The sequence below is a fragment of the Sander vitreus genome, chromosome 2 (genome assembly GCF_031162955.1).
Source record: "Sander vitreus isolate 19-12246 chromosome 2, sanVit1, whole genome shotgun sequence".
Taxonomy (NCBI): domain Eukaryota; kingdom Metazoa; phylum Chordata; class Actinopteri; order Perciformes; family Percidae; genus Sander; species Sander vitreus.
The window spans coordinates 24,905,588-25,049,766 of NC_135856.1; the positions used below are offsets into that span (position 1 = coordinate 24,905,588).

The following is a 144,179-nucleotide window of genomic DNA, read 5'->3' on the forward strand; positions in this document are numbered from 1 at the left end:
AGCGAGAAAAGCTGTTGAAATGTTTGCTGGAGTTGTGAGTTTAGGGAGTTTTTTAGTTCTTTTCCACAAGCTGCATCCTGCACAGGGGAGCTGGTTGCTATTGTAAAACGGCTCTGGGAAGGGGACAGACAAAACACACCTGCTAGCCAGTGCCACGCTACAGAGGAAGTTTGGGAGAAGTATGTGCTTAGATAAACATGATTTATTCGTCTCTCTCAGAGTGGGTGAGGCCAGCTGGCACTGGCTCAGAGAGAATGGCCAGGCACCTTCTATTGACTGTTTTTCTGCTCAATAAAGGCTGGCACACAGACCTCAGACAGTAGACATACTTTAGGATGCATCTCCATTGATTTTGATCAGCATAAATGTACACAAATGTAGCCAGTGGGTCCTATATATTTATTCAAATCACTGTTATGGGCTATGGGGAACAATTTGGAAGAAATAATTGTGCGGATGAGTAAGATTTACAGCTGAGCCTCTTTAGCATCAGTGGCTCCTTGCAGCTTGTCTGCACAGAAGTCTGCTCAGAGGAGTTATAAACGTGCATTAAATGTGTCTGCGTGTACAGTGTACTCAGCTCACTCCTGTGACTGTTAATGTGTTTCCTGCGCAGATGTGCAGCCCGTGGCCTATGAGGAACCCAAGCACTGGTGCTCTATTGTTTACTATGAGCTCAACAATCGGGTTGGAGAGGCGTTCCAGGCATCCTCCACCAGCGTGCTCGTCGATGGCTTTACAGATCCCTCCAACAACCGCAACCGATTTTGCCTCGGCCTGCTCTCCAACGTCAACCGCAACTCCACCATTGAAAACACCAGGCGGCACATCGGCAAAGGTGCAGTATGGAAAGCCTGTCAATTAATGCAATGCACCGACTGTCAGCAGACGAGACTAAATCAATTCATGTTGTCAATAAGAACAATAACAACAAATTGAATAAACATTTTAGTGTATTGATTTTAAGATGATCACACTGATGTTTTGGGGCCGTTATATTTGCTGATGACAGTGACACAACAGCTCTGCTTCTCCAGGTACCAACACTTGATTCTCTCCTGCTTCCTCTCAGGTGTCCATCTGTATTATGTTGGTGGGGAGGTGTATGCAGAATGTCTGAGCGATAGCAGTATCTTCGTCCAGAGTCGTAACTGTAACTTCCACCACGGCTTCCATCCAACAACTGTCTGTAAGATTCCCAGCGGCTGCAGCCTGAAAATCTTCAACAACCAGGAGTTTGCTGAGCTGCTGGCCCAGTCTGTCAACCACGGCTTTGAGGCCGTTTATGAGCTCACCAAGATGTGTACCATCCGCATGAGCTTCGTTAAAGTATGCTGATCAGATTCAGTAATGTTACATTTTGGGATTGTCTTCCTATATTTAGTATGAACTGACTTCATCAAATTTTACAGTTGAGTCATTGTTAATGTGACTATAATCTATCTTTTTAATAAACTGTCTGTACACTTACAAAGTTCTCAATGCTTCGCTAGAGCTAAGCTAAGCTAGAGACACATTCGATTAGCATTAAAACATGTCTCAGAGAACGTTCGACTCGATACGCATATGTTCTTAACCCCTAGGTTCATTTTGCGCCAGAATTGTCCTTTAATACTTAGTATCAATGTGCCCATTGTTTGTTTTTTATTTTTTAAGACATCTCAGTGTTCATACATTTTGTTCATAAATAAGTTTATTTAAAGGTGGGGTCTGCGATTCTGGAGAAAGAATTTTGATATTTGAACTCAACACCCAAACAAATACATCTCTCCTGTCAGAACTTTAGCATGGGACAGATTTACCGTCCCTCTCGCTCCCACTGCCTTTCTCTTTATGGATCCATGGCCTTTCCCCTGTCCTGTGCAAGAGCACATACGGAAAAGTGTTGTGTGGTTCGGCCCAAGCCACTTTGTTTGTTTTGCATTTACAGAGCCAGGACTGTGTATGAACACTGCACATTTTTTAAAGCTCACTCACAGAATGGACAGTAGCAGACCGTGAGGACATATTCGCTGAATTTAACCAAAAGTGTACTGGGTTAGAATCTCAGACTCCACCTTTAAGTGAACATTGGATTTAAAAAAACAATTTGAATTTTGAATAACATCTGCTACAAAATGAACGCTAGTTAACATTACACTTGTAAACACGGTTAAAATGCAAAACAGTCTAACGTGTGGCTTTATTACATTAGAAAGGAGTCCAACACTGGGACATATAACAGTCTGCAGCTAAAGACACAAAGTAGACTAGCTGCACTTTGAGCCACCATGGCCACTGCCAGAGTCGGAGTTGTAGGGTGCATTCAATTGCACCTTGTAAGCCCATGACGCATTCAAGTGTACCTCGAGAAAGTCAAGCTGTTAAAGCTGTAAAGTACCCTTCTGCCATCTAGTGGTTATTCTTATTGTTGTTTAACAGCAATTGATTGGTGAAAAAAGTTAGTTATTTTAAATACATTATTTAAAGTTGACGGTATGGCCTTAGCAATAAACAAGCCATTCCTTAATGTTGCAACATTTAAAGTATGGTTTTAGAACCGGTATCGGAAAAACCCAAATGATACCCAACCCTAGTACAATAATAAGTAGTTAATTTGTGGTTTCTCCTCACTTTCTCTATTTTATATTACTTGATGCGCCTTTTCAATGAAAATCTATATAAACATAAATGAACCCATCAGATATTCTAATAACCTTTTTCTGAATTGGGTATACATTTCAATGTTAACAGGGAACATTTTGATACAAAGTACGATCTTAATATGGACTCAAGCAGAACTCAACACCAACACTGGACAGTCAAAATAGAATTTTAATGAGTCTTAAAAGTTGAACATGTACAACAAGAACTAATACCACTTGTGGCAAACATTCTAAATTATGTTATTTCATGTGTTGCAGGGCTGGGGAGCAGAGTACCACCGCCAGGATGTGACCAGCACACCCTGCTGGATTGAGATTCACCTGCATGGTCCCCTGCAGTGGTTGGATAAGGTGCTAACCCAGATGGGCTCCCCCCACAACCCTATATCCTCCGTCTCATAGGTTTCACTGTCCTCAGCCCCATAACTGTCCATACCCCAGCATTTTGGTCTAAGTAGCAAGGAATAGGGTCACAGATTGGCTTGTGGCTCAGCCAGTCTGTCTTTTCAGATAACTGAGGTTTTGACTGAAACACAAGCTGAGGCCTGTACTACGAAGCAAGTTCAACATACCCTGGATTTATATCAGTTACCCGGCTTCACCAAACCTAACAACCGTGGTCCCACATAAGCTGTGTCACGACGGTGGTTAACAACTTGTTCAATCAACCCAGGGTTTCCCAATCCAGCGACGCGCGCGTATGTGTAAAAGACGTGGTGTTTGCACAGCATGACCAATTGCAAACATCTACCAGAGCCGCATATTTTACATAAGAAGAGCAAACTATAATACTACATAAATATCAAGAACACAGACACGGTTTTACAGGCAAAACGCAATACAGTAGCTGCTTCCTAAAACAGGAGGAAAGCTGGCAAAAAAATAGCCGACGCTGTAAATGCGTAAATCACAACGCTTATCAATATCACTTCTCCATCAGTCAGGCACAATGTCTGACCATAATTACACTTGTGCTTTCCATAAACTGTCGTTGCTTTAGCCTATTATTTCAGTTGCAACCCTGACAGTGGTAAGCGATCGTGAGAGCAAATAAAAAATATAAAAACATAATTCAAACCGATGCGCATTGGCAACATACGGCTCAAGAAGCCGACAAATTGCCTGTACGTAATTCCCTCCGCTGAAAATCTATATCTTTCATAAAAATACCCATCGGGGAATGTTAACGGGGTTGTCAGTCTCTAAATGTTTTAAATTTTGAGTTATGAGTGCACCGTTAACGCCAAATCTTTCTTCGTAGTACAGGCCTCTGAACTAGGACCAGTAGGGCTGGGCAGGTTGTTAAATGGGTCGGTTTGTTCTCTACTTGAAGGATGTCTGAATTGGGCACATTTACAGTCTGGGAGAGGAGTAAGTAAAGTGAGCGTGATGCAACTGGAAGATACTTGATCTTTGTGACCAACTGTAATAATTAGACCATCACACTCATCATGATGCAAGTATCCTCCCTGATCTTGCTCCAACAAGGACTCTTTTTCATTGTTCTATTATTCTGACTCATTACTAGTTTTCATCTAAATATTCCCTCTGAAATCCAGATATATACGTGTGTAGTAACAATAATTATGGGACATTCCAGGTCACCAAAATTGCAGTCGGCTGCTGTCTACTCCCTGACTGCAATGAGGTTGACATGAAATGTACTTACGGCATGTAAAAAGTTAGCAGGAACTTGGAGGTTGACCAGTATGACTAAAAAATGTCATCATTCAAATCATCTCCAGATACTTAAGCAAGTATGCCGTTTCCTCAAAATGTTCTTTTTTTAGGCTAATAAATAAAAGCAGTACAAAGTTCTTAGAAAAATAAAATCCCATCTAACAGATCATGAAAAATAATATGCTAATAAGAGGGCAAAATTAGGGGGAGTTTGAGAGTTTAGAGTGGGGTTTAGTGTGGGGCATTGCACTAAAAGGGCATTTCAGATTATTGAGAAAAAAGACTTGTTTAAATGTTGCTCATCTTGTGTTACACTCGTGTTTCAAATGGATTTAAAAAAAAAAATAGTATAGTGTTTAGACATATTCACTATTATAATATGTGCTGTGCAGTCTGGTTTTGCAAAGCATAGTTTGGTTAGTGTAGCGTTACACATTTAAGACTGGTAGCTGAACACCACATGAAGCAGAGTGTAGTTTGTCCCTTGCTGTATACTCTGCAGAAAAATCTGATGTATCAAATATGAGTCACATTAAGGACATCAATATTTCAGTGACTGCTTAATTCTCTTATTGCAAACTTGTTAAATGACTGATATGGGAAAATGTTGAGCATTCAAATTTTAATTGTCGACTGAGAAAAGGGTATCAGTTAGTTTTTTTTTTATAAAAAGCAGATTTTGCCATTCAATTCTTTTATGCTTTGAGCAATCCTCTTTGCTATTAAACTGTATTACTCTTTACATTCTTTTTGTATTTTTTGAACATGTTTTCTGTTTTGTTTGTCTGCACTTTCACACATTGCCTCATTGTTTTTGTTTTCTCCTTTGTGGTTTTGCTCAGTAAAACTCCCAGAAAAGCAGTTTTATTCCATGAATATCAAGCCTCTACTGGAAGATTCAATAAATTTGTTTCATTACTTTGCAATATCTCTGTCTCTTTTATGAACACTGTGTCAGGGCATGTGTGTGTCTGTGTGTGTATCTGTGTGTTTTTTGTGTGCCTGTCTGTTTAATTAGAGGCCACCCATGCTAAGAAAATATGCATCTCGTTATTGTCAGGGACTTTCAAAAACATAAACCACTGTGTGTGTGTGTGTGTGTGTGTGTGTGTGTGTGTGTGTGTGTGTGTGTGTGTGTTTGTTTAACTATATTTGTGGGGTCCAAAAACCGGGAGTCCAGTATACTTGTGGGGTCCCAACAGCTTTGTGGGGCCAAAATGCTGGACCCCACAAGTTTAAAGGGCTGTTTGGGGGTTAAGACTTGGTTTTAGGATTAGGGTTAGAATTAGGTTATGGTTAGGGTGAGGGTAAGGTTTAAGGTTAGGCATTTAGTTGTGATGGTTAAGGTTAGGGTAAGGGGCTAGGGAATGTATTATGTCAATGGGTCCCCACAAAGATAGTGCCACAAACCTGTGTGTGTGTGTGTGTGTGTGTGGACGTAGACCTTCAATTAGGGAGGCACAACAATTACAAGTGCATCAGAAAGCACACAAACTGCACTAATGTTAAGCGTAATTGCATTTTCCAGGAAATTGCAGGAAAATACATGAAATAATGTGTTCTCCTTTGTTTTATGGGGCACATTGTGACAGTACTACAACAGTTACAACAGTCTTCCGCTGGAAATCACTGACTTAAATTTGTGTGTGTGTGTTTGTGCATGCAGAAGTTCCGTTTGACTGTACATGATGTGGGTGGTATGGTTGCACAGTGGTTAGTACTGTTGCCTCCCAAGAGTTTGCATGTTTCTCACAAATTCCACAGACAGGCACGCCAGGTGGACTAGAGACTCTGAACGTCTAAAACTTAAAGTGTTGGGTTATCTACGCTGCGTATTACAGCCCTGTGACGTACTGATAATCCACCCAAGGTGTCTCCCTTATTTAATTTCAAATTGACTGAAAACCAAATGTCATGCAGATTTGTCTTGCAGTAGTCCTATAAAATGCATTTTAATGGCTGCAGATTTTGTGCATTTGTATTGTGCCAACAGCTGTATTTTATGGTTTGATTTATTTTCAGTATTGCAAGTCAAATTATAACTCACATTTCCATTCTTTTACTAAAATGAAGGCCCACTGTTTTCTTACTATTTCAATGCCTGCTATGTACTTTGTGAGTCCAAGAGCCTGTCAACTAAAAAGAGCTCAACAAAGTATCCCTTATGATCAAACCCTTTGGAGTAGCCTCTACCAGTCCTATTTAAAATATATATATATATATATATAATTTAATAAAAACAACTTTTAATGGTTTAAGGTTTCTACCAACGAGATGATCATGATAAATGGGTGTTTGTGATTCGGAATTCAAAAAGCAAGAAATGCAAGCTGTATATTCTATTATCATTACTGTCAAGAGATTGTCCAAAATACTCTGCAGCTCATGAAAAACGAGGTTCGTAGTATAAATAAAGAATGCATTGGCAGTAATATCGGCAAACAAGGTACAATTACCAATCTGGGAGTCATAATATTGCTACATGTTGTCAAGTTTTGATGGATTTAGGGAGAAAAACAGCTTGTCGATTCAGATGAGATGTGAAAATGAACCTTTGCTCCCACCTGCTGGCTAAAGTTGTCTACTGTCATCATTAGACTTTTACTTTTCGTAAACGACTCAACGTTCATGTAATGTATATCATTTTTACAAAGGCCGTCTAAATACATTTCGTAGATATCGCTATTTTATAGATTTTAAAGATATTTTTATTGTAAAAATCGATGGAACCGTTTGTCGGGGGACGAATTTACGAACGAATCCTACTCACGGATGTATTAAGAACGCCAAGACCCGCCCTTCAACCCCATTTGTACGTAAAAAACCCCCTGACCAATCGGCTATCCTAACCTTAACCACTCGAGGTCAAATGCCTAACCCCAACCAATCGCGCTGCTTCATAGGGCGGGTCTTGGCGTGGCCATAATAGGATTCGTACATTTGCTGTCGGGGGCGGTGCCGTACGTCACCGGAAACAGGAAAAAGATGAATTAAACAACAACCGTTGTGAACACCTCCATGCAGCTGGTACGAGGTCAGTATGAATTCTCATTTTAAACAATTTGTGTTGTGTTTTATTAGCTATATTTGTGACAACTGTATTTACACTCACAGGACGGGCAAACCGTACATGTTTCAGCATGAGATACCGCAAAAGTAATCGTAAAACACTTAACGTTACTTAACGTTAGTCTAAAAAAAAATCACCACTGACTCACCTTCTTTCCCCTAGATGCCCCACATTTACCATAAAATGCGACGGTTTGGCTTCTCCCTTCTCTGCCGCATCTCCTCGCTTCCCTCCTCGTTCACTGCCCCCTCAGTCACCAGGACTTTCTGCCTCCACCAAGGGGTCTTTACTGGTTCGCACACCTGTTATCAGGGCACCTTACCGGGTCACAGCTGCCAGCACAGGAGGGGTGTGAGCACAGATCTCAGGCAGCACATCCACGACCTGAGTGGGCCTGAGCAGAGGCTGTTGGAGAAACTGTACGAAGGGCTGATTGGAGGACAGCGGGCGTCTCTGGCTGAGTCCATCACTCTGGTGGAGAGCCAGCATCCCAGGAAAAAAGAGCTGGCCCAGGTGCTGCTGCAGAGGGTGCTGGCCTATAGGAGGGAGCAGGAGAATCGTAATGGAGGAAAGCCAGTAGCCTTCAGAGTAGGTGCGTGGCCAGTGTTTGAGCGGCTAATGTTTTTGTTTTGCCTTTGGCTAATCATGTGTGAAGACAACACCAAGGGGTCTTCTTCTATGCAAACTGGATGCATGCTTACAGTAAGTTGTAGGGAAAGTACCCCCTTTGCACTATACTATACTATACAGTTCTTGGCCACTTCATTAGCTACACATATACAATTTACTTTATGTAAGATGCATTAGAACATTAGAAACACCTTTCAGTATAATCCAGTCCAGTTCAACACTACTGCAAAGTACAACCTTAGTAATAAACGTATACTGTAGTTAACTTGATACCTCTCTAGCAGTGTCAATCAAAACATTATTGTCTTTGCAAAGGTAGAGTTTATGACTGAGCAGTTTTATTGGATTACATTAGATTTTTACAGGTGTACCTAATAAAGTGCCTCCTTTAAGTTCCTAGCAAGTAAAGTAAAAACACAATCTGCTGTGTGTTAGTTTGTGGTAGTTTGATTAAACAACTTTATTTATGATTGTGCACCTGTTAGCACAATATAAGCTAAAATGAACTTAACTTCTTTAGAAAAGGTTTTGACACAAGGCCCCTCTACAAGACAGGGCCACAGAAATGCACGGACCATGATCTAGAGTTGGGAGGTTGGAGGAGTTGCTGGTTGTGAATGAATTTTTCCTCACTGTGAAGTTCCATTTCAAAGTTTTCTTATCAAAATACAGTATTCCTCAACACAGAACCACGGTAATCTCCTGGATAATTTAACAAAAGTATTGACTAATTGTATGCCAACTTCTGAAGCAAATTCAAAACGCTTCGTCATTGCATTTGTGAACAAAACATTGCGCCATAGTTTCTAAATTAATTCAAAATTGACCTAAAATCCAAAAGTGAACTGATTTAAACTACTGAATATTTTTGAGGTTTTACATTTTTTAAACTTGGTGATTGGATTTGTCATGCACATTTGCAGTCATAGTTTTTATGTACACAGGCTTGAACCTTCGTGACGTTGTTAAAGGAACACGCCGACTTATTGGGACTTTATCAGTTAGTTAGTTAGTAGAGTTAGTTACATACCCTTCTCATCTCTGTGTGTGTCGTAACTCTGTCTGGCACTGCTAGCATAGCTTAGCACAGATCCTGGAGGTAACCAGCTCCATCTAGCTTACTGCTCCCAGTAAGTGACAAAATAACGCCAACATTTTCCTATTTACATGTTGTGATTTGTATATTCACAGTGTGTACAAATAACAAGGTCACATGAGACACAGCCATCTTCTAACCGTATACATACTGGGAACTATATTCTCAGAAGGCGAAGCAATGCTACTTCTGCTACTTGGGCGGAGTGATTTGCTCGCGGCACCTGAGAAGCCCCGTGGTGAGGAGCAGAGAGTAACAACGGTGCTTTTCAGGTGTTGCGCTTATCACTCCGCCCAAATAGCAGTGCTTCGCCTTCTGAGAATATAGTTCCGAGTATGTATACGGTTAGGCCGGCCACAGACTTGATGCGTCGCGTGAGCGTGTCAGCTGCGTGGCGTGTCCGTTTTTATTTCGGCTCCCATGTTAACAGGTTAGAGCTTGCAAACTGCCTGCGTGACACGCATGCTAGAAATAGAACGAACACCTATTTTTCACGCGACAGGCAAGATAGAATAGGAAAATATGTTTATGTCATTTTGACACAAATACATATTAATAAATGACATTTTAACATTTGAAAGTCTGTAGATTTTGACATAAATGCAGATATAAATGTAAAAAAAAAAAACATTGATTTTCAAATGTCGCACCTGTCAATACTGTAGCCTATTTTGCCGTCAATACTGCCGACGTTGTCTTTGCTGTAATCAAATCAGTATATATTTATGTTTAACATGAAGTATACTACTGCTTGAGTGCAGGGGAAATGGGAAACATACATGTGTACAGACAAGGCTAGCAGCAGCAGCTCTGCCTCAGACATGTTTCTGGTGTGCAAAGACAGAGAAATCCATGCAGCTGACACGCAACAGAAACGCCACGCATCCAGTCTGTCGCCGGAAGATGGCTGTGTCTCATGTCACCTTGTTATTTGTACACGCTGTGACTATACTAGGGCTGCAACTAACGATTATTTTCATAGTCGATTAATCCGTCGATTATTTTCTCGATTAATGGATTAGTTGTTTGATCTATAAAAATGTCAAAACATGGTGAAAAATGTGGATCAGTGTTTCCCAAAGCCTATGATGACGTCCTCAAATGTCTTGTTTTGTCCAAAACTCAAAAATATTCAGTTTACTGTCACAGAGGAGAGAAGAAACTAGAAAATATTCACATTTAAGAAGCTGGAATCAGATAAAAAAAAAAATTAATAAAAAAATGACAAACTGATTAATCGATAAAATGTTGGCGTTATTTTGTCACTTATTAGGAGCAGTAGGCTAGATGGAGCCGGTTACCTCCAGGATCTGGGCGTCAGACAGCGTTACGACACGCACGGAGATGAGAAGGGTATGCATGGACTTATCTAACTCTGGGGGATACGGTGAATAAGCTAAAGTCCCAATAAGTCGGCGTGTTCCTTTAAAGTCATTCTCCTTGAACACAGACACAGTGAGAGCAGTGCACCACACATGCATTTCACATGCAGATGCTCTCTTCATCTTGTCATGCCAATGACAATTAGATTTTTAGAGAGCTGCTACATCAGTTCAGTCACCAGTTTAAAACCTGTAGGGGTGAGATTTACTCTTCTACTTTTTCCCATTGAAGCCTGTTTTAAAGTTATATAAAGTCAGAGAAATCAGTTCTTGGTGCCATTTGTTGCCGATTCGATTGATTTGTTGATTTTTCAGGTCTGTCCGGTCCTCCAGGAGCAGGGAAGTCGTCCTTCATTGAGGTGGTGGGGAAGATGTTGACAGGACGTGGACATAAGGTTTCAGTGCTGGCTGTTGACCCGTCTTCCTGCACTACAGGAGGTAAACCCAGATTGTCATATGAAACTGATGAAGCGCTGTTATCGGGTGCTTTACAATGCACAATAGATTTTAGTTGTGTGACTATGTTTGTGTATGTTTTGATGTATTAATTAGGCTACAACTATAGTATTTGTAGAATCAACAGCAGCACTGTTAAACTATGTATGAATGTCAAATTCATGCTACAACCAGACTCATCCCTCTCGTTGCAGGCTCTTTGATGGGTGATAAGACTCGTATGACTGAACTCTCCAGGGACATGAAGGCTTTTATCAGGCCATCTCCGGCCTCAGGAACACTTGGTGGAGTCACCAGAACAACTAATGAGGCCATTGTTCTCTGTGAGGGAGCGGGATATGACATTGTCCTTGTAGAGACCGTAGGTAAGACGCTGTGTTTCCACGTATATCTCAAAGTGAATTTTCAGGCTATAATATTGTATTATTTATCCTCATTAAACAGATTTCTTTGAAGCAATCCTGGTTTCACCCTGTTAACTGATTTTTCCTGTTGTAATATACACCTTTTTAAAAATACAATATTCCCCCTTACCCATCCATCATATTAAACTCGTCATTTCAGTTTGTTTCTTTAATAAACAGAAAAATGGTGGCTCAGTACAGTACGCCAAGTATCGACCTTTTATTATATAAATTGAACACATGATAATATAACTTTTTTACTAGAATAATAAAAGAAATAATAAAATTGAAGTGAGATGAACAAACAGAGTAGAGTTTTTAGATAAAAAAGATGTTGAAAATCGTCTCCCTTTGGGGAAATAATTTGAAGTTGGAAAAAAGGTAAAACATTGCAATATATAGCAGAATATCGCAATATGTTTAAAATCGCAATAATATCGTATTGTGACATAAGTATCATTATAATGTCGTACTGTGGGGATTCTCACCCCTATTTCTCAGTAGGGCTGCATGCCAGTGTCAGAAATGACACAATCCCTTTTTGTGTGTAAGCCAAACCTTACTAATTCATCAGTGTTCAGTGCTGTTCTAACATTTCCTTACAACAACTTTGCCAAATTAAATACAGTATAAAATTAATAAAATTGCGTTTTAAAGTCAGGAACTATCTGATCAAAGAATTAAGAAATTAAACAAAAATCGTTGTATTTGTTGTAACTCTCAGTACTCAGTTTTAATACTTAGTGCTACAGACACAATTTGGTCAGTACAGTTCAAAGTGTTGAGGTTTGCAATTATTCAGTGTGAGTTTGTGGAAGCTCATGATTATTAAAAAGCATTTTTGAACTTCTGAACAAGTCCTGACCTAGACCCTTTTATGGCGAATTGCTTTTATTTTTTTTCCTGTTCATACATGATACCGTAAAATCAATTTAACTTACAATGTCACTGCAGGATACAACGTTCGTATTGGGGGCTCGTCATTGTGGATTTAGTTTTAGATTGAGGATTTTCACTTGGTCATTGACTTACTTACGTTAGTCTGATTTGCAGTAAGAGTAAGCAGCGTTATTTTGTCATATTACTGATCAGTGGTGACACTTAACCCTGTCTTTTTGTCTCCAGGTGTGGGTCAGTCAGAGTTTGCAGTAGCTGACATGGTTGACATGTTTGTGCTGCTGATTCCGCCAGCAGGGGGCGATGAACTCCAGGTCAGTGAAAAACGCCAGCAGCAGCAACAAGCCCATCGGTGTGAGATCTTGTTTCAACTTTTGGGAGCTGGGAGAAAGAGAATAAAAGATGTGTCAGGTTGAATAATGCTCAAGTCTAATCTGGCAGGCATAAAGTTGGTTCTGCATAGTGGCATTATAACAATTTACCGAATTTTATTCTTTACTGCTGTTGTCACCATATAAGCTTCAGATACGTTTGTTTACTTTGCACACAACTTTTCAGTTAAAAGTTTTAGCAAAAAGATTTTATGGAGTGAAAACACTTTGATTTCCACCTCATTATTCTAACACCACAGGCTCCGTGATGAAGGAAATAGATATTCTCATCTACAAATAGAATTACCTTCCTGCATGAATGCATTTACAAATGTAGTTTGTTACGCTAAACTGCCTTTTCTGTCCGCATTTGTATGTAAAGATGAGTATGTTGACAAAAGCTATATGCTAATCAATTTATCATTAGAGCTAGATTAATGACTTAATTAGCACAACTCATTAGGATTAATATTATGGTGATTAGTGTGGGACATGAAGCTGCTCAGGTGGAATTTGTTTTGATTATTGTAATTCTATCTTAAATGTAACACATTGCATTAAAAAATTCATCAAACTAACAAACGGTAAATGTATGTTATTCAGATTGCAAGTACAGTATTCCCAACAGCACGGTTTGACTGAAACTACATTTCAAAAGGTGAAAGGCACTTTTTAGAGTAACGTTACAAATAAGCTTAAATGCTTTCCCTGTTTTGGATCAGTTAGAAGCAGAGAGGAGTGAGGGACGGATAGAAAGCAACAATATCAAAAATAATAAATAAGTAAATTGGCAGCCAACCCCATCTCCATCCATCCATCACTCTGTACACGGATCCCTCAGCAGTCTAGACATGAGCTTTATTTACAGTGTTTTGAGAAGTAGCCTCACTGTTTAATGCCAAAATCTCTGTCCAGGGTATCAAGAGGGGCATCATTGAGAGGGCAGACTTGGTGGTGGTGACGAAGTCGGATGGAGACCTAGTGGTGCCAGCCAGGAGGATCCAGACTGAATACACCAGCGCACTCAAGCTGCTCAGGAGACAGTCCAAGTCCTGGAACCCTAAGGTGTGTGTGTGGGTGCGGGTGTGATTGTTTGTGTGTGTGCGCGTGTGTGTGTAGGCAGTGTAGTAAGTGACGGAGACAACAACAGAATGATTAGGCATTTAAAAAAAAAAAAAAGGATAATTGATAACTGTTCAACATTTGACCTACTGGGGAGCCATAGCCGTATCACTGCCCTGTGGACCCAACAAGCCACCCCAATAAGAGGTCAGCTGACCCAGGAGGGGGCGGGAGGATGATGATGAGGGTGATGATGATGATGGTGATGATGTCATGGCGTCATGGTTTCAGTACTGCAGTGTCTCACCCCTCCCTGCATGTCCCAGCTCACCCGCCTGCCTGCCTGGCCTTGTCCCTTTGTTTTCCCAGCCTAATGCAGCATCTGCCCACTGGGCAAGCTGCCAGGAAACGCCCCCACCTCCCACCCCTCTCCTCCTCAACCCCACCCGCCTACTCTGCTCTGAATACTCAGCTGCTGCGTCATGCATTTTGCTGATTAGAAGCCTGCGCACTCAACATAAAAGCTGCTCTTCGTAGTCTCCTCTCTGTATTTATCCTTACTTTTGCTCTCTTGCCCTCTTTTGTGTCTGTCTGTGTGGCCTACAGTAGCATATTCTATGATTGAGTCTCTCATCGCTTTATCAGTCTGCCTTCTTTTGTCCACCTCGCTCACCATGAAAACATAAAACATGAATGGCATGACATGAGTTCTACTTTGATTTCCAAGTTCTTGGTAATACGTGAAAGATCTTGAGACTTAATGATAAACTTTAACTAACAGTTAGGGCTGCAACTAACAGTTCTTTTCTCAATCAATTCTTATTTGATCTATAACATGTCAGAAAACTGTTAAAGAGAAATACATCAAAACATTCAATTGACATCCATATAAAACACAGAAAAGCAGAAAATTCTCACGTTAAGGAAGCTGGAATCAAGAGAACATTTGGAGTTAAAAAGACTTATTATATAATTGACATGGGCGTCAGTTTGGTTTGAAATGTGCTGGGGGCAGAGACGCATTCGGAAGTACATTTCCAGAAGTGCTGGGTACAATGACGCATTCATTTTATTTTTTTTATTTTTTCTCTTTCGCGCAGGTCATGTTTTGAAAGACGCTGTCCTGTAGCTGTAGTTAGTCCTCGCCCGGCCTGCTGTGAGGTAGATGGAGCTCCGTCACGGCTGGCAGCCCACGGTGCTCCATACCCGTGCAAAATCACCGTTTTTTGGGTTAATGGACTACCAAACGCCGCTTGAAGGGACAGTAGCAGCTAACGAAACCCCTAATGTTCACAAAAATGCATTAAATTGAAATCGGACACCATTGTTAGCTTTATAAGACCTTGGGGTAGATGTTATATAAGTGGCGTGACGAAATTCAAACTGTAAATATAGCTACTCTAGTTATGCCGGCAGCTGACAGCCAGCCAGCTCCATGGAGCTCCACGGAGCCCCGAGTATTCCAGTAGTCCAGTACCCAGGGAAACGGTGCCTTTCACCGGGTATGGAGGTTGCCAGACTGTGTGGAGCTCCTAGCTAAAGTCCGACACGTCTTACCAAATTTGCAATTAGCCATCAATTTTCGTAAAACGGCCATATTTTAACTTTATATAGTTGATTTCTTAATCTTAAAAAAGTCTCAGAAGTGAATTTAATAACGAAATAGCCCGACAAACAATGTATAACTTTGCAATGTCTGAAATATGAGACCTGCTGTCTCGTCTCCAATGTGTTTCTATGGGGTTCGCTCAAACCAATCAGCGCGCAGCTCATCTAAATATTCATGAGCATACCATATTTGGAAGAAAAGCTCTTGTTCCAAATAGGGCCATATTCACAGGGTAGTTAAGGGCCTAATAAAATAGCATTCGGGCAATTTTCAGCCCAACCAATGTTACATACCCTATTAGGAGACTTTAAGGAACAGTGTAAAATACCCTATATAATCATTCTATCACCCCTTTTAAAGTACCTAAACATCGATCAATCATCACCACATTTCTGGTTCGATTTTTTGACAGTTTTCAGTGGTTATGAGGAGCAATATGAGAGAGAAATTTGGTAATCATTGATCATTGTTTATAGGTACAAGCATTTTCCTCGCCATAGGCGCCAATGAAGAAGACAAAGCTAATGTGAGATAACTTCTATTATCGTTGGATTTCGGTTTAGTTTTTTGTTTTGTGTGTGTGTGTCTGTCCGTCCGTCCGCCCGCCTGTCCTGTGGGGATAGAGATTGTTGTGGATTTTTTGGCATCTGTCACTCAAGAATTATGTGTTATGGACTTTTTTTTTTAACTAAATTGAGCTGGAGGTTTTCAGAAAAAGTGGTGGGTACAAAATGACTCATGACGAAATCCGTCCCCACCGAAATCGACGCCTATGATAATTATCAAAATAGTTGGGCTTAGCCTCCTGATGGTGGAAGAACTTTGTTTAAAGTTTATTCTTATTCTTTAACAATTTTCAATTGTCTTTACATATTTATTAAAATCAAGCACGTTGTAACCCTGCTTTTGAAAAGTGCTGTATAAATAAGGGAAGGGAGGGAAAACCTTTACTTACTTTACTTAGTTCTAATCTTTGTTTGAGATAGGAGACTATGCATACTAAGAAGGGCCACTGCGTGGAGTTTGAAAGGTGTTGGATTATGGGAAGTGTAGGATGCGGTGTTTTGGAGCTCGATCTGTCTCTTGCAAGTCCTTCAATCTTAAGAAAGTGCAACACTAAATTGCTAGAGTAGCCCTTTATAGGGTCAGTTCACCAACGTATTTTCTCTCTTACCCCTCTAACAGTTTTCATAAAAGACAAATTCATCAGGAGAAAAGTTGTTCCACTGAAAACCATTCACAGTGAAGTCTGTGGATTATCCAGAGAAACAGCAGCATTTGTTTCTGGAAGAAAAAAACCCGCTTTAAATTAAAATCATTGCACATAGCACAATAAACACAATTCCATTCAACTCCGTTGTACTGGGGAGGAGGCGAAGCTCTTAGAGACTGATAAGGAATCTTAAACATGGACAAACAAAAATAAACCTGTCTGCTTGGCTAGACACCAGTAAGGTAATATGTTTGATGGTTTTTATGTTATTTTGATCTAGCCCTTTAAATAGGATAATTTGTGAATGTACAGTACATTTAGGCTCACAACGTTTGATTTCCTGTTTTTGCATCAGACTCAAATCAAGTCCTCGTAAAATGATTAACATAATGATGTAATTACAGGATTTATAATTGGCTGTGGATCAATGGCCGCCAATATGTATCAGGCTGTCACATTCAACTTTGTCGTTTACCAGTTGATGCCAAATTATCTCCAAATGATACATGTAATTTCATTACACTTTAGCAGCCTAGAGATTGTTGTGTATCTGTAGTTTTATTTGACACTGAGGTCTAGTCTCGTCTCTCTTTTTATTCACAAGTGTAATAAAGTGAGAAAAAACAGAAGGTTAGCTTTCATAAAGGCAGTTTAATGGGCCCTAAATGCACATCTGAATGAATGGCATGACCTTTTTTTTGTATTCTGAGGCTCTTTCACGTTTGTGTCTGCGTTTTGAACGTTACCCTAAATTTCATCATGTGCTTTTAAATCTGCAGCAAGCTCTGAAAAGAGACATGCAGTCAGTTGAACTAAACACATAAGTGACATTTACCCCCCAGATTGCTTGTGTCAACAAGGTGTTCTAGGATGACAAATACTTCTACTGTTTGTAAAGTGGCATGACAGCTTCTTACAGGATAGAAGTGCATCGCAAAAAAACATCTTAAACATACACCATTAAATTCTGTATTTGTCAAATAAAATCATACACATATTCAGGGCTACTTTTTATTGTTCATACACAATGCACATTAATCAACACTGACATTTTGAATCAATGTAAATGTGTCATGGTTGCACTCGTAGGCCCAACACGACAACAAACAAAAATGGGGAAAAAAAACAGACACTATATGAAGTGACCACCTGGTGGTTGAAAAAGAGACTCTTTAAATTCACACATGCATCCCCCTCCCCTCCTCTTCAGGTGATGCGTGCCTCCTCACACACCAGTGAGGGCATGCCAGAGGCCTGGGCCAAGATGGAGTCGTACCGGGACGCCATGCTAGCCAGCGGTGAACTGCAGGGGCGGCGGAGGGCCCAGCAGAAGGTTTGGATGTGGAGTTTGATCCAGGAGAACGCCCTCTGCCATTTCCAGAATCACCCTAGTGTCAGAGAGGCTCTACCCCACCTCGAGGAGAGAGTCACTAAAGGAGCTATCTCCCCAGGCCTGGCTGCTGACCTGCTGCTCAAAGTCTTCTCATCATCATCACCACAGTAATCAGTGGGACTGCTCCTTTGGGGATGGATGGATGGATGCCTCATGGCTGATCAGGGCCACTCAATGCAAAGGAAAGCCAGGACAGATTGAGAATAAGTGCCCTTGACGCTGTGGTTTGCACACAAAAAAAGCTGTCTTGCCCTTTTTACACTTAATTTGAAATTTAAAACACCTAAGAAAGAAGTCATCCCTCCACAGAAACTTTGGTTTCTGCATGCTTTAATGCAGAAAGAGAGTGCTGACAGTTTGCACTTCTTACCTACTGCTTTAAGACACATCCACATCCATTTGGACAGTTGATTGAAAATAATACATTTCAATCACTGTGAGATACGAAATGTTGCACCGTCAATAGCCTGGTTTTTCTAAAGTAGATACTTGGGATTGTCTACTTGGACAAAGACACTACAGGCCCTCAGGATCCGTTTGAATGAGATTAGTGCAAAACATACAGAGGGGTGTAAAGGCCATGTTGGTACATTTGGGGTTTGCACAGTACCCATCACTTTTATGAACAGGGTCATTATTTGGTGAAGCTGTGACTTGTTCTTCATGCCATAAATATTGACATGACATGTACTGTAGTGGTGTAATCTGTGATAATTTTTACTGACACTGTTGCCCTCCTTTCTCATCCAATGATCAATAACACTATGTATTACCCAAAAAGAACATTTTAAATGAAAGGATCAGACTCAGAGAAATATGATTTGTTATGGTCTGGTGTTTCATTGCTCTTGTAACAAAAGCTAATTTCCCTTTGCAAAGCGACTTGACTTAACAAAATGTTTTTATTCACTATGTGTGTTACGAGTTGAATATTATATTGAAAAAAAATTGGTGTGAATAACATTAAATCTGTCAGTAGAGTTGGCCGAGCTTTTCTCCGTCCTTGTTTGCTCATGATATGAAAAAAGGGGGAGTGATTAATGTTACCTCCTACGAATATTAGCCCTGAGATTTGTCAAAGACCTAATGAATTTTTTCTGCACTCTGAAGCCAGAAATGTCAGTGCTAGGTATCCCCTGAATGAGTCAGCTGCTTTTAAATCAGGCAAAACACACTTATTTTCAGAATTACTTTCATAATGCACTGCACTCCTGGACGCCACAAGAGAATTAAAGACAAAGAAAAGTCATACACTCATAACTCCAGTGCAGCTACTGTATTCATTTAAACAGAAATGCTGCTTTATTAAGGATAACAGTAGTAGCCGACAGTGACATGTGCCTGTATAATCTATATAAAGGGTAAGGGGATTGTGGTAATATCCTGCTTAAAATATCAGTGCAAACAAGGGCTGCAACTAACTGTTATTTTTACTATTGATCTGTCAATTACTTTTTAAAATTAATCTATTAATCATTTAGTCTATAAAATGGCAGAAAAATACCCCTCACAATTCCTAGAGCCCAAATTGACAACAGGACATTGCTCGATTTTTTTGTCTGACCAAACAAAATATTCATATTGTGATAATATAAAACAGAGAAAAGCAGCAAACCCTTGCATATGAGAAGCGGTAATCTGCAATATTTTTGTATGATAAATGACTTTTATGATAAATCGTTTTTCTGTAGATGGATTCATTGTTTCAGCTCTGGGGTGATCACAACTTTGAATTCAGAGTTTTTTCAGAAGTTATGAGTTCGCAACTTGTCTTTTCATGCTTTTCGGTGTTGGCCCAATAATAATCAGTGAAGCAATCAAGTTGCCATCTGACACCATTGCCATTGCCATCTGTACTTTCATAACAATGCTGCAAATGTGACTTGGAGCCAGTCCATTTAATAGAATCTTCAACTTTATTTAGTATGTAACTGGATGCCAATAAGGGGCATAATAAAATTGGGATAATTAGGGCCCGAGCACAAAAGTGCAAGGCCCCAACGGTGCCTTGCACTGAAACCTATTATTTTTCCGAGTCCTTTGTCGCATTTTTGAGGGGGTTAGAATGCACGAAAACTCACAAAAATTTGCACACGTCACAACTGGTGAAAATTGCAACGATTCAAAATAATTACTCATATGCACCACTAGGTGACGCTATTGTAGAAAAAAACGCGTTTGGCCCTATAACTCCCAAGCCGTACATCGCACATTCAAAAACCATATATCTTTGCGTTCCCTGGATCTAGCTGATTCTCCTGATATAGGCCACGCCCATTTCCGCCTAGACTTTTATGCGTGAAAAATCGCGATTTAACCTACTTTGCCAAACTCCTCCTAGACCGTGCGACCGATCTGCATGAAACTTGGCAGGTAGCATCTCCAGACGGACCTGACAAAAAGTTATCCAAAGAATTTTTATAGGATAAAAATTGCACATATTGCAAAATTGCAAATATTACTAACAAATTTGTAGTATGAGAGTATGAAAACACCAACTTTGCCATATCTCGACCAAAATTATTGCTATCAACGCAAAACTTAAGATTCTTGTTTGCCATGACCCTCTGGAGATGCCCCACACACACAAAAATTGGCCACTACGGGGCGCTACAAGTACATAAAGTTTATAGCTCATGAACGGCTCATCTGATTTTTACAAAATTTTAAGGGTACCATTTAGGGCCACTCATGAGGCCACCCCCACAGTAAGGTACTGATTGATTAAAGTGGGCATGGCCTATGGGACCCTAATTGGTTTTAGCCATTGGGCACATTTTTGACGGCCTCAATATATACGAAAACTCACAAAAATTGGCGCCCACATAAACACCTGGGAGCTTTGCGAGACTGTACTGCAATTTGGCCCAAACCTGTAAGTGGGCTCCATAGCGCCCCCTAATGCCTGGAAGGCCTTAACTTGGACATAGTTGCTCCAATCTTCACCATATTTAAAACCCATATTGCTCTAATCATTGCAGACATATTTCCCATTTAACTTCATTAGCTACGCCCAACCGGAAGGCGGCCATTTTTAATTATGCATTTTTCATGTGTTTTACATTCTTTCGAACTCGTCCTAGGCCGTGATTTCAATCTTCTTGAATCTTTGCAGGTAGTATCTGTTGACACTCATGACGAAAAGTTATCCAGAGAATTTAGATAGTTGAAAAAATACGCAAGTTACAGCCACTTCCTGTCTAAACAAGAAGTTGCGTTATCTTGGCAACAATTATTCCGATTGCCCCGAAACTTGACAAGGTTGTTTGTCATGACCGGTTTAGCATCTGTGCCAAACTTGGCGCCAATCGGCCATTAGATGGCGCTGTTTTAATTTTTTTTAATTAATCAGCAATATATTGATATATGGAAAACCTACTCTGTCTAACTACTCCTGGGGCGTGAGTCCGATCAGCACGAAAACTGGCATATAGACTCGGAGATCCCTCGTGACAAAAAGTTATCAAAAGAATTTAATAGCTAAAACAATGCGCAAGTTACAGAGGACCAACTTCCTGTAGGTGGGTGTCGAAACAGGAACGGTTGTATCTTGCACACGGCTATTCCAATGGACACAAAACTTAAGACAGTTGTTCCTCATGTGCCAATGAGACTGTGTGCCAAATATGGCGTCAATCGGCCTTTAGATGGCGCTGTTTTCATTTTTTTAATTAATTAGCAAATTCGCTTTGAGCGAAACCTACTTTTTTTTAACTCCTCCTAGAGCGTGAGTCCCATCTGCACAAAAATGTACACGTAGACTCAGTGGACCCTCATGACAAAAAGTTATCAAAACAATTTTGATAGCTAACACAATGCATAAGTTACAGAGGACCAACTTCCTGTAGGGGGCTGTCGAAACAGGAAGTAGCGTATCTTACTAAGATTTATTCCGATTGACACCAAACATGACACAGTTGTTCCGCATAGGGGCTTGAGCATCCATGCCAAATTTAGAGTGAATCGGCCATTAGATGGCGCTGTTAGATTTTTATTTATTAAGTAGCCACATCGCAATATATGGGAAACATACTTTGTCTAACTCCTCCTGGGCCGTGAGTCCAATCTGTACGAAAACGTGGATGTAGATTCGGTGGACCCTCGTGACTAAAAGTTATCAAAAGAATTTTGATAGCTAAAACAATGCGCAAGTTATGGAGGAACAACTTCCTGTAAGTGGCTGTTAAAACATGAACGGTTGTATCTTGGCAGAAGTTATTCCGATTTACATGAAACTTAGAATGTGTGATCTACATGTGATGTTGCGTCTGCCAGTACCCCCGACTGCAAGAAGGCGAAGGCCCGTTCATCGCTGCTTGCAGCTTTAATTTGTTTTTGTTTGTTTCTTAGTTCTAGTTAAAAGCCTGGAAGCTGTATTTTGAACCAACTACAGACAATTTGGCCCTTTTTTTATTTTATTGTTTTTATTAAATACCGATTACAAATACTTTATAAAGAGAGAGTAATGATTGGGTTTGATATTACACAGTATTTATATTGTTCATGATACTGTATCTCTACCCCATGTGGGTGTGAGTTTCTACTCTCTTCAACCACTAGAGGGCTCCCAAATTCCACTTAACTCTGGATTCATTATCCTAATGACTGGGCCCTGAGTGCCAACTACCCTCCTCCTCATAATGCCCCCGCCTCCTGCCCTCCATCCATTCTTCATTGAGGTTGCTAGGGTGCTAGGTCACTCAGAGGTGAGGACATCAGCAGCTGCCACTCTCCTGGGCCACAGGCTGTACTGTAGTCCTCGCCCTCAGTGCCAAACCCTCCTCGGCTATTCTCAATCCTCGCTGAAAAGCAGAAAGGAGCACTGCTTAGTAGAGTACAGAACAGAAGGGTTGAGTGTGTGAAGGCTTTCAACCTCATCCCTCTCCTTGACGGTAGATCTCCTAAATTTCAGAGTTGAATTCAATACTAATCCATGCTTGTCCTTGCTGGTCTGCTTTGGAAATACTGAGCTGGAGCCCCCCAACCGCTGGATGCGCTCCTAGGTCGTTGCTCGTTTGCTCCCGTCTGTATACGAGAGGAAGAATGCCCCTTGAATGCAGATGGATTCATTAGGTCTGAGTAACACCCTTCTCCTCCATCATGCTGACACAAACACATACACACTGTAACTGCTCTGGCTTTGCAAAAGGGAACAGTGAGTTCTGCAGCGCTGGACACACACACACACACACACACACACACACACACACACACACACACACACACACACACACACACAGTTGTCTCCAGTGTAAACAACACCATGCGGTTTCACTAAGGAAGATTAACTCAAATGCTGCCGGATCGTGTTCGGCCATTTTAGCCTAAACACAGGACCCATCCACATGTGTTTAGCATTTCGCTCGATCTCTTGAATGTAAGCACAGACAGGACAGAGACTGGCTCTTTGATGAGGTTTTTTCATGTTTAATGGAGGGGCTTACATTGACAGCCTTTCTTTGTGTCAGCAGTCTGAAGTCAGAATGCTTTCCTGGCTCAGGACAAAACAAAACAGTGCCCCCATACTGTTGTAATTGCAGTCCAAAAACTCAGCTTTTCCCCTTCGAAACCTCAAAGTCTGGAATGAGGGGTGAACAATGGGGCTGCTACAAATGCCAGTAAACAAAGTGAGCATATCCTAGCACAGAGAGATATCTAGGATTTTCTTTTTGTAGGTTGTGTCAGCATTATAGTTCTGGTTGTTTTCTGGTCAGAGCGTGAGGAAAGGCTGACACTGGGGGAAATGTCAGACTGGCCCTCCTACCAGGCTGATTTAGGAACTGTGTGTGTAGTGTGACAACCGGTCATGGGCTGCTGATCCACAAAGCCTCACCCTGTCCCTGCTATGTTTGCTCTGCTCCTCACACACAAGCACATTCCACCACACTCACCCATCCTCCCCTCTCTTTGAACACCCGTCCTGCTCACCTCCAGCACATCTTGTACATACATACAAGCCATCCATCCCCTGTCACGCATACACTCACACACATGCACCCACACACGCTGCCTGCCTTGTTGCCCACCCTGACGCTCCGACTCGGCTCGCTGCACTGCTGTCCCTCTGTAGTGACAGATGAGTGTGAGAAGCAGTTCCTCCAGGCTCAGGGCTCACTTTCAAGACAGCTGCAAAACAATACAAGAAGCCACACGCTAATGGGGTTGGAGAGCTACAGCAATGTGTGTGTGCTTGTAGATGTAACATCCCACTTATAATGCTGCTCTGATGGGTCACTGTGCAGCCTCTTTATAAGAAGACCCTTATGGCGACATGTCTTATTATATCAACTGCTGAGATGGATGTTAATAACAGGCTGCGCCGTGCATGCTGCGTGCTCTCTAGCCTGTAGAGTGATGAGAGGTGGTTGGTATTCAAAGTGCGTCTCATTGCATGGGCTAATTCTATTTAACCTGGTGAAGTCTGCTAGATGGTACGGTCAGAATGCCCCAGGGAGACCAGTATGTACCTCTGCTTTATTACCCACCTGAGGAGGCTCGCTCTCCCACACAGGCACACTCCACTGTTTGCTATGTGTAATTTACTGGGCAGCCTTTGGGCCAGGCCTTCATCTGCAGGAAGGCGCGAATAGAGCCTTGGCGCCAGTAATTGGACTTTAGAACTGATTGGGGAAATGATTGACCCCCGGTAATGGATTTGAGTGAATAATTATTTGTAGTTATGGTTGGAAGATGATATCAGGGAGAGAGAGAGAGAGAGACCAATCCCACCAGTGTGACTCACCCCTGCCGCCAGAGCAGAATGCTGCCAGCACTCAATTAATGAAATCCAGCTGCTCAGACTCCCCACGTGTAGTGGCTGATCAAAAAAACACACAGGGGTCTGGTCAGAAAAAGGGTTATCTTCATCCAACCTTTCCCTTTCGCCCAACTGGCAGCCCGTGGCCCATCACAATAGTGATTATAAAATCTTCTCCACTCCAGGTACAAGACATTAAGGTTGATAATGTCTCCATTATTTTTTAACTGCCTGTGGCAGTGTTCAGCAAAGCCCACGGCAGCCATGTTAATGAGACCTCTCAAGATGGCAGGCAGCGCCTCCTCAGGACACAAAATGCAATCACTCTTAATCCAGCACTTTAATTGCTGGCCAAGCCTGCCTAAGTGAATTCAGCTGTTCCATCTCTGCAGGCCAGTGGCTGCACCTCGAGAACGCTACAATATCATACTCGCAAAGATAAACTACACTTCCAAACAAATGGGAAGTGATGTGTGTTGGTATGTCTTGTTAAAAAGAGGGCTTATTTTTCTGGTTTGAGGGTGTCGGACGCTCAATGGTGTTTTTTGCCTCCAACGTCGCCTTCCAGGCAGCTAACCCTAACCTTAACCCTAAACATAACCATTGCCGTGCTGCCTGGGAGGAGACGTTGGGGGCAAAAAACAGCAAAATTGCTTAAAGCTAAACTGGATTACTGGCATAATTCCATAAGAAGATGGCAAAGTGAAAATAGTTGGACAAGTGGGAATGGTTTAATTAGTATGAATTTCATTGAAACGTTGAATAATACCTATAACGTATCAAATTAAAATACTTAAATTTTTTTTTGAAAAAGCTGTCGCTATACTTAATTGCTGATAAAAATGTGTTAGAAGGTGAACTTGTAGGAAAATGTGGAAAAGTGTTAATGGTTCTAATTAATACGAATGTCTTAAAAAAGCAGAATAATACCAATATGGTATGGAAGTTTTTGTAAAACCTGATGCTAAACTGAATTGCCAGCTTAAATTTGGATGAAGTAACTAATGAGTAATGAATGAGTTGGTGAAATGGGTGGGTCAGATTAGGAAATCTCAATCAGCTGAGTAATTTTCCAAAAGTACGAAAAGAAGTTTCAAGTTATGTAAAACTCCTAATGAATGAAATATGTGGAACATTTTTAGGCTTGAAATAAGTATGGATCCCTAAATAAGACTTGATTAAGCATGGAAAGCAGCTGAAGCAGTATAAATAGCTAAAGTGCGAAACTGTCTGTCTTCTTTACAGCAGACAGACAGACATATTGACAGAGAAAAACAGATATGTAGAGAGAGGCCCCCTTTTGACCTGGTATTAAAATGCTGAGTGATCGGATCATGAGTAGACAGCTATAAGTACAAGTGTAAATACACTCAGGACACACAAACACACACACATACATATATATATATATATATATATATATATATATATATATATATATATACACACACATATATATATATACACACACATATATATATACATACATATATATATATACACATATATATACATATATATACATACATATATATACACATACACACATATATATATACATAAAAGCCATAGTATATTATTTCGAAAAAGTCATAGTATAGTATGTTGAAAAAGCCGTATAGTATGTCAAAAAAAGTGATAAAAAAGCAATAGTATACTATGTTGAAAAAGCCATACAAAAGCCATAGTATAGTATGTCGAAAAAGCCATAGTATAGTAGTCGAAAAAAGTGATAACAAAATAGTATAGTATTTCGAAAAGGTCATAGTATAGTATGTCGAAAAAGCCATAGTATAGTAGTCGAAAAAAAGTGCTAACAAAATAGTATAGTATATCGAAAAAAGTCATAGTATAGAATGTCAAAAAAGCCATAGTATAGTATGTCGAAAAAGCCGTATAGTATGTCGAAAAAAGTGATAAAAAAAGCCATAGTATAGTATGTCGAAAAAAGTCATAGTATAGTATTTCGAAAAAAGCGATAAAAAAGCCATATTATAGTATGTCAAAAAAAGTGATTAAAAAGTCATGTTGGAAAAAGTGATAAAAAGCCATTGCATAGTATGTTGAAAAAAGTGATAAAAAAGTCATAGTATAGTATGTTGAAAAAGTGATAAAAAGCCATAGTATATAGTATGTCGAAAAAGGGATAAAAAGCCGTAGTATATAGTATGTCGAAAAAGTGATAAAAAAGTCATAGTATAGTATTTTGAAAAAAGCCATATTATATAGTATGTCAAATAATTGATAAAAAGCCATATTATAGTATGTCAAAAAAGTGATAAAAAAAACATAGTATAGTATGTCAAAAAAATTATAAAAAAGCCATTTTATAGTATCTCAAAAAAAGTGATAAAAAAAGCCATATTATAGTATGTTGAAAAAAGTGATGAAAAGTCATAGTATAGTATGTCGAAAAAAGTCAAAGTATAGCATGTTGAAAAAGTGTTAAATAAGCCTTAGTATAGTATATACAAAAGTGATTAAAAAAAAAGCCATAGTATAACATGTCGAAAAGTGATAAAAAGAAAAAGTATAGTATGTCGAAAAAAGTAATAAAAAAAGCCATAGTCTAGTATGTCGAAAAAAGTCATAGTATAGTATGTTGAAAAAAATTATAAAAAAGTCATAGTATAGTATGTCAAAAAAAGCGATAAAAAAGCCATATTATAGTATGTCAAAAAAGGTGTTTAAAAAGTCATGTTGTAAAAAGTGATAAAAAGCCATTGCATAGTATGTTGAAAAAAGTCATAGTATAGTATGTCAATAAAGTGATAAAAAACTTAAAAAACTATATCGTTGAAAAAGTCATCACATAGTATGTCATAATAAGTCATATAATAGTATGTTGAAAAAAGTTGTAGTATAGGGAAATGAAAAACGTGACAGTGTAGTATGTCGTTAAAACACATAATTGGTGAGATTTATTAGTTGCAGAACACTGACCCTGATTTAATGATGATGGGATTCAAACCCATGCACACAGAGCACAATGGTTTAACAGTGCTTTGCCTTAACCACCCAGCCACCTTGTCTGTTGCAATAACTCCTAGTAGCATGCCAGAATAAGGTCATAGTTTATTATGTCGTAAAAAGTCTTAGTATAGTATGTTGAAAAAGCCATAGTATAATATGTTGAAAAAAGTGTTTAAAAAGTAATGTTGGAAAAAGTGATAAAAAGGTCATAGTATATTATGTCGTAAAAAGTCATATTATATAATATGTAGAAAAAAGTCATAGTATAGTATGTCGAAAAAGTCATGGTATAGTATGTCGAAAAAAGAAATAAAGAAATCCATAGTATAGTATGTTGAAAAAAGTCATAAAAAGTCATAGTATAATATGTCAAAATAGTCATAGCAAGTCGAAAAAAGTGATACAAAAGTCATAGTATGTTGGAAAAAGTCATAAAAAATTCATAGTATAGTATGTCAAATAAAGTCTGGAAGAACATGCAAACTCCACACAAAAAGTCATACAGTAAGTAACACATTACACACCCATTAAAAACGCAGAAACCGCCTGAAAGAAGCAACTTGTGAAAAACAGTGATAAGACTAAAACTGTAAGGTATCAAAAAGCTGAATCATTTTCTAATAGCTGAAAGTTTTGTAAATAATTTAAAGTAAAGCTGTCAGCATTAATGCGTTAATCGCGATGCGATTAAGGGCCGAGCATAATGCGTAATTTTTTTTTTTATCGTATTAATCGCATGCCGCCATTTATCAATTTATTTTCACTTCACTCGGCTTTGTGTCGTGCCTAACAGGCTACTATTTTGCCGTACTTCCTCGTAACACATCAGGCTGCTGCAGGAATAGCAACGCGGATTTCGGTGCCTCATTCTGGTGCCACTGCCACTGCCTACTATGTCTGCACTTCTCTCTGATGCTCTGAAAACGGACGTTACATGAAACAGAAACTGTACATGATGCTAGTTAACACTATACTCGACAGCAGCTAACGTTAGCCTACCGCTAGCTAGTAGCTGGTGGTGGAAACACGGTTACAATGCTGACAGCTTACGCTAAACCGTGTACAGTGTGACTGTATTTCACTGTAGAGGATTCCGACACCGGGATGTAACAATCTGCAGCTGCTGTTGTCGGAAAAACACAGACTGTGCGTTCAATGAAACTGGTAATTTACCATTTTGTGGTGCATTCAAAGTTGTTGTTAAATTCGTATGTGTGACTAGATTAAATATATAATAAACAAATACAGTTCTGAAATGCAAAATAATAGAATTTTAATCATGTGATAAAATATGCGATTAATCGCGATTATAGAAATTCAACGATTAATTGCGATTAAGAAAATTTAATCATTTGACAGCCCTAATTTAAAGCTAGAACGATGTCTTTAGGTGAATATATGTGGGACTAGTAGCATTTTCACTTTCAATGTAAAAAGAAGAAATCTTAATTTTTTAAAGTATAAATGGTAGAAAAAAGTTTAATACAAGCCCAAATGTCCTTAAAGAGCTGAACATTTTGATATTTGAATGGTTTTAGTAGCTGAAAGTATGCAGATGTATTAGGCGCCCGAAAGTCGTACTGAAGAAACGGATAACAATAATGTAAATGCTGCTGAATCAGCATTCACACAACAAGTCAGATTTTCATTTATCTCTCCTCACTGCCTGAACGCATAGTTTTTAGCAGTCTTCAGAGGCTCAGGGAGAACAGAAGCCACGTTCCTTACCTTATCTCTCTTTTATCATCCTCTCTTTGCTCCTTGATTGACCCACTTGCTCCCACATCATTATCCTCACAGCTCTTCTCACTCCACTACATTTCTCTTTCCTCTCTTCTTCTCCCTCTCACTCTCCTGCCTTCATCTTTCCACCAGTCCTCTTGTCATATGTCCTTGTCCCCCTCCTCTCTCCCTCCGTGTGACCCCTCATTGCCCTCTTGCCAGTCTCTATTATTTCTAGCTGCCCAGTGGCCTGGTCAGCCTGGTGCTCCAGGGCTCCAGGCAGCTCGTGTTATGACAGGTAACACTGGGCCGCACACTCTCTCTGGTAGCATGCAGAGGTCAGCCTGTCATACCTGTCCACAGCTCCACTGTGCACACACACATGCACATGTGCACACACACACAAATGCCATGATTCACTGTGTATGGATAACTGCCAGACAGCCCTGGCCGTAACCTTAGATCCAGCAAAAGTGAGCGATGAGGCGCAGTAGAGTGGAAATACACCTTTCCCCATTCTGTTCCTTTGTGCTTGCAAAACAATGTCTTTTTTTCTAAAGGTCTTTACATGATGTGCTGCTTTTATAGTCTTGGCAAGCAGTAGAAATGCTGTAGTTGATCTTGTTTAGCACAGAGGAGGATTTAACTGGATAGTGGCTGTTAACTATAGACTCAGCTCTCTCCTGGCATGGCCTGCTCCCCGTGTTAATGACTACTCACAGTTGCTGCCCTGAGGGGGCTGCAGGACAGAGTCAGCCAACATCAGACCCTCACAGCACCTCCAAGACCATCTGCTCAAACAACAGAAAATATGTTCCACATGCTATTTGTCTTTTGCGTCCATTGTTTTTGGCTTGTAAGAAGCTGCGCCAAGTTACACTTTGTTTCTTTCATAACATTTTTTAATCCACTTCTGCGGAGGATCCGAGCATTGCATTTCCTGCTCATGATGTCTCATTTCTGTCCAGCTGCCCTCTATCAACTAGTGAATAGCCACATTTTGTAAGGTTCAGGGCCTGTAATGAGAACAGTCATCCTCGACCCGACCGTACAAGCTCTATCCACCCTGGACAAGATGGTAGCGCCCCGGTAGTCGATCAGCAGTTGTTGTTACCATGGCATGTTCCTGGCTCCATGTCGGATCCAGGGCAGCGCCCCACACTACCAGGCCTGTGAGGGCCAAGGGGCCGGCATGGGTTTGTCACACCAGGTTGACATTTCGGGGAGCTTTGCCAGGACACCACAGCACATTTTGTCCTCCTGGACAAGTGGTGTGGGAGCAAACGTGTCAACTCGGACAGATGGACAGGCATCAGTGCCAACAGCACTGGAGCGTACCGGACCGCTGGCCTGGCAACTGTCGGCCAGCCAGCCAGACGTAGCGCTTCCTGGCACATAGTGGAAGGGCAGGTGTCTCCCTCTAGCAGCGAGCTCTGGGAACATGGCTGTCTGCATACAGTTTATGAGCCTGTGTGTGTGAGACAGTGAAAAAAGATCAAGCCATATGAGCTACTGCACCTCAAAATAAGTAAGCAGAACAGAATTGAACTGAATTTGATAGTAGAAGCTCAGGGCTGCCAACACTAAAATGAATTTATACAAACCCAAACTGAAACCTGACCACACTACCTAAGTTATTTTCAAGTAACACTCAGAGTTTTATATAATGAAGTCTAGGGCTACCAATGTTAAAACAAAATCAGGTTAAAATCCTAGCTGTAACCAGACTGCTGTATCTTTATTTTTAAGCACTCTTTGGACAGAAAAAATATCTATGCAAACATGAATTGTGTCGGTTGAGTCGGAGGGCAGCACAACTCGTACATTTCATCATAAAGCACTACAGCAATATGCATATAACAACCCCAGGCTGTCCTTTTCCCCTCCACTTACTGCTGATATATTTATTCTCAACATTTTGGTCCTCATGGCGTTCATTAGCTAGTTTTATACATCTATACAACACCACATTGTCAAAATGTCAACAATAAAAAGAAGGTAAATGAGCAAAAATATTCATCATAAATCAGAATCTTACAATTTCATCATACATACATACATACATACATACATACATAGAGCATTACAACAACAGCCATACCACCCCCAGACAAATGTAAAAACAAAACAAACAAAAAACGGCAGTAGGCAAGAATGTGCTTTATTTTTAATTTTGCTAAAGGGGACATAACCCTGAACAAGTAATTTCCATTTCATTTTTTATTAAAAATGAACAAAAATCTGGACATAATTAAAGTCAAGTATATCATTTAATTTTCAAGTTTGGGCTGCACATTGTATGCAAATATGAAAAACTCTAATATCCAGTTTAATTTTAATTGTGACAGTGTTATGCTTTGAAGTAAACAGAAATTTGAGGAATTAATCCGTCAGTTCAGGGGTAACAAACAAATCTCAGATCAAGCATACTCAAGGATGATTTGTGAGTATATGTACAGTACATATATGTTTGGATGTGTGCCTATATCTGGTACCATTTCATTATCTGTGTTAGCATACACCTGTGCTTCTGAAGGAGTAAGCCTGTGCTTTGCTGCACATCTCAGCCAGGCCTGCTTGGAGGGAGGGCCATTAATCTTCGCTAAATCAAATAAATCAAGTGCACTTTAGAAAAGAGCTGTCAGTGTAATTGTTGTGATAGCCATTCTCTGGCTTCTCCAGGGGTTGCTCTATTGAAAATTGTGCCAGGGAATGCACACTCACTGCCGTCCAAAAAATGCAAGGGCTCTGAGAAAAGATATAGCCGAGGCTGAATGAAGACATCTGAAGCTACTCAGCAACATGATAAGTACTGCTGAGAGTGATGAGATTGAAGTTTGCAGCCCCGTTTGTGCTGCAGAGTCCATCATAGTAGGATGCTCGGACAAGGCCGATGCGGTGTAGTGGGCCTGTCTTTGTGTATGATCTTCCCCAATGTTAAATGTGGCCAAAACGCCCCTAAATGCTCTGCTCTGCAATTGGCGCTGCTGTTAAATGGTTTTACTCAAGAGAAAGCCACTGCGGCGATAAAACATCAAACCTAATCTTCAGCTCCATCCTGTGCGTCTGCACAGAGTGAGCACAATTTGGTATTTACATTTAAAAGAATGCTAAACCCTTTCAAGAAAACCATATTGGTGGTTGCAGGGATGAGACAGAGGAGATAATGGGGATGGAAAGAGCAGCATGTGAATAGGTTGTCCTGCCCTCGGCGTGCCTCTCAACCAATGAGGGTTAAATGACTATCTGGGCACCTTGGCAACCATTTCTGTGCTTCTTCTTCTTCCTCTAATTCGGCTGTGAACTGGCTGAACAGGCTGCATTCATCAGTCAACAGTCAAACATGCCCATGCTTGGGGGGTGGAAGAGGGTTTTGGTTCTTGTTTGATTGTAGTTGTTTGTTCTGTATGTTCTATGTTCAAAAAAATATATATATAAAAAAAAAATCATCAAAAAAAAAAAAAAAAACATGCCTATGCTTTTCCCTCAAAAAGAACCAAAGATTAAGAAATCTTTAAATATATTATATTTATATTTGACATGCAGGTAAATATTTCACCTACATGTTTTTCAAGGTTCCAGCAGATGGTGCCAAACTGTTTATGTGTGTGTGTGTGTGTGTGTGTGTGTGTGTGTGTGTGTGTGTGTGTGTACAAAAGTGGGGTTTGTGTGTGTGTGTTGATCTCCTAAGTGTGTCTTTGTGTGAAAGCGTTCTTGAGAGATGAAGAGAGCCACTGTCACTCATCTTCACATCAGGTATCACAATAACCAGCGAAGAGGAGCAGGACAAAAGTTTTTTTTAGATAAAAGACTGTAATGTATTTATTCAAGGTTTCAGTAGAATACATTATATCCACAAGCACTCGTTTGTGCAGTTGGAAGGGTTAGGGTAGTTGGACGTCCATGTTGTTCCTATTTATAATGAGGTTAAAAAAACCTCAACTGAAGCTTTAATCATTTTTATAGAAAATAATCTGCACAAATCCTATTTTGTTGTGGACACATAATACAGCTTTTCCTGCCATTACCCTGAACAAGTCCTCGCCACACTCAAGCGTAACAAAGTAAAAGTAACAGAAAAGGTTAGAAAATGTGTGTGTGGGGGGGGGGAGATGAAAAGACATGGATGGATGCGATCTCAGTTAATTTGTCTGACCCACTCTCTCCTCAAATGAGAATGGATGGAGGGATTCCCGATGTCCTGATTGGAAGATGGATGAGTGTGCAGCTATGGCTTTAATTGATTGAAGACAGGAATTCAGTTAGGGATAATTGAATCATGGAAATCATTAAAAGCTCAAGTGCATGAGATAATTAGGAGAGCTAGCCAGGTTGTAATCAACCCTCAGTAAGAATCATATTTAGGATACAGACTAAAAGGAGCTTTTTATCCTGCGAGATTTAAGGTTTTATGACATTTGGTGTAAGACATCTAACTGTTCTTTTCACATAAAGGCACATTTAAGCGCTTTGAAGCTGCTTTTTTGGATGACTCGGTTCATATTTCTTAATAAATGACTGCTCTGTTTTAATATTTCCGTTTACTCTTGGCTAATTGGTCTCCAGGCCAGTTTTCCCTGCTACAGATTCCCAGGGTCTGCCGGAGGTTAGGGTTCTACTTCATTACTCCATCCAGGGAAATGAGGAGCCTGATTAGTTTGAGCTTGACCTTGGGCTATTCTGTTAAGCTCTCTATAACGAAATCTCCTCACTTCAGATCTCGGCAGAATCGATTCATCTCACAGACTGAAACGATAAAAAAAAAAAAAAAAAAAAAAAAAATACCGTATGTAGATGTTTCAAAATGAACATCTCGTGTTTCAGTCAGAGAGATTTCACTTGTAGGCTGCTGAGAAACGGTGGGTGATATCTTTTAGGTTCAGTGTCACAGAAGATGTGAATGAAGTGCAGCGCCAACTGTTACCCATAGAAACCAAGTAATCTATGGCTGGTGACTGTCATAGAATGCCATGGTAACAGCAGAGCTTAACAACAGGGGAGTTGGCTGGCTTGTGTCCTATCTATTTCAAAGACACGATCATACTTAAGTAGAGCTGCTCTCCCCCTCTCCATTACCATGCTCCTCCTCCCCCCCTCCCCCTTCCTCTCTTCTATAATGTGTTTGTCATCCAGTTGGAGTGGCCAAGCAGTAGCTTTATAATTGAGGCAGCACCCAGCAGGGGGGTATGATCTGTCCTCCCCGCTGATTCAGGCTGCCCCAAGTCTGGATATGCTAAGCCCAGGGACTTGTGGGTAATCCCACCGCCTCCTAGCCCCCTCAAACACCCCCCACAGTGCTTCCTGAATCAGATTGCTGCTGACCCCCGTCGAGTGATGTCTCACCCGAGAGAACGGGGAACAGGCACAGTGGGGGTTCGGGCAGGCAGTGATGCTATGCCCGTGGGCTGGGCACCAAACATTCATGTAAATAAATGTCCCCCCATGCGTGTCCAACCCAACTCAGATCACAAGCCTGCAGATCATCTCTCTCTGCAGCTCTCCCTCAGGTGTACCTCAGGTGTGGATTGTCTTTCTTGCACAGCCTTGAACATGATGTCTTTGTTTTTGGCTTGCACTTTGCATAAAACTGCACATGTTTCCAGCAGCCAGAGCAGACTTGCACAACTTCTACACACTATTAGGGCTGAATAAACATGGAATTTAATATTCACCAATTCATGTCAGTGCCGAATTTTTTCAAAGATGAATAGATTTACGAATCAACAAGCAGCCTCAGCGGAGCCTTGTTCCGCGCAGTTTTTGCCCTGGCTTCAACCCATGCCAAATCGATTCCAGAGGTCATTTTTTTCTTCCTTCATTTTCTCTTCCCTGTGTGCCAGTGGTCCTGCTCTGCAGCCTATACTGAAGGCTGTCTGTGGCAGGACTTGTGTGTGTTTATTTTCTCTGTTGGAGCAAAAAAAGAAAAGAAAAAGGAGATCTGTCTCCACTTAGCAAAGCCTGGGCTCCTTCACAGGGTAAAAACCTCAATAGTGGATGAGGGCTGGTGAGTAGGAGGAGTCTTGGAGGTATTAATGCTGAGTGAAATATGCATGGAGTTAACTGTAAAAGAAGGAAAGGGCAGAAAAAGATGATGAGGTAAATAGGAGAAACAAAAAGGAGAGTAGGCTATTTAGTGAGAGGTAAAAGGAGGGATTCTGTGTGATAAAAAGATTTATATGGACCTATAAAGGGGGGCAGGGTGAGTGTGAGGTAGATGTAGTAAGCAAAATAAAGAGAGAAAAAGAGAGACAGAGAGAGAGGCCAGGCAGCTGGGAGCTCCCACAGACACGCACTTCTGTCTAAGCAGCTTTCCTCTCAGGGCAGGGTCACGGCGGGTCACAGCGGGATTACACTTTTGGCAAACAAGAGGGAGCTCCTCTCTCACAAAGCCGTGCACGACTCCCCCATGACTCTCAGCAGCTGTAATAAAGCCAAGGCAGCCTGAACCTTCAAACAAAAAGCTAACACGCTATCGATCGACAGCGGCCAACTTTCGTGAGGTGGTGTCGAAAGATCGACATTGTGCAGACAACTCGGGCCGGGGTGAAGGGCTATTATTGGGATGAGGGAAAACTCTGGCATTTAGTCTTATCACAGAAATTCCTCAGTTAGTTGACAATTTCACCAAACTCGGCACAGGAATGAAGTTATTGTTATGTGGCAAATGAAGAAAAACAGCCCAGTGTACAGTGTGATATTCCAATCACAAAATCCAAATGAGGTTTTCTATCCTTTCAATCAATAGCCATCCCCTGCAGTGCCTGCATGTCTCTTCACTTCCTAATCAACACTTCCACTCATAGGGAGGTCAGCTGAGCAGGCGCACAGTGCCCCGAGCGCTGCTTTGAACTTAATTAAGCAGCTTTAAACACAGCCAAAACGATTCATTATTAGGCTACACAGGCAAGATGAGCAGCTAGATGAGAACAAGGCCCTTCAACAGAAGAGATTCGGCTCCGGATGGCTGTTGAACCCACATGGGTCAACATTGGGGTGCAGCTAAAGATAGCTAGATTTGCTTAAGGTTCCTCTAAATCACTTAATTTTCTTAGTTTTTTTGTTTTGTTTTTTTTACAGTTAAAACCTCACTCGAGCTTAAATGAACCCAGTGATACGATCTGTTAAAGCAATACGTAATCTGCAACGAATAATAGAGAAAGAGAGGTAAATATGGAGGTGTTCATGTGCCTGGAAGGCTGCAGTGTGCCACCAGGGTGCTGTGAGGCAGGGCCTGTTAAAGGAGAGCTCCAGACCAAGGTGTTCTATAGCTCGGGGGCTAACGGTGATAAATGAGTCCCTTAATGTCGGCAAACACTTTATCTCTGCTTCATCTGTTTTCATTAGGCAGGGCCAACCTTTGGCTGGGCGAGAACGTGCTGCAACTTTTATTACTACAACACAGAAAGGAGAGGGAGAGAGACCTCCCATCGGTCTAATAAAAACACCAGCTAGACACCATGACAGATCCTATTCCTTATTATTATGATGGCACGCCACCGTTATAAATTAGAGAATGCTATGCCCCTCAAAGATGATCAGTGCTTTTCCTTAACTCATGTCCCTTTTCTGCTGTTGTTATTGCTCTGAAACATGTGTTTGATCTCTTTTATTTTGTATGTGTTTACTTGCTATTCTCTCTGAGAGGAATATTGAATGGGCACAAAGGCTTTTGCATTCCTAATTACTTGAGTTTATGTGTGTAAATTGATTTGAATGTGATCTAAATGAACAAATAAATATGAGGCTCCTTGTTTGGGCTGGGCAATATTTAAATTGACTTTTACTGGAATGGTCTCGTGACACGGTGATCTTTTGTAATATTTTCACAATGTTGTCCAACTTAATTTCAAGAAAAACAATTTGTTATTGATGTTTTACATACTTAAGTTAAAGATGAACAGAAAAAAACTTGAATTGCATTGAACAATTTTATTTTTTGTATGTGATTTTGCGAAGTCATTCGCTACAAGTAATATAGTCCAATTCAATCAATGTCAGAACAGAAAAATATGCTGCACATCTATTTCATGTGACAGGTGCATAGAAGAGGGACGAGTAGGTCAAAAGTTGCAAACAAAATCCTGCAGTCTAACTTGCAAAGATACATTAATTAGCGTTGTTTCGGTACTACAGCAGACCTTCATCAGCAATCGATGTCAACTATATCTTAACTTAAAGTTTCTCGAGTAAGCCGATGTCAACACCATGTAATTAAACATCTTATATGCTGTGAAAAATTTAGACATTTACTGAAAATATTTTAGAACAAGTTTAAACTTGACTGAAATGACATTAGTTCGAGTGATGTTGCATAACTTTATTTTAAAATTTGGACTGCGTTTATTGGACTTCAAAGATTTAAATAAGGCTTTCCAAATATTCAGCAGGGAAGAACAACTGTAGATATGGTTTATTTTTAATTTACTAACTATAACCAGTGGCACCAGTATTATATCTATGCTAGAAGCTGCAACACCTGCAATATAGCTACCTGCTCTGTCAGCTGAATTGTCTGTGTAGACCATCTTTTAAAGTGCTCATATTATGCTCATTGTCAGGTTCATAATTGTATTTAGAGGTTGTACCAGAATAGGTTTACATGGTTTAATTTTCAAAAAACACCATATTTTTGTCGTACTGCACATTGCTGCAGCTCCTCTTTTCACCCTGTGTGTTGAACTCTCTGTTTTAGCTACAGAGTGAGACATCTCACTTCTGTTCCATCTTTGTTGGGAGTCGCACATGCGCAGTACCTAGGTAAGGACTACTACCCCGTCAGAAGCAGAGTACGAGGGCGTGCCATGCTAGCAGCTAGGCGAGCATTAGCATTAGCTAGCATTTGCCAACTGTAGCAGGGACATTGCCTTCAAAAATTAATTCAGCCCATGCCGCTCTTCTGTCGTCTGCGGCTGGGAAACGATGGAGTGTTTTGTGCTCGTCTTTACAGCCAACAACAGAACACTTTCCGTGGTGCTTCGACATGGTGTCTCCTAAACCGGTGCTTGTACCTGGTGGGTGGAGACATAGACACTGTACGTATGCTCTGATGGGAGGGGGTGGTGGGTGGGAATATTCAAATGTTTCGGGCAATGACGTAGACGGCCCTGCCGATTTTGACCAGCTCACCCGGACACTGAAGGCAGGATACATTCAGAAACCCATATCTCAATCAAAACAGCATGGATGTTTTTTTTTCCAAGTTTGTGTGCGTTGGAAGCACCAGAGACACAAAATAACACCCCAAATCCCAGAAAAAGTATATGGGCACTTTAACACGTAAATATACTTTATAGTATAGATAAATAGAAATGAGTGTCCTTTTCGAGATCCCACAAATTAGATTGCGGTTTTGTGGGTGTTAAATAACTAAGGAATGTTATATGTAGTACAAATACTAGAAACTATACTTAACCGGTTGCTCTGTGTTTATGCACAAGAGACAATGAGCATTTGGGTCACTAAAGTATTTACTGAAGAAACAGCCGGCTAGGAAGACAAAGAAAAAGTTTTGTTATGAGTTTATCAAAGTGCAAGAGTGATGCTGTTAGTAGTGGACAAATGTGATCATCAAAAGAATTAGCAGAGAAAAGACAAACAACTGAAGTAATATCTGATGTAAGCTTTACTTTCAAATCCTGTTACATTTAGACCTGGCAAGTTGAACATAAAATAATGCCAAACAAAGGAAACAAATACAAAAACAAAAAAGTACAAATGATCTATTTACCAGTTATCGTCACAACCCTGTACAGCCTTAACAATGGAGTAATAAAAAAAAAGCATTGTACAGCACATACCAATCTTTACCGAGTGCCAAAAGATAAGATAGCTGAGCCTTTTCTAATCATAAAATGCAGCCAAACTTAAAGCTAACTGATTGTAGACAGTGCAGTGTGATGCTAACTAAATGCAACCAAGGGAGTTAGTTTTAAACATAATTAAGTGCTAATAAAACTAGAGAGGGCAATGTCATGCATACTCTGAAGTGCTGAAAAGGTAGTCAAGCTCTAAAAAAAAAAACTGGGCAAAAACAAAACAGAATAAGTGCTTAAGAATATTGGTTTCCAAAAGGATAGAGCCCTTTTGCCTATCTAAACATTACACTCAAACTAGGGGTGGCATGAAGAAGTGCAGCCATTCATGATTACGCTGTAATAAAAGGCAGACATTTTAAAAAGGTGTCAATAGTGGACACATTCTGTTTATCTTTTTGGACCCTGACAATTAGTTTGACTCATTCCCAGAAGTCTCAGGTGGTTTCCTTCCACCAAGTGGCACTAGAGTATAAAAGACAACGTAGATAGTACAAAGAGTGTGTATGTATGTGTGTATGTGTGTTGGAAGGATGCTCCTTTCACTCCAGGAACAGCACGCGAGACATTGATAGAGCAAAAAGGAACAAACAAACAGCAGTGTAAAGAGGGACAATCGAGGCATCGCTCCAGAGCAGGACGTGACGGATTCAATCCTAACATCACATCCTGCGGCGAGTTACATTTTGGTCTCGACAAGTCATGTTCTCTGTCCAATCAACATTTTTCTGACATGATTTAAGTAGAAAAAAAAAAAAGAAAAGCAACAATGATTCACTACAAGAAAAATGCATGAGTAAAATAGACACCAGGAGAACATAAGGAAAATAAAAAACAATCCCTTTACAATAAGGGATTTTGGCTCGAAGACCACTTACAAACACAAGCACTATCAATAATGGGTAAAGCTTTTTCAAAATAAAATGCGTGTACTATACTTCTTCCTTTTGAGCATTTTAGGGATAAATACATATTCTCTTAATCAAAAAGTGCAGCACTGTGCAAAACTGGCTATCACAATTTAGCCTGGGACCTTTAGTTCCCAGGAGAGCTTGACCTCTACTGTCTAATTCATGCAATTTGTATTAATTTACGTTCTCCGATTTCACAGAGGCAGACCCTTTTGCACTGCTAGAAATGCCTACATGTGAAACTAAGGGGTGTTGATTGAGTAATTTCCGGCAACTACTGTCCACTTCACATTATGGTAACTTGGTGGATCTAAGTTTGCACTCAACAAAAAAAGGAGAAAAAAAAGTTGAAGCGCTTTTGGCTTTAAGTGTGACTACAATAAGTGCAATTAAAACTCAAAAGGTTAACGGGGGGGGAGACGACGACAAAAAAGCAGTACCATGTCTGCCGGCCTAACAGAAGCCAATGCCATTGAACACAATGCTGTACAAATGAATGGCTTTGCTTCATCATTGCACCCACAGGAGCTTTTATCTCACGATGCGTTCTCTATGAATGTTAGTAGAAAATGTTTTATTATGATGTAAAAGGCTCAGTAAAAAAAGTAAAAATTAAAAAAATGAAAGACCAAAAAAAAACAAAAACAAAGAAAAAGACGCACAGAAGGCCACCAGACACACTAACTTTCCCGTCTTTTCCAGCACAGGAGACGTCCCTGTTCACACTTCTGTATCGCTTCTTTTTCATGTACATAAACAAAAATACATTCATTCAAGTCATTTTTTTTGTACACAAAAATTACAAAAAGCTCCAAAAAGCACCATGGAATCGGCCTGTGGTGACCCTGGCTGTGGGTAGCTCGCTAACCCAGAGCTGGTCACCTCCACAAAACAGTTATCTCATATATCTCTTCTAAGTACAGGTGCGTGATACATAGTTCTGCATATGAAGCTGCGCCGATATCCACCCAGTCTCAGTAATAATGAATGAATGTTTCCACTTTGTCATGAGTCTCATTATTTCACTGCTTATTCATCTGAGTGCAAATTCATCGTCAACATTTTACATTTATACTCAAATCAAATTATTAGTAATAAATGTATAATGTTTCTTGTCATGATAGGTCGGATGTTCCTTATTTACATTATCACAGCCTATCTTCTGTTTTGTGAGCTTCCAAAAAAAAAAATGTATTAAAATTAGCTAGTAACCCATTCAAATATCTATTCTGAGACAGAGGTGATATCAGGCAGCAGCTATGCATAATATGGTTTCACCATTATACAAAAAACCAACAGAAATCAAAAAGATGGTAAGGGGAAAGGCTACAAAACTATGTACAAGACTGATAAATAAGTAAGTGCGTGGTTTGAGGCGTTGCTTTGGAAACGTGCCTTTTACAATGAAAAGCATTCCGTTTCATTGGTTCTGTCCACGTTGCACCGCTAACACTTCAGGAGATCTCAAATGTAGCTTCCTAATGACGTCAAAGCTAGTTGAAACACAGGCATGCCATTTCAATGCATAATAGCAATAGACAGAAATGCACTAAAATATAGCACTTGCAAGTTTTTGTTTCATCTTTTTATCTCGTCAAACGACTAAAGAAAAATATCTATAAAACTGAGATACGTTAGTTTCCTCAGATAATGCAACTGGGTCCAAGTCATTCAGACATTTCAAAACAGAAAAAAATGTAATAGAGAGTAGTAGTTGAAGTAGTAATAATTCAATTGATAGAACTGATAAGAAAAGCAGCTTTGTGATATAAATGCATTTTTAGCATGTACAGCCTTTTTCTCTTATAAATGTTTTTTTTTTTTGTTTTTTTCCCCCCCCCCTCTTTCTTCAATATCTTTGTCTGGTCCAGCTTATTCTGCTGGTCTGATTGGAAAAAGACGTTGCTCCCACTGCAGTGGTCGAGTGTCATTCACACCACCGTCCGAGGAGTGAGGGAAAGAGCGAGGAGCGGAGGAGGGGGCGGGCCGAGGTCAAACAGTCTTAGCCCTCTCCATCAGTCCCAGGTAGGCCAGGAAGGAGTGTTTGTGGGAGGAGGGCGAGGGGGGAGAGCGGGAGGGGGACGCCGAGTTGGAGGAGAAGAGGAGAGGAGATGTGGCGTGCCGCCATCTGGAGTGGAGGTGCGAGTGGAATGTGAAGCGGCTGTTGTGGGTGAACAAGGTGGTGAGGGGGATCAGGTGCGCTCGGTCGCAGTTCCTGTACTGCTCGAACACGTGGCGGGAGGAGGGGAGGAAGAGGGAGGGGCCGCCTCCGCCGCTTGGGCTGCCGGGGTTTCTGGCGGCGCTGCTGCCGTTAGTGCTGACCAAGCAGTGCAGAGGGCCAGCGGCGTCCAGCTGGCGGGACTTGCCAAGTGTGAGTGACAGGGCAACGGATTGGAGTGCGTGGGATGCCGTTAGACTCAAGAGAGGGCTGTTACTCCCACTGCCTCCACTGCTCCCTCCTCCTCCTCTGCTAAACAGGAAGTTCTCCTGGCTCTTCCGTGAGGAAGAGCCCCCTGGGGACGTTCCCTGGAGTGGCAGCTCCTCCTCTCCTGCCTCCTCATCGTCCTCCACGTCTTCTCCTCCTAAGCCTCCGTCCAGTCCCCCCGCTCCTCCACTCTGGTGTTTCTTGAGGTGGCGGCTGAAGACAAAGGGGTGTGTGGTGGTGAAAGGGCACTCTTGGCAGCCGAAAGTCTGGCGCGGCGCGTGCTTCAGCTTCTTGTGCAGGTTCAGGTTGTCCTTGCGCTTGCAGCTATAAGAGCAGCGGTCGCAGTGGAAGGGCCGCTCGCCCGTGTGCACACGCACATGCTCGATCAGCTTATTGGCCGTCTTGGACAAGTAGCCACACTGCTCACACTTGTAGTGGTTGCCCAGGCGGTGCCCGCGCATGTGCGCCTCCAATGAGGCCTGGTCGGGCCACAGTCCCTGGCAGATGCGGCAGCGGTACTCCATCTTACAGTGCGTCTTAAGGTGGCACTCCATGGCCGCTGGACGATTGGTGGAATAGATGCAGAAAGGGCACCTGGGAAATGCAACGAAAAGGGAAGTAGGGAGGGGAGACACAACAGACAAAAGCAAAGGACAGTTGAAGGGGAAGTGTACAAAGTCACATAACACACCTTGAAATTGAATCACACAAAATGATGAAGGAGAAGGACAGGTAAAGGAAAAGTGTGTATCATGTAGAGTTCTGTGTGCTCATGGTGGTATGTGTGGCAGTTTAATGGTGGGAGAATTGAGATGATCAGGTATGTGTGTGTGAAGGGGGGGGGGGGAGACAGTCTGGAGAAAAGATTGGAGCAGTAGGACATGAAGGGAAATGAAGGAATGGAGTGGCACTTACATTTAAATAGCACCTTTCATCTGCTCTGGGCCCCAAAGCGCTTCACAAACCCTGCAGAACAGAATCACCTCAGAAAAACCTCGAAATGGTCAAGGCCCTCTCTTCCTTTCTATACACTCCTACATATATAGTAACACTTCACATTGCTCAAGTGTATACACATACACTAGTCTTGAAAAAAAAAAAAAAAAAAAAATCTGGATGTTGGAGGTCAGAAAATATAGGCAATAGGAGTTCGTCTAGGAGTTTGCCTGCGAGCTCCGTTAACTCATTCTACACCTGTTTAGCTAAATCCTGCCTGCTTTTGACAGTAAATATAAATGTGGTTTACATAAATTAAGAGACTGTGTAAACCTTGAAGAGCTGAAAATATAAGCCACATGTGCAGATATAAACAGAACAGCAAAGAAGTTGAGTAAAAGCAGACGCGCTGATAAATTTAAATAAATATCAAAAGAGCTCAGTTCTTCCGTCTATTTTTTTCCTCCATTGAATAACATTAATCTAAAATATCCACATCCTGCTTCTTTCTCTTTTGAATGCTAGCTTAAAGAAATCAATCTGGCTTCAAAAACATTAACACCAGACAGAAGAAACATTTAAAACTGTTATAAAAACTCCTTTACATGTATTCACTCACACACTACAGCTAGCAGCAAATCCTCAAGTTGGGGACTAAGGATGCTGTGTAGAGATCTTTGAGCTATGAATGGGGCTTCTTGTGTGTTTGTGTTCTGTTAGCCACAGTTTAACATATAAGTCAATTTAACTGTGTTGGCAGCCTCCTGGTTTACATTTCATGAAATGCTACCGTTTCCAGACATACAGCAATGTTTAGAACATCCTAACCCCACTGATGGCTGCACAGAGAAAACCATATAGAACACAGATCTTTGTTTATGACAAGATGAGGCGATAATCATAATGATACTCAATGATTCTGCACATGCACAGACTGGAGTTATGAGAACAACTCAAAAACAAAAAAATGGCGTGTGTTACTTGAAATGAATCTTTACAAAAGTTTGATTTACTGCATTTTGTCTTTTATCCCAACTGCTGTCAACTGCCACCCTAGAACTGAAATCTGTGTGAAAGTACATTTGTATGGTTGGCCTGAACTCAAACACTAACATCATCAGTGTGTGGTGTGGATGTTGAGATCAACAGATGGGCTTTATGTTAGCTTGACAGGCCTAAAAATGGGACATAAACGTGTCACAGTACAACAAAGGCTCCTGTGGGACTGGAGGATGGAAATGGAGAGGGAAGCATATGAGGAGACTAGAGCTACAGAAGAAAAGAAAAAAACAAGGCTGCCTTGTCAAGAATCGTTAAAATTAGACCACTAGATCCAACATGCATGTGCATGAGTACTTTAAGGGTTGGGATGCAAACTACAGTGTGAGATAGGTTTGGACATTGTATTTTAAAGCTTTTCATCAGGGTCATTATTTCCACAACATTCATGCTGTATAAAATACAGTAAAGCATGCATTCATATTGTCATATTTGGATTGACTTGTGTCAATGTCTAGTCTATGATGTTACAATGGGATCTGACATTTGTGCTTCTTCTAAATGATTATCTTCGAGGGATGTACCAACAACAATTATATTAGTGTCTGTGTTGGGGTGGAAGTAGCTTTCTGGAATGCAGGTTTCATCAGATATTTTTCTCTGGCATGGCTGTTTCGCTGTGGGCAATGGAAGAACAGACCCTGAGGGGAAGCCCATTTCCATCTCCTTTCCACTCTCCCTTCTGTTCATAGCAGCCACTGCAGACCCAGAGACCACTGTCTAATACGTTATCCTTGCCAAGAGAGGCTGTCGAACAAGACTACAGCTTGTATCATTTTATTTGCTGGCTGCAGATAATGAACATTCAAGTGAGGTTAACTGATAAAGGACACATGGCTAGAATAATATTCAAATAATCCACAAATCTGGGTTTCTGTCTTCAGCTGTATTGCTGTTCAGCTCTTATTATAAAAGAACCATGATAATGTCAGCCAGCTTTATGCATATATGACATTATGCATCTTTTTGTATTCTTTTATTTACATGCATCATTTTATAAATGTAAAATTAGTTAAATGGTGCATGTAAAATAATTAAAACCATCGTGAGATGAACTTTAAACGTTTTTTTTTTTTTATATATATATATTTATTTTAGCCAAATTTAAATATGCCAAAGCTTGCACACCCCTAACATTGGTCTATGACTGTGTATATACTGTGTTTTGTGTTTAGTGAATTGACAGGGTGAGGGTGAGGGTGAGGGAGGGGAAGGACGGGCGGAGTTAGGAACCTCTGTCTGTACTTGCTTTCCTTACTTGAGCCCTCCGGAGGGGACGGTGTGGCACTTCTTGTGCTCCAGCAGCTGCTCGGGCGTCTTGAGAAACTTGTGGCAGACGTCGCACTCAAACATTCGCGTGATGAGGTGGATCTGGAGGTGCCGTTCATACATGCTACGCGTCTTGCACACAAAATTGCAGAAGACACACTCGAAGCCTGTAGAGAAGGAAAGAGGAGAGGGTGAGTTAAGACTGAGTCTGTTTGAATGATTTTAAATGTAATGGTTTTGTTGTCTGGTTGTGCTCCTCAGACTAAGCATGACTGAAATCTCAGAGTGACCCTAGAAACAGAAACAAAGAGAGTTCAGATACGGGGAAAAGTCAGGTTCAACAATGCCCACTCACATAAATAGAGTATATAAGCAAGATTCACAGCTGCAAATGCACTGCACTTCTATAAAGATCATGGGACTCACAAGTGACTGAATTAAAAAAGTCAAAATTGATGCAGTGGGAGCTAAGATATCCTGACTTCGAGCTCCAAAAGCAATGAATCCTAAATGTCCCATAATGCAACCTGACAGCATATTTTGTCAGACCCTCCCTGCATGGTAAATGCCCACATCTTTCAAACTCCACACCCAAGTTTGTAACAAAAGCTTTCTGTTATATATATATATATATAATGAAAGTCTGAATATATTGAATGGAGATCAGAATATACTGAATGGATGTCTGAATATATTGAAGGAATGTCTGAATATATTGAATGAAAGTTGAAATGGAATCTTATGTCATTGTCTGCCACCATCTTGTGTTTTCATTGTGATTAATCCTAACTGAAGTGTGACACTATGACCGAATCAGCAAGATATCTACTGTCAGCAATTTTGAGCAATGAAGAGATTATTAAAACACTGGCGAATGCCTGTACAGGCCAAAACACTGGTTACGGTAACCATATCCAGTACCGTTCTCCCAATTTAGAAGTTTATTCACTTTTGAAATAAATGAAAGGAACCTCTCTGGTCAGGCAGGTCCCTTTCATCAGGCTAACGTCAACACGCCTTTCATTCAATATATTCAGACTTTCATTCACTATATTCAGACTTTCATTCAATATATTCAAGGTGTATTCAATATATTCAGACTTTCATTCAGTATATTCAGACTTTCATTCAATATATTCAGACTTTCATTCAATATATTCAAAGTTAATTCAATATATTCAAGGTCCATTCAACATATTCAGACTTTCATTCAATATATTCAAAGTTCATTCAATATATTCGAGGTTCATTCAATATATTCAGACTTTCATTCAATATATTCATGGTTCATTCAATATATTCGAGGTTCATTCAATATATTCAGACTTCCATTCAATATATTCAAGGTGCATTCAATATAGGGCTGAAACGATTCCTCGAATAACTTGAATAATTTGATTACAAAAAAAATCCTCGAAGCAAAATTCTTTGCCTCGAAGCTTCGTTAAATCAATGTAATTACGGTTGTACAGCTCACTGGGTTTCCGCATGGAGGATAATTACTAGCGCATACAACATGTTGACGCTTCTGTGGACACAAGACGTTTATATACTGTCTATGCACAAGACTGACGGCACAGATTACAAATGAACGAAGACGAAAATAGCAAGGGTCTAAGACAGGGGTCATCAACTACATTTTTCCAAGGGCCAGAATCTTTCTAAGCAGACACTCCGGGGGCCAGACTTTCAAATATATATATTTTTTTGCATGTATTAGTGTGAGCAAACTCCTAAAAAACATGGAAACTCCAAAATGATAACTGGCTCTTTATGAAAAAGATCTCAGACTAGGAGGCAGTTCACTGAGGAGTGATGGTTAAAGTCTGTGATTAGGAAACATGGTTGTAGTATGCAGCGTCCTGATTGGTGGAAAATGCTTGCAGAAAGAAACGGCTGTTGTCAGGTAAGAATGTCACTGTCAAAGAGGCTGAAGCGAAAAGTTGACGTGGAAAAGCCCAGCTTTAATGATGAATGGACAGATAAGCAGGCTATGCATTCGTCATGTATGCCTCATTTGCAATGAAACAATGTTGTTGCAATATAATACAACCATCATCATCAAGAATGAAGAACGCTAACATAATGGTCGCGTCATTCACGTGCATATTAAGTAGCCACGTGTATATGTTTTTGTCTTAATACATCCATAGGTTTACCGCTCCAGCGGAGAGGATGGTTTGCTCAGCCTGCAGTTAAATTTATAAGAATTTGTCCAAATTTCAAGACTAAAAACCGACAGCTTTTGTTTTAGCTTGTTTGTAAAAGTTCTCTATTTGCAGCGTAGAGCTGTCTTTGTGTAAAACAGCGCGGTGGACAAGAGTGGACTGAGCAGACAGAGCAGATTGAAATATGCTTTCTACATGTTTATGCCGGTCTACACAGGTGAGTGCATTGATAAGTATTGACTTTTTACTCACAAAGGTTTTATTGTAGCCTACTTACAGTAACGAGACTAGCGTGAGTTCATCTGCCCCAGCGGTCATTGGTTATCCTCTCTGTATCGTTACCAGTCAGATACTGCGTGTTTTAATGCACACACATCTCGGCTCAGCTGTGTGTGTTGAGCGCAGGCATCGCTGTACAGAATCCCGGCATGTGAATAGAGATGCAAATACAGGGGCTGGGTTTGTGCTCTACCTGTGTAATGGTACCTGCTGTAAATGCTTGAAATGCTAAATAACAACGCATGTTTTCCTCTTTACATTTTCTGAATTCGTGATTATTCTGCGGGCCAGACTAAAAGCTTTGGCGGGCCAGTTGACGATGGCTGGAGAAGAGACAGGCGAGAGATCATTTTAAGTTGCAAACATGCTACTACATCATCTTTGTAGAAAACATCCAGTGTACTCATCCATTCCACGGAGCGAACCTGACACAAGGTAGCTAACTCTGCTGCTCTCGTCCACCGCGCTGTTTTACACAACTAGCCTACAGCATGCTACTCTGCAAATAGCGATGTTTTACCAACAAGCTAAAACAAAAGCTGTCGGTTTGCAGTCTAACTGTTTATTAGTTTGCTACTAATCTTTGGAAACTTAGCTGCTGCCGGAGACAAACCGGCTCCTCCCCCCAGCATGGCCACTTAATATGCACGTGAATGACGTGCATATTATTATTATTTATATTATTATCATCATGCCGGTGATGTCTGCATTCTTTAGTCTTTCTCCTCACTGTGTATTAGGCTTCTGAAAATGTGTCCCCCAGAACAGTGTAGTTGAATAGCCCTGCTGTAAGCTTTGTACAGTCACATTTACCCTCTGGTTAGTGAACAGCTCTTTTGCATATCCAGTGCAAAGAGCCAGAGGCAAGAAGGGGAAGGAGGTGAAAAATATTATCATTTGGGCCACCAAAAATGTACTTGGAATTTGGAAATAAAAAATGTTGCTTTTTCAAAAGCTTTTTTTTTAGTACACAGCAATAATAAATATTTACCTTTGCTGTTTACTAAGTATTTCTTATCCGATTACTCGATTAATCGATGGAATAATCGGTAGAATACTCAATTACTAAAATAATCGATAGCTGCAGCCCCAATTCAATATATTCAGACTTTGATTCAATATATTCAAACTTCACACACACACACACATATATATATATATATATATATAATTTCCTAAACGGCATGCCAAAATAAATAAATATAGTACTTGTGACTCGGAAACTGATCTTTTTGCGTAAAAATTAGCAGAGCGCACCCTCTGCCAAATTAATGAATGGAGGAAGAAAAAAATAATTCAACACATACGTACACTATTGAGTGAATGAGGTCAACATGTAATTTTGTCACTTCAGAACTTATACAGTATGCCATGTTCTGCAACTGTTCTAGATTAAAAGAGTTTATTTTTGAATGACAATGAATGATCACATACTTGGTCTGTCACCCAGTCAAGCAGCTTTCTGACCAAAGAGCAAGTGTGTAGTCTCAGTACAGCTCCACATGATGAGGGTAATTCTACTTTAGACCGAATTGATGGCTTTAAAATGATGTGAAAACTTATTTTCTCAAATCAGCTTCTTACTATAGGGATAGGGCCCTAAATGAACACACAATTCTCTGCCAAAATTACAACCGTTTTGGTTATTTCTCATTAGGAGAAGTCTATTTTAGTGCACCAATATAGACCACCTTTGAATCACAATTTGATGACAGTTGGTGGGTTGTTTGGGCACTGTGAATCAAATCCAATCAAATCACATTTTTTGTTGCCTAGTTAGTTGTGAATATACTATACTGTTGTAGAAACATTTTCAGGGGCATTAAAATGATGAAGCGTATCTGGTTGCAATAGTTCCCACAATGCCTTGCCTTTGTCAGACTTGTCCTCAGTTCCTGATCCTGAGTGGCTTCCAGAGCTGGACTGGCTGCCTGCGGTGGAGGGCGGGGCGAGCAGGCCCCGCAGTTCTTCATTACCGTGGGTGACGTCTCCGCCCTCTGAGCTGTTGAGTGAGTCGCTGAGGGCCGAGAGGGACGAGGAGGTACTCTTGGTCTCGCTGAGGGGACTCCTTGAGTTTAGACCTGGACACAATGGAAGAAAGTCTTGTGAAAGTTGGGAAAGAATAGTAGCAGAAAACTCCTGGAAAAAGATATTAACTGAAACCCTGCAGAAATTGTGGGGTATCCTTTATGCTGAAAAATCGGTTTCAACAACCCCATCGTTATGCGCGCGCGCGCGCACACACACACACACACACACACACACACACACACACAGCAGGCAGCCTTGATAGCCCTTTGCTCTGACTGAAGCCCTGCTGCCAGTCAAATCAAGATGCAGTGTGCTTTTATTGATCCCCTTCTCTAAGTCTGCAATTCACTAGGAAGAGAGAGGGAATTAGAAGAGGAGGGGGCGAGAGGGAGGGAGGGGTGAGGAGCGTGGGTCATGGACGAAGGAGCTAAGATGGCGGGAGCATCTCAGGGCACAGCTCAACAAAGGGCATTCACTCAGGAGCAAGCGAAAGGAGGGAGAAAAGGCTGCACGGATCGTGAAATGGTTGACCTATCTTTTTATTACAAGCACACACACACACACACACACGTCTAAAACATACGAGAATGTACGCATGCAGTGCACACACAAGGAATTATACTGTAATAGAAGGTATGATTAATTTCCTTCAATCAAAATAATAAATTAACCAGAGTCATTCACTGTGCAGTTTTAGCAGCATTTTGAATACAGTATTGAACCAGCTTGAGGCCATCTTATCTCCTCTGCTGCAGTATTTAACATACACTTGCCTTCTCTTACAATATGCAAAAGGCTAATACCACAGAATATAAGTAAAAAGGAAGAAGAAAAAAAAAAGGCGCTGCTCTGAGCCACTGGGCCTCAACCTTGAAACACCTCAACTGAAAAATATTCCATTTTCTCTTTAACTACATAACTTCGTCTGTGATTGCCCGGCAATATTCATGATATAGAAATGGAAATAAAGAGGCAAAGTCTGCCTATCTGCCAATGTATCCATGGTAGAAAGTAATACCGTCACCTAATTCACCACCTTCGCCCCCATAGACAAGGGCACCCAACCAACCCTCTCCCCATGTTGAGTCCAGTCTTCACAGGGGGGGGGGGCAGCTTGAACTATGACACCTGCTGAGCTCAGCCAGCTCCTGCCTGGCCGTGTCTACACAGTTGACCAGATAACTGCCTTTTGCAGTCTGTCAGGATTTGCTGCTCTTTCTACTTTACACTCTAAAGCAGGGGTCTTCAACGTTTTTTAGGCCAAGGACCCCTCAGTTGAAAAAGAGATGGAGCAGGGATCCCTTACTATATTATATAAAATATGAGTTGCATATTAAACTGGGCCTACAATAACGTGTAGGGTGGCCTAAAGCCTTCACACATACCTTTTTATGGTGCATACAATACTAAGCTATTAAAATAATAATTGCTAAAATAATCATGTATTTATACATCATGTTTTAATGTTAGAATGTGGCACAGTGAATCCTTAAAGCGCCCATATTATGCTCATTTTCAGGTTCATAATTGTACATAATTTACATGGTTTAATTTTCAAAAAACACCATATATTTTTGTTGTACTGCACAGCTCTCTCTCACTGCTGCAGATCCTCTTTTCACCTGGTCTCTGTTTTAGCTACAGAGTGAGACCTCTTTACTTCTTCTGTACTATCTTTGATTGCACTCGCACATGTGCAGTAGCTCAGATGTAGATCATGTCAGCTAGCTAGCTCCATAGACAGTAAAAGAAAGGCTGTTTCTCCAACTTCGGTCAGTTACAAGGCAGGATTAGCTGGGAGACTTCTAAATGAGGGCACACATGTAAGTAGTTCTTTTGTAGATTATGGTGAACTTGTGTGTGTTGTAGCAGTGCTTTGCTATTGAGAACGAGGTAGAATGCTAGCGTTATCATGCTAACGCTACGAGCTAACGGTTGCGGTTAGCCAGCTCACCCGGAGACTGAAGGCAGGACACATTCAGAAACCGTATCTCAGTCTAAACAGCATGGATGGATTTTTTACAAAGTTTGTATGCGTGTGGAAGCACCAGAGACACAAAAGAACACCCCAAATCCCAGAAAATTTGTTTTTTTCATAATATGGGCACTTTAAGCTTAACTGTATCTGTGGATGGCTACCTTATGGCTATCTACTTATAGGCACATATCATCAATGTTGTGTAAACAAAAATAAAAAAAAGTCTTTTCTTTACAAATAATATGTTTGATTCAAGTTTTTTCTCCAAAGGACCCAAGGCCTATTGATTTTTTCCCCTCAGGCACGATAAGGGTAAACCTTCTCGGATAAACAAGGCCACTGTGGCTTCTGAAAGACCCCTCAGCTGTCTAGGCCGGACAATCCCACCCACCCGCACATACACACAAGCAGCACACACACATTGAGGAACAGTGGAAGAGCAAAACGTCAGCAATAAACTGGACAAAGCTGTTTTAGACAAAAACACTCATATCGACCACCAGGGGTTCACACCAGCAGCTTTAAAAGTCCAAAGAAGGTCGACTGGAGGAGGCTTGTTTGTGAAACCCAATTCTGCTGCTTGTCTTTCCCTGTGTCCTCTGAACTGAGTGAACTGACACAGAACTGTGTTTATGGAGCGTAAATTACTGATACAATAGGATGTTTTGACTTGGAACTGGTTTTTGTCTTGATTTACTTTTTACAAGTAAAACGCCGGAAAGTACAGTACAGTCAGTATTTAGACAGTGATGCATGTTTGTTGTGTTGGATCTGTACTCAAACACATTGGATCTGACAAGTAGAGCTAAAACCATTAGTCAGTTAGTCGATCAATTTATCTACACATATTTTGCTAATCAATAAGTTTAGTACGTTCTTTTAAGCAAAATGCCAAACAAATGTACAGGTTAGTGCACGTAGGTAAAGTGTTTTTTTTTTTTTTTTTGCTTATATGAATATTCTTTGTTCATTGACTGTCCCCCAAAATTGCGATTGATTGTGCGGTCCTTGTATATATAACGGCTTCAGTTCCTCATCGGAGAGGGCTGTCTGATGGCAAGGTAAAACAGTGAAAATATTCTAAATATAGCGTACACTTATACTGATAGTTTTTTCTTTAGCTGGGCCTTTAACAGGCTAAAATACGTTTTGCTGCTGGACTGGTCCACAGCAGTACATTGCTTAGCTTCCGTTCTGCTTCTCCAAACTGGGGGCGTGCGTGCGACCTCCATCTACTGTAGGTAATACACTGACTATAGATAAGTACCTCATACACGCCCACTTCAAAAAATCCAAACTATGCCTTTAAAGCTGAAAGTCAGCTCTTTAATGTCAGTCATTGTTTAAATTTACACCCCATGTTTTGGAGTACAGAGCCAAAACAATAGAAAATGTGTCACTGTCCAAGTACTGCACTGTATTTCTATTCTGAGCCGTGAACAAGAGCCACAATGTGTAAGCTACCACCCACTCTCGCATGTGAGAGTCATTTTGAAAATAACTCCATAAATCAGTTTTCTAGGGGTTGAACCATGTACTTTGCTACTATCCAGTACATGTTTGAGAACCCTTCGTGAAAAGCAGACACAAGAACCTTACCCTAGAGCTGAAACGATGAGTCGATATTATTATGTTATGATAATCGAGAAATCATTGAAGTATATTTTTAAGCAAAAAAGCCAAACAATTTCTAGTATCAGCTACTCAGTTGTGAGGATTTGTGCTTTTCTTTGTGTTATATAATAGTAATACATTACATATATCTAGGATTTGGACTGTTGGTTGGGGAAAAAAGCAATTTGAAGCTGTCACCGTGATAAGCGTTATACACATCAGCTACTGACATTTCATTGACTAAAACAACTAATCAATAAACTGAAAAAATTATGATAAATTACATTATACCAACGCATATGAGAATGGCTGTATTATAAATGATGTCACTCAGAACCAGTGGACCGCCATGCATCATCAGAGATACTGTACCTGCATGTCCAGTACTAATGTGGTTCTTCATGTCGTTCTCCTCCATGCAAACGTAGTCACAGACGCTGCAGCAGAGCGAGAACATCCACTGCTCCTTGTCCACATGGAGCGACATGTGGCTGACAAACTGGGCATTCAGCTCCGTCTGGAAATCACACACATGGCAGCTGGACAGAGAACAGAGAGAAAAAGGAAGGAGAATAACAGGAAGGAAGATGGCGAGAATAACAGGGGGGAGACCGTCAGCTTTAGTGTTATATTATGTCTGAATAAATTGATAAGTGGCACAGCGTGGATACATTTATTTTAAAAGCTAGCCTTGCGCCGTCTGTCCCAATTTCAAATAATCATTTATCAACACATCTAAAGCTCACTAAGGAGTGTTGTCGTCACTGTGAGGTTATTACGCTCCAGGTACACTACACCCAAATAAGAAATATATCAGCACATAACAACCCCCTGTATAACCACTGTATAACTATTTTTATACTTCGTTTTTGTACATATTGAATAAACAAGATGTTAATTAGGGAGCTTTAGAGGTGCCAGTTAGTGTTTTTTGGACTATCCGTCTCCTGGCTGTAGCTTGATACTTGCATATAAGTCTGGTATTGATTTGCTCATTTAACTCTTGTTAAGAAAGCGAAAAAGCACAATTTCCAGATAAACAGCTCACAAAAACAGAGAAAATTGAAAACCAAAAAGAGCAGTTGGGGAGGACTTAAATCAAGAAATATATCAGGATATATTTGGGCATTAAGCAACAGATATAGATCAAGCAAAACCTCTGCTATTGGCTTGAGACATCCTAAAAAGAGTTGCGAGTTGGTCTGTTTTCGCTACCTGTAGTAGAAGGGGCAGTTCTTGCGCTCGGCAGAGTCGGCTGTAACAGCGCTGACGATCTGCTCAGCGTCTGTGTTGACCAGCTTGACAGAGTGGATGGTCAGGTGCTGATTGAGGTTAGCCCTACACTTGGCTGCATAAGGACACAGGTGACACTTGTACTTCCTCTCTTCTGCAAAAATAAACACAGACACAAGACCTCGGGTTACTGTAAACATTCACCTAAAGATTATGTTTCATTAAGTTGCGCTCAGCCTCTGAGCCTTTAAAGCAAGCTTAAACCTAACGAGTTAATGTCTAACCCTGTCTCACCTTCACCTGACCCCAACTGTAACTCTGATCCTGAGAAGAGGAAGGAAAAAAAACACCTTGTGATGTCTGACAAAATCAACTTTTCAGGGAAGCATCTGGATATTCCTGTGGATGCCACAATTGTATTTGCAAGCACTATAAAACCAAATTAAAAAAATTTAAATCATAATATTCCCATTCAACCCCAAAACAAATCAACACAACATCATATCTTCTCCCTCTAGCTCCCCCTCAAACACACACAGACACCATTTGCCCCAAGGACATGAAGCCAGGCAACCTTTATGTCGCCGGGGAAACCAAAAAGACCATCACACTGACATATGCCCCTGCTTCTGCTCTCTGTGGTGTGGCCAAGCTGTTCACAGCCAACACTCTCAGATGGTGTGTGTGTGTGTGTTGTGTAGTGTGTGCACGCAAAATGTGAGAGCATGCCCAATTGTGTGGGGGCATTTTGTACACGAGTCTCCATTTGTGCGCCCAGTGATTTAGTCTGCAATTCCAAGTAGGTTGCATTAATTTCTAATCTATTTTGCTTTAAATAAAATTGCATAAGCAGGAGACTCATTCATGTATTATCCTAATAAGGGCCGAGAGAGGGATTGCAGAAGACAGTGACGGAATAGAATGGATCAGCAGGAGCAAAGAAGGGCCAAGTTTGAAAACAGTGTAATCAGGACACAAGGGAGTGTACAGCTTCATCCTGAGGAAGTCTCCAGTGTCTGAGAGAGAAAGTGAATGAGGGAACCAATCGTGACTTCATCAGAATTACTGGTGCGTGTGTGTGTGTGTGTGTGTGTGTGTGTGTGTGTGTGTGTGTGTGTGTGTGCGTGCATGCGTTACTCTGTGAGGCATCCCTCTAGCTGGGTAATTAGACGGGCAGTTTTCCCAGTGAGACTAATCATGGTAGTAATCTCTTTAAAGAAAGGGTAATCTAGTCTAGTCAACCTTATTTACTTACTGTGGGCAGAACAAGGATAAACACACGTGCACAAACTCAGCAGTTAACACATCTATACATTAAACAAAGAGATGCAAATGTGCGGCGGTGGTGTGCACAAACACTAACGACTTCAGTGTGTACGTGTGTTTATTTACCTGTGTGTAGAGACAGGTGTCTAGAAAGAGTCTGCTGTCTACCGAACACCTTGCCACAGACAGGACAGGGGAAGAGCTGTTCATTTAGTCTCCACTGGGCAATCCCGTTTCCTGGTTCCCCATCATCCTTTTCTAAGTCTGACACACACACACACACACACACACACACACACACACACACACACACACACACACACACACACACACACACACACACACACACACACACACACACACACACACACACATCCTTATCATTCACTGCTGACAGTTAGCCACAAAAGCATTTGCAGGTAGACCAAATGCTGTTAAGTCATGTGGCTATAAATCAAACAAAGTAACTTTAGTTTAGTATGTATTGACGTTATCGTGAAACTGTAACTGCCAAACCATAACACTGCTGTGGTATGTGCTTATGTACTGATTATGTTGCTAGTGGGAAACTTGATTTTATCCATCTTTTAAAATGTTTTGGGGCAGTTTGCTTTTATTCAATAATAAACAGTTGAGAGAAAAAGGAAACAAGGGTATGGGGCGAATGAATGCAACAAAAGGTAAAAAAAAACCAAACAACCAGGGTTAAGTTGCAATCACAGTACAGAATATGGTGTGTGTGTGTGTTAACCACTATGACACTCCATTTACATCCATCTTTAATGAGATTTAACACCAGTTAAACAGCTGGAAACAAACAATATGGGAAACATTGTCTCTTCTAGACCTGAAATATGCTTACTCCATTTATTACAGAAGGGTAGATGAGAAGATTGATACCACCCTCATGTCTGTCCACTAAATATGAAGGTACAGCCACCTGCTAGTTAGCTTAGCATAAAGACTAGAAACAAGGGCAAACAGCAGGCTAGTCGAGAACCTAGAAAGTGAGTGTGTCTGGCCAAGAAATAGTCTGGCACATAACCCCCAATAAAACCACATCTTGTTGTTTTTACACTTTTGTTTTTGTATGCGTTACTTGGTGAGCTTTAAAGGTGCATGTAGGTGTATTGCTGAACTTTGGAGAGAGCCAGGCTAGCGGTTTCCCTGTGCTTTTAAGCTAAGCTAACTGGCTGTGGTGAATAAGCTTATTTCCAAAAATGGTGAACTATTTCTTTAAAAAAAAAAAAAAAAAAACTAAATACATCAATAAATAAAATATGATGTTTTCTACCCAGCTTTAATAATCTCATACAGTACTCTCTTTCTGTGAAGGTGCCCATTCCCCCCCTCCCACCACCCATCAGTCCTCAGCCCTCCTATGAAGGCTGTGTGGTTTCCAATGCCGCTGGCCTCTACCTTACTGCACAGACTCGCAAATGAGGCTGGAGGGGGAATGGCGACTGGACAAATGAAACGGACGAGAGTCAGAGATGACACCAAATACAGATGTATTAGAGAGTGAAAGACACAAAACACTTGCATACCATTTTACAATATATGGTTAATGAGTGGTTGTTCCTTTAAGATGCTGTCTCAGTATAACATTAAATTCACCCATTTGGCTGCTTTAAATCATGGCAATTTAGTACTCTTTGTTTGAGTATCACGTAGCCAAAAGCCAGAAAGTAAAATAGTTTAATCTATGAGGAAAAGTATCATTCCCTTCAGTTCCAGTGTAACAAAACAACTGATACACTGTTGTCTAATTTGCTAACCCACAAGACTGAAACCCCTCTGCTACCTTTTGACAGATGCTCCTTGTCTAGCCTGCGGTTGGGATGCAGTGCAAATGCATTCTTAATGTCAACAGCAAGCACCGGTCCTTTGCTCTAAAGCCTGCAGGATACACATATCACTGTAGCTCTCCTTTCTGTATGTCACCCCAACTTCCCTCCCCCTCCACACTGTAATCAAAGAAATCAAAAATGAGTGACTACTTTCAGATACTTGAAGAATTTAAGTTTCTGCTTTGAATTAAATCGCAAAGCAATTACTCTAGGACAGAGTAATTCACAAGGATAAAAACATGTACTTTTCTCACTGTGCTATAAAACTTACGCTGATGGAGGCAGGACTTTCACTTACACTACACAGACTGACCTTGGCCTTTTGTAATTGCAAGGCATTAAAAAAAAAAAAGATCCTTTAAGTAACTGAGTTTTATTTTCATTGTTCATAAAGGATGGAACCACTCTGCTGCTCAGTTTCTTATTTTTTTAAGTTGTCTGACAAAACACATCAATGAGGCGTTTGTGGTGGTAAGGATACCACAATGAGGAAAAGCAAAGCATGTTTTCTGCAATTTGGGGATAGGTTTTATATTAATGCATTGGTTTTTGGAAGGTGGTGTAAAATGACATTTTACTGTTGTTGAACTGACTCACAACCCCTGGAGCACTTTTTCCTGTATTTTTCATTTTACATATTATATTCAAACTAGTGAATTTATGTTGTGTGCCTTTGTTTGTTTGCTTTTATTTGTGTCACACCATCCCTCACACATCTTTTAGAAACTGTCAAAACAAAATACAGCAAACAATTTGGTTTGATTCACGCACACTAAATAGTGTCATGTATTTGAATTCTTATTTTTCCAAAAGAGAGGCCAGTATATGCATTGCATAGTAAGTATCGGTTATATACGCAGACAGTTGCAAAATATGGCCAGGGTGCATGTGCACTACCTTTAAGCATCTTTTTTTGTCTCCATATGCTCTTGTATAGTTTTTTATTCTATCTTAGTTTTATATAACTCTTATTATTTCTTTCTTTCTTTTACTTTCTCTATTTATCTGTAATATTGATGTCCTTGGGCTGCTGCAAAAACTGAATTTCACTGCTAAGAATCGATAAAGGGTTATCTTATCTTATAGTTTTGGTAATATATGTGCCACAAAAGGGTATTTTGTAATTAATCAAACACTATTTTATTGGATTTGTCATGTTATGTTATGCCTAGATCACTTAGTATCATTCTAAGAAATGCAAAATGTTCTGAGGGGAATAACACAGCTATCATAACTTGGAGTACTGAAAGAATATTTTAATGAACTCAACTTTGAAGAGATACATTACATTCACAGTGCATTTGAATTAGGTAATGAGTAGACATTATTATTAGTGTTCTTTCTAGGAAGTGTAGTAAAATTTAAGCAATGGGGTGCAGACCATGAAATCTTAAATGAGCACAGCCTGCTGCGACATGCAGATTGGTTTTAACTAAAGATGAAATGATTAGTGAATATAGTCAATCGACAGAAAATGAATGGCTAATAATTAATAATATAATTGTGAACATCTTTATCTCCATTCTACTGTAGGAGTGTGAATCACTGTCATTAAAAGGTGCTCTAAGCGATGTTGGGTGATGTCACTTCTTGTTGACGTTCGAAGTATTGTCAAACATAACGGCTAGCTCGTCCCTCCCTCCTCCTCATCGCGTCCCCTCCCCCTCCCTTCCGCACACTAACCCCCCACCCCCAAATCCTTCTTGTTTCGTGGTACAGGCTAGCGCAGTTTGTTTTTGTTGCCGTTTGTGGAGCCTGGGCTGTCTACAGAGGCTGTTTTTTTTTTTTACAGTGTGTTCAGGGGACAGGCAGCTAGCGGATAGTGAGGAGATGTTTGCTGTATGTGACAAAACATGTTGTAGCCTAAAAAATGCGTGACATCGCTTAGAGCACCTTTAAGGTGATAGAGGGAACATGTGTGATGGTAAATACATGCAAGTAGAATACAGTAGTATGCTAAAAACGATAATATAATCAGCAAAAACAGTGTTTATGTGTGAGGCTCCTCACACAGAGTAAAGCCACACAGGTGGCGAAGGTGTCACAACTCGAGACAGGTCAAGAAACTTAGTGTGACCTCGACCAACCTGCAGGTCATGGACTTCCTGACCTCCTGCATTAGCTGGAATCTGCCTTTCACCATGATGGCGGCCCTGCTATCCGACTATTAAGGGCTGATCACACTTCTGTTCTCTAAACTCATTGTCTGTGTATGGCTTATTCTGAGAATCTTAGACCTTCTTATGGGGCTTGTAGCTAAAGCTCAGCACATAAAAGCATTAACTTGTCCTGACTCACAAGTGAGACTAGACGGCCTGGTCACACAGGGTCACAAGAAGCCGGACGGCAAGGTCTCGAGGCCACAACCTGGCAAACACACTGATGATTGAGCCAGTTGGGGTGTGGCATGAGCCTTGAAGTTGGTAATGGTTTAATTAGTGCTATTAGACTGGGAGAGAGAGAGAGGAGGACACAAACAAGAAATGAGGGATTGTGCTAAGCCTCAGATGGCAAACTCCTACTCACTTATTCTTTCTTGCTTAAAGGGACAGGCTCACCATGTTTTTCTCTACATAGATAGCCATTAAAATGATCAGTTTTCTTTGCCCCAAAGATACTGTTGAAGATGATCGCCAGTTATATCGCTCTCAGAGAAATAGTTGTGGACAGAACGTCAATGTCCATGACTATAATAATAAAATACAAATATGTTGATTTTTCCTTTTTTTACATTGTCAAATACATTATTAAAATATCTGCAGTAATGGTGTCAGCTTTTCCTTTTAAATGCACAGCACGTGACAAGACAATCTTGACACAGCAGCCAGTTGTCACTCAAATCATTTTACAACCAGTACATTTTAATAATACTACAATAAACTTAGCTAAACCAAAAGGTGCGACGGCTTTTTTGGGAAATGTGGTATGAACTAACAGGAAAGGAGAGTAAAGTTCTCCAACCACTGAACAGAAAATCTGTTTGATTAAAGGTCTGCTTTACAGCTGCAACTTACAAATATTTGGAGCAGGGGTGATAAAACGGAGAAAAAGGAAATGAAGACACTCATGAAGAAAAAGAAGAAAAAGACAATGAAGAAAAAGAACAGGCATACAGTAGAGACACGCATGGAGGAGAGAAAAGAGTACAACAGTAAAAGAGCGAGCTGAAGCTTAAACACACAAGGGAAAGGGGAGTTGGGCTGGGCGAATTAACTTTCAGGACACTCTTGACACCCAGAAGCCAATCAGATTTTCATTAACTGGCAGAGGGACAGGCAAAGCTGGCACAAGCTAATTAACCTCTGGATCTCTCACTGCCAAAGGAACATGGAGGGAAGTTCTGGGATGCCAGGGAAGAGGGGAGGAGAAGGAGACGGGGGATGCCCTGGGCAGAGGCCCTCGGGTTGGGGAAATGCGTGAGAGTGCAGAAAGGCCGGACAGAGCTCTAAATATGAAATGGGGGAGAGGGGGTTTTACCAGAGAAAAGGGTGAGATTGTGTAAAGTTTCAGGTGGTTAATTGAGATGTGTTTGTGGCAGTATAATGAGATTTAAAAGGTGTCTTCATGTGTAGTTGGATGTTAAGTAACCCGCCAGGCTACAAAGCTTCTGTGTGAGCGTCTGTGTCGTGTGTGTGCAGGAAGGGTCTGTAAATGCATGTGCATGTACGTATGTGTGTAATGAGCATCTCTGCGTAATCAATTATTTCTCCCAGCTACAGTGAGAATAACTTGAGGACTTGGACGCGTCTTTGAAGATACTGTACTTTGAATGATGTGTACGTGTGGTACGGACTGTTGACAGTTAATTACTCCCTTGTTTTGGCCAGCTGCAGATAATTTTTCTGTCTAGTATTTCTTTGGAAATAATCGTTGTGTAAAACAACAAACATAAAGACACTGTAGCTGCAATTAACGATGTTCAGTATTGATTAATCTGCCGATTATTTTCTTGTTTAATCGCTAACCGAGTCTATGAAATGTTAAAAAGAAAATGGCATTCAAAACTTCTTGGAGTCGAGGACGATGTCTTCAATTTGCTTGTTTTGTCTGACCAACAGTCCAGAACCTACATACTATATATACAGTCACATATTAGGGCTGGTCGATTGGACGCTATATCAGCTATCGGTTGAGTACATCGCTGGTTGTTGTTGTCGTTGTTGGGCTGACGTTGGCCAGGAGGGAAATTTTAACATCTCGGCCAACCCCATCATATATGACAACAAAAACCAGCAAATATTTACATCTGTGAAGCTGGAAGCTGAAAATGTTCAACATGTTTACCAGAATGCGTAATTTATTATCACAAATGTGGCCGACTAATTGGTTAATCGACTTATTGTTACAGCTCTAAAAGACACAAAATGAGCAAAGATAATGTCCATCCATCTACTTCTAGCAATAAACTGATAGTGATATGTCTGTTCCTCTACAACTATTCTAGTCGTGTTTGTTGGTGTGTGTATGTATTATATATATATGTGTGTGTGTGTGTGTGTGTTTTACATGTGTCTTACCGTGGAATAGTGCCCTGGTAGAGGAGCTGGCTTCTGCGGGGGAAGAGCTCTTGGAGCGCAAGTTAAAGGGTGATTGTCTGAAGCACTCGTCCAGGAACGGACTGAAACATGATACATAATAATAATACTCACAGTTACATGGCTACTAAATTAAAAACATATTTAAACTATATTGCAAAATGCAGGTTATCACCTATCATAAAGCAAATACAGTGTATGATCGACTCACCTGTTTATTCCCACAATGTTAGTGTCTTTGTGGTTGTTGGCTTTGCTGACTTTTTCTGAAAAAAACAAAACAGATCAAACGCAGTCAATACCATACCATTAACATATTTATATTTTACCATTCATATTTACTCATTACACAATTGAAATCAGACCTTATGGCATTCCAGAAAAAGACAGTAAATGGACCTTGAGTTAAGAAACGAGTGTTATAGGTTTTCATTTTAAGTCCTGAGTCAACTGGATAGAACAGAGATTTAGACGTAGATGTATTTAGATGCCACCATTAATTTCGTCTGTTAATAAATGGTTACCAAAATGTCCTAAAGCTTCCCTGCACATTGGCCATTATAGAAAAGAAACAAACACTATATTATCCTGATTCCTTGATGTTTAACTCGGCTGGTAAAGCACAGGTTGGTCATGCCAGCATGGGGTGTTTTGGCCATCTGGAGTAGTGGGAGTCTCTCTGGTGGGCCTGCTGACCTGTGAGCTGAAAAGTTAGCCCAACAACACCAATTCTTTTTTTTAAATGGGTGGTCACATCAGACAACCCAGATGGCACGTGTGTATTTGTGTACGGCTGCACTCTTGTATGTAAATGGAGAAACAAAACATTACAAACACCTCTCAATATTATTGAGTCCTTTACCACCGACTGTGGCGTCAAAAACTGTGAATGAACACAGCTAACGTCGCATCAAGAAAGAAAAATTTTGATTTATTTCAAGACTTTATTTGATTGCATTACATTGTACAGATCTACCTAAAAGACCAGTACTACGTGTACAATAATATTCAAAAGGACATTTCTTCTATTCTTTGGACACACTAGAAAAGTTATCAGGGCAAAACTATTCAAATATTTCATAGTACTTTATGAAGAATAAATGCTAAATGTTTGTCCAACTAACCTGTGTCTGAATTGCAATGCAGAGTTTTTTCCCACTTGCATATCAACACCTGATGGTAACTAGCTGCGCTGTTCGTCTCTACTATTCCTAACTTCCGAAGGTTTTTCTTTTTCCAACATAGCAACATGCTGCTCAGAATAATTACAGTGAAGCAACCAAACAATGTGATTGATCAATCACCTGCTGAATTAGACGTCTCCTGGAGCTTAATAAGCCAGTATTATATTTCACAAAAAATTGAATATTTTCTCTTGACATTAGTGGAGGCGGTCCTTATTTCAGGCGAGGCAGGGTGCCGCCACTATAAAAAGGCTGCAGGAAATCCTGCAAATAGACACTGATATAGAAACATTAATAGAATGAGTCAAACGTGTCAATAACTGCTTGCGGTTTCCAAAAAGCACCTGTAGGGACACATATGCAAGTGGAAAACCAAGTGCATCCAAGTCCACCTCTGTATACCAGAGATCCCGAGTGCTGTTGTATGAATGAGTCTTTTTAGGTCAAACATGGTTGAAGCTTATGAACTGAATACTTGTTACACAGTAGTACATTTCTAGTTGCTCACAGAGTGATTGAGTCTTAAATACAAATTGTTCTAAGAGGTTTCTAAGTGGTAAGTAAAGTGATAATTGTAAAATTAGCTAACACCACAACATGGCCAGCTGATGTGAGCACAGACTATGGGTTTCAGTATTCATCCGTAAAGAGCACTATACAAAATGTCTGAGAATGGAGACATACTGTATGTGTGAGTTTCAAGGCGATGTACTGAAGTGAATTTCAAAGCTACAACCATCTCAGTGTTCAGAGCGACCTTGCTACTGATGTGTCTCTGAGGTCCTACTGCTCTGGGTAATTCATATTGATTGCTCATTGTGTGACAGCAGCCCACTCTGTTCCAGTCCCCCTCACATTCAGACCTATTTCTAAGGGGGCGGTTGTCGCTGTTGCAAGACTTGCGATACCCTGGCCTCCCTGGGTGGGCATAGTGTGTACCCCTGCTGCCCTCTCTACCCTCCTTATCCTCTGCCCCCCCGCTACAACCCCCCCTAAACACTCCACTCCGTCACACTGCTCGCCAAGGACAGAGGTCTCTTTCCACGTTGCCATGGAGATGCCGCACGGGAGAAATGTAAAGGGAGGGAGGGGAAGTGCAGGGGGAGAGCGTGTGCAGCCAAGTGTGCTTGAGCCGGCATGTCTGAAAACGAGTCGAGAGAGAGAAAGAGAGAGAGAGAGAGAGAGAGAGAGAGAGAGAGAGAGAGAAGGGGGGGCATTTGTGCAGACACCACTCCCCATGGGGCCTGTGTGAGTGTGTAAAGGTGTGCATGCAAGACTGTGTGGGAAAGAAAGACTGTCAATGTGTGAATTTGTGAATATGTGTGAGAGCAAGAAGAGGAAAAAGATTTTACACAAGCTTGTTTCTCTATTTGGCATTTAAGCGAAGCAATCCGAGGCTGGATAGAGCTAGGGTCACAGCCCAGGACTACAAGCCTGACCCCCCACACACATACTCACGCAGCACCTTTTCCCTGAGGGGGTGATGGTTCCACCTCAAAGCTCCGTCTTAATCTAGCAATACAAACAGCTGTCTGCTGCTTCAATGTCACTTTCATGGCCGTACAGGTAAAAAGCAGGATGTCATTACATGTCGTATATCCTCGACTTTACAACAGAGCCACCAGAGGACAGAAATGGAAACATGTAGGTTTTATGGTTGAGTATCAAAAACTGTCCAAGGTTTACACCACCGGTGCTGCAGGGGGAAAAACGACATGTTGCTCTGTGTGTGTGTGTGTGTGTGTGTGTGTGTGTGTGTGTGTGTGTGTGTGTGTGTGTGTGTGTGTTATGGATCTACTGTTGCTCAGAGTGTGTGTCTGACAGCGTACATGTCTGGAGGGAACATACCTGACAGTTTGAACAGTAGTTCCGAGGCCATTTTGACCGATATGTCCTGGGAGAAGAGGTCTTTCTGGGGGAGGGCCAACGTCTCGGGGAGGTTACTCATTGGCTCGGTCTTCTCAGTAGCCCCTAAAGTGCTGAAGGTCAGCAGGTGAGAGGCCGGTGGGGTGACTTCTGCAGGGGGTGGGTCCACCTCCATGGGCTCTACCTTTACTTTCACCTTGTACTGATCCTGGTACTGATCTTTGTTGTTCTCTGTAGCAGATGATTGAACAAGAGGACAAATACTGGTTAGACTCTGAAGAGATTTAACCGTTATACATTATCTGAGGATAAAGATTTTTGTTATATTCACAGAATGGAGGTTACAGTGACCGTTTTAAGGATTATACACTAACCAGAAAAATAGAGATCCGTGCAATGTGATGCAGTGCAATAGCCTTTGCTTTTCTGTCTTTGTGCTGATAATACTCATCTACGTTTACTTAAGTAGGATATTAAATGCAAGACTTTTACTTGTAATGCACTACTTTAACACAGTGTTATTAGTACTTTTACTTAAGTAAAGGGCTCAAAAGGCTATACACTAAGTATGACATATGAGACCCTCACAATACCCATCTTTATAGCCTTGATATGGAAAAATCCACAAAAAAACTATGTAAATAATCTAAGCAAAACCCACCAAAACAAAACACTTTTTGACTTTCACCCGGCTGTACAAGTAAATAATGCATCCAGCATACACGTTTAAAGATGTTAAACCCTGAAATAGGGAAATCCAAATAACATATATACATACAACTAAAGCCGAGCCGGTTGCTATCTAGCTGTGTAATTATTAGAGCAAGAGGGCATCAGCAGGTTACACTGTCGAGTGTGGGAGCTCATGTACATTCACTGAAGCAAACAGGAAAGACACCAAAACACTTTAAAATGGTAACTAAAAAGCAAGTAGGATAGAAGAGTCTCGGATTGAAAGTCGTTTTCGTTCAGCACATGAACAACGGACTGAAAGGGTGAAAACAGCTGTTGACTCACTTCTCATACAAGTTCACAGAGGTGAGGCGAAGTGAGCAGGCTAAAAATAGTCTAGATGGCATCTGCGAGGAATGTCCCGAGCAGATCTGCAGAATCAAACACTGACTCTCCTCTCTCTATGGATATTAAACAAAAGGCTAAAGGCAGCCATAAAAACAATATTGGAGAATATTAAAAGGAAACGGTGATGCAGGCTTTATTTTCTTAATGCAGAGCTATTCTGTTGTTCTCTAATGGCCACTGTGGCTACATTTACTTGATTAAATGTAGGTCTACTTTAGACTACATTAAGTATACACTGCTAGTAGTACATACAGTAAATACATAAATAAATCATTGATTGGTACACCCGTTAGCATCTGTATATCCAAGGTATCTGATCTTTGAAGGCAGGGATGGCAGGAGGCAGTGTCTCAGTGTGGCGAAAAGCAGGAGCAAGACAAAGCAGTGCGGTTGATACAGTGCTGCTGACATGGCGACTCAGCACGATTATGGGATACATGAATTTGGCAGGGCATCGGGAGCAGTGGGAGGGGCAGGGGGGGGAGGTTAGAAGAGCTGGAGAAAGAGTAGGGAGGGGGGGAGATACAAGACAGTAACCCTGCGCTAACCCTGCCACCCCTCCCCTTCACATTCTCCACTCCTCTGCTGAACGAGGCCAGTGTAAGAGACCAAGACTGGACCTGCAGTACATTGTGGGCATGTGTGAACACGCAAGAGTACTGAATCAGTATGTGTGTACGCTACTGTGTTTATGTGGGTGAATTAAAGTGTAAACTCCCCCTTGCCACCTCCCTAAGGTCCAGGTGGAGCCAGCATGTGGGGGACACTGACAAGCATCAGCCGCACTAATCCCTTAATCAGGTGGCCAGAGTTGGCCAAGAGTAACCTAGGAGAGGCGGATGGAGGGGCAGAGGAGGAAAGAGGCGGGAGGGATGGGAGGGGGCACAGCTCTGTAAGGGTCAACAAAGGGACACGCAAGCTTCCATCATTGGATCACCACCCCAACGACAGAGGCTGAGTGGACGGCTGCGCTGCAAAAACACACACAGTTACACACAAAAAAAACGCATCCATGTACTAACATACTATATGCACTTGAGCTCCCAGCGCAGGGACAAACATGCTTACGACTCAAAGAGCCATTACAGAGAGGTCACGTGACACAGAGAGAAAATGTTTGGCCGTAAAACACACTGACACCACGTTGAAAGCACCGCATCACAATAGGCCAGATCAGAAGTCTACCTGTCGCACAATGAAAACATGGCCTTACTCCCACACTGGTAATAGCTATGACTTTTTGGTCAGGGTCATGACCTAATGTTCTGAAGCCATAAAAAGCAGCCCTCTGTCTGCCTGAATCCAGCTTGTGTGTGTCTGTAAGTGAGAGCGTGAGAGTGTGTGTGCATATGTGTGTTTGTGCCCTGTGTGTCTATGGGCGCATGTGTCATCCCCTCTGGTGCAGAAGCCTCTTCTGTGATACACCAGCTGCCATTAGGCCACAGATCAGGTCTGGAAGAATGTGTTTGTACAAAAGTGCCTGTGCCCTTTCTCAAACAATATCACAGCTTCTCCCTAGTGTCAGAGTTGCTCTAATTCCTCTGAATATTACTTCAAAATATGCCTGTAAAAAAATCAAGCATATTCTTAAGAACTATGGGAAATAAAATGGATTTAAACTACAGGATATGAAGTAATATGTGTTTTTATACATTTGTATGATAGTTGTACCACCACCGAAATATTGTGATATTTCAAAAACACGCCAATAGATGGGAGCCATTTTGTGGTAATATTTGTGAGATATTAGAAACAAGGGAAACTGATTTCTTTAGTATTATTTCATTAGAAATAATCTCATTTATACGTTGTCATGTTCACAATTTGGCCTAGATTTTGAAGAATATTAATCTTGCAACAAAATGCACAATGTCCTTTTCAGAGTTTGACTGGCTGTCCTCGTGCCTGAACATAACATTGGGACAACATGGTCCAATGTAACTATCTGTACTATTATTTAATTTACCAACATCATATTGTTTTATATAAATACAATTTTTAAAACCTTTAGTGCAAAAATTCTATTCCCTTTTCTCCCCCGAAGGTTTCAAAAGTGAATTGCTTAAACGTTTTGCTAATTTAGGAGCAGTCATAACAATAACAATTAAATACACATGTACACATCTTTATTCTCCTGGCTGTTTGTGTGGTAAATAAGCAGTGAACTTTTAGTTTTAGTTGGGTTTTTACCTTCAGTCCTTAAGATTCATGTCTCTGCTTAAACAAATGCACATAGATCCTATTCACAAAGCTCTACATGACATGACTTTGCGTAAACATACACGGCACTTTCCTAAAAACAGATGGCGTCTTATCTGTACACATTCTGAGCTATCCACGTGTATGTCTACGCTGTATACAGCGGATGTAAACATACATACCACGTGGCATCGCCACGTGCCGTGCTATCGCAAGAACGTCACACGCATGTAAAAGAAAAAAAGGTTGGGTTTAGGGAAAGAACATTGGGAAAGGCTTTAGTAACACAAAAGAAACCCGACAAAAACACAACGGTGACTAACGTCACACGCTTAGGAAAACAAACGGTTGGGTTTAGGAAAAGAACATTGGGGAAGGCTTTATTTATATATATATATATATAAAAAAAAATTGATAAACACCACACACGGGACGCGATCCCGGCTCTCCCGGGTGAAAGTCCTGTGTTCCGCCACCCCAACCAACCGCCATCCTTTCATACTAATCGCTACGGCAATAATTCACATGTAATGTAGGTAAATAGAGGCCAAACAGAGTTGATAAACACGCTAAACAACGATTATGCATCTTGAAAACACGCAAAAAAAAATGACATACAAATTGTGTCATACATGTACATACATACGCCACTTAGTGAGATCAGTCTGGCATGTGAAGCTCAGCGTAAATTCATTCAGGAAGACTTCTAATAACTTCAATCACCGCTCTCTTCCTAAAAACTGATCAGCTGTTTCGAGGCGTTCACTTTTCAGTTAAACCAATCAGAATCGGCCATGAATTTCACGAGCCAATCACAGCATGGCATCCCTGCTTTAATTCCATTCTTCTCTCTGCTGCTGTCAGCTGTCATTTCAGGCAAAGCGTGCAACCCTCCTCCTCCCCTTCCACCTCCCGTCATCGTCACCCACGGCACCCTGGGTCCTCCTCCGGCAGACCGCTCTGTCGACTCCTTCGGTCCCGTCTTCGGGCTCCTTCAACGCCACCACCAGTGCCTAGACTCCATCGGGGGAATATGCCTGGTTTCTCTACCCCTTTAAAAAATTATTTTATAACGATGGAGTCTAATCTCCAAAGACATTGTACATTTCATATTATGCATATGTACAATAAACCTTTGCATATCTGCGACAAAGTCTCTCCTGATTGAAATGACAAACAGGTTGTTTTTTTTTGCATTAGTTGGGTTAAATGTTGTCCAAATGTGGCTGCAAGGCTGCAAACGAGAGCTTTTTTGAGCTCCATTTGGTTTTTTAATGGCAAACATATTGCACAGTTTTACAATGTGTGTCAATGTGATCTGTATGCCAACCAAGTTAATTTACATGCATATACTGTACATACCTTGTTCCCTCTGATGCAGCACTACTCAAGTTTTGAGTCAGAATGAAAGTGATTGGGGTTTGTGCGATGTTCTGTTTTTAGTGATCAACTTTGACCTCAGGTGTCTACTCGAATCTGCGTAGATGTGACAGCCTTTTTTGCTGAGAATATACAGTAGGAAGGCACAGACCCAGGCCAGATTCGTAACTACACTTAGAAAAAAAAGGTCACGCACCATTAGTGACTTAATGCATGCAAAGTCAATTTATTGCACCACTTTGATGCATCGATGGCACAGGAACAAAAACTTGAGCAGACAGGCAGTGAGAGAGATAGTCAGAAGAAGAGGAAAGGAGGAAGGTTAAAGAAAGGGAAAACAGTGCCAGAAACGAACACCCGAGGGTAAGAGAGGAAACAAGAAAGTGGGATGAGAGAGAAGAGCTGGGGGAGGACAGAAGGATGAGGAATGGCTCGAGCCTAAATGACAAGCTCTCCACCTCTCCCCCCTCCCGTTGTCTTCTCTCTCTCTCTGACCTGCTCAAACAGGGGTGAAGAGTTCATGTGCTTCAAAGACTGCAGTGTGGAGACTGCATGTCATGTGGGAGCCACAGCAGCCTTGCCTGCAGACTTCACAGACAAGCTGCTGCTACAATTGATCCTCAACCAGCTAGCTCTCAGTAGTTTATAGTTTATAGTTTGATGCCTCCAACAGTTGCAAACTGCAGCTACATCGGACTCTAGAGCAGCACGCTTGATAAACAGCCCATAAAGAGCCAGATATTATAAAAGTGGTCCTAAACAAATAGCATTTGGTACAAGCCGGAGCTGGTCCAAGACTAGGAACGTTTCATCCTATAAGGTCAAGACAAAAGACGACAAGCGATTTGCCTCGGTAATTCTGTCAATCATGTCCGCATATAAAACTGCATTTGTGACAAGAAGCGAGTGAGACAGAAAGAAAGAAGTGGAGGTAGGAAGGGTGGGAATAAAGAGAGGTCAGCGAGCGGCCACACTGAGGGGTCATGGTGAGGACACTGTCAGAGCAGTGTAGGGCTTAAAATACAGTAATACTGTACAGTAATGCTAGTGTTGTGGATTTGAATGGTGAACTGCTTACACAGTCTGCTGTGATAAGCAATATTGAGTAAATAGTGAATCCTTTTATGTGAGTGTATAGATAAATAATGAGCATTACATTCCATTTTCAACTAAAAAGGGAAGGGCTATATATATATATATATATATACACTGGAAGCCAAATAAATTGAGACTTCCCATATTATTTCACCTATTTATATTGTTTTAATTTGATTTAAGAACGAATTTTCTTTGTCACTTAACAGTTGCTGACCAGTGCTTCGATACGTTTTCCTAACCTATAATTGTGCTTTACTGTCATGGTGTACAGTCGGTAGGAGTAGTGCTATGACATGTATGCTCCATACAAACGAGGTAGTGTAAGGCAAGGTGTTGGTGAACTGTAAATCAAGTAAATAAACACATTCTACAACCAGACACGTGTAGAAAAACAACAAACAACAATGTCAATAATTCTGTCTGCATCTATCATCCTAAACTGCTTTTGGACTTTAGGAAAGCCTTCTACTTTGCTTGACTAAATCCCTACAGCTACCTGAAGGCAGCAGGATATGTACAATGTGCGTTTTATCTGTAAAAAGTGCCGCATCAAAGAGCAGAGACATTACACACATGATCCACTGAGCTTACCTCAAGGAAGTCATGCACAACCAACCAAAATCTGCACACATCAGGCTGGTCTGTTACAACATAGATGGTATTCTGCTACTTTATCTGTTGCATTTTGATAGCAAAATGAAGCGTTACGGCAGAATTAAAACAGGGAATGTGTTTAATTAAATGTAACAGAAGCAAGTCAAGAGTTGACTTTTAGGCAGAACAAAAGCCCCACAAAACTCTTAATGGATAGTCGTGTAACTGTCAGATGATACGGTTGACAGTGACGATGTCCACACTGTAGGCTGACAGCATGTGGTATGTCAGTCAGATGTGGCTCCTACAGTAAAGGCAATCATGTGAAATCTTTTGAGGGAAGGCCAGGTGGAGCTGGCATCCTTTGATTACAAACAACATGAATTATCACTCAATCAGTTTTGGCTACTGCTGTAAGAACTGCCAATGCTTCGGGAAATCGACACCCACTTTCTAGCATCTTGCTGCATGCAGCTAATTGCTCTGACGCACAGACAAAATCAAAACAATACAGTTTTCTTAAAAAACCATGGGCATTAACCATCACTAGCTGGTGGACCAAACCAGGGATTAACACCAGTTAATATTAAACCTACATTTAAATGGTAAACCAGAAAAAGCTCAGATGGAAGGTCCATGTTGCTTTGCTCCTGCTAGGTGCGTAAGTCAGTTGTTGTTTTCTATAATAATCAACAAAAAGAACCTCACAAGCCAAAAAATGTGTTGCTGTCAGTTTGGTTCGAAGTCATTCTGCTCCTTAGTGGTCAATGTTGCTTAATGCAACTTTTATTATGAAGGTAACGAGCACTGTAGAGGAGAGAGGTCCTGTAAAATGTCTTCAGAGAGGGAAGGCCTGCTCCTAAGGAATGAGGAACGAGTTAAGGGAGAACAAAGTGTGATTTCACACCTATAGTGAGGGTGGCTGGATGGTGAGTGGGTGGCACGGCTGTTACCCACACGATGCCAGTCTGCCAGGGCACCACCTAGGGCCCTGTACCCCTCCTTCTCCCTCCCTTCCTGTGACGGCATGTTCCCCTTGCCCTGCAACACCAGTGCCCATCTGCTAGGACACGTTAGCCTCTGGCGCCAGGGACTATTTAGCCTGGCGTAATTAGCCCCTAGATACCAGCAGCCTGGTTTTAAACAGATGTGGGGGAGGTAGCGCTTGCAAGGCGACTCAACACGACCAACCAATGTTTGATAAGGAAGAGAGGGGGGGAGAAGAGAGAAGAGAAGAAGAAGTGACCTAGTTAAAAGGAATGATGCAAGTAATGTTACAGCACAATGGGCAGTAATGATGACAACCCCATTTGCTCGGACTATCCAATGCCGTGGTCGAAGAAGGATGAGCAGTGGAAATCTAATTAGGCTGTGTCCATTTGCTGCACGACAAGCAAAGATGAGAAAATTAGACATGTGATAGACAAAAAGTGATGTTAAGAACCAAGACGATGCTTCGTCTAAAACTCCCCAAAGTGATTTCCCTATTCAAGTATCCTCACTGGGTTATTGTGGTCTGGGGCTAACCTTTAACAGGGGACAGAGAGAGGTTACTGTGTCAATGGCCTTGAACCTCATGACCGTAATCACACGTGACTGTAACGACATTGACCTATCCCTGGCTCTCTCCTTTCCTCCTCGCCATCTTTTTTTCTCCTTCCCTTCCCCCCAGGGTCATTTGAGGGTCCAGACTCTTGTCAAGGCTGTCACTCTAGACAGCCCTCTCCATCTACCGCCCCCGCTGTTGCCATGGCAATGGACGGCACTGCGCTCCGAGGACTGTGTGAGGGGGCAGAGGGAGCCAGCGGACGGATGAACGCTGCAGCATCTTTCCCTAACCTAGGTCAACCTTGCAGAGCTAGTGTAAGTGATGGGTGGGGATAAACGCCGGCCATGCTGCTTGAGAACCACATAAACTGGCAGGATAACATCAGTGCAAGGAATTGGAAATGCCAGAATTGATGGGAAAGAAAGAGGGATAACAGTGATGAAACAAAGAACACAGGTGAAGGCAGTACAGTGGAGGAATTACATACTTCCCACATCATTCTCTCAGAGTCTCTTTCTGATTTAACACAAAGGCCAGTATCTTAAATGTGTTTTCTTGGTAGTAATCATGTCATCTTTGTCTTCCTCAAAAGCACACACAAAAGCACACGCACAGGGAAACGTGACCCGGGGGCAGGCAGTGGAGCAGCACACGTGTAGTACCACAGAGCTCCCAGCCAGCATGAGTCACTTCGAACACCAATCAACCCAGAGAGAACAATGGCAACCGGTGTGTGAGGTGTCTGTCAAGCATACACACACACTGGCACAGGATGAAGAGCCGCGGATGGAGTAACGCCCCCACTGCGCCACCATCAGACTGCCATTTGCTTTTTAAATACTGTAGATGCATATTTGCACGAGTGTGTAACATTGTAAATTGTATGACTGCATAACTCCATCGTTGTTATCATTCCAATGCTGAAACCAGTCTGTTTTTTTTTTTCTAATGGAAAGGTAGTCCAGAAGGCCTGCTTGGTAATAGATTCAGTCAAATTTTTAAATATTGTATATATGTTTATCAAGAAAAATGCAGACAGTATTGCAATTAATTGTTAAATCGGGAAATAAAAAACATTTTAATATAGCCAGGGAAGCCATCTCTGTTGGTACATACTGATACACACTTCAGCAAATTTCATTCTTGCCTGAGAGATAACCTCCAGCAGCCCACAGCGGACAAACACCTGTCCATAATACACTTGAACTGGACCTGGCATTCAGTAGTGATTTTGGATGTAGGCTAAAATACGCAGCAGCAGCAACAACTGTTGAAACAACAACACAGGTGCAGCAGCACACGCAGAGTGCTACAAAATAAAGAGTCCCTGTCTGAGGACTTGTTACCAACAAGTCCTCAGACAGCTTGCGGCGCTAAAACCAGAAGCTGTAAAAGCTAAATCATAATTCATTGGATTAGGTCAGTGTTCCAAAAAGGTCGAGAGATACTGCCTGTCAAATATCTTACTGTTTAACTATCGGTCATCTTAGGTCATTTGAAAGCTTTGTTTTGAAGAGGAAACATTTGCACAAAACAAAGCAAAACTGATCCTAAACGCACTGCTTCTTGTACACAAATTCGGAGTAAACCATAGATACATGGGGGGGGATGGGGCTTACTGTAGAAAGAAAATGAAGGGTCAAGACAAGTTACCTAAATACCATCACAGATGATACAAAGGCTCCGCAGCCACCATCTAGAGCAGAGGCCTCAGAGAAACAAAGACTATTTCACCACATATGCTTTTTACACACAGGTCCACTTTGCTCACCTTTGAGAAGCCCCCAATTTCAGCTTGGTTAGGTGTGCCATGGTAGAAAATAACAGGACCCTTTTATGGCAGTCAGTGGCATACCTTTGGCCTACAGCTAACCCTGAGCTGCTATTGGCTGGTCTGAAACTCCAACAGCCAACCAGCACAACAAATATTGATAACAGTGCACAGCCTGTTCTTTCCTAGAAATACTTCTGTATAGAAGTTAACAGTTTATGCAAATATACTTGAATACGTTAAAAACCAGTGTTACACAAACCTAGTAAATACTGTACATGCATTCAATAAAGCCCACAGATTTAATGTTTTGCTTAGATTTAGAATAATTAAATGGCCTGTTGCATAGGTCCGGTTGAGAACTATAAAGCTAATTTGCATTTCCCCCCTTATCGCACAGATCTATACATGCACACACCCTACCTGAAAGCTTAATCAGCAGCTCAGAGGCCACCTTAACGTTGATATCCTGACTCAGCAAGCTGTTCTTAGCCATTGGGCTTCCATCCCTTGGTTTCAGCGACCCTGGACGCTCTGTAGACGCTACAGCCCCCACTGGCCCGTCCTGGCAGAAAGCCGCAGGGAAGCTTGGCTGTACCTGGCTTTGGGACTGGGAGGATGGTCTAGGGCTCAACGCTTGCTCCACTTTGGGCTCCTCCTTCAGGTGGAATGGAGACTTGAGCGTCTCCCTCTGGTTGGCCGCTGCAGCCAGAAAGAAATGAAATGGAAGGAATGAGAAGAGATTAAGAAAGAGAATTTCAAAATACTGATTGTGACCAAAGAAGTGAGGTTTGCTGGGTATTTTGGAAGGTGTATGTAAAGTTTAACACAAAAATAATAAGAGGCCATATGTAGGCTCTGCATTCTTTCTATTACTGCATCTGCCTTACATTACTTACTGAGTGTAGGGCTGCAATTAACGATTTATTCACTGTTGATTAATCTGTTGATTATTCTCTCGATTAATCGATTAGTTGTTTGGCTTGTAAAATAAAAAATTGTGAAAAATGTGTGTTCTCCAAAGCCCAAGATGACGTCCTTAAACGTCTTGTTGTCTACAACTCAAACATATTCGGATTACTGTCATAGATGAGTTACTAGAGGAGGATTAACTGCAACATATTCACATTTAGTAAGCTGGAATCAGAGAGGGTTTACTTTTTTTTCATTAAAATGATTCAAACCGATTGATTATCAAAATAGTTGGCAATTAATTTAATAGTTGACAACTACTCGATTCATATTTGCAGCTCTAACTGAGTGTATGGCAAAAGGTCTTTAAAACTTGTATGTACCCAAGGGTCACATACTGCATTCTGTATACCACTCAACCTCTGGCCACCTGAAGTTTAGTGTTTACATGCCACAAGCACATTACATCAAGGGGAAAAGGACTATATATACACAACATAAAGTATAAAACATGAAAATGTAGATTAAATCGAACACAGTGGATTTTCACAGTCCTATCGCTGCAAGAGACACCACAGTTGGCGTGCTGTGGGCCAACACAGACGGTACAACCTCATGACTGTCCTCCTCTCTCAGTCTTTAGGGCATCCGCAACAAATTCCCAATTTATTTCCCTCCTCTTTTTTTCCTTCACACTGCCCCCTCCCCATCCCATTCATGTCTTAATATTTTATTCTCAGATCTATTCAACTTCAAGTCTGGTTTCCTTATCCTTTCTCACCCCAGAAGTCGTCTGAATCCTCTTCAGACGCAAGGACATGAAATAACTCCTGTACTTCTGTAGAGCGTGATAGCAATCAGCTGAAGTCTTATCTGCCATCTCTGCAGTGTGTAGCCTAGGTTAGGGAGTGAACTGTCACATGGATCCCTCTGCTCTAAAGCCATCTTCAAGAGAAACTGGGCCACATCTAATCAGCCTTAGATGAATAATTAATAATTAGACATGGAGCAACTTCCGATAGACGCCAAGAAAAGAACAGCGGGGCAAGTGCCTCTTTGTGTCTCTCAGCACGTACCACTACACTGCGCACTAAAATAAAGGTTTAAATAGGCTATGGCTTACAACATTGTGGACATTTAAAATGGCTATAAAACAGTGAGAGAAGCTGCAGATATACATTTAAAATATGTATTCCGTTTGCCCGTGCAAAGCTACTTGATATCTTCATTTCATTCAGTGCAACTATGGAAACCGTGGGGAAGGTTAAAAGATACTATTGTAACCTGATTTACAACGGGCGCACCAACCCATTTTCCAGAAACAATTACAGCACTATAAGTACTTCATTGAGTACATGAATACATGAAACTTGAAACTCTTATATGAATGTGTGGGCAAGTTATGCGGTTGCAAAATATGACAATGTCATATTATTGATAAATGTAAATTGTCGTTTTTTTTTTGTTTTTTTTTTTCCCCCTTTCTGGTGTTATGGTTATTAATGATTTTATTTTTTCGTAATTTATTTTTTACTTATTATGGTTAAACAGATAAACACCTGCCGTAGAAGGGGGTCAGGAAAGAGATTTTATCTGCTTTGAGCAACCATGAAGCTTGTAGGAAGTGTGTGTAGAACCTTATCATCTCTGCAATGTTAGCATGTTGTGGTTTGCCAAAAGTAAAAACAAGTAAGCCTCTATGGATGAAACAGTATCTGCAACGGTGGTGTTGTGATTTAGACAGTTTCACACGCGAGTCACGAAGCGGAGCCTGGTTGCTATGGTGAAGTTTAAAAGGCAGGCCATCACATATGCTAATGATAACCAAATGTGGCAAAGGTTGCCTTCTATATTTGTCTTTGTTAATTGTAAAAATATATGCACCTCAAGAGTTACTTTTCCTTACAGCAGAATACGTTTGTAATATGAGGTCATTGTAAGGGTCATGCATTCTGTTCTGAAATAAGCTTCATTTGCTGGTGCTCCAACAGACACCACAACTGGGGAGCTGCGAAGGAGCTACACGTATTAGAACAGGTTCACCTCTGTTATTATCTTTATTTATTCAAAATAAAAATTATTAAAATGTATATATGTCATTTAAATTTCCATTGTTTTTTTTATTTCTAATCTAATAGAATTTAATTGTGGCCAAGTAGGATACCAACAAACAACTCTATCCTATGAGCACTCTCCCCGACCCTTCCGTTTTCAATCCACACACACACACACACACACACACACACACACACACACACACACACACGAGAGGCTATCACTCTTGGGCAGACTGCTGTCCAGTCTCCTCTGGCCCCAGCAGAGATCTGCTCCGCTCCTCACCCTACCATCTCACCTAACATCTCTAACCGCTACAGGGCTCCCGCCCCCTGCCCGCATCATCAATCTGCGCCGGCTCCAGACCCTTTGATTAATGATGATCTATGCTGGAGGGATAGAGGGCTCAGGGCCGGGGGATACGGGGCAGGAAAAGGGGACAGGTGCTGGTGTTTTGACCACCCATGTGGTGCCACGATGCCACACTATGGCGGGCCGGGGCTGCAGTTCAAGAGGGGGAGAAGGAAGAGGTTGAGCGTGGGGGGGGTGTGACCTTCAAGTTCAGGGGCAGTGGTGCAGGGTCGCACACGGCACCAGCTGGAAATGTCACACCATCAGATGTCAGCGGGCAGGCTAAGTATAACCTGGTCAGCACCTGGAAGGACGTCCTCTAATTAGAAGCGTGTTGGGCCATGTCGGATCAGACAGGGACAGCACACTTGGTCACCGCGTTACAAACACACATGAAAATACACTATCCCATACACCCACGCAGACACACACTTTACACTCTATATCTTAGGAGAAATCCCTACTTTAAGTTGTCACATACAGAAGTACGTGTTCTGTGTAAAGCTGGCGTCAAACTATATACAAATGCTGGGCTGCACAAAGTTCAAGTTCAACAAAAGCCACTGACAAATACAAACTCAACACAAACTTAAGATTCCCAAATTCTTCTCCTCTGTGGCCTTACGAGAACAAAAACAACCTCAGGACGTGCACTCACACACAAAGTCACAACACTCCAGTGACCTTTTGGATTGTCGCTATAAATAGAGTGTATTTCCACTCAGAATCTATGTTACAGAGCCCAATGAATTATTAAGTAGCCTAATCCAATGGGCAAGTTTTTTTTTTTTTATTCCTCTAAGCTGATAGCTCAATAACAAAAAGCCAGAGCACACTACCAACAGGAACAATTCAGCCTGCAACGCCAAGCTTACACTTTGGCCTCGACCTGTCGGTCAGAATTTCACAGTCACAATAGCATCATGCGCATCCAGTCTCTGGCAGATCATCTTGTGAAGTGAACACCGATGTGAGGAGAACATGGGCATCTATTCTGTGAGCTTCCTGCCTGTGTGAGTACATACCCAGGCCAATGTCAGCTCTCTGCACATGATACTGTACGGCTGGTTGTAGCTCAGGGTTGACGATGCTATCAGTTTGTTTCCATCTTATCACACGCTTCTGACACCTGCCACCAATGCTACTTTCATAGCTGTTCTCTTCCCTGTTTCTCTCCCCTTCACCATGCTTCTCTCTCGTGCCTCATCCGTCTCGCTGCCAGGCGCTTGTCCACTCCACCTCACCTCTCGCTCCATGGCCAGGGCTGCCGTCAAATAACTTCATTAGCTTTCCACCTCTGTCACGCCGGCCTGCTCCCCTCTGACAATTGGCTGCTGTTTTCTCCCAGAGAAAAAAAAAAAAAAAAGCACAGAGCTACGTGGGGCAGGTTGAGAACCCAACAATAGCTGACAGTGTGCTAGACACCGGACAGTGATACTGATGGCTGCAGTGGGGATGTATGGACCAGAGGTCACACACAAAAGGCCTGCCTGTGTCTGCTCATGCAGAGCTGGAAGGCAAGGGACATGCAGATGAAATCTAGATGCTCACAAAGTGACAAAACTAAAGACAGGAGATTTCAAAATTCTCTAAATTCTGTGTCAACTAAGCGATGGTATTTCTGTAATACACGTCTACACTACTACATTCAATAGATGCCCCTTTGGTGTTTTCAAATACAAATTGTGTCTATAACACGGATAATGACATAATAATGCAGGAGGGGGGGGGGAGAGAGAGAGAGAGAGAGAGAGAGAGAGAGAGAGAGAGAGAGAAGAGAGAGAGATAAACAATGTTCTCTAAAAATCCTCAAAAGTAAGATTTTTCATGTGCATTGATAAAATTCTGCCTGTGAATCATTTCACTGTCGCAAAGCATTGCATAGAATATACTCTCCCAGGAACAAGATAAATAAGACAACTGCAGAAGCATCATGACAGATGCAACACCTCCCACAACCCCCTGCATGCCAATTATTCACACCCAGCCAGGGTCAAGCTCGTTGTGCCTGTGTCACCGCAGCGGGGTGTGTGTGTGTGTGTGTGTGTGTGTGTGTGGGGGGGGGGGTGGTGCAGTGCCCACTGTCATTATTAACTCAGGGTCCACTGGGCACAGGGTAGGGGCTGTGCATTTCAAAGTGCCTCTGTGGCTTTCATCTCTGAATCAAAATGTGGATCACACTGGATAGCTAACGGTTGTGTCAACGTGCAAGGATACAAATCAAAGGGTATCACTGTAACACTCAATGGAAAAGAGGGCAGCCCAAAAAAATGATATGCTTATTATGTCAGAGGTCAGGAAGAGTTCACTGGCTTTTTATGCCTGGGGAACTCGATGCAACTCCCTCTTTGCCTCTTTCTCCCTCTCCCTTACTTGCTGTCACTTTATGTCTCTTTTTTTCCCTGTCCAGCTTTTTACACCCCCCTCCATCTCCCCCTCTTCCACCCTCCCTCTCCCTCTCCCAGGCCTTGTGGGATTGAGGCTCTGAGACAGCAGTGTAAAAGCAGGAGGGATGAGCTGCCCGTGTACACATTCAATCTGGGTTGGCAGGGAGGTCAAAAGAAATAGAGTCTGGAGGTCCCAGGAGGAACTTCCTCACCTCTCCCTCCCTGGCTGCTCTGTGGCATGGGTAAGTCTCACAAAGATCTGAGCCCAGCTCTTCTCAGTTTCATAAACCTCTATCTTTCATTTCGCCCCCCAACAAAGGGAGAACTTTGTGATCAAAGAAGCAGTATTCATTAAAACTCATCATCATGTGTTCAAGTTCAACATCCTCTCGTCCTGTCTTTTTATATCCTTCCTCATTCTCCTTGAATGATGCCCTGACTAAGATGTCCGCCACTTGACACTGGACTGACATTGCGAGGAGCCATCTTGGCTCCTCTGGGAGTTGCCTGGGCTTGATTGCGCAGTCTGGGAGTGAAGCGCAACTGGCACCCAGGGGGCATCCATGTGGAGCCCGGCCGTGCGAGATCGAGGGGGAGTTAACTAAGCTGGCCCAGTCCCTGTGCATCCTGGCGGGGTCACAGGATGGCACTGAGGGCGCTAATCATTTCAAATTATGAATTCCTTTTTAATTATGAATTATGCATACATTTTTAATTAATCTAATGTTCCCAGGGTTTTTTCCTCCCATCCTCGCTCAAGATCTCAATCTAATTACACAGCATTAAGTGGAAGAGTGGCAGCCGTAGCCCCGACCCCGACGCTGAACCTCGGTCAACCTTTTTCCATCAATCTTGCCATCCTCCCTGAGCTCATCCTTTGATATTTTGCAACTTGGTGAAATGCATCTAAACACGGTCCGGTCCTAGTATACCTTAGAGCAGCATGTTTGTCAAGGTTGTTAAAATAATGCTGTATCGGAACGCTTCCATGTCACATTCCAACTTTACCAGTACCAAGAAATTGGGAATTTTGAGGTGCACACAACCAGGTACTCATTAACTGCAAGAAAGGGCAAAACTTGGGAAACTTCAATATTTAAATGAGGCTTAAATAAGTACAGTTGCTCTATGTAAACAATCCTTATTGCAGCACTCCCAACCGACTTCTTCTACTTGTCATTTTCAGTTGATCTCATCAGGACCTTTAGAATAAAATGTGTCACCATATAATAACACTGACACACAGGCAAAAAGAATTGTTAAAAGGAGAAAGATGCCTAGAGGTTACAGATCTTCAACTCCCCTGACAACTGATAAAATGTGGGATTAATCCCTCAGCAACTTTTATCGAGGTGCCCTTGAGCGAATCATTTAGTCCCCAACTGCTTCACTGGAGCTAATCAGTGGCCAACAGCAGAGGACTGGGGATGTAATACTGGGCAGCCATCAAGTGTCATTTTAACTGTGTGCAAAAGAAGCAACAAAAAAAAACTGTATTCAACCTTGGATAGATAAATAATCTCAAAAATGGTCAAAGAATGTAATAGTATTTGGGTATTGTAATGCCATTTTAAGCAGATAATACCTAGTTCAAAAACAGACTGTTAATCTACAAAATGAGATGTGAACATTTTGTACTTGCTCTGATTTAGGTCATGACTTTAGTGATGCTCAGTGGTACTTAAGTTGATTTCTATGTGCACATTCTACTCTGTTGCTACCAATCATGAATATACACACAATGATATGCTGTTTCTGCATGAGGTGCACTTGAACTGATGAATACCAAAAAAAGATCCCTGTTATCTGTTTAGCAAAGCATTGTTTAGAGTCATAAAGCCACTGAAGCCTTACTTTTGAAAAGTAAGAAAAAAGCTCATTATCAGAACATTCTCAGTCTACTTACTCCTTCGTGGTATGCTTGGAATACTGTAACTATGCTAAGAATGTCTCCTCGCTTTTGCTTATTCCAACACACTTTCAACGTACGCATAAGTGGCATGACACAAAGAGTGTGCCAACAAATCAGTTAGATGTGTTGGGCTTAGCAGTATCCACCATTTGTACATGGATTGAGCTTCTATCATTGTCATCTTTTGAATATCAATTTACAAATTCAGATCTCATAGGTGACATCCTTCCTGTGTTTATCCCAGTGTTGCATCAGCTGGGCATGTTATTGTTATAGTACTGGCATATTTCAAGCCTTTGTATCCGTGTTTACTAAGGCATGGATACCCGACCCGAGCCCGATGGGTCCCGACGGTACCCGACAGACCGGGCCGGGATTCGGACAGATATTGAGAAATTATGGTCGGGTTCGGTCACATCAGCGTGATAAGACATTTGTTGTAAAATGGTGCTGCGGCTCCTTTAAGAGAAATCATGTGTCTGTGTGTGTATGTGTCTATGTGGAAGCTGGTCAGAAGAGAGATAGATAAAGAGGAGCAGACGTGTAAATGCGACCGGAACAGAGTTATTCATGTTACAACGGCAGCCCTGGAGGTACCGAGTCTCCCCTGGTTTTCTGATCACGATCGGAAACGAAGCAAGCAGTGAAGGTTAACATATTGAACATTTTAACAGCTTATTAACGTGCGCTTGTTGCCCCGTGTGCGCTGATGCGCTCATCTGTTGACATTTCTGAATGCCTTCCTACAGTTGTTTAATAAAAGCTTTCCACACAAACAAACGTACATGTCATTAGTATGAGAAAAAAAATTAGACTTTAACGGTGTCGGGCTCGGACATAAATCTCTTGATGCCTGTCGGGCTCGGTCACGGTTCTGTCAGACGCGGGCCGGGTTCGGACAGAAAAATTCGGCCCAATCCAGACTCTAGTGTCTACTATGGTTTTCAACAGCAATATAACAGTCTATATAAAGTATGTGTACTGGCAAGACAATGTTGTGCTAAAACTCGGATCAGAAACACCTTTTGTTACGTAGGTGCCACTTGTTATACAATGGGCAATCGAAGTGCACATGATCAAACTTTTACACATATAAAAAGCCAACATATATATCTCTTTAAAGTTTCAATGCTTGTTAAACAGCTTTTTTTTTTTTAAATGTATAAACTCTATTTATATAAAATCGTTTTAACTACTTGTAGGCACAATGAAAATAACCTAAATTTATTTTGTCTTCCTCACCATCCGTGTCTTAAGGGCACGTTTTGAGTTCCTTGGGTGTTGCCCTAACCAATTTAAAATGTGGTACTTGTGAGAAGGCTAAAAGTCCATGGCCTACTTTTCTACCATGCTCATGGGAGAGATACAGAAACCAAGGTTGTACATAACCCTGTGTACAAGTGAAGGCATCCCTGATATCCTCAATATGCACAATGGTAGTTAAAGTCTGAAAAACAACAAGACCCACGCAGCTGTGGCACATAGTGTGTCAACTATTCCTATTCAATTTACTGTATAAAGGAAAACTCTAGCAGGATTTTACATTTGATTGCTATGTTAATGCCCATAAAACATCTTAACACATTAATGTATTTGCCACCCTCAAAAGCTAAAACGGTCTATTCAGTAAAAGGTTTGAGCTAACTCTCAGACATTTAAGGCTCCATTAAAAACTGCTCAAATAGACATACTGCAGCCTTGACCCGAAACAATAAACATTAAACTGTTTACACTTCTTAAGAATGTTATTTCTGGTGACAGTGAAGAATAAAATAAAACTTAAGGCAAAGGAGAGACAACTGGAGCTCAGAATGGATGTCTTCATGTTCAAATCTGGAAGAAGTGAAATACTCTTTTTTTTTTTTTTTTTAAATGGGCAACTGCAATGACTGGAGTTACAAAGTCAAGTTGAGAAAGTGGTACAATAAACAAATAATTATGGATAACTGGTAGTCAAGCTGGTAGTGTGTCTGTGCACACTGTTTTTTCATGTATTTCTCAAAATTTCTCAATTACTTGATATAAATCTGTCTTCCATTTGGACAGTAGTAACTTTTAACTGCAGTACAGTATGTCCTGTACATTGGTGGGTTTTCCTTTTTTATATGATGGCAACAAAAGAAAACTCACACCTGCCTACCTCCTCCTTAGATCTGTGTTCACTTCACAAGATGATCTGCCAGAGACTGGTGTTAACGCTTTTAATTTCCATAGGTTACCGTGATTATACATAGGCTCCCAAGTCCGCAAAAATATACATATTGACTGAATTAGAGCAGAAACTATTAGTTGATTAATCGATCAGTTGATAACCAGAAAATAAATCAGCAACTGTTACTGTGTTAAGTATTTCTTAAGCAGAAATGGCAAAACAAACTGGCTCCAGCTTTGCAAAAGTAAATATATTCTAGTTTTCGATGGGTTTTTTTTCTATGATGCCACCAGGGGCTCTCTAAACGGGCACTTCTTTGCTATTTGCCGACATTCTAGTAGATATCTACTGAATTGCATTTTTCATTTTATGAAAAAAACAAACATTTATGCCAACCTGAAAGCTTCATAAGCAGGTCAGTAGCCGTCTTGGTAGTGATGTCAGGGCTGAAGAGGGAGGCTGTGGTTGGACCACTGGGACTGGATCTGAGCCCGACTCCTACCCCAACTCCAGGTAGGTCCAGGGAGTTGGCACTGCTGCTGGGACGGTCCCTGCACATGCTAAAGGGGGAGAGCACAGACAGATCTCTCTCCTGTTGCTCCTCCTTGATGTGGACGTGATTGGAGGGTGCCTCGACCGAGGGAGATGTCTGCTGCTGGGTGTCTGAGTGCAGCGGGGACACCTCCGTTCCTCTCAGGTCTGTGGAGCTGCTGTCACCCATCAGGGAGCCCTCGCCCTCAGTGTCGGTGGTGAGCTCCTCTTTCACCTTGACGTCTGTGCGGGGGAAGTGCTGGTGGCAGCGCATGTGAAGCTTCAGGCTGAAGTGACGGGAGGAGGTGAAGGGGCAAAGTTCGCACTGAAATGTCTCACCCCGGTCCTGGTGCTGATGTACCTGGAAAAGAAGGACAGGTTTGTGTCAAATAACCTTTTTCTCTCTGGCACTACAGCACATAAAGAGGAAAGACAGGAGTCTTTGCTTCATTTCAGTTAAAATATATCTGCAAACATGCAGCAGGGTTTAATTTGATTAAATTGCCATGTAGAGGATTTATTACACGTTTAACTAAAGCATGCATATCCTTTAATGTTAACAATTATATTTCAAGAGACATAATAGCCACTAATTAAAGATGATGTGGGTGGGGGCGACAAGGGGTGCAGGGTCACAAAATGAAGAAAATCCATATCATCTCACCTTCATGTGGGACTTAAGATTGTCTTTGCGAGCACAGCGGAAGGGACACAGCGGACACTGGTGGCTTTTCAAGCCTGTGTGGATGACCATGTGTCTCTTCCAGTAGCTCTTGCGTTTGATGACCAGTCCACACACAGGACACTGGAATGGTTTGCCACCATCCTCAGGAGAGCCTTGAGGGCACCAAAGAACATAGTTACAAGAAGAGTCATTAGTGTCTTAATGCATGGAAATATGTACTTTGTTACTGTTAAGAAATAAAAACCATGCCTTTTCAATTACAGACTACAGTATTCACATCTCTAGAAGAGGCAACTACTCCACACCTAATGGTGAAAACTATCAAGGGAAATGCCAGCTGGAAGCAATGGAACAATGGAAGTAAAAACTCAAGCATGTTTTAGTATCTCGATTATTGTTGTTGGCTTCATATCCGGCATCCATTACTGTTTAATTGGTCTTATTAGAAAGAGGCATGATTGCATTACAAATTCTACAAGGGCCTGTCAGGATGGCTTCATAAGTATTCCAGTGCCGTTCCTTGAAAAACATCTGGTAATCAGTGTTTGGTGAAATTACTGTGCTCAGCCATTCATTGACCTGAGGTGTAAAACCTCGAGACTGCCTATTTGCAACAATAAACCGCCATCTGCGGCCCAACCTCTCCCAGCACAGCAGAGATCACAATGCAAAAATGACTTGTGCTTATTCTGACTTGAGCCGAGTGAGGCGGAAATAAAACAGGGCAGAGGAAATGTGCGCGTTTAGCACCTTCATCTTAGTATTTAACACACCTGTTTCTGTGCTTTAGAAAGAGGAAGAAAGCTTTGCGTACATATTCCAAGTGCAGAACATGCCTGTGCAGTAGAGATTTTTTACAGTGGGATTGGCAAGGGACGACAATAAAACTAGACATGACAGTCAATAATCAAGGTCACATTTTTCAGTCTGGCGATCAAACAACTACCTGCATTTTTACAGCGCTGCTCGACCTTGACGGCTCGCGGGTTAGAGCAGACCCCCTTTTTAGCATGCAGATCACAGAATATTACATCGACTGCCTCATCTGTCTGAAGTCAATTTGATCCAGCCATTTTAGATTTGGCGGGGTTGCGACACAATCCTTCAAAAGTGCCCATCCATCTCCCTGAAAACATTCTGCTCTCCCTAAAGGCTACTTAGCAAGAGCCTGCACTTTGAAGCTTTCTCAGTCCCTGTGCAAGAGTGAGATCTTGTGTGCACCCTTGTTTGGTTATATGTCTACATCTAAGTACACTTACAGAATATACTGCATGGCCATTTGTGAGTAACAGAGAGAGAACATAAGAGGGAAGGAGAGAGAGAGAGAGAATATGAGTGTGAGTGTGTGTGTGTGTGTGTGTGTGTGTGTGTGTGTGTGTGTGTGTGTGTATACGCATCTGTATCCAGTCAGTGGAAAGTATGATGTGTTTGGCCTTAAGTCTGCTGTGCTGATCAGTGCAGAGGGTTCTGGCTAGTGGGGTTTGAAGCCAGGAGGGGGCTGCCGAGATGGATATGGACTCCAGGGCTCCCCACTGTGCCGAGCACACACTGACGGCCCCCTTTTGGCAGCACGCACATCCGAGCACAAACGAGCTGGTCTGGGAAGGCAGTGAGGTCTCAGTCTGAACCCCCCGTCGAGCCCACAGACCATTTCCCAGACTAGAAGGCCAGCCAGGGCTGTTTTCTCTCGGCTATGCTCTATGCTCGGCTGACAGTTAAGCTGAGGCTACACTACTCGCTACTTTAGCACCAGTGAGGTGAGAACAAAACCATTACAAGACCAGAGAAAACATGTCATCAAAGATCAGAATGATGCCTGTCTTTGGTGACAAGTAAACCTGCTAATCTCCCACACAATGACAGCAAAATCATTTTATCTTTTAGGGCCACGCCTCCATTGCAATATAAGTTTTAATTCTATCAGTACTAATCAGTTTTAAGTGTTAGTAGTTCTTTGGTGAATGCTGAATGGGAAGAAGTATAATGACACCTCAGGCAAATTTGTACCATTCTTTTCCAAAAGAAAACGGTATTGTAAAGGAATATGAAAACTTTCCATAAATGGAGTTCAGCTGAAATGATCTTGAACCTTCATAGTGTCTCTCTTCTACACAGACATAAGGTCATTTTATTTCATTGTAGCAACCTTGGTTAATCTTAAATAGCCCGATTCTGTGTTTAACACAATGCAAAAATAGTGTGTGTTTGAGTGTTCTGTAACTGTGTCTCACTAAAGAAAAAACATATTTTCACTGGAAAAATATCCAAAAAGGTACCTAACCTAAGCTGAGCTCTACTCTTTCTATCTTTATTGGTGTGACCATTTGATCAATGTAGTTGTACTATTACTATGCATATAGTGATTGCTGTGCATATAGTATTACTTTAGATTACCTGCTTGGCTGTTGGGCTTGCCTCTGCTCTTTGGAGTAGAGGGCAACAGCAAGTCCAGGCTCTGGGTGGGTGTAGAGGGTGTGGTAGCCTTCTGGTTCTTGTCCAGCAAGGGCTTCACATCCTCTTGGAGGACCCCAGCAGTCGCCAAGGAGGAACCATCCTTCTTCTCTGCCAGCAGGTTTCCCGCTGCCCTGGCTGCCACCTCTTTGAGCAAGGCAGCAGAAGAGGTCATTGACACAAGTGAGAGAAAGGAACTGGCTGAGGATTGGTGGTCAGTAGCAGCACTGGTCGTTGACGAGGCTTGGCTCCGCTCACTGACTTTCTTGGAAAGTGCAGCGAGGGTGGAGCTAGCTGACTGTGGGCTGAATGGAGAGTTGAAGGCATCAAAGCGTACCACATCATCTCCTCGACCACTGCCTCCGAGCGCGGGCACCGCAGATGAGGCAGAGGTGGAGGAGGAGGAAGAAGTCGTTGAGGAGGCGGCCACGGCATTCTTGTCTTGAAGTACAGCATTCGCTGCTGCTTTTAACTTCTGGATTGCAGAGTCTGGGGACAGGCTGGAGCCGCATGGCGTGGAGCAGCTGGCCGGTGGCCATTTATCTGCAACACCTGCCCATACAAAGCCACTGCCGTTACTAGGGGTGACGGAGTTAAAGGGGTCAAGGGGCTCTTGCTTAATGTTGGTGACTGAGGGTGCCAAGGAGGCTGGCGAGGCTGAGCCGCTGTTGTTGTTATTGGCCAGTTTTCGGGCAAGAGCACTTAACTGCTGGGCATGGTGGGAAGATGGGGAGAGGGTCAGAGGTGGGGCTAAACCTATTGGAGGAGATTCCCCCCCAGCACCTCCCCTGGATGAACGACCCAGGAGCTCCCCAGTGTCAAGTTTCAGCGACCCAGCCTCTAGGAGGCGCCGTAGGTTGCTGCTGAGGGGTTTTCCCAGAGCCCGAGATGCTGCCTCACCATACAGTGATGATACCACAGAAGAGAGTGTGTCCTGGGCCGAGAATGCGCCTCCATCCAGTCCAAGAAGTTCCAAAGAGGCACGATGGACGGGTGTGGGGCAACCCAATGAGCTCTCACCTCCACAGGTATCGTGGTCCCCGGACCCAGTGCTGACTCCAGGCCGCTCATCAGGAGAGGAGCCCCTGGCCAGGAGGAGCTCATCCTGGGTGTCTCCATAGGACGACGACTCTGAGCGTGTGTCAGAAGCATTCCCAAACCAGCCTTCCTCCTCCACAGGTCCGTCATCAGGCCCTCCTTCCTCATTGCTGTCCACATCTGGAAGAGGAGAAGGAACATAACATTTACTGTGAGGGAATAGAAATAAGTATTGGGACATAGATATCACCATATTGCTCTAGTGAACAGTTAGACTAGACATTCTCTTTCAAGTAAACATTTGAGTATCCTGATTATGAATTCATCTACATCAAACACTTTAACTTTACTAAGACTTAAGTAGAGGGCATATGCATAGCTTCCGGCTAGACAGCTTGTAACATTGGAAGTAACCATTTACTATTAACTTTTATTATTTCCCATCCTTGCTTGTCTGATGATACAAAGCAATTAGTGATCTGTACTATGTGGATGCCTAATTGAGACCATGATTTTGAACATTACCAAACACTATTACCTACCCAAACCCAAGTGGAATGGCCATTTGAATCTGCAAAATATACACTTCATTGCTCAGCGAGAAGACCACTAAAATTACACACAAGTTCAACCTTTGTTATACAATAGCTGCTTTATGCAGGGAGCATGCAAGATGTTTGAGTAATTTAGATTTTTCTGTCCTTTTTTAACCGTATTTTTCCCACCCTTGGTCTGGAAGAGTCTAGTAAAGGGGTTACCATGACAACGGGTCCTTCTGGGAGGCTAGACAGCAAAGATTAGGGTAATGGAGGTTACAGAACTGGATTAATATTCATGAGCCTGCAGATACCACCAGGGAGCCAATAAGGATAGGGTTAAGGTCACCAAGGGTCATTAATATACACTTCATGTATCAATATTCATAAGCAAAACATTACAGCTTGCCAGACAAGGGCGAACAAAGAGAAGTGAATATTCCTGATACATATTAACAAACCTCCATAAGAATATGTCAAAAGCACCAAGCCTGGGCAAAAAATAATGTCAAAACTGAGTGTTCATCCCCACCTCTTTGGGTTACTGTACACAACCTCACAAAACCTAAAAAAGGAACTGACTGAGATTTCTCAGAAAATTGGCACTCCTACAGTTGCAAAAACACGTGTCAATGAAAGATTGTTTCAAATGTTTCACACACCAACATACATACAGTATATCCACACACACCAAAGCTGTCTTCACCCTCGCGACCCTGACAGAGGCCTGGTGGGCCTGCTCTCTGTTTACAGGCAAAGGCAAAACGGTTGCCAGGCAACCCAGCCCAGCAACCTGTTGGGATCATTAGAGTTGTCTGACATCTGGCCAACGTGGCTCGCCATGATCCACAAAGGTGACCACAATCACAACCCACTATGGCCACTACTCTCCTGCTGCAACAGATATTAAACAGGGCTTACGCACTTCCAAACATTCTCATTTCTGTCTCTCGCACATCTTACATTTTTCAGTAACACATAACCAAAAGCTGACAGGAAATGCCAAAGACCAAGGCAGCCGTAATAATAATGGCCTTAGGGCTCTCCAACCCAGTTATGAAGGCATATCTAATAGACTTCACATACATGTAGGCCTACGCAAACAATGCAAGATGTTAAGAGAGTGATGAGAACAACATGCCTGACCCTTCGCACCTCTTAAGACTGTTTAAAAAAAGGTGAATGAAAACGTCACGTGCCGATTGTGAACCAAATTTTCCTATGCTCCTTGAAGCAATTTGCCACCTGAGTAGGGTTAACATGAATGAAAGAGAGGGAGAAAGAGCCAGTGAGTCATGCAGGGCAGGGCTTGACCCATTTCCATGTGACATGTGAAAAGCAGCAAGAGCCACTAATGGCTGTAATGTGGTTAGAGGGAAATCGCTAGATTGCTGACCCAAGGTCTCAGCTTTGTGGCTGAACGCTCTTGCTTCCTAGGTTCACTTTTAAACCTCAGGGTTAGGTACAGCTGAACGCAACACTACACCACTAGGCTTCTGCCAGAGTGCTACAGTGCACTGATGCGCTCCACTACCATGGCATTGTGTCACAGGCGAGCCACCCCCGTGGGCGAAATGACATTTCCCAAGGTCATGGTCTCCAGTCCAAGCTCTAAGGGGGCCTCGTCTGAGCTCTGTTCTCACAACTGCTGCTGTATGACCACCAAACGCAAGGGGACAAACATAATGCACGTGCATACATATTACAGTTTAGACTACAAACCCACAGCCAAGAGTGTGATTTAATGCTGAAGTCCTCACCCCACTGCATTTCTGACACACATTCAACTGCTTTGCCTCCAGTACAATGGCTGGCTCTGCGACAGTAACTGCACCCCCCCCCCAGTGATGGAAGCATGGAGATACGGGTCCAGGCGGCAAGCGTCTGCTACTGAAAGGGAACTATTTAGTGGTGTAATGGCGGGGATGACTTGCATGTTGAGACAAACAGCTGCGGGGTGCTCAGCAGTCTGGATCTGTTATCACTCACACACGGGTGATTCAGTGGTGCAGCAGCGGGGGATTTTCTCTCTGGGCCACAAAGATGTATAGTGCCACCACATTGTAGACAAAGAGAGAGCCATAACAAGTCAAAGTGCAAGCTGAGGCTACATAAAGAGAAGGCCGTGGTGCCTGAGACAGGCTAGAATAAACTGTCTGGCTTGAGCTTAAACAGAGATGTACACTGAGCAGCTAAAATTATTTTTGATGCAGCACCTCTGCGACTTAAACTGTTTGGAAACCTGTGTGTTGTGTTAACCTGTCACAAAAAACAGACAAGGAGCTCACAGCCTGTAACAGCTAAAAACAGTTTGACATTACAGGTAGAGTACTTGTTCATTGTTTTACCACGCAGTGCTGTCAACAATCTCCACTTGTGAACTTGGCAGGATTATTTTGGCCGTGGCTTTTCTAGGTCAGAGAGAGGTGCAAGTATGTGTGTGCATGCACATACATATGAATTTAGTACGGGAGTCAGCCAGATCTCCTTGTCAAACAGAATGATTGCTGGTAAAGGGAAGAGTGAGAGTTAGAGAAGAGCAAGGGACTGGAGTAAGGTTGGCCAGGAGGTCACCGACCACATCTCTCTCTCTCTCTCGAAAATTGGCCTCACTGACCCCAGGCCTGAACAGAGCAGGGGGAGAGGAGATGCGAAGGAAGGAAGGGGCAGATAGAGGGATGGTTTAGGGAGGGGTTGATTTGGCTCGGCAAGAAAGAAGAGGAGGCCATTAGCCGATTAAGGCTGGACAGGGGTGCAACAATACTGTGCCAATGTCAAAACGAGAGTCATGCCCATGAGCTAATATAGCAATGAGAGTAAGAGAGGCAAAGAGAGAGGGAGCGAGAGCTAGAGCGAGGTAATGCAGGTCAGGGAATCACTAAAATCGCAAAGATTGCTGACCGCAAAGCCATAAAAAGTGAAATAACATAAAAGACTGCCACAACATACCAAGACTAAAACAATCACATCTACATCGGCAAAATGATTAGTATTACATCTTCCCTGCTATGACTGGGAGGGGGATATGGTATTGGTGTGTGCATGTGTGTGTCTTTGAGGGTGGGTCAAGGAGGTAGAGCAGGACATGGGAAGGAGGGCAGTGAGTATCGATGTACTGAGGAAGGAGCCACGGCGGTAATTAAGTGTCCGGCTGGGCCCTGGCGGGGGTTGCCACGGCCGCGGGCTATGCTAATGAGCACGGCCAGCGGTCAGGGCTGCCTTCTTAGCGCCTGCTGGACAATATGGTGGGAGAGACGCTCTACTGGCGGGCTCCCGTCTCTGCAAATGACTAACAGTCCTCTCGAGGAGGAAGGTAATTCCATTAATTGGGACACACTGGATCAGGATCGCTTCCCTTCCCTTTTTCCATAATCTCTCAATTGCTTTATCTCTTTTATACCCGCGATTCATCTTCTTCTTATATATCCCTCCCTTCATCCCTTTCCCTCTTCTCCTGTTTTCATAACCGGGAATATTAATATTCAAAATAAATATATTAAGCACCGATGCTCTACATTAATCCAGCTGGAAGTGTGGGAGCTAGCAGACATATTTCCCCCCCTTCAAATGAAATGATATGCCATCAATCTGTTAAATGCTGTCTGTTGCAGGAGCAACATGGAAATTGCTCCAAAGTTTATCCATCGTGTTATTTCCATTAGCAAGCTGATGAAACATGACAACCGACAAGGGTATGAGCAAGACGTGATCACTAAAGCAAAATGTCACACAGTGGAGCAGGTAACTTATTTACTTTTGATGAACTTGGTGATGGTGTGATAGCATTTGCCTTGTGTTGGGAAGTAACACCACTTCTTTACATGCATGCAGTATATATGTAGGCAATTATATAGTAGTTGTCAAGGCCTTTCTTGTAAGTGACTTCAAAAACTGACACTAATTTTTCTTCCATGCAAGAGTAAGCTAAACCATTAAACATCCCTCTAGCAATTAATTATGTTGACACGATGTCTTGACCCAGGAGGAAAAAAATCCTCCTGTGTATTGATTGAGGTTCATGTTAGACATTATGAAAACTCAGAATCAACTCCTTCATTCTCACTCCAACTATCTCTGTCATCCCGTACAACTGGTACTCTTTGACAAAGGCGTAAGGAGCTCATCTCTTAGTTGGAATTGGAGGTGAGGCGATACTCTCAGTGAGGATCAGGGCGCAGGCAGCAGGGCTATATTTAATGGCGGTTGAGACGTATTGAAATGTAGTGCAAATTACCATCTGTGTATTTTCGGCCTTGGCCTCCGTGGTTTGTGGGTACTTTGGGCGGCATGCCAGAGGTGAAACAGGAAGGAGAAGTGTTCTTGGAAGAGAATGAGACGACTGAGAGCCCCAGACCTCTGAAATTCCTCATTGCAGATGAAGTGCACTTTACCCCCTGGTTTATTTTTCCCTTCCATATTTAGCATCTCATGTTTAAAAAAAAATAAAAAAAATAAAAAAAACTTGCTCATCACCTCAGATGTGTCATCAAAGCTATGGACCTAAACTGCTGGAGGGCAAGAAGTGGTATGTTTATTGTATCTTTTCAGCATAAACTGACAAATTACAAAGATTTTGATTAGAGGATATATAAGTATAAGTCGCAGGACTAGCCAAAGTATGAAAAAAGTGCGACTTATAGTCAGGTGCGATTTATATATCAAAATATATATAATTTAACATGTTTTAAATGTTATTTCATGCTGAAAACATTACCGTCTACAGCCGCGAGAGGCGCTCTAGGCTTCTGACAACTATATGCTGCTCCTAAAGACAAATGAGAAAGAAAAGAAACTGCAGGCGACTGCAGGTAGTAAAATACGCAGCCGAAAACGGTAATCGAGCAGCAGAACGAAAGTTTGGAGTGAGTGAGAAACTTGTGAGGGACTGGCGAAAAAGTGACTCTTACTGCAATGAAGAAAACAAAGAAAGCTAGTCACGCGCTGAAATCCAGATGGCCAGAGCTGGAGGAAGGAGTCCACAGATGGGTGCTTTAACAACGTGCTGCTGGGAGAGGCTCGTCAACAGTGCAGTTACGTTACGTTACGTTAACATACCGGACACCTACCGTATTCAGCCCCTTGTTCTGTGTAGTTTAATAACTTGCCTTTCCAGATTAAATGTCTGTTCTTGGTCTTGGATGAAATACATTTACGCACACATGCTTTGGACAGACCGTGTCTTGTTATACATGTTATTTGTATTATTGCATTATGGAATGGGTTGTATCACTAAAATATTATTTACTGTGTCTCTAATGTTGTGACATCTGAATATGATTGTTAGATATATATCTGCATTAAAACTGGGTATACAAATTGGGATTAACAAACCTGTTTTCCAAAACTCCAAAGTTAAATTCAGATGCATTTGCTGCCAAGTATCACTTTATCATTTTAGTTCAATTGCAGAGAGCAGTGTCGTTAATGTGGCTCCCGCAGTTATGGCCAATTTCACATTTTTCCCACATTCCAGAGTCAATTTCCATTTCACAACAACATCCTGATGCAAATGTGTGAATATTTTCATTACAGGAAAGCCTGCTTGAGTAACTAATCGACCAGAAATAGACATATTGCAATTTTAGAACTCTTTTCTCTCACTTAAGAACACCCTCTGTAGTTGAACACAGAGTATTTCACTACATGATTAAAGGATTATCATTTGAGCCATAATCTACAGCCCAGGCTTGAAGCAAACTGCAGTATCTAGCTAATGACACTAATTGGTGAGTGAAAATGGGCTAATGTTCGCTGTCACAGTCCCAAAAACAGCATCAAAACATCTATTACACATGAGATCCTATCTCTGTCTACCAATGCCCATTTCAACACGTTCTAATCTCTGCACCATACTCTCAGAGAAAGTCATGTTTGTGTAGGCCCTATTTAGTATTGTTCTTTTTCAAATGTCTACAATGAAGTGCAACATAAAAGCAGAATGATGAAAAAACAGCCAGAATGATGCATTCATGTGCCACCGTAGAGTCTACTGTAGATAAAAATTACTTCCAATATCTGAAATTAGGGCAAGTGTTGAATGTTAGAGGTCAACTTCCCCAAAATCCCCACCTGTTGAAAACACTGACTTCATTGACGTCTCTCAAACAACCTATAGATGATATGTTTTAGTGTCAATTTGTTGCATGCTACCCAAGTCATCAAGGCCATCCCCTTGGTAATGACAAGCCTCCAACATAGCCTAACTAGCCCACTGTTAATAAGACTGTCAATGGTAGCTATCGGCCATCAGTAAATAAATTATCGATCCATAAAATATCCAGACAGGAATGTCCATTTTTGACTAATTAGCACTTTGATACAAACATCTGAATTATAATTTACACAAATCAAACAGTTAGACAATCAAACTCAGTGGTTTACAACAGCGACCACACCATATAAAGTATATTGTCATACCGTACACACCCTGATGGCAACTATTTCTGACTAAATAAAATGCCATTCATCAAATTAACATAGGAAAATGCATAAATACACAGAGTGTCTTAGGGCCCTATCTTGCACCCGGCGCAGCGCAAAGCCTGACGCAAGTGTCTTTGCTAGTTTAAGTCCGACGCAGTTGTCAATTTCCTGTCCAGCACCCGCATCATTTAAATAGCAAATGCACCTGCGCCCATCTTTGCGCCCATGGGCGTGCTGGTCTTACAGGGTGGCGTGTTCAGGTGAATTCTTGGCGTATTGCTATCTTGAGGCAGCAAGAAGTGATCGTGCCATTGACCAAAAAAAAAACCTGGTCTAAAGTCAATAGCTCAGCATTTCATTGTTATTTTAACAGAGAATTAGTCAAATCCGCCATCATAATAGCAATGCGCCAAGGTACAAACGCACCTGGCTTTTAAAGGGAATGGCAATGACACTGATTGGTTTATTGCATGTTACGCCCAAAACACATCTATGAATTAATGAAGACACTAAGTACAACCCTTTTGAACCATGCGCCCGGTGCACAGACCCGTTTTTCCACCGTCAAACTAGCAAAAGTGTATTTGGACAGGCCCTAAACCCATGTGCTTCACGTCGTGGGCTTAGATCGTTAAAATAGGGCCCTTATTGTTTTCATGGATGTATTAGCTGCTAGTGCCAGTCATGGATGGATGGATATTGTGTCTGTTGTGTAAGTGAAGGTTCTGTTTAAAATCAGCCAGATTAAACCCACTAATATGACTGACAAACGTATGATACAAGTAATATATAACCCAAGCACATTGCTATGTTCATGGCATGAGTCACCCTAAATAGTTCTCCAACCTACTGGATCCCTGACTAAAGGGCCGTCCACACCAACAACGATAACTACAACGATAACGATGTGAGCATCTACACTAATGAACGATAACATTCTGTAAACAGTGGTGCCAAGCGCACGCTATGCACTCCCGCTGTGTCGGAGCCCCAAAATGGATATTGATATTAGGGGTGTGAATTTTCACTGGTCACATCACGATGCATTATGATGAGTCACCTCCTTAATATTATATATTGCTACACATAGTTTTCATCAACAAATTCAAGCAGTCAGATATATATGAACTCCCCTTTTTATTGTATCTGCTCTTGAAAAAGACACTTCCTGAATATAGCGGCGTCTGAACACAAAATCGCTGCATTGATGCAGAATCATCCAGGTCCGCATCGTGATGCATCGATGCAATGATTAATTTCAACACCCCCAACTGATATCCTGTTACTGCTGTACATTGCCCAGAGAAAGAAACAGAAAACCAGAAGGTTATAACTAGGGCTGTCAGCATTAACGCGTTAATCGCGATGCAATTAATAGCATAATAATAATAATAACAATAATAAAGCATAATGCGTTAATTTTTTATTCATTTTTTAAATCGTATTAATCGCATGCCGACATTTATTAATTTATTTTCACTTCACTCGGTTTTGCGTCGTGCCTAACAGGCTACTATTTTGCTGTACTTCCTCGTAACACATCAGGCTGCTGCAGGAATAGCAACGCGGAAAGACACAGACGGTGCGTTCAATGAAACTGGTCATTTACAGCCTCGTGGTGCATTCAAAGTTGTTGTTAAATGCCCTTTTCCCATCTGGTGGTTGTTTTTGTCATTCAACAGCTATTTACTAGTGAAATAAGTTATTGTTATAGTGATTACATTATTATTAAACATTTAATTTTGACGATATGGCCTTAGCAATAAACAAGCCATTCTTTAATGTTGCCAACTGTTTAATACCCTTCTTTTTTTTTTTACTTTCTTAAAAAGTATCAGTTAAGGCACCGGTACCGTTTTAAAAGTACCGCTTTGGCACCGGTATCCAAACCAAACAATACCCAACCCTAATATTGACTCTAGATTCAAATGTGTGACTAGATTAAATATATAATAAACACATACAAATCTTAAAATCAAGTTCATAAAGTCACTTTCTTTGCATTCATTTGATTCCCAATCAAGATACACTGGTAAGAATTGCTTTCCATTGTTAATATGTACTTAAAAACAGTTCTGAAATGCAAAATAATAGAATTTTAATCATGTGATAAAACATGCGATTAATTATAGAAATTCAACGATTAAGAAAATTTTATCGTTTGACAGCCCTAATTATAACTTAAATTCACGAAAATATTCATAGACATTAGCCTTTGTAAAAGAGAAAATAAACTTGTACTTCATCAACAGCATCTCTCTCTCCTCCGTGGTGCTTTGTGCACAGCAGTGGCTACTTTTCAACCATTTTCTTAAACCCTTTTTCCACCACCCGTGCGTGCGTGCATGTGTGTCTTAACACAGTGGTTTAATAGGGTTTGAGTAAGTTTTACATTGAAGAGTGTTTTAAGTGGAAACTGATAGAGAAACTGGTAAAGGGGTAGTTGTGTGTAATATCATTTGAAGAAATATTGCAGTTAGCATATTTGAAGGGTGTGATTTTTTTTGTTATTCAATCTAACGGCTAAATATTATTTGTACATTTAAGTTATTGTTCAGTAAACGATACCTTTTTTGTTAAAGAGTTGTCTGGGGTCAGTTATTCCAATACAGCACAATAGATTTGCTGGTTAAAAGTAGGGTTGTATAAGACTAATCCAAAATAGGTAAACCTTCATGGTAGCTACCTTAAAGAAATGAACCCAAACACCTCATCATTCCAGTCTAAAGTTACTTATTGCAGCTTGGGCATTGCACTTGACAATGCAAGTTTGTCAAGTCAAATATATTTTTTTTTTTGACGCATTGTGATGCATTGAGATATTGATTCGAAGACCTGATAATCGTAATCGAATTGAAAGATCAGTAAAGATTCACACCTCTATTCTAAATATAGATAGACTCCTTTCCCATTGCCAGTAGACGGTGCGTCACGTTCAACGTCACAAAGTGAGCCGGAAAACAGGTGTTAACTTTTCCTGCACAAAACTGCAAACTCTGCTGTACATTAACTTGATAGCTTCGCTAATAAACTCATAATAACTTATAATTAATTAATAATTAATAAATAAAAAGATAAATAAAAACTGTGCTTTATAAAATGTATCTGCCGTTTCTAACCACAATAAATATTTAGGTTTTTCTTTTTTGCCGTTTGTGTAAAAGTTGCGAAAACTCAACGGGGGACAGAGTTGTTGCGGAGGTAGTCATAGAGCCGTAACAGAGCCAAACCGACGCCTGTGTCTAAGGGAAAGCCACTATGGTGGGACTACATGCAGTAGGATGCGCGAGTCAACCCACAGGCAGGTCAAAAAGTGACAAAGCAGCATTCCAAGTAGCCAAAAGTTTTTAACGATCTGACGGAAAACAGTAAATGTCAAATATAAAGTCTACTTGTACTTTGTTGGGGGTTTTAAGAACACAACAGGACGTCACACAAATGTTTCATTGACACTCCACCCATCGCAAATCGCCGGATCGCTTTTTTTTTGGTCTGAACGCCCCTTAATTCATAAAGTTGGCAGTTTGTGGATCGGTTTTGTGTGGTTAATAAACAGTGCGGATCGACTCACACACGCTAGATACCAGCTGTTGTGTTACAAGCCACGTCTCTTTTGCTCCTGGAATGCCGGCATGCTATGTGAAATCACGCACTGGTGGGGCGGCATTATGTCGCCTTTGCTTGGTTCTGTGGGAATAAACAAAGCCGGCATAACAGCAGACCCTCAATGCAGCGCTATTGCGGAGTCCGTTTGAAATGGGCAAAACATTCAGACTGGGTACATAGAACACAACAAAAAGGAAAGTGGGTCTGGAAGAGGCAAGGATTAACTGGCTAATTACAAGGTGAGAAATACTAAAACCAGCACACTGGTACCCCAAAGGCACTGGTTTGGACAATCAACTGGCCATTGGTCAGCATCTTACTGGATGGTTTTACTGTCAAACGCTCTTCCAAAGGTTTTATTTTTTTATGAATGGCTTATTCACTGCTTGCAGTGTTTTTGGTAACAACGAGTCATGCTTTTTTATTGAATCTGCTTTACAAGAACTGGTTAAATTATCTAAGCAGCCATTAGAAAAGAAGATTTCCTGTCCGACAGGGTTGTCCTCTTGTCTTTGAAAGCAATTTTATACAGATCTCTACTGAATGAAGATAATTTGACTATTTTTGACAATAACAGCTACAATGACCATCTGTGGATCACCATATTCCACACTACAAAACTGATAGCATTACCATTTTAAAAATCTGAAAAAAAATCCTTTGCAAAGTATTACATTTCAGATTATGGAATATGTAGTGTCGGTCACAAGGTTAGTCTCTCACTCATTGGACATCATGTGTTTGTTAATAAGTGATGGAAGATTTCCTGGTATAATTTTACAAAAATAACAACTGCTATTGTATTTAGAAAATGTTTGGCAACAAAAGGTTTCCATCCAAGGAATGCAAGGAAGAAACCCCAAAAGATATGAGTGTGCTGGGGGTTTTAACAGCATGGTGTCGGTGAGAGGTATTACTCGGCAGCAAAAATCTATTCCCATTTTAAACTGGGTGAGTCCTGATGCAAATGAATATTGGTCTACATCAGACTATGCACATTTAATATAATTGTTCTCAAAGTGATCACTGTAGCAAGTAAAAAAGAAAAGGTTCCCCTATGTAGAGGAACTGGGAAGTTTTTAAACATAATTGCTAGAACAACATTCATTCATTCATTCATTCATAGGTTGCGTGATAAATGGGGCTTATTGCTAGTGTCTAAACACTAGACAACAACACAAACTCTCTTGATTCCGTGAGAAAGAGCTGTTCATATTTATCAAGACTCAAGCCGTTCCCTCTCATAGGAATAGGCATATGTGGGTGGCATCCTTCTTTGTGAAACAGAGTACAGGCAAACACATGCAGCACACTTTAAAACACCACATATGGTAGATAAAAACTCAAGTGTTTCTACATGCGTGTGTAAAAAATGCAAGAATTATGCCTCTGACACATAAGTGCTCACAACAACACAAGCTCTTTTCCTATAAATGCCCAATGCTGGATTGCTTACCAAAAATATATTTGGTAGCATTACGACATAACCAGATCAATTTGCTGTGCAGCAGTGGTTGTTTTACAGGGTGTTGTGTACTGTATACAGTGTTTCACATAGACTGGCACAGTTACAAATCCAGAAAACAGCGTGATGATAACCACTTTATTAGAGCTTCTATGCAGACTTAAGAGTAATATTTTTCACAAATTCCTCTTCTCAAACACTGAGTAATCAGCATATGCCTGCAACTGTTCAACTAATATAACTCCCTCGCGTATTTGCTTTCTATCAGGCGAAATTGGCTTACACACAGCTCAGATTACCATTTGATGTGATTTTTTTTGGTGTGTGAAAACTACTAATTATAAGCCACTTGACATACTAGTCAGATCCCATCAATTTGTCCTCCGGTTGACAAAGTAACCTCATTCAACCAAGATGTGGATGTTGCGCTAGCATTCTCAAGTAGACAGGGTACATTCTTTGGAACAAGTGCGAAAAAGAACAGGCCATCACCCTGCTGCGTAGTTTTCTGGCATACTGAAGCTCCTCACAGAGGTGATTGTGTGTCTGTGGAGGAGAAGTGAGAGAGAGTGGGAGGGTGGAAGGTGGGAGTGTGTACAGCGTCCATGTATTGTTTGTAAATCACCCTACTGGCAAAAGGGACACTCTCTATAGCAGATCCGGTGGGAGGTGGTTGTAGAGTGAGAGGTAATTCTATATGTGCACGCATGTAATGTATGTAACGGGACAGTGTGTTAGAGCGATGGAGGCAGTGTCTATTAGAGACACTCAGAATGGACGACAAGGGAGAATGAGCAGAGGAGCGAGGAAGACGAAAGAGGGAGGGAATCTTGAGAATTGAGGGGGAGGGGGGGAAGATGCCTTTTTTATGGTGGTATTGCTTTGACGGCTGTTTGGCAGAGGCGTCCAAGGCAGTGCCTGCTTGGATTTTAGCCTGTCACTTTGGACAGGGACACTAATCAGGATTGGTCCAGGTCCCTACCCCAGGAAAGGGGCAGCACTTTCAGGCCATTATTTAAAAAGGAAAAAGAGGGAGCAAGAGAGGAAGAAGAATTGCTGTGGCACAGCAGGAAATGCTAACCGCTAACCTCATTTACATGCAGGTCCAGGGAGAATGGGGGGAGAGCTTATTCCGTTTCCAATCTCCATGTTAAATGCTGGCCAGGGCAGCTGATGGGAATGAGAGGCATTGTTCGTCCCATGCTGCTCTTCCCCTCTCCGTTACACCAATACCTGTCTCGCTTTCTCCAAGGTATAAAAAGACATTGCCTCAGTAATTTTACCCCCCCCGCCCCGAAATCCATATGAACTTGACATGCGATGTCTGCGGCGGTTTACTTTGTGCAGACTGTGTACTGCAACCAACCCTTATAGGTCTATCTGTTCTGTCATAACCAGGTTGTGACCTGAGGCTGCCGCATTCAAAGCCATCCTTCACCCACTGAGTCTGTTCTGTGGCATAATGATTGCTATGACAACCATCACTTAAAGCCATGGGTAGGTGGAGGAGAGATGTCAGCTTCTCGTCTACTCTTCTGATGATCTCATTTCTGGCTGGCAGGTACAACAAGGTCAAACCACTGAAACTAGAAAAGTGGCTGCTTGCTGCATGCAAATGGCAGAGCTGAGTTTCCAAACAATTACACTGCCCTGACCAAATCGACACAGGGCTAAGCTCTGAGAACCACAAGGTAGGGGGATAAAAAAAAAAAATTAAATAAAAAAAGGGGGTTCAGAGAGAATGAGATGTAGAGGGAGGGATGGCTGTCTTTGGCCAGCTATGAGCACAAAGTCTGGCTGTGCGTGCCAAATGAGGTTTTTAAACAGTTTTTCTGGGAGGATTTGTGCTAATCTAGAAAGCCTTCTGGAGGAAGTGCAAATACATCTGCCGCTGACCACTCCCCTGTAGAGTACGAGGGATTAATGACATGGCAATCTGAACCGACATGGCCCCCATTCAAAACACTCGTGGGGAGTGGGAACATACGGGCAATCATGAGCTGAGCCATTACATTCACTTTTTTTAGAATGGCCTGATACCTACAACATTCATCCATTACCTTAGTGTGCTAATTTGTCCAGCTTCATTTGTTTCTACGTATGGTTATGGTTCTTACAGGTACCATAAGCTAAAGGGCTCCTCACTCAGAATGACATATCCAGTGATTAGCTAATCTCATTAGCATCACAAGGACAAAATCAAGTGACCAAATGCCCTTGGTAAACAATGGAAGGATGAGACCTGAGTCACATTGTTCGTTTAATGTACTCCGAGATGCTATGACCACATTGTGCAAATAGGGAAGCCTCCTCTACAGCACTGAATTAGTCAAGATGCTCACCTGCATTTTCAGCATCATAAATAACCTCACACTGCACTGACAATGGCTTTCTCCGAGATGACATCACATCAATGATTTTAACTTCTCAGGATTTTTGTCCTGGAGCCAAACACTTCCACTCTGCTTTTAGAGGTGATATATTGTTTCCTTAGAGAGCTGCCGCTGCCTTATGGTCCTGCCATCCTGTGTCTGTAACAGCCCCCCACCCCTTCTCTGTACTCTTAATCTCCCTACAAAACTGATTCTACGTCCCAAAAAGCTGCAGACACCCAGCTGTTAAAGACATGCCGGCTAGTTAAAGACATTAGCCTGAGCCTTGCTCTTGACTGCCTAAATGTGCAACGTAGAAACACTTCCACACACCAAGAGGAGAGAAGGGGTTAGCCTGGCTAGTGCACTAAAGGCTAACTAGCGCCAGGCTGTGCTTGAGAGAGAGTCTGTCTGCATGTGTGTGTAAGAGGCCTCCTGCCCCACTCTACCCACACAGGAAGTGAGGTCATCTCATAGCACTGCGCTGTGCAAAGGACATTCAGCGAGGGCAACAAAGATCAACCTGTTGGCCTAAAGCCTTTTTAAAAGCCCCCTGGCGAAATATACATACTCTGATGACCTACTCTGGGTAACTACATTTGAAAGAGCAGCTTTATGGACAGTTAACGTGTAAAATGCTAAAGCAGTAGGTTTGTAGGGACAGTCGAAAAGCAATGACCAAAGCACAATCCATCAGCAAAAAAACTAAAATAAGATGGTACCGTATGCCAAAACCTTTCAAAAAAACTCAATTTCACACACTGGTTAAAGATGTACCACATGCTCCAAAAAAAAAAAAATATTCACAGCCCACAGGCGATGGTCTTTCTTCTAAGACAATTGAGGACGTTCTTTATCTCTGTACAATGTAATTTTAGTGTCTTTCTAGGAGTGAAACGTGAGACAGAGTCCAACAATAAATCACATCCCTGTTTAGAGCGGGCGTCTGGCACGACTGGCCGGCTTCAGCTCCCCAGACCACCACCTCCTCCTCCTCCTCCTCCTCCTCCTCCTCCCCCTCTCCACTCATGCTCTCCATCCCTCATGCCTGTTAAAGGCTTGTCCTGCAGGGCCTGGATGCACTTGTGTGGTACAACAACAGAGAAACCGCCCAAAGCTCTTAACAGCTCTTCCTCTACACTTCCTCCCTCCCTCTCTCCATATCCACTGCTACCACCACCAGCTCCCCTCTCCCGCTCCACTCTGTCTTTCCCAGCTGCACCGGCGAGCTGTTCCGTATGAACTGCTGCCAGCTGAAAGCCTGCTACTCCTGTGAGATTGCTATTACTCAGTGCAAGCAGGGCTCTGCGTAGCCAAAGGGCTGCTCTCCGAGCTGTAGATCTCCATGTTGTGACTTGTCAACACGGGAAAAATCGTTACCAAGGCTGAGGCACTTCCACTCCACACAGAGGGGGTTCTGATTGAGACCAGGCAGACAGGCAGGTACTGTACTGGAGGTATTAGGACCAACACGGTTACCTGATTGTGTGCTGCAGGGGATTTTCTGCTTAGAGAAGGCATTTGAAATGATTAGATAACAAAGATCTGAAGAAAAAATACATGTCCACAGTCAATTTCAAAATAAGTTATTGATAATAAATTAAGTAATTTGTAACAAAGTGCTAAACAAGATAAACCAGATGTTTTCATCTGAGATTCGCCATTTTAAAAGTTGACCATTTCAGTTTATTTTTAGGTTACGATTTGAACTAAACTGTAGGGTAGAGTACCAGAATTTAATTTTTAAAGATGCAAGCAGACAACTAACAAATCACAAACTGAAAAGAGCAAGTATTTTCATTTTGTTCTATCATCGCTGGTAAATGCAGGACTGTGTGAAGGTTTTTGGTACTTGCAATGAGAATACCCGAGTATTAATACATTAGTCATTAAAATAACTTCCCTGCATCACTGTTTAGTGTTCAGCTGTATGCTTACACAAAATACTAACTCAATAAATCTGGCAAAAGTTGATAAAACAACATGTAAACTACACCAAGAATCTGACCAAGCATTCAGTAGCACCTTTTGTTTGACAGTTTTTGATAACCGGTGCAAAAAAAAAAAAAAAAACGTTTCAGTTGGTACTCAAAAAGTGTTCAGATTAAATACCCAGCCCTGGGTGAATGAAACCCGTCAAACTCCCGCTGAACATATACATTATTATAGAACATAATATTTAATAATCAAATAAAACAAAGCTTAAAGAACAAAATTTTTCTTTCAATGAAGATGCTTTGTCACTTTATTTTTTGCTGCGCCATTTAATATGTGAGCAACTTAAAAACTTTGGGTGAGCAACTTCTGGGACACAACTAGCCTCTTACATGCACATGTAAACACTTAAGCAGCTCCTCCGATGAAAACACTTTTTTTATTGCTAAATAATTAAACACTCAGACCTCCTTCCAGTGACCTCAACCATTTTGTAATCAAGAAGATGTCTGGTTTATGAGACAAGATAAGAATAACAATTTAGCAGTCTAAGTTAAGTTTATAAAGCCCAATATCACAAATAACTTCTGCTGACTTGGTTTGAACAATGTAGACACACAGGTTTTGTCTGAGCCTGATGTGTCGCACTGGGTTGCTATAATTTACCAGGAATCCACAATGTTCCTAAACAGGAGATCTAAATAAAATGGGAGTCTTCAAGCTTTTGCTTATTGTTATTATTATTTTTTTTTGATTATTTTTTGGGCATTTTCGGCCTTTATTTTTGACAGGACAGCTGAAGACATGAAAGGGGAGAGAGAGGGGGAATGACATGCAGCAAAGGACCGCAGGTCAGAGTTGAACCCGGGCCCGCTGCATCGAGGAGTAAACCTCTATATATGGGTGCATGCTCTACCAACTGAGCTATCCGGGCGCCCGGTTATTATTTCCTTTTGCCACACTGTTTATATTATATTAGATAGATGGACTGGGCTAGTTTTGCTAGCATAGCTTAGCTAACAGACAACAATTAGCACACCATCAAAGCTTTTCTGCCAAGTGCACTTAGTCCGTGGCTAAAGTCCTGTATGGATTTGAAATAAAAACACATACTGTTACTATGCCTACAAAAACTACACCCTAAAACAATACAGTTATCATATAGTTCCAAACATATTGTCCAAACTGACTACTATTTTGAGCTGAGAGTTATTAGAGGCTGGAACGTTGTATGGGGCTATGACATCTAGAGGGGGGGGCTTAAAATACAAAGGGGATGATGAGACACAAAGTTTGTCCGACATCACGCTGTATTCTCTGTGCTAGTTTAAGTGAAGTTTTAGTTAAATAGCCTTGTGACTAGGTTTAGAAGGTTGTGAAAATCTGGGTAGAGTGGGGGGGAAAAAAACGAGTGGCGTCTTCTTGAACAACTACGCTCAATGTGATGATGAACAACGTGCCTGACCCCCCAGTTTTACAAAATACTTTTCTATTGGTACGGCAGTACTCAGGAGGTCCCAAATGACAACTTGACCAAAACTTGACAAAAGCAGCTGTGACACTCGCCATCATATAAGGATCTGAACTGATATTCAATGTTCAATGTGAAAGAGGTTATGCTAAGAAAATTCTTATTTCACGTGTTATTCTTGGGTAACATACAGACCCGTAGGGAGCTTTAATTCTTAAGAAACTTTTATTTGTAAGTTGCATTAACCCTGAAATGTATCACTGACATGATAAACCACCCTGCTGCTTATGTGCCTTGCCAATTGTCTATAGTAGCAAATAAGGTTAATGTTTGTGTAAGATCTACACCCTGAGGCTTAGCCAGGCCCATTAAACCTTACCCAACTACCTGTTTATTCGCATCTGTGTTTTCATTTACTAGCAAAAACACAAAAGAGAGTCCAGTTTGGCCACTGAAAGCAGGTTTATATGCTCTCTGTGACCGTGTGTAGTGAATGAGGCATCCACCACCTTTCCCCTGCCCTTTAATTCATTTCTAAGTTAAAGCCTGTGTATCATTATTCGCTTGAGCTCTACTCGCTCGACACCGCCAGAACATCCAAGCCCCATCAACTTGGGGGGGCGGGGGGGTGATAGTGGTGGTGGTGAGGTTCGGGATTCTTGGCAGAAATACCCCACCAATTTTATGCCAAGAGCGAAATGGAAACCTCCTAATTTTCCTTTCCCCTTAATCTAATGTTTTTCAAGCCCCAGTCCCACCAAGGTCATTATAATCATAGGAAGTGGAAGGGAGCCAGTGACCCGCCATTACAGTAAGGTAGAGAGCCACCCAGTCAGTCAGCTATTGGCTGGCCAAAAGGAGCTGATATCTGTCTAGAAATGTTAAAAATCTCTCCATCTCAAATGTAGATTACCAGGGGATAGGTAAGCAGAACACAAATGTCCCTCCCAATACACTTAAGGTTGTGCTCCTCATGATATGGACTCTCTCTAAGTCTATATTTTTAACATACTCAGCCAATTACTTTTAAAGACTTCGAGGACAAGAATGACAATGATGGTGGGGAGAAATGTTAAGGGGACTTGTGTGATCTAATGACAACATAGGCTATAATATGTACATTCCGTCAAACAATATTGAATACTTAGGCCTATTCTGACTAATTTAATGGAGTTGTTTCCGAGTCAATACCACGTAATTGAGAAGGGAAGAAAATCTACTTTAAAGTAGTTGAATTATGTTCTTTTTCCCCATTATGACTGCTGTCAAACTGGATAATAGTTCAATGGCATTTATTTTCTGTATGTTTTCATGTTTTACAAAAGGGTTTAACCTGAGCCAAGCCCTACAACAATGATAGAAAGCATATAACATTCATACAGGGATAGTAGTATACAGCTGTTCAAAACAATAATATATATAGACACAGTACCAGTCAAAAGTTTGGACACGTTTGGTTTGGACACACTTTCTTGTTCACTTGAATGGGAAAGCGTGTCCAAACTTTTGACTGGTACTACAATGCACTGGTATCGGATTTGTATTCACTACTACTAATACTACTACTACAACAACAACATCTGCCGATAATCAAGTTCAGCTATCGGAATAGGTATCAGGAAGGAAAAAAAATGGTATCGGAACATCTCTATAATTTAATGTCATTTTTGAAATCACAAAAATAAAACATTTAACCTTACCAGCATTTTCATTAACTCTAACTTTAAAGAGTGAATAATAAAGCAGCAAAATTACACAAACAATAACACACTGCAAGGTCATAAAGAATGGCAGTTTGCATTGTGGCACCAAAGGTCATGTTTACTTGTCAGAGTGAAGGCGCCATACTGTACTGTGACCTCCATAGCCAGCTATGTACCCACAGACACACACACAAAAACACAAGGGTTGCCTGTTCACTTTCACATGTGCGTGCCGTGCACACACACACTTAAAGAATAGTCTCCTCTCACAAGCTGTGCCACAGACAATAGAATAGTGCACACTGGGCTACACAACCCATATATCTGGGTCTGTGCTAAGATAAAGCACCTCCAGCATTAAAGCCAGTGTATTAGCTTGCCCTTTTTCACCACAGATGAAGAGATTTGAAGCTCGATATTGTGCTTGTTGGCTGGCACACCACCAGGGTGTTGTTGACTGAATAATGAAGACACACAGACTGACAGCGAATGGCATGAGGTGACACTTCCATTCTAGAGTGGGAAGATCCAAAACAAAGCGCAAAAAGCTTCTGACAAATTCGTACTTTCCTGTGACAGTTTGTTGACTGAGGAGGGAAACAACTTCTAAATCAGAAAAAGGCTTTCATTTAAATCCAGGTACACAGGCACAGCAGTGCTCCAGTTCAGTGCCTACACAGAAGTACATGATTTCAGATACGTGGGTGAAGGGTATTTTTGTTCCAGACCAATTACAAAGCAGCTTAATTGAAAGGTTGACACTTTAGTCCTCCTGCCCAAAAGACAGAAAATAGTGGACTTCATGTTTGACAGATCCATAAAGTATTGCTGTGTGAAATACAGCTTAAACACAACCTTATGCATTTTAATTGTTGGATCTCAAAATGTCCCTAATATGTTACAATGTTTTTTTTTTTTATCATAATAAAACTGGTTTAACCTATTAATTATTTTACATTTGAACCTATCAAAGCCTATCCTTAAATATTCCTTACATTAATATATCATTATAAAAGGAGGGCTTGTTTAAAATAAAATCTTAGTAGTGAAAATTTCACTCCAGGGACCAGGGTACATTTGGGTGTTGAATTGGACAATCAATTGCCATTACCCTAGGTGGGCAACTACAGTAGGCGCTAAAACATGATTTCATGTCTTCTACACAACAATATAAAATCTATTTCAATTTTGCCACACTGAGTCATATCACAAAAACATGTATCAACTATGAGTACATGTGTCCCTGTTAACAGAGTGACTCACTCCAGTTGACCAAGACACTTTTTTGGAAGAAAATGTAAAACTTATCAAAGTATCAATGAGCCATACTGTAATCTCCATCTAATCATTAACAATAGCTGGAGGGCCGTCACAAAAAACTACTGCATGTATTTCATGATCACACCGCACTCTAAATACGCTTCACAAAACACAGATTTTAGTAACCAATGAGGAAAACATATTCAGGGGACAAACTCCCTAAAAGAAGGCTTGGTATGCAGAGGGGTAGTAAAAAGGCTGCAGAGGGTTATTTATATATATTTATTATACAGTTAATACATATAGTTATATACACACATATACACACACACCGGTATATATGATATAAATATCATGACCCTGTTCTGTGCAGTTCAACCATATAGCTTACTCCTTACGCAGCATACCATATGAGTGAAGACTCACTGTCCAAATATCTCCCTGTCACTCAATGTGTCACACACACACACACACACACACACACACACACACACACACACACACACACACACGCAGTCACCACCTCTATGCCTCCCAGCCAACCGCTGCTATTTCCCAAGTTCAGCCCTAGGTCAAACACCTGAGCAGATCAGTGAATATTACCACAAAATTAAAATAAAACGTGAATTTGTGTATATTGCGTGTGAGGCTACAAAGATAACTCTGTAATGTACATTTGATGTAATGTGTCAGACATATTAAACTGTGAAAGGTGCAGGAGCTTATTCATTCTTCATACCCTTTGAAATAAAAAAAAAACTATGCAAGTAAACTAAATAAAAGAGACAACTAGAAGTGCATTGTTGATGGCGGCTGGCTATGATGAACAGCTGGCATGGTCTGACATTTAAGAAATGAAGATAGTGTCATAAGAAAAATGTATCAAGCCATCTTTGTTAAAGATGAATCACTCAATTATTCATTACATTTGCATACCACTATGACTAATTGAGCTCGTTGCTTACGCATGTATTGAGCAGAAATTATCAAGAGCAGAAAATGTCACTCTCGGATAATTCCTTTAATAATCCTTGTCTTGCCCACTACCATCTAAGCAATCCTCTAGTGGCCAGAGTGTGTTATCGCAGCTTTTTTATTATCTGGACTGATAAAGGCACAATACGAACATCCAAGATACGGAGTGTCAAATGTACAAAAGTAAACCAACCTCCCACCAAAATCAACAACACGGGAATAACAATAGGTGTATGCTGCGGCACCGCGTTATTTTCAGCAACGTAGCAGAGCATAACTGTCGTTTCCCTTTTCTAACCGCGTTATTGATCGTATAGTCTGTCTGCAATGAATGGCTGCAAAGAGAAGGGGGGAAAAACCCTGAACTTCAGGTGACCGACCATGGCTCTGTCACATAGCCTGCATGCAGACTGGGAGGGGTAGAAAAAAAATTACATTGGCTTGGGGGGGTGGGGGGGAGAGAGAGAAATCTCTTCACACTTTTTAAAGTCGACGACAAACAAGCGCGAACAAATTCGGTTCTGCGATATGGAGCAGCAAAACTATGAGGCGAAAGTTACACGTTTAACGCCGAGGAAATGAAGTTTACCGAGCGTTGCTAGATAGCGCTATTGCTAACCAGGAACACTAGGGTATGGGGAGCCAGACTCTGGCTTGTCTGATCCGACTGACCCTTCATTTTATTGCGGCCAGACTCGCAGATCCTCCCCTTTCTACCCGAAAAGCGACCTAGCAGAGGCGAGCACATTACCGAAAACGCTCGGCCGTTATTCCTCACACACAACCGACACATATGCCAATTGACCGCAACCTTTAGCGGAACCGGACCTCTATCGATTATACTCCTAATAAAGCCACGTATCATTTATCCACTCACTGCCTAGCTAACGTTACCCATCGCCAACAACATGGCTGCCTCGCTCGGACCTAAAAAGGGAGAAATAACCTACGCCGAGTCTTTTGTCTGTTTCACCTCTTTAACCCTAAACTACTGCGCAAAACACACGGAGAGACGTTAAAATTGAACAAATCGAGTGAAGGACTTACGTGAAGGCAGGCGCTTGGGTTGCTCCTGCTTCCTCCTTGGCATTTTCCCCCGTTTTTAATCACATTCTCGTCCTTGTTTAGGGATAAGAAGAAAAAAGGTTTTTCCCATTGAGACTGGAGGCGCCAGTGATGGCAGGGACTTCTTCGTGCACCTGGCTTTGCTCGGTTTAAAGTGTATTGTTGGGGAATGGGAACACAGGCGGAGGAGGTGCCGCTGTTGTTGTTGCCGTGTCTTGACTATGGCTGCTCTCGGTGCAAGTGTGTCTCCGAGCCCCTAACTAACGCTAATGCAGGGATCAAAGGGCAGCAACAGCAGAGCAGACACACGCACGCACACGCACACACACACACACACACACACACACACACACACACACACACACACACACACGCTCTCACACACTCAAACACGCTTTTGCGCGCACGCACACATTCGAGGGGCTCGCCCCCGAGAGCAGCATACGGACAAGGTGCCCCCAAGCTTTCAGGGTGTATTGCTAAAAAGAAAATGTATTAGTAAAAAGCAAAGAGGCATAAATCAGCTGAGAGACCGTATTGATCGAGTCGAATTACACCAACGGAATCTATTTAAGTTCCTTCAAAATTAATGGTGAGACGATAATAATGTATGCGAATGATGCAAACATGAATGTAGGCTATAGGCTACGTCAATTTAGACGCTATGAAATACATAAAGCAGAAGCATGTTAAACGTGGATTTAGCTTGCTTTAGTAAAAGAGACAATTAAACACTATAACCACATCTTTATTTTAAATAAAGATAAGTAGCCAATCACAATTGCAGCATGGTAAAATTGAAACGCTAAAAAGGAATTTTATAGGTTCATATTGACTGGATGACTTAGTCTACACACTGCTTTTGCAAACTAATACATTAAATCTATGCTTTTATGTAACTGTAATACTAATAATACTTTGGACTTTTTAGTAGGCTATCAATAGTATAATAGTACATCAGGGTATTTACAGTATATATATAAAGAACTCTTTTCATACAGAGAGTTTGTACAATTTCATACAAACTCTTTCACCTGAAAAGTTTCTTGCCATTTCACCATGATTGATAAACTATATAGAAGTTGCATAAACAATAACAACTAAAAGCTACAACCTGAACAGTAGATTGAATAATAACAAAACATAATAATTATCAAACATCCTATATTTTAATTTGGTTTATTTCTGTTATTTGGTAATTTGGTATATCCCCCCAAACACACACACTTCTCATACATGTCTTCATACATGTCAAGCTGCTAATTTAAAAACTGCCTGCTGAGTTATACCTAGAATTTGTCTATTAAAAGAACAGTAAAAAAAGGTAAATCGTGTGGGAACCAGTATCACATCAGGTGGGGACAATAACCTGTGTCAGTGTCAGTAAAACGTCCAACAATTATCCAACCCAATGTAGTCATCTCCTCATCAAAGTTGAGAGACTAAAACTGGCCAGAGCTGAATCCTCCTCCCTCTCAGCTTGGTGTTGGGGCTTTTTCACAGCGCAGGCTGTCCCCACTCCCTGCTGTTGGACTCCTCCAGGCTGCGTTCTGTTGGCCTGCCGCGTTCTTTCACACCTCGGCCGTGTGTGAGGAGAGCTGTGTCTTCATCCCTCCATCCTTCCATCCTCCAATCCTCCTCCTGCCATGCCTTCCACCCACCCCCAGCGGAGGCGCAGGAGGCTCGTTACCGTGGCAATTAGTGAAAAGCCCAAATTAGCCCTCTTGGCTGTCCACAGGTGACAAAGACACTTTGCATTTTTGCTAATTAGGAAACAGAACAACATGATTAAATGGGGCCTATCAGGAGGAGAGTGGACAAACATGTTCCACAAATAGAAAAGAATTACATATTATTGCATCTCCTGCATGAAATGATTAAGACATCCCATTAGGTTTTTCATTTGTGGAGAGGATACTGTTGGGTTGTGATACTGAATATTATAATGGTTTAAATTACAATTTGAATATACTTGAGTGTGTGTGTGTGTGTGTGTGTGTGTGTGTGTGTGTGTGTGTGTGTGTGTGTGTGTGTGTAAAGACAGCTGTGTTTCTCACCTTCACCTGTAGATGGATAGTCTATGGACAGGTGCTCTGAGGAAAGAGTGGATAAGCTGCTACAAGGGAAAGGTTAAATCATTTTTGGTTTTTGCATTTCTTGCATATTGTCTGTATTTCTGTGTGGAAAGCACAAAATATGCAAAGTACCTCAGGGGAAAAAAGTACTCTGATATCTACTGTAGTTCTGCTGGTAAAACATTCAGCTTGAACAAAGAGTTATAAATTAAGGAGTTTGTCCAACATACATGTGTTTGGGATTTTATGCTAGTGCACAGATAAGCTAGAAATAAGTTGTAAAAGATGTAAAAGGTGACTCTAAGAGCATACATACTGTAGACATTTTCTGGTTCAGATCAGTTACCATGTCTATAAAGTGCAGTGCAGTGCAAACAATATTTTTATGATTCCACTAAATTATTGTAATGCAGCCGCTTTGGTTTGTACGTCTTGATGAAGTCACAGATGAATGTCATTGTTCTTTGGGTTTCCGAGAATGATGTTTATACTCACAAATTTTACATCAACAATCCTAGGGAAGCTGAAATTCTCCTGCTGGATGGCTTAATCAGAATGCTAAATCTTGCTATGTGTATCCACACTTTGCTTATTACAGCACATTAGTGGTAATTAATCATGGAAAACTCCATGTAATATCAAACTGCATTTACCAGGCTGACTTATTCCAGACGTAAATCAGTGCAGAAATCTAAAACTTCTGCATCCAGTGGCATCATTTCCACTAAACATTTCCATGAACAGAAAATAAGCTATACTAGACTACTAGTGTTTGTCGTGATGGTGTTTTTGTCCCCAGTTGAGTTTGGTCACCATTGGGAGGTCACAGCCTGTTCCCTGACCCTGACAATGCCAGGCAGCTGAGGTAATGCTGGCAACAGGACAGTCTGCTGATAGTAGCCATGGCAACACTGACATGACCTCACTCAGGGTTGAACCTAAAGGTTATTCCTCATTTCTCCGAGGGAAGAGTGCTCCAGCTATTTATTACCAGCGACAGCGCTCAAATTTCTCAGCTGTAACGCTGTACACTACACACATACACTAATGCAAAATGGCTTTTACTGAATAGCCCTTAAATAACACCACAATAAGTGCTGTGCATTTGTGTCTGCTTCTCTAACTAAGTGAAGATGTAGAATATACTCAATCAGAATTTTTTTGTTTCATTCCCCCCAATAAAAGGGGCTGGTTCCCTGCTTTGAAAACGGCTCATATTGTCAGTCGACATTATTACTACTTATTAAAATGCTTCCCTATAGTGGCACAACAGTTAGTGAGGGCCAAATGAGTTTCAGGTGCTTCGAGGATGGAGCAGACTGGAGAGAAATGAGCTAACTTGCTTATGTGCCTTGGGGGCAGACTGAACAGCCTCCAGTTTCTTCTCCTTTTCTCTCTTTTTTTCTTCCTCTCCTCTATCCTCTCAGGCCCTGTCCTGTGCAGGCAAGGCAGGTTGGGCTAACGTTATTCTCGGCCAGTCAGATGTTGCCCTGGGGTAAACAGAAACATCTGTCCCCTGCCCAGCCGTGACTGTCGCTGAGTGATAAATCCTGGGGTGGCTTGTGCCAGCGCTGTCCGGCGTTCCACCTGTCCCCCTTCTACACAATATCTCCAACCAACCCCTACACGTACACACACACTTCACCCTGTTTGCACTCGTTCGCCTTCATCCTGATGGTGTGACAGAAGCAGGTGGTTCACTCCCTTTTTGCCCTCTGGCCTTCTATGCTCTCGTCCTCGGTTGGCACATTTATGCAGGGAGCGAGAAGGGTTGTCGCCTCTAGCAAATACCAGCGGAGAGGTCCCTGTACCAGGTTATTTAGCAGTGGTGATAGGAAACTCAAAGGCCTGTAGCAGTCGTTTCCTTTAATCAGACATAAAGTCTGCAGATCAGATAAACTAAGTCTCACAAAGGTCAACAAAATGCTCAGTGAAAAAAACACAACAACAAGTGCTGGAGATTTTAGAGGATGTGACTTCAATGACAATGGTTTTTACTTATTTAAGGATTTTTATGCAACAATCGAACTGACCTTGTAAATTCAACTGTCAGACAAAAGCATAGACACATACTCACATTTTTTCTCTGTCGGTCATGTCTTACTCTACTGCTACCACTTCCTCTCTTTGCTCTACTACTTAACTAAAGTGACAGAGGCAGGTGGCCAACTTCCTGCCCTTTGACCTTAATAGTTTCCCTGCTGTAAGAAGACAAACACACAGACACACACACACACACACACAGAGGAGGAGGAGCCTATGTTGGCCTGGGTGAACTGGGGCAGAGGTCTTGCAAAAGGCCCTAGAGGGAAGTGAAGGTCCTTCAACTCAGGGACACAAGTTATTTTAGCAGTGCCAAACCTGACAGGCTGAATGATAATCCCTGCAGTGCTAACACTTTAGTGAATATGCACATCAGAAAGAAAGAGAAATGCACAGTATCAAATGCAGCCCTGTCTAACTAAAAGCTGAGTGAAAGGAATCAGGGAGCTGATTAGTGATACACTCCTTACTAACACAATTCTGAAAACAATGTGGTCTTTTATCATTTGAAGAAGTCTGCATACTGAATTGCCGCACATTTTTTCACAAAAAGACACAAAGCACTAGGACAGTAACACTGTCTACCACCTCTCTTATTCACTTTTTTATTCCAGAGGCTCAGGTGAGCAAAAAATAAATAAATAAATAAATAAATAAAATATATATATATATATATATAATAATTACAAAAATGTTATGAACAGCTATTCATATGTCCACCTTTTTGCCCTTGGCTGCTTGACTGTCTTTTTTCTTTACAATATGTCTGAATTTATGATAATAATAATAATAATAATAATAATAATAAATTTAATTTATATTGCGCTTTTCAAGGACTCAAAGTCGCTTATTTATCTAGCAAAAAGCCAGTGATACTGCAAATTATCTATACCATTATACCAATAATATCAAGTGAAAGAGCTCTTCAACACTCAAACGTGTGTTCTTTTGAGCTGTACTTTAGGCTTGTGCACATCTGTGTGTATGCTTTGCATGTTTGTTGTATGCCTCTATATGTGTATAAGAGGAGCCCCGCTGATTAATGTAATTTCATATTGTAATGGAGCATGCTGAACATGTTCTGATATCTGTAATGTGTTACCAGTCTCAGCTTGATTTTATTGCTATGGTCTAATAGGATATTGCCACTATCACAATTTGGATTAACTTCCATATCACTGCTGTTAAACCTCACTCGTTTGTATGCATGTGCACACAAATGATAGAGAAGTGGGGGTGCCTATCAGGGTGGGCTGCTCTGGTTGATTAATTTCACATTCAGCACTTCCTTCATAATGTGTCTCTTCTGTTTGTCACCACAATTGTTTTCAATGTGAACAGTTACAGCTGCTGTTTTTTTCTCTCATTGATGCTGCGTTGAGGGAGGAAACATGTTTGACCCTGTGTAAAATAAGGCAATGCTGTCAGAATTTGCTACGGGGGACACTGTACTAGCAAGTGCTTTTGTGTTTTTTCAACCAGCCTTTTATGATTAGCTTGCCTCTGATGCACACACACACACACACACACACACACACACACACACACACACACACAGGTATAACAAACCCCAGTAAAGAGGTCTGGCACGCTTTTGTCCGGACATTTTTTTGTCAGCAGGGAGCATGGAACTCTATGCAGAGGAGGCTGCCCTTGCTCTGTAGAGTCCTTTGTCTCCCTACATCCCCAAGCTCCACCTCTCTCTCAGCCAGCCCTCCAATGGCAGAGCCTTCAGGTGTTGACCTTATCAGGTGGAGGTCAAAGCCAGGTCAGGGATCTGTTGCTAGGCTACCATCAGATAAGTGGCTGGTGTAGGCAGCAGTGGGTAGCTCTGTCATCCAGGGCTTGTCATGTAATCTTGTTCATTTGCAGACAATTGTCTGGACGTCAGAAAGGCTATCTGGCCCATACTGTTGTAATGAAACACATTTAAATATTAAAACCAGCCATGCTGAGCATTGGCAGCTCCACTTGGCACATGCCTTTTTTTTTTTTTACAGTCATGCCAACTGTCATGCAGTAACATGAACCCCTTAAATGCACTTGTGTGGCTGGCTGTGTGGAAAGTGTTGTTGAGGATAGGGTGCTATTCATTTAGTTTTTTTTTATTTTGTCCTACACCATTTCATACTTTATAATGTTAAGCAAATGCAATAGCATGATTAAATTAATAAAACCTTTTAATAAACATAAATTATGTATATAATCAGTGTTTAAAAACGTGATATCTTGATTGGGAAAGAACAACTCTACACTCATATCCATCTGTGTAAATGCAGCATGTACGTATTTTACTGCAACTACTGTACATAAATAAATGGACAAATTCATTCATGACTCGTGACTAATTTAGGGGGACAGGTGGGAAGGAATCTTGTTGTTTGCTAACCTACAACCTTTAAATAGAGTATAAAGAATGCTACAGCAGTCTGTTTGAAGAGGGAGGGGGAGGGAGGGAGGGAATGAGAGAGAAAGAAAAAGAGAGAGATAGTTGTTGCATCTTCACACAAACATGGTCTGTTCTTCCACTCTGCCATTCCACCACCTGGACCGAGCAATGTGGGAGACTGCGCCACACTGATGAAGGACACCAAACAGGGCAATTGCTGTTCATACTGTGGGTCAAATGGAGTAAGACAGGTTGACACAGCATCTGTGTCATATCACAAGCTCCTTTTTGGTGACACTTGCATTTTGTCAGCGTCACCCTCTCAGCCGTTCAGGTTAACCGCCAGGTCTGGGAGGAAGTGGCCTTTGGAGGCCGTGTGAGGAGCAAGACCTGCGACAGTTAGACAAAAAGAGACCTAGATAAGGCACGTGGCAATTTATCCATGCCAGTCCTTGTACTGTAGCTCCAACATGGGATCTCGTCTGTTAGATTGGCGCATTGTGAAAAGAGGTTCTCAGTGTCTGGGCGCTTGCCAGCTGACATTCCACGGAGACAAATTGAGAGAGAGACTCCGGCAGATTTATCGGGCCATTGGCTCGCCTCAGGAATTCTCCTGTAACATGGCACTCCTGTGAAAGGGATAAAGAAATTAGTGTAAAACAGCCCCCCACTCCCCCTCTCCCACAGCACCCGTTTAGCTATCTAGTACTACTTGTAACCCCTCTGCCTAATAGTCACTTCCTTTTTTATATATAAATGTGGATGAATACAAGATGGGTGCGTCTGAGCTTGAGTCCTCTTATTTCTATGAATATTCAAGAGGGTGGGCAAGAGAACGTTGCTGTATTCTGGCTGTTGAGTCACAGGTCCTCAGTGGCAGGAAGCACTGCTGGTCAAATGACAGAGAGAGAGAGAAGGAGAGGGAGACATGGAGGAGAGAGGGAGATATGCCTGTGTGTGGGATTTGAAAGGAACTGCTCCTGGCTGTCTTGGATATTTATTCCTTTCTAAAGCAATGCGGTGTTTGGAGAAAGAGGCCAGTTGTGTTCTTAATGCTACAGTGAGAACAAGGAGCATTCTTTTGCACTTGCCCTAACAGACTGGTGTGCGAATGTGAGAACATGTCTTCTGACCTGTTGTTGATCAATAGAGAATTTTGATTGACTTGTCTGGAGAACAAGCTCATGCAAAAACACTATGTGACCTTCTTTTTAAATATTCATACAACCATACATTATATACATCATGAAATAATAAGGATTAATTATTAATTACTGGCATAAGCATGCCTGTTGGAAATTCACTTCCTGGTTTTGCATACAATAGAGCCCTAATGCCATCCCCCATATCATCTGTCAGCATCTAGAGGTTATCTGCCAAGTTGATGAACAGAGAGATTGGCTATGAAACACAAGGTGTGACAGTATGGCAATATGTTATAGTATGCAGGCAGAGCTCATCAGGAAAGAGAGGACGAGCGGCTTTGTTCCAAATGTCACGATGCATATTTATGGGCGCACTGGAGTGGCTCCTTGTATAAGCACCATTCACCATCTATCAAGCAAACCCACTACAGTGTCTCTTTGACAACTTGGTAGGATAGTGTTGTGTGACAAAGTGATCAAACTGGGCGATCTGCTCATGGCTCGAGCCAAATTTTCTTGTGAAATTGACTGTCATTTAGACAGTCAAGACAATAAAGCATGCTGAGGTTAACAAAATGTAATTATTAGTTACTGCGCACATAATTATTTTCATGACAGGATGCTTCTAGGCAAACTCATCCACACAAGCCTTGTCATGTTGTTGAAAATTGTTTATTTTAAGGATTATATAATGCTCTTTTTTATTCCCTGATGCAACAAAAAGAATGGAGCTTTAAAATGCATTGCCTTCTTGCCTCAGATTGAGATATTAAAGGGAAGTGAAAGAGGATAAGGTGACATGAGAGGGTGTCAAACAAAAAGACAGACAGACAGATACAAGCAGAGCCCTCAGCATAAACTCCACTGAGCTTTCGTTCCACTAAGGGGGATCTCAGGAGAGTTACGTGCTGGCTGGCTGGCTGTGCCTGGGCCATATAGCACAGGATGGGCAGTCTGACTGTCTGTCTGTTGTACCGCTCCTTGGGGAAAGAACATGGCTCCAGGGCTGTAGCTGATTTGAGATGGTCCCAGGACTAATCCCTGGGGAACACCAACCAGGCAGAATTGGTTCTCTGAACCTCTTTATAGGCTTTTGAAAACAGTGGAGCTCGGTAGCTGTGGAGAGACGAACAAGAGGAAGGCTTTCATTTTGACTGTGAGCAGCTCAGTGCATTTCCTCCAAATTACAGGGAGTGATTACAGCCCACCTCGTCTGTCTCGCGCCACCCCCTTCTCTTAGCATGGGGCCCCCGGGCAGCCAACCACTGTCAACTGTCAGTGCTCACAGCTGAGTCATTAAGTGGAAGGTGAGTGATGTGTCATTGGCACGGAAATAATAAGGAGCAAAACCCAAAGCAAAGGGACACTCGTTGCACCCTGTGGGTAATTTACCACTGCTTATACATTTAGATTCTTTATTGCACAGTTACAGACTATGACCAAGGGAATCAGGACTCTTATAGGGGTGGATGTGAAAGTCTGACCACCTGTTTTGGTGAGCTGCTGCATTGTTACATGAACAGAGGGCAGGCATGGAGGGAGTCACAAGAGCTTTGAACAAGTCAGCCATTTAAAACAACCCTCGGTGCCACAAAGGCAACAGATCCAAGCATCAAGGCATGCAGCTGAGGTTTCCTGGCCCCTTTTTGATGGAAGAAAGGTTTCCCATCACTTCCAAGCTATTACCTACATACAGTTAGGGATTACATAGAAGCAAGAACAGGAACACTCTGTCTACCAATCTGTTTTTTATTTGAAAACTCCCCCAAGCTTTTCCATTATCTTCTCCATATCAAGCTTGACCTGAAGAGAAAACCTGGCTTCAGAAGGGTCAATGCAGTCTAGACATTCTACTCATCCTGTACAGCCGACCCCCACCTCCACCTCCATCCTGCATATTGCCTTAGAATACTAGAGGGATGTGCCCACCTCCCCTCCTTATTCCCACTCACCTCAAGCCCCTGCCTCCTTTGGTCCAGTCCCCCATTTCCCAACTACAATAGCATCTCCCGTCACCATAATCTTTCTATTTCACTAGCCCGCCCCTTGGGCTTAAGGGGAGTGTGTCTTTCAATTGACAGCACTGCTGTTGAGATTTTTGGCTGTCCTCTCTTATACTGGATGGTCAGAGCATTTTTTAAAGAAAAGTCATAGGCTGTTTGCGTAGACATCGATGTGTTTCATGTTTAAGAAATTTGGCCTCATAGAGCTGATGAGTAGAAGAGCCAGACTGAAGAAAATGAGTTACAAATAACTGATTGATAATGCTAATGAATTTATGAGTGATACAGTATCATATGTAGAACAATTACTCATTAGAATGATGTTGCCATAAACCTAATGTTGTATGCATTACTGCTGCTGCTTATACTTCGTAAAACTACTACTACTGCTGTTAATGATATTATGTTGTTGGTTATTATTGGAACCATTTAATAACATATTAATATTTAAACAAAAAAAAAAGTGATGTAAGCCACACTTTCAACCTGCATTAGTTGATTATTTTGGCCACATGAGGGCAACTGTAACAAGCTGTGAAAACAACACTGACATATTATCTTTTACACAAGTTAATATTGTGTAACTTCTTAGCAAACAATTGCTTTTTTACACATAGGGAGCAACATTATCATTCATTTGGAGTCGTATTTGTGGCCACCTGATGAATGTAAGTCCAATATTCTCTCTCTTTTAGCTCTGTTTTTGGTCTCTACCAACTCCTGAGGGAAATATCTGGCTCTTATGCTGCTAAATGCTCCACTATGTTCACCAGCTAGTGTCTAACTTTGGCAGTGCGCTGTTTAGTGCACGGCAGGTGGGATACAGTGGGTTTTTAGAGCATTTCTTTCTTTAAAAAAACAGCTGCATGGTGCTGCTGGAAACAATGCTTACAAGAGCAGTGAGAGTAACCTAAAACAGAAAAGTCGGATAGTAGTTCTCTGTGGGTTTTTCCACTACATGTGACCTCTTTGACATTAAACATCTGCAATTTGAGATATTGAAAAAACAAGTAAAAACTAACATGAAAATGAATTGTGTTACAAACAATAATAATAATACAATATACCTAAAGCAATTGGACACAAAATAGGAAAGTGTGATCCTTATGTAAGTCTGAGTTAAACAAACATTTTAATAGTGTGGTTGTAAACTGGTCTTCAGAGGAAGTTAATTGGTATACAAGTAAGTCTGCCAAATTACCAGTGATACCTAAATTAGTTTATACAATTCACTGTTAAATAATACATTTTAAATACTGACTGTCAGCCATCAGATGGGTCAGGGCTAGAAGCAAAACCAAAGCCTACTAATGCTCATGTATTAACTGCTATTACAGGGCATGTAAAAAAGGCCTGGCATTTTAAAGGTGTACTCCTACGCACTTCAATTCTAAATAATGTATAGGCTGCAGAATGCGTGGCCATCATTGACATGTGATCCGTAGTAAAATGGGATGTGATGTTGACGATGCTTTTAGACCCGTGTCAATGTTTACAATTAACCTCAATTTCAGCTGGATTATTATCTATCCTTGGTGGATTTTTTGCAGGTTACAAGCAAAACACACTTATCTCAGGGCTGCCATTTGTCTGTGATTGCTCGGTTCATGTGTATTTTCTCATTGCCTGCCCAGTTACCAAACTGCTAGTTAAAACAGCTGCATATAATGCCAGTGATAACGTAGCCTTGGTCATAAGTTTAAGTTTTATTTTAACCACAAACTTTTTGACCTGGGAAAAAAAAATCACATTATTGGTTTTATTGTATTAAGCAATAAAATGATGGGTTAGATACGGTGCATTCAGGGACAGAGCTGCATAATGAGTGTGGAGCATTTCAAAAAGCCACTTTCTATTACGACTAAGGCCATCTATTATGATAACAAAGGACAAGTAAATGTAAGTGCACAGAGGTCATTTTTGAAGGCAACAGAGATAAACTGTTTTTTTTTTTCTTTCCAAAATTTTCCTTCAACGCAAGAAACAACCAAGGGAACAGGGGACAAGGGAGAAAAAAAAAACGTCATTGAATATTCATTAACCGGTGCCTAGGTGTATACATGGCTCTTAACCACTCTTGTTTATGACTTAAGGACTTGTAGTACTGACCTTAGTTTAACACAGCAGCAGATACCAAATTAACCTCTAGCCTCCACAGGGCTAGCCATGCCCTGCTAACAAGCAACCTGTCTAGACACACAAGAAGTACTTTATGATTCCACCTCTCACAATCCCCCCTTCTCTCTCTCTCTGCTGCTCTCCCTCTCTCTCTCTCTCTCAACCTCTCTGTCTCTGTTAACACGTACTGGCACATCCTCCCTCCCTCTATCCTCTTCTACTGTATCTTTCACCTCACCATATCATCCCTATTTCGCCCCTGCACCATTTTTCATGTACCTCCCAAGCTGTGCAGTGTTTGGGTCATGCACCCAACAGCCAAGAGTTTTATCAGATGGTAGACTTTCTCTTATCCTTCACAACACAGCCTGGCCATAGCAGAATGAAATAATAAAAAGATCTAAAAACCTCTAGGATGCTTAATTTCAATTACACTAACAACAAATGTGATAAAATATAAAGCTATAAAGCTTTTTACATTTTTTTATACATTTCAAAGCAGATTTCCCTTTAAGAATAGTATAAGACTAGGAATAGGAATTCCATAAGAGATTTAAAAAAAATATAGCCTATAATCTAGATGTAATAAGGTCACTAAAGGGATCATATCCACAGTATAACTACCTATAACATTGTTACAGCACTACTATTATTTTATGTTAAAGAATAAGATTAAGCAAAAAACCCTACACATGAGAAATAATATGCCTCTGTCAATTAAAGTTGGGAAATTCAATGTTCTGTTTCTTGACAGGACAAATCTGTCAAAAAGACAAGCATTTATAATAGTTTTACTATTATTTATACTGATATCATCAATGTCGTTCATTCCTTTCCCTGACTAAGAAGAACAAAATACTGTATTGTAGGCTAGTTTGAGAAGCTGACTTTTGCTTAAAGTGGCGATAACAAAGTATCACGTAAGCTGCCAATGTATTCTTTGTTAATTGACTAATCAGTTCATTGACTAATTGTTGCAGCTCTACTGTACTTATAGTCTGCGCTAAGACCCAGACATTGATCTCCTTTCTTGCTGGCAGATCAGACCTCCACCCAGACTGTACATCTAGTTACCAGTTACAAGTTCACTGTCCAACAGCAGCCTAGGCTATGCTGTAAAAAATAAACATAGTGCAGGAACACAGGAACCCATTTCTCCCTCAGATTCTGAGGCATACATGTGCCTGTGAGATTCAGTGAATTCCAGGAATTACTTTGATATAAGCAAAATGTAAAATAGCTATTTTCATATTGAGATGTTAAGGTTCATATTTCTATTTAAAAGGATGACAGTAAATATTGAGATCACACGTGAGTATTTTTATACGATTTTATAGGAAATAAAATATGTGTTAATAGGGTGAATTTGAACTTTTAGTTTTTATTATGTCATTTTATCAAGATAATGCCGTGTTAATTATCACAATAGCAATTTTGTCTTGACTATTTTTATTTGATTTTGGTTGTTGTTTCTAGCTGAAAATGTAATACTTTTTTCAGGTAATGAATTTGTATGTTTCTAATAATGACTTCAAAGAACGTGCAACTTAAAATATATCGCTGTAGGCCTACCCATAATCTCACAAGATGATTAGTTATATCAATAAAAAATATAAAATATAAAACACAGAAGATAGGGCCTACGTCCATTTGGAGCTGGAATTATATTGCTGTTATATGTACAACCTCAGTTGTGACTACTTATAGCCTACTTATACTATTTTAGAATCATTTGATTTAGAATCAAATATTCAACTTAATATGATCGTACGTACCCTCTCATATTTATTCATATGTAGGCTATCTAATTTTAGGTTGAAAAATAGACTCTGCCTGCTGCTTGTGCAGCATACAGCAACTGTATAGGGTAATCTATATTAAGTACAATGCTGCTGTGTTGCAAATTGATGTCTGTTGATTTGTTGACTAAAAATGTGTCTTAAACATAGTGAAATATGTCAAACTCTCAAACTGGAGCATACTAAGTCTGTCTGTCAACGGTTCTGTCTCTAGTTTTCACCTCACACAATGTGTACCGCTGCGGGTTTTTGTCCTCACTCAGTCTCCGTATAGTGCACGCCTCTGATTGGTCAATTCGCGGTCCATTGCCAAAAACAATTGTTTTGAGGCGAGACGTCCATCGGTAAGTGGAATGCTACGGATAACATTTATCAAAAACAAACTGCACTATGTGCAGTCCGTTTTGATTCAAATAAACGGATGCGTGTACTTACAAGGAAAACGACCATCTCACAGCGTTAAGTGCAAGCATATTCATTGAAGTGAGTTGGCAGTTAGCGGGTTAGCTACACTAGTTAGCTAGCAGCTAACGCTCCTTGTTCTCACAGCATTAGCTAACAGTTACACTAATTGTGACTAAGCTATATGCTACTACAGTACTTTTTGGTCAAATCAGATACATTACGTGCTGCTACACTCAAAAACTCATCGTAGGAAAACCCCTACTGTTGGATTGAACGAATGAACGCCATCGAGCACGAGTTAGCTGACATGATGCTAATTTAGCTAGCTAAGTGAAAGAAACTAGCTACGACCATAACATCTACTGTTACTTCTACCTTTTCAGATCACAGCCAAGATGAGTCTGAGAAAGCAGACCCCAAGTGACTTTCTAAAGCAGATAATTGGGAGACCTGTGGTGGTCAAACTGAACTCTGGTGTCGATTACAGAGGTAATGCACCTGGCATTTACAACCTATCCATTTGTTTACATTATGTCATTTTAAAAGCCATTATGAATTCTCTTTAACTAAATCACTGCACATGCATGACCTGTACAGGTGTCCTGGCCTGCCTGGATGGTTACATGAACATCGCCATAGAGCAGACTGAGGAGTATGTCAATGGGCAGCTTAAGAACAAGTACGGAGATGCTTTTCTAAGAGGAAACAATGGTGAGATTCTCCAATTTATAATTATATCGCCAATATATAGACATGTTGGCACTTGAAGACTTGAGGCAGTGCATGGTTTTTGTCATCATTACATGTGTACAAAAGTCTGTCTCATACAAGCCTAGATGAGGGACTAGTGAGAGCTTATTGAGAAAAGTAACCCATTCTCTGAGGAAAGTTTGTAGACGCAGACATAGGCCATAGATGCCTTTTTCACAGCAGACATTTCGTCCTGTCATAGTATAAAAAGCACAGGTGTTACTAATAACTCTATTCTATTCAAGTGCCCCAGTGATAAATTTAAATAATTTTTTCCTTAAGAGATTTCTTCTTTTTAAATCACTGAAGTACCCCTTTTAAATATGAGTATTTTACTGGCAGTGATGCGTGTATATCAGCTCAGTCTAAGAGGGATTGTCAGTACCCGATCCGTACCGCCTGTAAGATCCGTTCAGGGATGTGGGCAGAGATATCTTTGGAAGTGTGATAGAGCTTCAAATGGTGCCTGTTAACAAAACAGTTTAAGTGACAAACAACAAGAAAAAAAGTCCTATGACACAGAAAGACCTTATGGGTCAATCAACCACCTGAAAAACACTAAAATTGTATTCTGATGGGTTTTTCAGTTTTAAAATGTTCCTTTAACTGGCCCCATTCACTTATTCTAAAAAGTGTGACCTGTTCTTTAAATCTACAAAACTAGCTTTGCTGTGAAATATTGCTAATGTGGAAAGCTTAAAGCAACAAACATTAGGAGCTCTCCTGCTATTTCTTTCTGTTTTTAAACTTTTGTCTGCTGTCAATCTTTGATGAATAAAGGATTATAGTAAGTGTGTTTCAGACTAGCTGTATTCACCTTTCGCTTGAAGAATCTGTTTTTATTTATTTTTCGTCAGTCCATATCTTCAGCCTTCGTCCAGAATTTACCTCACACCAGCCATGTACTGTATTTACTGTGTGACTCCCTCTTGAACATGAGTCATGCTGGCCAGTGGAGTTCTTAGTGTGATAAAAGGGCCAACAGCTAAACATGGGGCCATTTTAGTCCAAACCGAGCAGGTCGATAAAAGCAGATTGAAATAAAAGTAACAATTAGTTTACCTGACTGCTTTTCTGTACAGTCTGCACTTGCACCCAGAATGACCAGTCCAAAAAAATTCTGAAAATGTCTCTAGGATGAGAAATGTTTTTTTCACACTGAGATCTGGGTGGTTGGGCCACCCAAATATTTGGCCTCGTATGATGCATGATCACATCAAATGACCATAAAACAAGAAATGATGTTGATACATTTCAGATAGGTCTCAGATATGTCAACGTGTTGCTCAGTAGAACTAGAGATGGTCCGATACCATTTTTTTGCTTCCCGATACCGATTCTGATACCTGAACTTGCGTAACGGCCGATACCGAGTACCGAGCCGATACCAGTGTGTCATATATGATGTTATGTTTTAACAACTGTATGCTACTATCCCTGTATGGATGTGATATGATTTCTATCTTTGTTGTCGGTCTGGCTCAGGTTAAACTCTTTGTGAAACATGAATGCCACAGAACGTTCTTTTATTCTCCAGTTTGACAGTCAGTTATAACAGAAAAAGAACATAAATAAACTACTTTAACGTATTTTTTCTTGAGGGCTTTATTACGTGGTATCGGATCGGTGCATAAACTCCAGTACTTCCCGATACCAGCGTTTTAGGTAGTATCGGAGGCGATACCGATACTGGTATCGGTATCGGAACATCTCTAAGTAGAACTACAACCCTTAATGTTTTTCTCTTTTTTTCTCTCTCTCTCTCTCTCCACAGTCCTTTACATCAGCACCCAGAAGAGGAAAGTGTAGTTGAGACCATTCTGTTTTGTTTTTTTCCCCCCAGTTTTTTTTTCCAGCGTTTGATTCATCAGTGGACAACTCTCCCTGTTTTTGGTTCTGTAAAGCCCAAAGTCCTGAAGAATGTTTGTTTTGTAAAAATGTAATATGTTAATAAATCAAGTTTTGATTCATGTCTGATTTGGTGACTATTATTTACACATTTTGGTGTTAGCATGACAAGAAAAAAACATTCTCAATTGTTCTTTGTAAAAATGTAAATGTAGGGTTTGAAGTAACAATATCATTTCAACAGGCCTTATTTGGAAAAGCTCGTCAAGTGTGGAGCTGTCGTTGATATTGAAATATCTTTTGATTTCATTCTTGAATATATCAGGCTTCTCCACTGCCAGTGGAATAAAGATGGGGTGTTTTTGGCTAAATCATTCACTTAAAGTTTATCCCTGGAGCAAGCAAATGTACCACTGTTTTACCACAAGGCTTCTAAAGGATTAGAACATAATTTTGTAATTTGTCAGTATTAATGTACTAATGTTGTAATTGATCTTGATACGACTTGCCTGCAGAAACCCATTACTGAATGGCCTGTGTACAAATGTACCCATCATCCTGCATTAACTTTATATTACAAGTAATTGGATAAATAGCTGTTTGTATAGCTAAAAAAAACAAGTTTTTGAAAGCTTTCTATCTTGAGCTTGCTGGTTTTGAAATTGAGCATGAGTAATGAAAGTATTCCTGCAGCTGTATATGATGACTCAACCCAAGAATGTACCTGCATCTGGACTTTACCATTATCCTGGAGAGTAATTTATAGAGCATATGACTGCATGATGGAGTACCCATACATACGAAAGTAACTTGTGGCTTGTTTTAATGCAGTATTAACAATTCAATATGTACACATGGAAGAAAATTCTTCACTTACATACATTTAAATATCCACGACAGAATAACAAAATAAGAATGTGTCTGCAGGACTAATTCATAAATAGTGCCACCTGCAGGCTATGTCAGGCTGCATTAACATGTAAACAGTTCTGTCAGATCAACTCCCCCTGCCCTCTGCAACAGACCTCCATGTTTTAGTGCTTTCAAATGTCTCGGAACACCCAGCTTACCCTTTGTCATCTGTGACTGCACATCGATGCTCACTGTTCATGAGGTTCGGAGTAGCTCTGCCTTTTCCGTTGCCCTGTGAAAATGAATGCAGCAGCATATGCAAGGAATTGTAAGTTTATTTCATTTCAGTGTGGCCTGTGGTAATTTAGCAAATGAGTTCAAAAGTGGCTTCACCTCATTACGCTAAGATAAGAACGCTATAAATATATGATTCATTAGGCTCTTAATGAGAATGCTGTAGTGAGGAGGCAGTGAGGGGAATTATTTTCCTTCCAAGGGTGGATTTTTGAGAGCCTTGTTTTCCAACCTGTACATGCGCACTCTGGCCCCTGGAAGGAGACAAAAGGCTGCCAAGGTCAGGCCCGACTTGAGAATGAAGGACGCCTTATTGATCAAACTGCCGAGCTGCAGCTGTAGAGAGGGAACGTTGGGAGGATAGGGGATTGAGCTGCAACACACACACACACACACACACACAGGCAGACATAGGCACTGAGTGATGTGTACACAGAAACACATTGTACACAGTGCAACACACAAAGAATCATTATGGCACCTAGTGAGGGTTAGTACAGGCAAATATTTACCCAATGGAATCATAACTGAGCCGCTGGCTGTGTGGCCTCACAGGGAACCCAATTAATATCGTTCACGCAAATGACCTAGTGGCAGACATCATGCTATTGAACCATGCACTTTAAAAAACAGGAAAAAAACCAGAACTCATGCACTCACTTTATAATTTTGCATGTCTTATTGATTTTAGCCTCACAACCCCTTTTCAAACTGACATTTATTTCTTTTGGATCATTGACACAACATGCACAATGAATGTGAGAAATAACCCTTTTTTTAATTTAGTTTGTTTCAAGATGCCTTTCCCCCTTGTCTATTAGTATGTTTTGGGCACTGGTACGTCCCCACTCAGCCCATAAAAGCAGAGTGGCTCAGGCGCTGGCAAAGGATGCTGCAGTGGCTCAGCGTTGACGTATGGAGGTGAGTGATGGAGGGGAGAGGACAAAGGAGGATAGAATAGGTGACAGCCTTGTTATGTCGGAGAAAAAGCAAGGGGGAGACTCAAGTCTTACAGCACCACCAGCTGCCAGAGCTACAAAACTACAGTGGAGTCACAGGAGGGAGGAGTGTGACTTTGACCCTGACTGATCACTGCAGCATGGCTGTCTAGCCTTTTCACAAGGGATCAAAGGATGACAAGGACAACCTGAAAATCAGTGATCCCCCCCCCCTATGTTTGGCTGTACCATGTTCTCATTTGGGCAAGGACACATTTCTATCTTCTTCTATGCAAATCTATTCAGAGTGGATCTTTTCATATGCATGGTTTTGAGTTTGTTACACATCTGGAACATTCAAATCATGTTTCTCTCCCTACCTTTTATCTTCTTGTTGCACATATTAAGCAGTATCAAGGTGAATCACCACACAGTAAACAAATGCATCATGTGTCTGCATAGCCCAAATAATGTGGTGAATGTACGGAGGTAGACAAAATATCAGAAACACCTTAAATGCAACAAAAACACCACAAATTACAGCCTCAAAACATACCATTAGGCTCAATCAACACCTCTCTGACTCTTAAAAAACAACAACAGTAAGTTAAACAAAAATCATCAATCATGCTTCCTGCATTACATTATACTTCCACCCACTCCATGTATGTATAGATGTAAGTGACAATCTGTTTTCGCATGTGTACAGAGACCTCCCTCCCCACAGTGTATTGGGATCTGTGCTGTCCTGTGTGAACTTGACCAGCTTTAACCTCTGCCTGACAGCCTGTCTTGTGTTTAGGATGTAAATGATGGCGGTGACCTCCCACACTGTGTCTCTGCTCTCACATTCCACTGGCTGGGTCACAGGTCTTGTTAGGTTAGCGCAGAATAAACAAACACCTTAGAAACAGCGTAACAATGGCTGAGTAATGTTGAAAACAGCTGCTACTGATTATTAAACTGAACGTTCCGTGTTTGTCTATTATTCCATTAATCAGGTGTAGTTATTCCCCTCAAAATATATCAGGATGAAGTCTGTGTTAGTGTGCATCACTGGTGTTTTGATCCAGAATGTTTCCTTCACTTCCTTGTCTTTCAGTAACCTAAATCCAAGTTCAAGTTTGACGGTTGCTTTGATCCTAATTGAGTGCGAGGGCCTGTGCTAGCCTCTGGCGCTCTGCAACCCCTAGGCTCTTTATTTAGCCCTGAGGATAGTCAACCTTGGCCAGAAATGTAACCCATGACCTTCTTATCTGGAAGAAGCTATTCCCAGCATGGACAGGGGCTTCCGTGATTTATCTTGGCTCCAAATGGCAGCGTGATGCAGATGGTGAGGTTAGGGGAGTGTACCTAGTAGATACCCTTCAGGAGGCCAGAGAGCAGTATTGTTGCACTCACAGAGCATTTTATGCTGCACGGGCTCTAACACTATGAACAGCAACAGACTTTTACAGACGGGAAAAAGTCTTGCATGGTCCACGTGAGTTCTTGAACCTTGACCCCCAAAAGGCTCTCCAGCTGTCCCTTCCAACAGAAGGGTCTATTTTGGAAACACACTTGCTTGAAATCTCTTACTAGATTATGACCATATTGTGTTATTGACCATGACCTGACCCACTTACACCACAATAAGCTGGGTTGATGTGAATACAAAGCACGTTGTCACTATTCTAATCAACAGGGTAAACGTTGTTTAGATCACTGTTCTATGTTACTGGTGTGTCTTAATTAACTTTGTCATACCTGTAACAACATAAAGAGGTAAGGCTTCAAGGTTGAGTCGATCAATTTATTTATCCCAAAATATATGAACAAATAAAGATTATTTCTGATATATATTGATTTTATTAAAGAGGCCAACACAGCTGTAGACTTGATACTTGGACTAAAGTCAGACTGTAGTAACAAAACTGAGACTTTACTTGGACTGCTCTGGTATTTGACTTACTTAATTTTTGAATGGCAAAACATTTAAGTCTCCATTGGCTGATGAAGATCATACGATATGAAAAACTCCATAGCAGCAACTACATGGACCTTGGTGAGATTGTTTAGTAAACTGCTGCTTCCAATTTAAAAATATATATATAACTTTGAAACTAAAACAATGCGAACATGGACGAGATGGGAATTTGAACATCTATATTGTAAATGTATGACATGACAACTGAGCAAACTCCTGATGGAGAGTATGTGAAAAGCATCTGAAGAACTACTAAATTGACCGTGAGGTGAGATAAGTTTGTTGAATTCAAGCTTTGGGTTTTGACCTGGTAAAATCTCTGAGAAATAACATAGAAACAGCAATGCCAGGCAGGCCTGGCACAGCTTGAATATTTAATTAATCGGCCTATTCATTGAGAGGACAACTTTGTAAAAAAAACACACTTAACAGGTTCGAAAGCAAAATGCTCAAATGCCAAGTGATTTGAACAGTCAGTATTTAGACATCTGAAAGATTTAAAACTTGACTTGGACTTTTCGCCAAAACAGGACAAACAGCTCTTCTATCTACTATTAGCAAGGGACTTGTTTGGGGAATATTTAATCCTAATGTCCTAAAGTTCAATTTAAAAAAAAACGTTCTTAATCTGAAAGACAAATCTACACACAAAATAATCATATTATTATAAAAGCATCTGGTAAAGCTGCAGTGGATAGAATGCAAAAAAACGCCAGAATTTGAAGTAGAGTGAGACCTGTTCCTGCAGCTCTTTGTAGCACGTGCAGAACAGCCAATAGAAACACTCGCTTTGAAATGAACAGCGTTTGGTCAAAGTCTCCTGTGGCGGCTAGATTTTTAAATCCTGAATACAGAGCCAAGAGGAGGTGCAGAAGTCTATTTTTTCTTAGACCACTTGAATTATGCTGAAAGATTATCATGGATTTTTTACCCAATGACGCCAAAAACAAATTGCCTACCACAGCTTTAATAATGCTGCTTTCATTTTCTTCTTTGATACATAGATTTATTTCTGGTTTTATTCCAGGTTATTCCCAAACAAATCATCTACCATTTGGGCGAAACAAATCTACAGTTACTTGGTTGCATAAAATACTGTATAAGGTTGTGGAAGCTTATTGAATGGCTGTCTTGGGACCTTATCTCACAAAATAGTATATTTAAGAATGAGGTCATTAGAGCTTGTGAGCAATAATTAATGAATATGAAGTAAACAGCCTGTGTCAAAGAGACATTTTGAATTGCCTTTTTGCTTCTGAAAGACGATTGCTTGTTCTCTTTGTCAGCCAAGTCTCACTACTGTGCACATGAGATTTGCATAAAATACAAACTAACCCTGCACTCAGGCAATTAGCCTCCATTACGCTGGCGTTCCAATTGCCAATTTGTCTGCCATGCAAGGTAATCCGGAGTGTTGCTGGCAAGCACCCAAAATGGCAATAATGGTATTGCAAGAGTCTTTTGTTGTTGTTTCCTCTCAGACCGACAACCAAAGACGGCTGGTGTGTCACTGGATGAAATGTTGAGGAAGTGGAAATGTTTGCACGGCAGTCAGGAGTCAAGACATGACCCTTTGCCCTCAAATGCGTCAGTCCAAAAGGCTTTTGGGCTGCAACTATTTAGAATGTGGGTTTTCTTAATAATACTGCGTTATTCAGGGTTGGGCTTATGTCTTGTTCTGACTCTGTTTTTATGAGAACCAAACATAAAAGCTGCTATAAGCAATGTTCTTATATTAACAATGTGTGTGAAACTTAACGCTCATAGTGACGAACCCACAGATAATTTCCACACAATGGTGCAGTTCCCCTTAGCTCTTCAGAGAGTTTCAGCATCTTATAGGTCATTATTGTGGTTTTAAGACCTGCAACTTTACTGTTTTAAGTTCACTCTCACCACTCTCAAGAGCTATAGCAGGCAGCTGTTTTCGGCAAAATAGCTCTGAAAACCCATCGTGCGCAGCACCAAACAGCAGACAGAATAAGTTAACGACTAGCTGGTGAACATAGTGGAGGATTTAGCAGCTAATAAGGCAGATATCAGGAGTTGTTTAAGAGCAAAACATAACTAGAGGAGAGTAAATATTGGACTTATACATCAGGTGGCCAGAAACATGACAATTGTACTGTAAGTTGTGCTCAGTTTTCATGTGCAATGAGGAATTATTAACAACATTTTGGGTGTGCTTAATGTCGGGTTTAAGTGGTTAAAATCAGCTTACAACCTATCTGACCTTACAACCTTTCTTTCCCTGTCAGTTTTTGTGGTAGCTAGTGATATCACAGTGTGCCCTGATGTTATAACTGATAGAATGGTCAAAACAAAAAATAAATAAGACATAAATTGTTATAAACTGGAATTAGCCTTTAATGGTGCTTCTCTCACAGCTTATAATGTAAGCCTATTGATGGTTGACTGTGTGTGTGCCTTTGTATGTGTGTTTATTTCACTTTGTGTGTGTCCACAGTTATGGAGAGAACCTCAGTGGTTTGAGTCACTGCACTCAGAGTGCCTGTGCTATTGCTCAAGGGTAAAGCCAGACAGAAGAGTTATGACTTCAACTCATCTCTGGCCATCAGGAAGGTCATAAGAAGGCTACAGTCACACATACACATTTACCTAACACTCGGAACACACACTAAGCAACCTAATCTATCATAAACGCACACATGCACGAACGCACACACTTGGACACTGGAATAGTGCCAGTATTGCAGTCAGGGCACTGTCATAAACACAATTACAGCCTTTTAGTCTTGGGTTTGCATGGGCTAGGGCTCTCTCCGCACTCTGTGTGTGAGAGAGAGAGACACAGAGAGACAAAGAGAGAGAGAGAGAGAGAGACTGTATGTGAACATTTGCGTCACAACATATTATGAGGCAGATGAGGGAGAGCACCTTTCACATTAAGATATGATTTCCTGTACAGTGCGGCTCAGGAACAAGAGGCCATTAAATTCAATGTGACACTCCCCAGGTTGGCCACTGATGCTTTTTACGTGGGTGTGTCACTTGGAGAGTTTTTAACGACCATCATGGAAAGTGGAGAGCTCTCTGTCTCTCTCTCTGTCTCTCTCTCTCTCTCTCTCTCTCTCTCTCTCTCTCTCTCTCACACACACACACTCACACACACACACACACACACACACACACACACACACACACACACACACACACACACACCTCTGGCAGAAGGTGCCAGTAGGATTGGAGGAGCAGCTTTTATAGGGAAGAGACATATAATGGTAAAACCTGGGAGAGACTTTTATGAAGCGCCAAAAGTGAAGGCTTTTAACAGTGCATACAAATTGCATATTTTTTATTTGTTTATTGTGACCATTGATGTAATGTGAAAAGCTTGTATAACCTTCAGTTACATGTGTAAGGTGATGTTTTGTGTATTTGCATGTTATTGTTATATGTTATCTGGGCCGTCACCAGTCCCTTGGCTGCTGTACTGTTTTGCTCCAAGAGGTGTTTTCTACATTTTGGAGACATATCTAAGTCCCTTGTGCCCTCTTGTGGCAGATCTTGGTGGTGATCTTTCTCGCAGCCAGACACTCAGGCCTCTTGTTCCTTATTTTAATTGACCTGGATTTGTTCCTTTGCTTTGCTGTAATGAAAAAGCTAGAGGTGCCTCGAGACTGAAAATCCTGTCAGCTTCGCCCTGCAGCAATTCCCACACCCCAAAACTGGGTCCCCTTTACAAGATCTACTGTTTGAAGCTGAGCAGAAATAAAAAATTTAGAAGACCTGGGTGCTTCAATGACTTGCGATGAATAATTAAGAAATATGCATTTCCAGATAATGGAGAAGGGACGTTTTATTACAATTGGATGTAAATTCATTGAAGAAACACTTTGGCATATATTTGTGTGGGGCTTGTACATGATTTTGTCTTGTATCCTTATTTCTCTATGTAAAGAGATGGTAAAATATTCATCCGGCATTTCACACTGAGTTTCCCTTTATGTTAAACATAGAGAATGAGCTGGATCACTTTAAAAAAAAACAGAAACCTGTACAAATGGGACATGTGCTCATTCGGGTCCTGCGCTAAGAGAATATGAACAGTGATTCTACCACCCGTCTGATAAATACTAAGGCTGTCTGTGTCGACTTCTCGACGTGCTGCTGAGAGACTCATATTATCAATACAAGGCAATCAATAATCTACACATCATGAACAAGGTCATTCGATCAAAACATGTTGGGTTAAACATGATCAAATCAGTTTCAGAAAGAGATGGAAAATCAAACGTCGTAATTAATTAATTAGATTATACACTGATTTTATACATACAGAGACCTTCTGTGAATAAATAAAAAAACTGCATTTATGTGTGATTAGACACAATCACCCCTGCAGTAAAAAGTTAGTTCCTCTCAAGTTACCTTGTAAATACAGATTAAAAAACAAATTAAAAACAATTGAGTCTGTCACATCTGTCACCACCTCCATCTGACAGCGTCATATCACATAAAAAGCATTTTTGAGGATGAATTTTCCCTCGCTGCTCCTTTGGCTTTTTTTTTTTCTTTTCTTTTTTTCTGTTGTCATTACAGAGACGAGTTTACAACTCCCTGTGCAGTTATAACCACAGACCATGGGCCTGTTTGATTTTACATATGATGACTCATCAGAGGTTTAACTCTTCACATTAAAGCCTGGTGACAAATGTATGGCCTCCATACTGGAAGAAGAGTGAATACGTTGCTACAACAGAAAACCTCTCTGTCTTAATCACTCATCTCCTGTGATGGCAGAGCTGGGTTGAATCATCTGTGCCTGCGAGGCTGGGTCTGAGGTGTGCGTATGTGTGTTTGTGGTATTTTGTGTGTGTGTGTGTGTGTGTGTGTGTGTGTGTGTGTGTGTGTGTGTGTGTGTGTGTGTGTGTGTATGTGTTTCGTCCTAATTAAGCATCAGCAGCTTCTTGGACCAGGGGGAGGCAAGACTTCACAGCCATTAAATCAGGACAATGCTTTTTGTGTCACTGATGCTGGCATAAGATCCCTTGTTTCCCCTCCTTCTCCTTGCATCTCTTCTCTCTCCTTACCCTCCCAACTCCTCGACCTCCGTCAGTCTCACAGCTGCCATGCAGCCTAGGGCTCCAAAAATAAATGATGGCTTCCCAAGTGCATGGTCAAAGCCAGGCAAGTTGGCAGGGCTGGGGCTCCTTCGAGGGCTGTAGCAGTGACTTCTCTTTGGCATGCCCTCTACTGGTGGATTGTGTTAACTACAACTACACTTCAGGAGGCACATGCATGCACAGGGGCTGAACAAAAAAAGAGCTAATACTGTTGAATATAATGCAACACCCCAAACTACTGATTCATTGTTGAATCAACACTTCTAACATGATTACATACTTCATATTCATGTTGAAAGGCCATTTTAGTAACCTTATTTAATTTGAGTAATTTTGTGTGTATGCAGGTTGGTTATATTATATGTAAAACATATGTAACATGCATGTTTATATGAATGAATTGATTCATTTCTACTGGTTTACTTCTCTTACATATTTCTTTATTTCACTATGCTATGTGTCATTTTTTTCTTTTTTCCTTGTGAAGCACTTTGTAATCTCTGTTTTTATTCTGTATAAATAATCCTAAAAACATCTATACTAAAACGTATTGGATTCCATTGTACAGTTGTTCATGTTATGGCCACTCAGCTTTTCAACTTTGCAAATGGATACTCAACCCTTCTTTAACATGTTGTTTTGGAGATAGATAATGAATCGCTTGTTCATCTCTTGTCTACACGTTGTATGCCCGATGTCTTTATCTGACCCTGGTGTTTGCCGCCCGTACGCTTTCAATTTGTATATAGATGAAAGCAAACTGAATGCTCCCGTCTCCTCTCTTCATCCAGAGTCTCACTGGGCGACGGGGAAGTGGAAGTAAGGGCACTGACAAGTCAAAGTGGGTCAGTGTAGAGTGTTCATAATACAGGCATGACCTCAGGCTTAGTCACTCACAGGAAAAAGTAAGGTCAGCAAAGAACCAGTCTGTGTGTGAGAGATAGAGCAAGAGAGAGAATATTTAACTTTTCCAACCAGACACATCCATAACATACGTAACTTAAGACTAGAGCAGCATTACCATTATCATTGATTTGTCAATTGACAGAAAATGAATCAGCAACGATTTTAATATCCAAGTAATTATTTATTATTTTTCATTTTTTCAAGCAGGAAAACAAATGTTTGCATCTTCTCAAATGTGTGGGTTTCCCGCTTCTCTCTGTTTTAAATGATTGTGAATTGAATATCTTTTGGGTTTGGGTCTGTTTATCGAACAAAACGAGACATTTAAAGATGTTACCTTGAGCTCGTGATTAGCATTTTCACTATGTTCTGACATTTAACAGACCAAACAATTCCTTGTTAAATGGAGAAATTAATCATCAGATTAATAGACAATAAAAGCCCCACTTCATACAATCCCTGTTGCATTTCCACACTTAACTAGCATTGTTTTTGTTTTTTTTAAATTAGTAAAAAACAGTGAAATGATTGAGGACTAAAACAGGGTTGACACAATTACAGGCAATCTCAGCAAAATAGCTCAGCAAAATAGCTCAGCATTAAGGTTTAAAGTCTTTAAGGTTCTTATTGTGTGTTGTCTGGCATTGTATTATATTGTATAGGTGTTTGTATGGGCAGCGTAGCCTACCATTGGATGCACAGACAATAGAATACTAATAGGAGTTAATTTATGGAACAGCTGCAGTGAAGAGATGAAATCACGTACAACAATGAGCATTTTTAAGAGACTATTTAAAATGAATATATTGAATGGATACGAAAAGGACTCAAGGTGTTAGTATTGTATACTGACTGTATGGTTTCTGGGCTTATATACTAAGTATAGTTTGGATGGGTTATTATTTGGTTTGATATAGCTAGATTGAAACGAAGAAGATAGATGGAAAAGGAAAAAAAAAAGCGTAAATGTGTGTGTGCATGCATGTATGCATCTGTGTCTATGTGCATGCATGTGTTTATGTTAAGTGTAGGTAGGTAGATATATGGTGTATGTGTATGTAAACATGTATAAATAAGTGAAACATCAAATTGTTTTGTATTTAACTGAAGGATAAAAATAGAAAAAGAGGGTATGACCAGAAAAGTTTTTTTTTTTTTTTTAACTTCTTCCTACTCCTTTTTGAACATGGGAATTTCTTATTTGAATCACTTACAATAATTTTGGAAGATTGTGCTGAGATGGTCATGTCCTTATTTATCTGTTATTTAAATGTTATTATATATATGTATGCATGTATGTATATATATATATTTATATGTTCAAAATAAACTACAAACTAAAACTAATAGAATAGGCTATACAAAAGAGAACACACACACACACACACACACACACAAAAGTGTCTTGTCTGCCCTCCATCAAAACTCAGCACAGTGTAGCAGCTCAGTTCTGGATAGTGGATGAAGCGGCTTAGATGCTAGTCCTTTGGTCTGGTATTAATTTTATATACTCTGAAGAGGCCATATATATCTTTTATCCATTTAATTAGTTCTGCTGTCTCTAAGTTGATCAGATCTATTTTACCCGTATAGACTGGTCCAGTCAGTTACAGAATTCATCAAATGTATGCCTTGCTTCTCTGAGGACTATGCAGGCTTTAATACATATTCAGTGTTTGAGTTATTGTTGTCAAAGGCAGACAAACTGAACTGCAGTTGAAGAGAGAATTGAGAGCAATTTAACTCACATTTCTGTACAGCCCGTTATTGACTTTGGCATGAAACATTATCAATAATGGCTTAGTCTACTTAAATACAAATAAATGTTCATAGATACAGACCAGTGCTGAAGGCGTTTTAGCTTGAATACTTTCTGCAAAACAATTAAGGACATGTGTTGCTTGTGAAATGCAGACAAACATCTCAATAGATGATTTATTCATTTAAACAAAATGTATACAAGTTTAATAGATGCTATCCTTTGAGTGTTTTTGTGTGATGCCTCTATAAATGTGGTGCAGCAGTGGGTGGACGGGGTGTCCACTAGGGGTCAGGCTGACACAAAACATCAGTACCAGCTGCTTGTGCTCAAATAACTCCACACATGCTAAAATGTTTGAACAATGTGAACTATTGTAAGATCCTTATAGAAAAACATCCCCAGTAATTATTAGAAAACGTGTTTATTTCGATCAATACCCCCTTTATTTAAAAACCATTAAAAACTATTAACATATTTAGTAGCAATGTTTCATTAAGAGAAACTCCATAATGACCTAAAGACAACATACATGTTTGATTTCAATAGATGTTTATGTTCATAACAAATATATTTTAAGTAGACTCTATGATTGGTGGCCAGAGCCTCATTTAAAAGCAGGATGTTATACAAATAATTTTTTGATCTTCACCTATTAACAGACCAGATCTGTGCATTCACCTCAAGTACTGTGCCCTTAGCCATACTATCAGGAATTACCTTACGCTATATCTTATATTATGTTGCTCAATGCTATATACTATATCCTCTCTCTCATGGCTATAATTACATATACAAACCAAGGTAGCAAAAAAAATATTGGTTCAAATATATTCCAAAATGACAGTCTTACTGACAAAAGTTTAGAATCAGCATTTGTTTGAAAGGTGAAATTTACAGGTGCATGTCAAATAAGCATGAAATTAAAGCACACTAATCATAACAATAACAATAGAACACCAGATTTCAATTATCTCAAGCTTGATTCCGTACATTAAACTCACAATGTTAACTATATTTGGTCCTGACAGCAATGCCATTCAAGAAGACATTTTTTAATATATGTCATGAAAAAAAAAAAGTACCTCTTCTGTTCAATCAAATCTACAATATGAATACAGAATCAAAAATGACCTGTTACTGGAGGGAGTTTTCTAATCTTTAGGTAAAGAGAGGTGAAAAACTCACTATCCCATCATGTCTGAGTTAAATGTGACTTGAGACGGTATTTAAAACGCTCTCATCCACAAAACTGAAAAAAAAAAAGAAGCTTTTAATGGGACTGGACAAAAAACCTATTAAATGTACAGGAGAAAGTTTAGTTGAACAGTACAGTAGCGCAGTTCAGATTTCTCAGGGAGGATCAGTGCTGCTGTAATGAGATTAGTATTTATAATTCTATCCTGGACATTATTTTCAGTTAATTAGGTTTTTTGTGTTTGGAATGTTAATAGGAAAGTGATGGATATTTATACTTATTTCTTATATCTGTCTTTATTTATACTATTTTTTAATGAAGGCAAACGCTGCCAGAATTCAGTCCATCATTCTATCATTGATGCATCCTTTACATTTTTTTTTATAATGTGAACTAATCAAACATAATCAAAATACAGAACAGGTACAAAATATTAGGTGTATAAAGAAAAAGAGCAAACAAAACAAAAGGCTTATTAGAAGTAGAAGCCTACTAGGTGAGTACTGTAGTCTGGCTCAACGGCTGTACGTTGCTGGGATAAAGCCTGACATATGGCGGGTCTCTCACGCGCTGGATGTCCCTCCCCTCTCGCTATCTCCGCTATCGGGACTTAGCGCCATCCAGGACGGCTGTGATTGGTTTGAAAAATACAAACAAGCCAGAATATTTTGCCCCCTATCGCAGAATAGATAGGCGGTGTGTAGCTAGACCATACTCCAGCGCTGAAACAGAGCTGTGGAGACATGTCTAGCAATGCAAGACTACTTGGTGAGTGACAGCAACAGGTTTTTTTTTTATGAGGACGAGAAACTTCCAGTCAAAAAAACTGTATGAATCTCTATTGCGTACCACGTTATACTCTTATATGTTAGCAAACAAGAATATGTGTTTCCTGTCTGTGTTGAAATATGTGTTGAATATCGCAGGGTGATAATACACAACAACACAACACAGTTGTGGAGTCTTTAACAAGCTTTAACATTGTCATCATGCAACAGTTAACACAGCACATCGGTGCAGCTCCAGGTAGTGACACCCTTGGTGCACTACAGAGCACCTTTGCAGTCCACAAACACACAAACACACAGACACACACAGACACACACAGACACACACACACACACACACACACACACACACACACACACACACACACACACACACACACACATAAAAGTGTGTCTGTGCAGACTCCCGCTCGCATTCTCACTTATGGCCCCATACACACAACACAGCTAATAGGTGGCAGTGTTCTTGCTTAATGGAAGTGCAGAGAGAGTTCTGCTGTTGAGGTAGATAGGGCCCTCTGGGCAAAAACACATTAACCTATTTGGAGGGCGTGAATTGTAGATGGTGTTATTAGCAGAGTCTGAGCACCTTCAGCTGAGCTGCTCTAAGGCTCAGTGTGAGTTTGTATGTCAGAGAGAGAAAGGAGGTTTAGAGGAAGAGAGAAAATTCTTGTTTCAGTCGACAGTCCCAGACCGGAGTGAAGGTCTTTGCACAATCCATCTCCACGGTGTGAATCAGCAGGTTGGAGGAAAAGCTGGACTTCCTTCACTGAGGGTTTTATTAGTCATTTGGCTGCTGCACAACAAGTCAGTGCAGTGCACTGAAAATCAGGTGAGAAACAAAACTGGCCAAAAGAACCAGTCATTTGAGTTTTAAAGAAAAATGGACCAAGTTCAGAGTCAGCTGGTTGACAGGTTATGTTGTCTTGCCCTTTAAAAAAAAAGCACTTCACTGTCACAGCTACATACTCAATTTTGCCCTAAATGCTTTGAAAAAAGAGGGCAATTACGCTTATGCTATCCACCAATTCTATCCAATTAGCCAATTAAGGCTAATTACAGTTTTAGAATTTGACACAAG

General features: G+C 41.2%; 4 protein-coding genes across 5 annotated transcripts in view; 3 read left to right on the top strand and 1 right to left on the bottom strand.

Moving 5' to 3' along the window:
- Positions 1–5,243, top strand: part of smad1 (SMAD family member 1) — a 19,435-nt gene extending 14,192 nt beyond the window's left edge. Inside the window, exons 5-7 of the mRNA XM_078262621.1 lie at positions 617–838; positions 1,073–1,329; positions 2,904–5,243. Coding sequence (XP_078118747.1) covers positions 617–838; positions 1,073–1,329; positions 2,904–3,047 — 623 coding nt within the window. The 3' untranslated portion in view covers positions 3,048–5,243. The remainder of the gene's footprint in view (positions 1–616; positions 839–1,072; positions 1,330–2,903) is intronic.
- A 2,050-nt stretch (positions 5,244–7,293) lies between these two features.
- On the top strand, positions 7,294–18,892 carry mmaa (metabolism of cobalamin associated A). Its single transcript, XM_078262635.1, has 7 exons — positions 7,294–7,359; positions 7,558–7,987; positions 10,819–10,941; positions 11,154–11,324; positions 12,489–12,574; positions 13,547–13,696; positions 17,726–18,892. Exons 2-7 carry the CDS (start codon positions 7,558–7,560, stop codon positions 18,017–18,019), a joined length of 1,254 nt encoding a protein of 417 aa, XP_078118761.1. The 5' UTR covers positions 7,294–7,359; the 3' UTR covers positions 18,020–18,892.
- Positions 18,893–38,964: 20,072 nt separating this feature from the next.
- znf827 (zinc finger protein 827) lies at positions 38,965–113,045 on the bottom strand. The gene is made up of 15 exons (XM_078262648.1): positions 112,715–113,045; positions 88,827–90,101; positions 86,412–86,584; positions 85,613–86,108; positions 75,871–76,149; positions 65,759–66,007; positions 62,938–62,992; positions 62,709–62,809; positions 56,468–56,605; positions 55,370–55,399; positions 55,058–55,229; positions 54,215–54,381; positions 50,091–50,300; positions 45,762–45,939; positions 38,965–43,102 (listed from the first exon to the last, which is right to left on the bottom strand). Exons 1-15 carry the CDS (start codon positions 112,755–112,757, stop codon positions 42,076–42,078), a joined length of 4,593 nt encoding a protein of 1,530 aa, XP_078118774.1. The 5' UTR covers positions 112,758–113,045; the 3' UTR covers positions 38,965–42,075.
- A 13,517-nt stretch (positions 113,046–126,562) lies between these two features.
- Positions 126,563–129,429, top strand: lsm6 (LSM6 homolog, U6 small nuclear RNA and mRNA degradation associated). Of its 2 annotated transcripts, none has more exons than XM_078262659.1 (4): positions 126,563–126,648; positions 127,093–127,198; positions 127,307–127,420; positions 129,234–129,429. In XM_078262659.1, exons 2-4 carry the CDS (start codon positions 127,105–127,107, stop codon positions 129,266–129,268), a joined length of 243 nt encoding a protein of 80 aa, XP_078118785.1. In that variant the 5' UTR covers positions 126,563–126,648; positions 127,093–127,104; the 3' UTR covers positions 129,269–129,429. The 2 variants fall into 2 exon arrangements, with proteins under 2 accessions (XP_078118785.1, XP_078118794.1); XM_078262668.1 differs by lacking the exon at positions 126,563–126,648 and adding an exon at positions 126,690–126,787.
- Positions 129,430–144,179: the final 14,750 nt, after the last annotated feature.

Coding starts and splice junctions, on each gene's coding strand:
- mmaa (XM_078262635.1), top strand. CDS start 7,558: ATGCCCCACATTTACCATAAAATGCGACGGTTTGGCTTCTCCCTTCTC. Junction 11,325..12,488: donor TGTCCTTGTAGAGACCGTAG/GTAAGACGCTGT, acceptor TTTTGTCTCCAG/GTGTGGGTCAGTCAGAGTTT. Junction 12,575..13,546: donor CAGGGGGCGATGAACTCCAG/GTCAGTGAAAAA, acceptor ATCTCTGTCCAG/GGTATCAAGAGGGGCATCAT.
- znf827 (XM_078262648.1), bottom strand. CDS start 112,757: ATGCCAAGGAGGAAGCAGGAGCAACCCAAGCGCCTGCCTTCAC. Junction 62,993..65,758: donor ACTACTGTTCAAACTGTCAG/GTATGTTCCCTC, acceptor TGTTTTTTTCAG/AAAAAGTCAGCAAAGCCAAC. Junction 50,301..54,214: donor CATTAGTACTGGACATGCAG/GTACAGTATCTC, acceptor CATTGTGTCCAG/GTCTAAACTCAAGGAGTCCC.
- lsm6 (XM_078262659.1), top strand. CDS start 127,105: ATGAGTCTGAGAAAGCAGACCCCAAGTGACTTTCTAAAGCAGATAATT. Junction 127,199..127,306: donor CTCTGGTGTCGATTACAGAG/GTAATGCACCTG, acceptor TGACCTGTACAG/GTGTCCTGGCCTGCCTGGAT. Junction 127,421..129,233: donor TTTTCTAAGAGGAAACAATG/GTGAGATTCTCC, acceptor CTCTCTCCACAG/TCCTTTACATCAGCACCCAG.